The sequence below is a fragment of the Polypterus senegalus genome, chromosome 3 (genome assembly GCF_016835505.1).
Source record: "Polypterus senegalus isolate Bchr_013 chromosome 3, ASM1683550v1, whole genome shotgun sequence".
Taxonomy (NCBI): Eukaryota; Metazoa; Chordata; class Cladistia; order Polypteriformes; family Polypteridae; genus Polypterus; species Polypterus senegalus.
Window position 1 is genome coordinate 29,494,635 of NC_053156.1, and position 144,179 is coordinate 29,638,813.

A 144,179-nucleotide genomic window follows, 5' to 3' on the forward strand; every position below is an offset into this window, starting at 1 on the left:
ATCAATGCAGCTTGAAGCATCTCCCGGATTTCTGCGCCATTTAAACAGATGTTACTGTGATTGATACTAGTTCAATTCAGGAAAACAGGATAATCTGATGTCCTGCGTCCTTGAGTGTTAAGTTTATCCTGTCCATTTTGAGCAAAATATTTGTTTTAAATATGAAATTTTAAATCCATGACACTACATAACACATTCTCACTTGCATTCCTGCTTTACACTGCTTCTCTTCCAGTAAGACTCTATCTAGCTCATATCTAACTAGAGGCACTTTAAGGGTAGGTCATATCTTACAATGTTTAGGATACATCGGGTCTCAAGCTCCCTATCAGTCCTTGGTTCAGTGACACAACTATGCCCTAAGCTGTATTTAAAGAATCTGAATCTTGTTTGGGGATGCATTGCCTACTACACATTGTGCATAATAGATTTCGAGTGAGATGTCATCTAGAGCTTATGAGTAGTACACTGAAGAAGTTCTTCAAGGCAACTTCAGCATTAAGAAATTGTTTAGTGCTTCTTTACTCTTACTCCAGGCTTGGCCTAAATGTATACGGATCCATCCATTTTCTGGATGCCGGTCTGCATGTACTGTTAATGGAGTTTATCAGGGTGTAATAAAGCAAAAAGGCATTAAAAAAAACAATGGATAGGCCAGTTAGTCACCAGTTAACCTAACCTATGCGTCCCTGGGATGTTGGAGAAGACAAGAATACAAAGAGAATAAACTACAAGGACAGTGAAAGTACATGTAAACACTACACAAAAAGCTGTTAGGCCAGGATTCTAACCCAAGTTTTTGGAATAGTAGCACTAAACACTGAGTCAGACAAATAATATTAAAAAAAAAATACAGGACTCCAAAACATAAATTTCTTACAACTTATTATGCAGCAACATTTCTTTAATTGTTTTAAAAACAAGCAGGAAAAGCCAAATCTTATAGGATTATAGTGCATAAAGATATACTGCTATTTCAATAAGAGCTACTGTTATTTAGCAGAATTACAAACATCATCATGTGTATAGCTGCCTTAAAACAGAGAACAGGAGTAAAGACAGAATTACCAGAAGATTGTTTTCTGAAGCTTTTAAACTACAGTGATATTATCCTCATAAAAACACATTGTTAAAAATATACAGATACAGAACTGACATTGGTAAACTGAATCCTACTGACTCTTTATCATACAGACATAAACATCAAGTTTTTGCCTTTTTATATTAGACTAAATACAGTGTTTTTACAGCCAATTACAAAAGACACCTTTTAAAAGTAAATCACATTTATAAAAATAAGTTAAACTTGATATATGCAGATACAGTATATGTACAGTAAATCTATCTATCTATCTATCTATCTATCTATCTATCTATCTATCTATCTATCTATCTATCTAAACACAGCTCAGTATGTATCACAGCTTTTTTCATGTCAGTATTATCCCTGAACTCCACTACCTAAAGTTTGGTTTTTGATAAATGCCATCAAAGTATATTAAACAGAAGTTAGCATTTGATATGACTGTCCACTACTGGAATTAGTGATCTCGATTTTGATTTTAATTTAGTTAAATATACACACAGGCTTGTGATTATCTACATTAGAAGGTAATGTTACTGGAGGATATACTGTATGTCCCTGAGGGGACCGTGCCACTGGCACACTCATTCCATAAGTAACAACTGTAACGTCTTGGGGCAAATGTGTTTACTGTCACAAGTATGCATGACTACATAAAGAAAGTTCTACCTCTTGTGCAATTTAAAACATTACTGTACCTTTGTTAGACACTCTTAGCTAATGATTAAGACATCACATCACCTATAGACTTAATATTGACTTATAGACTCAAGCAAGACTAAACATCAAGAACTTAGAAAGTCTACATTTAATTTTTTTTTAGATGAACATGGATGTTTCCCATAGGCAAAAGCATGAAGAGTGATTTAAAATAATTAGGACTGTCAAACTTTTAAAACTATTACAAGTTCCTGCAAATAATTGCAAGTTTAACCAGGGTAGTTTAACAATGTCAAAATGTGAATGATACACGTCTTCTTAACTGCTCAAATTGTGAGGACTTGTTCCTTTCATGTATTGTAACTCCTTGATATGTGACATGATTGTCCTATGTGAAGGTAATGTGTATGAATTATCAGACCTTGCTGAATCTTACCTCTCAGTCCTGTATCTTCAACTAAATTTAGAGGTCTACAATTTTATGAAATTCATTTTGCAATAAGTAGCCGTAGTTATTGCTTTAGATTTTGTTTCATTCATAGACATATGTAACTTAATGTCACGTCCAGGCTCGAACCAATGATTGAAGAACATTGGCCCGATCCTTATGACCTCACTTCCTGTCTTCCCCTTTAAAAGCCTACCCTTTTCCTCTTTTCCTTCAGTCTTCTTCTGGACTCAGTTGTATGCACTTCAGTGCTGATATATTTGATAAAAACAACTTTTGCAGCCGGGATACCATATTATACGGATTGCTGCCCCAAACCTTTATCTGTTTATGTCTCATTTTTGTGACACTACATTAACAATCTTAACTAGATAGATAGATAGATAGATAGATAGATAGATAGATAGATAGATAGATAGATAGATAGATAGATAGATAGATAGATAGATAGATAGAGTGGCGTGAAAAACTGTTTGCCCCCTTCCTGATTTCTTACTCTTTTGCATGTTTGTCACACAAAATGTTTTTGATCATCAAACACATTTAACCATTAGTCAAATATAACACAAGTAAACACAAAATGCAGTTTTTAAATGATGGTTTTCATTATTTAGGGAGAAAAAATCCAAACCTACATGGCCCTGTGTGAAAAGTAATTGCCCCCTGAACCTAATAACTGGTTGGGCCACCCTTAGCAGCAATAACTGCAAACAAGCGTTTGCGATAACTTGCAATGAGTCTTTACAGCTCTGGAGGAATTTTGGCCCACTCATCTTTGCAGAATTGTTGTAATTCAGCTTTATTTGAGGGTTTTCTAGCATGAACCGCCTTTTTTAGGTCATGCCATAGCATCTCAATTGGATTCAGGTCAGGACTTTGACTAGGCCACTCCAAAGTCTTCATTTTGTTATTCTTCAGCCATTCAGAGGTGGATTTGCTGGTGTGTTTTGGGTCATTATCCTATTGCAGCACCCAAGATCGCTTCAGCTTGAGTCGACGAACAGATGGCCGGACATTCTCCTTCAGGATTTTTTGGTAGACAGTAGAATTCATGGTTCCATCTATCACAGCAAGCCTTCCAGGTCCTGAAGCAGCAAAACAACCCCAGACCATCACACTACCACCACCATATTTTACTGTTGGTATGATGTTCTTTTTCTGAAATGCTGTGTTCCTTTTACGCCAGATGTAACGGGACATTTGCCTTCCAAAAAGTTCAACTTTTGTCTCATCAATCCACAAGGTATTTTCCCAAAAGTCTTGGCAATCATTGAGATGTTTCTTAGCAAAATTGAGACGAGCCCTAATGTTCTTTTTGCTTTACAGTGGTTTGCGTCTTGGAAATCTGCCATGCAGGCCGTTTTTGCCCAGTCTCTTTCTTATGGTGGAGTCGTGAACACTGACCTTAATTGAGGCAAGTGAGGCCTGTAGTTCTTTAGACATTGTCCTGGGGTCTTTTGTGACCTCTCGGATGAGTCGTCTCTGCGCTCTTGGGGTAATTTTGGTCGGCCGGCCACTCCTGGGAAGGTTCACCACTGTTCCATGTTTTTGTCATTTGTGGATAATGGCTCTCACTGTGGTTCGCTGGAGTCCCAAAGCTTTAGAAATGGCTTTATAACCTTTACCAGACTGATAGATCTCAATTACTTCTGTTCTCATTTGTTCCTGAATTTCTTTGGATCTTGGCATGATGTCTAGCTTTTGAGGTGCTTTTGGTCTACTTCTCTGTGTCAGGCAGCTCCTATTTAAGTGATTTCTTGATTGAAACAGGTGTAGCAGTAATCAGGCCTGGGGGTGGCTACGGAAATTGAACTCAGGTGTGATACACCACGGTTAGGTTATTTTTTAACAAGGGGGCAATTACTTTTTCACACAGGGCCATGTAGGTTTGGATTTTTTTATTCGACTAATGGTTAAATGTGTTTGATGATCAGAAACATTTTGTGTGACAAACATGCAAAAGAATAAGAAATCAGGAAGGGGGCAAATAGTTTTTCACACCACTGTAGATAGATAGATAGATAGATAGATAGATAGATAGATAGATAGATAGATAGATACTTTATTAATCCCAAGGGGAAATTCATATAATCCAGCAGCAGTATACTGATAACAAAAACAATATTAAATTAAAGGGTAATAAAAACAAGTGTAAAAGCAAACAATAACTTTGAATAATGTTAGCGCACCCCCCCTCTGCCGAAACCCCAGCACCCCCGGGGAGAATGGAAGAGTCGCATAGTGTGGGGGAGGAACAATCTCCTCAGTCTATCAGTGGAGCAAGACAGTGACAACAGTCTGAGGAATAGAACACAAATACAAAAAATTATTCTCTAAATTATTTCTCCTCCATAAACTCAAACTATTTAAAGTAGACAAGGACCTCATGTTGTCCTTTTATTGCAGTCTGATCCAGTCTGTGATCACTTTCAGTTTCATTGCCTGGTTTAATAGTCTGACAAACCAAAACTCAAAAAAGCTCCAGCAGATTACAAAGTATGTAGCTAAAGTTATTGGGGCTGATGTAGATGATTTGACTAGTGTGTGTGTGTCAGATGGCAGGTAATATTAAAGAAATTGGAAATCATCTCAACTGATGATAGACATCCATTACATGTAGAACTAAAGTTCAGTAAATCAGGAAGGATAGTCACTTTGAAAACCCACACAAATCGCTCCAGGAACTCCTTTCTTCCTAGTGCCATATGACTTTTCAATAAGAAATATTGTAGATAATGATTAAGGTTTTGATAGATATCCAGTAACCTTTTTTTGTGTACATACAGTATGTACTATCTAACTGCCGTACCTTAACCTTTCTTGTTTCTATTTTTCTGTTTTATTTTATTCTGTCTGTTATTAGATGCAACTGAGAAGGCAAATTTCATTTTTTCTTTTGTAAACTGACTACATAAAGAAATTGAAACCTTATATAATGGATAACTACTAACATATATAGTATGTGAATAAATGTCAAGTGATATCACTGAGCCAGGGGTTTTCAACTTTTTTTCTTGATATACCACCTCCGGGAACTGAAATATTCTGAAGTTGTCCAATTTTTGAAGTCACAATTTGTTATGTACTAAACTCTTACTAAGCACTTCTAAAATAGAGATTTCTTAAATCCCACCTCTTTGCCTAATATTGCATTTGATGATTATAACAAATGGTTACAGACAGTATTTTTTGTTTGATTTTGTACAGTATATATTTCAGTTGTTTTTTTTTATGTGCATCAAATAATTTTTTTTAAATGAATCATTTTTAATGTAATAACAATAGCAGCGTTTGACAAGGAATACGAATTAGAATGCCTAAATTTTTGATATATTCTAATTTAAAAAAAAAAAATATATATATATACTGTATATATATATATATACTGTATATATATACAGTATATATATATATACAATTATAGATCAAAATTAACAGAACAATTACTCAACATACATATAACAAAAAATGAAAAAAATAATTCAAAATGAATAGCAAACGTTCAGTATCTGTACAGCTTGTGCTACAGGGTCATTATTGTCAATGCTAGGTTCCCATTTTGATAACTTTAAGCAGATTTGGTATCTAACTTCAGCCTATTCCTGTATTTATTTTTATGGGAGTGATGAAAGTTACCAAATATTCGCACCTCTACTTGTTTAATATTAATAATCCTAAAATGAAATGTTAGACTCACCTATTTTATTATTAATGATTGTTAAAATTCAACTTCATTGTATATCATTCTGCCTATCAATCTGCCTACCAATTTCAAGAACTGTTCCAAAAATTAGGTCAGGTCTAGTCAGGTTGGGGAGCATGCACTGGTACAGTACATTACCACACCTACTGCACAATGAAACAGTTTGAGCTCCCGATTAGCAACCCCCCAGGCAGACACGCAGTCCAGTCCCACACTCCGGAAATAACCATGTATATGCCACAGCCAGGTGTTACGTGGATATTCCATTGGCTGGATCCAGCCACTTGGGACCTCAACAATGAGGACTCTGTGCACCGGGTCACTTTCAGGGAATTGCACCACACGGCCGAACTGCCGTAACTAATACTCCCTCACAATATAGGTAATTCAAACTGTTCTTTATACAGCCTCCAGTTAATCCAAAATGCTGCTGCAAGAATTATTACAAGAACAAGAAAATATGAACACATAACTCCAGTTCTTAAATCTTTACACTGGCTCCCAGTTAAGTTTAGGGCAGATTTCAAAATCCTCCTTTTAACATATAAAGCATTAAATGGCCAAGGTCCGGCATACTTTTCTGAACTTATCATGACTTACAAACCAGAGCGCACATTAAGATCTCAAGATGCCGGTCTGCTTAGGATTCCAAAGATTAATAAAATAACAGTGGGATGTCAAGCATTTAGTTACAGGGCCCCTAAACTGTGGAATGGTCTGCCTGCTTCTATAAGAGATGCCCCTTCGGCCTCAGCTTTTAACTCCCGGCTGAAGACTCACTACTTCAGTTTAGCATATCCTGGGAAAGAGGGGTCCTTTCATCGGATTGGCTGGCCCAGCACTGTTTCAGCCATGGAATGGCCAAATGGGGGAGGCAGCTTGATGGATGAGGTCTCCAGGATTCTAAACAAATCCAAATCATATTATGGGATATCATCTACTACTGTTAAATTCTGCTACTACTTCTAAAATTTTTATTTATATAATGTATTGAGGATTTGTTCTGTTCTGTGTATTGTATTATATTGTATTGTATTGACCCCCTTCTTTTTGACACCAACTGCATGCCCAACCTACCTGGAAAGGGGTCTCTCTTTGAACTGCCTTTCCTGAGGTTTCTTCCATTTTTTCCCTACTGGGTTTTTTTGGAAGTTTTTCCTTGTCTTCTTAGAGAGTCAAGGCTGGGGGGTTATCAAGAGGCAGGGCCTGTTAAAGCCCATTGCGGCACTCCTTGTGTGATTTTGGACAAAACAAAAATAAATTGTATTGTAATGTGTCTCATTCAGGAATCTGTGAGCAACTTCTCATTCAAACCATTGGTACCCATGGATTCTCCGAAGAGACAGTACCAAAGGAGTCCAGTCTTCATTGCAAGTTACCGCATAGCATACATGTCACGCAGCCATATAGCACAACAGGAATCACCAGGACTCTAAAGACTTGGACCTTCGTCCTTTTGCAGAGATATCAGGAATGCCACACACCTCTTTCCTGCGACCTCATCACACCCTTATGCTCTCCCAATCTATCTAATGACTTCAAAGAAGAGTCACCAGAGTCATGAATGTCACTGCCGAGGTAAGTAAACCTCGAGACTCTCTCCGCAGACAGACACACTGCTGATGGCTTTGCTCAGGATGTCATTAAAGGGCTGGATCTCAGATTTTATCCAGGTCTCTCGCAAACCGAGACACTAAAACTCCTCACTTGGTCTCTCGAGCCTCCACTAACTGTTCAAACATCACAGCATGGTCAGAAAAGTCAAAATCAGTTAATCTTTCATCACAAACAAATGTCCACTACCCTGCCAAATGCCCAGTCCATGCAAACACTGAAGAGAGTAGGAGCAAGAACACACCCTGACAAACTCCAGTATCAGCTAGGAATAACACAGAGGTTCTGCCTTCACTCTGCACAGCACTCACAGTACCATGTGTACAAACTAGCTTTAGTTCCAAAAATGATGGCACAAAAACCAATTTCACTAAAATGAAAAATCTTGCAACGTTGGTTGACCAGACTCGATAGAGTGAGAGAGAAAAACATGTGGCCTGCTTGTGTGGGTCAGAGAGTGTGGTTTAGAAGTGAGCTTTGAAAGACTTTAATTTGGAGAGATGGGAGTGGAGTGTCACAGCAGGAACGTTTTGCCTTGTTTTATAACATCTTCAGTTTTTCTCTCTTAGACTAAACCATGATGATTAATTTCAAACATCAGGTATTTTTATATAACCATTCTCTTTCTTGTCCCTTTTTATTACCTTCTGGGCTGTATATTAACATTTCAAGACTGGGGATAAATCTCTACAAAGCATATTACAGAGTTGCTATATGTCTTGCCTGCCTACTGGCTTGGGAAATGTAACCCTTGTGTTTTTAACATTAAATCTCACAGTTAAGTCTCTATCTTCTAGGGATGATAAATTAATCATAATAAAACTTTAAGCAGATGTTTTGGTATATCTAAGCAAAGTTAATGAAATAAAACTTTTGACTGTGATCTGGGAGGTCTGAGCTTCAAAATGGAACTTCATGTTTTAGATTAGATTAGATTATTTATTTATAAAAGTACATTTAAAACAACAGAGGTTGCACCAAAGTGCTGTACAAAGAAGCATTAAAATAAATGCAATGCAAACAATCATACAGAAACAGATTAATAAAACAACCAATTAAGACATCTCCCATAATCCCATTATACACATTTAAAGGCGGAAGAAAACAAGTAGGTCTTAAGCCAGCTTTTAAAAACCTCAATAGAGGATGAAGACCTCATGTAGAAAGGCAGGTCATTCCAAATTCTAGGGACAATAACTGAGAAAGCTCTGTCTCCATAGACTTCAGCCAAGATCTTGGAACTACAAGGAGCAGCTGTCCAGATGACGTCAATGTTTTTGGAGCCACATAGGACTGAAGGAGGTCACAGATGTATTTTGGAGTGAGACCATGAGAGGCTTTAAAATATACAGCAAGATTTTCAAATCAATGCGACATCTCAATGGTAGCCAGTGGAGAGAGACTAAAACGGGGAGAGATATGATACTTTTTTCTATATCCAATTAAAAACTCAGCTGCTGCATTTTGAACCAGCTGAAGGTGTGACAGAGCAGATCTGCGAAGTCCCACATATAAGGAATTACAATAATCAAGCCGAGATGTAATAACGACATGAATTACTGCTTTCAAGTCCTTCTGTGAAAGAAAGGATTCTAGTTTAGAAATTTGCCTCAGTTGGTAAAAACTAGACTTTACTACAGTGGAAATTTATTTTTAAAAACTTAGTGACGACTTGAAAATGATACCTAGGTTTCTGACGTCATTATGAATCATTGCTACCAAGGAGCCTAACTGAGTGTCAATTTTAACTGCAGATGTTGTAGGACCAAAAATAACAACCTATGTTTTATTTTTGTTTAATTGTAAGAAATTTTGTGCCATCTAATATTTAATATCATCAAAGCTTTTTTACAGATAAAGTGATGTCAGGACTGACTTTGAGGTACCGTATAGCTGTATAACATCAGAATAACAATGATAAGCCACATTGTGTTTTTGAAAAATGGTCCTCAGGGAGAGCAGATAAAGGGAAAATACAAAAGGAGCCAGAATAGAACCTTGTAGGATACCTTGTGTGAGAGGAGCTAGCTGAGAGAAGTTCCTATTTATGTTAACAGACACAGATCTACCTTTAAGGTACGACTCAAACAATTTCAATGCACAGTCTTGAATGCCTGCTTCATCCTCAAGCTGTTTTAACAGGTGTGAGGGTAAAATATCTAGTGGATAATTGGAAGGTTTCATATGCAGGATTATATCAGCTAGAAAAGAGGAAATAGATTGAAAGGAAGTAAAATTGCTGTGCACTGGCCTTAAAGGGGCTGGTGTCATCCTACAAAGATCCACACCTGGAAGAGTAATGCTGGATCAAATTGCTTAGATTTACTTTATAAAAAAAATGAGAAAAAGCTCACAGGTCTAAGGAAATTTCCTAAGAGTATATCAAGCAAACATTGAGCATAAGGTACACTGTGTCAGCTACTAGTTTACATAAAATTGGGAAAATATAAAAAAAAAAAAACGTAAAACAAAACTCAGTATGTGGCACAATCTGCCAGCTATGTACATCCAAAACGGAAGCTGGATGATTTTGAGAATACACCTTTTTCAGCTTTGTTACATTATGCTAAATCAACCTGAGGAACACATCTGGATGAATCTCTACAAACCAACTTGTATGTGGCATGACCTGTTACTTGGTCAGGTCTAATATGCAAAACATAGGACTTGCATCTCCAGAACATGTTTGACCGTTTAAAGTTATATTTAGTTTCATTACAGTTTTTTCTTTTTAAAAATAATAACATGCCAAAATTCTTTGACATTGTTAAATAATGTACGATCAATTCGAATTTCACATCAAACTAGAGAAAAATGGTTCCTTTTTTTGAATTGATTAGCATTTTTTAAAAATTAGCAAAGAGTGACATTAATGTTTTTTTCAAATCAAGCATTTTCAGAAAAGGGTAAAAAGGAAGATGGAACCTAACCTCCCAACTTTATGTATAAGAAAATAGGCCTTGATAGGATGCTCGTCCATTGTAAAATACAACACTTATTTTAAAGCTTATTGAATCCAGAGCCATGAAGCATTTAGACAGCAGCACCTATCACTACACAACATGCCTCTGACTGGAACTGACTATTTTACATAATCCTGAGATATCTTGATCATCTCATGAAGATATCCATGATAACTCCATCCTCGTTGTGAACCTTACAAAACTATTTTATTTTCTTTCTATTCTGGGCTATGCTCAATGATTTCATTGAGGTGAACACCTGAATCAAGAGACTTTCTCCTCTGCATTAGACAAGAGATTGACCTCCATAGTTGTCTGCGAATGTCGTCACAGATAAAGATGTAGAACAGTGGATCTAATACGTTATTGAGGCCTGTCAACCCATAGCAGAATCGGTACACAAGGAAAAGTTTTTGTTCCAGGAGACATTTATCGGGTGAAGAAATAGCTGAAGAACTTATAGGTGCCAACCAGATGGTAGGGTCCAAACACCACTACAAAGATAAGGGTGATGGTACAGAGAATTCCCATAATCCTTCTGCGTTCACCCTGAGTCACCGATGGAGAGGAGCGCAAAGCTGATCGAATTTTCACAGAGGTAAACCTACAAGAAAAAGATGTATTCATTAGAATCAACTTTCAAATCAAAATAAACCAATGATATTGTGAAGAGCATTTATATCATTCTAATAAAGTATGTCCCAAAAGACATGTGTTTCCCCTGGCCTTGTGAAACTACTCTGACAGGCTCATAGAATTAAACCAATTCATTCTCAAGCAGAGGAAACTCTGTGGGGGACCTAATTAGGACTTCAGAATTCTGAAGGCATTAATAATGTAGATCCAGAAGAATTCTTTCAGCTTAACAGTGAATGCATACTCAAGGACACCAGTGGAAATGAAGAGGAAGTGTATTTAGGACTAAAGCCAGAAATCACTTCTGTACTCAGAGTTGTGGGAATTTGGAAAAAAAAAAAACTACCATGGCATGGAGCTGAAGCAGAAACTCTGACCTTAACCTTGAAGAAGTACCTGCATGAGATATTGGAACAGCTTAGCTATTAGCTAAACCAGCAAGGCTGATGTACTGAATGGTCTCCTCTTGTTTGTCATATTTCTTAGGTTCTTTTGTATATATTGTGGAGGACTGCCGGCTTCCCAGGCCGGTCAGCACCCCCAGGCCGACAGGAAGAGCTCTCCCGACAGCAGGATCGTGCCCCGAGGTCCAGCAGGGCCTTATGGACTCTGTAGTGTTTATACGCAGCCCTGCTTGATACCTTGGGGACCACCAGGAGTCGCTGTGGGGGGACTTGTGGGCTCTGTTGTGCCTTATCACCCGGGAGTACGTCACGGTCACGTGACGGGAAGGAATGGCGTGCTCCCAGGGTGAAGTAAAAGACTGATTGCCCTGACCCGGAAGGAATAAGGAACTGTGGACTGCTGGGACAGGAACACCTCTGGGTCAGGGGCTATAAAAGGACGGTGCCTCAGTCCAGACACTGAGCTGTGCTGGGTGGGAGAGGAGCAAAGTGTCTGGGCGAGGAGGAGTAGTTTATAGTATTGTTGGAGAGTATTGTGGTTATTGGGAGTGTGAATTACATAGTGTAATTGTATGAGTAGTGTGGACGGTGCTTGGTGCACTGAAGAACAAAATAAAAAGTATTGGACTTTTACCTGGTGTCTGGAGTTGTACCTGAGGGTTCAAGGGAGCACTAGTGCCCCCAACTGCCACAATATGTATATTTAATAGGGATGAAACATTATACAGTAGGTATCCCACAACAAAATTCACATTGTGATTCAGGCTTCATGATACAATATTCCAATGATATGAAATTTTCATTGAATTTTATTTGAAGCAAAAAAACAAAAAAATAAATGAAAACTATTGATTTAGCACAAAGTGGCTCAACAAACCTAATAATTTAGCACATTTATACACATTTGTGATCCACCTAAAGCAGGATTGAATGTGCAATAAATCTTTTCAACAAGATATGATTTCTCTATTTCATTCCATCTAGTAAGTACTGCCTTTATTTTTCATTAAATAACTGCCATGTTTAAAAACAGGGTTACACAGTTCCATTTTTTTCTCTTTGGTATGTATTGGTTAGAGTCAAGGCAGGGGGGTATCAAAAAAAAGTCTTGTTAAAGCCCAGGAGGCATCCCTTGTGTGGTTTTGGCCTATAGAAGAGATAAGGTTATTGAGATAAGGTGGCTGGACAGGTCTTAGATTCTTAATGTGACCAAAGAGAATTTCTTGGCCAAATTCCATGACCAAAAAAAAAAAAAGGGGTTTGCTATGCTTAGTTGATCAATCAGGACCTTGGCATGTGCTGTTAGGTATACCTGATCTTGCTTCCAGTGCTTTGGGAAAATCGTACATTTCTCTATTATAATAAAAAAATCTTGGGAGACGAAACTTTTTATCCTGCAACGAGACGTGATCTTTTGAGGAGACTTTTTGGAATGAAGTCCTGTGAGACGGAGAGTTTCAACACGAGATTCTTTCAAGTCACGTCATACTTACAATCTTTGGAAGCGATACCTGCAAGATGGTGACTTTTGCCATTAGATCCTTTCAAGTCACACCCTACTTACAACCATTTTCAAACAAGACCACGGTCCTCTCACCTCTCAGTCTTGTGAATGCTTTTGTCAGACACACTTTTTACGCTCTCAGCTCTTATAAATTTTAATATTTTCCTCACTTTAAGTTCCCAATTAAAGAAGAAGTATTATGTCCAAATCTTATTGAAGAATTTCATCACAAAGGGTTATCAACAGAAGAAATGAGTACGCAGGCAATCCTGGCACCTAGAAACAAGGAAGTCAAATGAATTTATGTCAAAAATGTCGATTGGTAACACGACAAAATGGTTAAACGCGTATCAATGGACTACAGTATGTTGAAACAGTTGGTAGTGATCGTGTGGAAGATGAAAACAACAACTTACAACATAAGAAAGACTATCTACAACCGTTAACACCATCCGGTTTTCCATTACACAAATTACTGTAGAAAGAAGGATGTATCCAAGAAAGGTAATGTAGTAAATCTCCTGCGGATAACATTAGACACCAAAGGAGATCTTGATATACCATTCATATTGAAACATTAACAGTTTCCTGTTAGAATAGCTTTTGCAAAGACAATTAACAAATATCAGAGCCAAACATTTGAAAAATTCATTTTTTTAACAGTGAGAAACAATGAATTGCAATCAAGGGCAGTTAAATGTCGCGTGGATGCAAATGTAACACTTCACATGAAAATGAAAATCTGTTTAAATTGTACATTCACATCCCCATAAGTGAGCGGCAGAACCACAAATAGGCTAGCGCGTAGCACTGGCCAGGGTGTTGGCGAGTGAAGCAAGCAGGGGGCAAAGCCCCCTAATGCTAATTAAAGAGAAAGTTCTTTATTTTGCTTGATTAATTCATCACTTGTATTTTAGTTTTAAGTGACCTAATATATGCTACAAATATCATCAATGTATTTGGGTAATAACAGCATGTTGAATGAGCATAATAAATGATTGGAAACCTTTCAGTTCATATTTAATGTTCTTAAATATTGATTTAAGACACTTTCACGTTTACAGTTTCTTTACTTTGAGCCAACTAGTGATGAGAGAACCCCACAGAATGGACCTGATGTCAGATATCAGTAGAATTTCTGTCCGAGCATCAAATGAAAACCAACACACCTATACCTTAAAACCTATTCAGTTAATTCTAGTGTAGTTTAACTTAGAACACAGGCTAATAAAATTTTACCTTTTCTATATATAAATATCTAGAAAATAAATGAAAACTGAGAAAATCTCACTTTATATTTCAATATCATTTCTGAACTGTTTATATAAATATTATTACTGTTCCATTAATTGTTTTTTATTTATCTAAACCTTACATCTAATTTGACAATTTAAATCCTGTTATCATAAGAACTTTCACTAATAATCAGTTCTTTTTTAGTATTACTTTTTATTTTTTTTTACACATTTGTATTTTATGCGCTGGTTTCTGTTTATTGTATGCACATTGTATATATTTAGTGATGCTGGGTACAACAGCTAGTTAGTCCATAAATCAAGAAAAGACGATAGTATCCGTTTTAAAAAAATCTTCATGTGAAATCAGTGGTATATTTCAGTATACAATTTAAAAAATTACAGGTATATTTTTACATTTTTTTGTTATGCACTGTATCAAGTATAAAAAATATACTACGCCAAATAAATTTATTTGACAGTGCTAATAATTAAGTAGAGAGACACCAGGTTCTTCTAAAAAATCAATTAGTTCTCTTATGCAAAATTACTAAAAATAACATAACAAGCGGGCACGGTGATGCACTGGTAGCAATGCTGCCTCACCAGGGTTTGCATCGCGGATCCTCCCTTTTTGGAGTTTGCATGTTCTCCCGGTGTTTGTGTGGGTTTCCTGCAGGTGCTCTGGTTTGTCCCTACTTGCCAAACACATGCAGGTAAGGCAAATGGAGTGTAGCGTGTGTTTGGTGTGTGTGTTTGCCCTACAAGGGACTTGTGCTCTGTCCAGGGTTTGTTTCAACCTTGCGCTTTAGGGCTAGCTGGGATAGGCTTTAGCCCAAAAACCCTGGTCTTATATAAGGAGGTTAGAAAATAACATTACATAACATAACAATCTCAAAACTGCCTATCTGTGGGCCAGAGAGAATCCCAACATGGCTGGGAACAAGTCAGGGAAAGACTGAGACATTCCATCACAGGCCAAACTCATTCTCACACAGCCACCAACTTGGAATAGCCAAATACATAAACACACACATCTGTGGGTATGTGGGAGAAAAAATGTTCAAACTCCAAGCAGATAATATTAGAGAATAACATTTGAACCCAGGATATTGTCCCGCTGTCCACTGTGTCTCCATGATTCATATAATAAATACGTACTACTACTACTAATAATAATACTAAGAATAAGAATAATATGTGCATATTAAATGTACAAACCCTAGAATGAAGATTGGCAGCACAAATCCAAACACGATAGTCCCAATCTTGAATATGGCATACTGTTTTCTAACCGGGTAATTTTCCAGACAAAGTTCTTGGGCATCGTCATACACTGAAGGGTACAGACCAGTCAAAATAAGTAGAAATATGATGAGCCAAACTCCAAGGCTGATGCCAAGTGCCATCCGAGCTGTGCGTACTTTATTAAACCGAAATGGATAAACTATAGCTGTGTACCGGTCTAAAGCAACAATGGATAAGAACACAATGCTAGCATAGAGGTTAATATAGAAGAGAAAACCCACAAAATCGCAAGCTGCCCTTCCATAAGTCCACTTGTGATTGTTCTGTAGGTAAATGATCCACATAGGCAAGGTAAGGAGTTGGAGGCAGTCAGACACAAGTAAATTGAGAATGAAAGTATTGAGAAAATTGCTAGTACGGAGAAGTTGGTAGAGCCCCCACATGGACAGAAGATTAGCTGGAAATCCCAGGGTAAAGACAATGCTGTAAATTACTGTTAATCCAGTCTGATCGCTGGAAAAATCTATAAAACAGGTTTTATTTGAATCCATCTTATCAAAATCACATCTTCATTTTCAAAGACCTCTAGAATATCTTCTCTGTTGATAACCCATATTTCATTATGAAAAATCTTGCAGTCCACTTCAGAATAGAATAAATACTTTTGATAAAAAAGGAGCTCTTCAAAAAAAAAAAGAGGGAAAAGATTTGTTTTTTGGGCAAATTGGGTGCTGTTTTTTGCAAAAATGGTTCCAGTGCAAATATTCTGTCCAGATTTTTCAGCAATCTTCATGCAGTCATCAAGGTCCTGGGCCTGAAAACAGAACATTCATATCCATGAACAAAGGTTTCAAGTTTCATCATAATCTATTAAATTCATTCATCATTTAAAATGTTAACCTACTGTCTTCAAAAAATTCATATAGCCTCTCCGAATACACAGCAGCATTCTGAGTTTAGGATTTTGATTGAATGCTAGATCTTAATTAATTAGCAGCTCTTTTTACTGTCATAAAAAAGACCTAATTATCAATATAACATACAACCAATGGTGTTTTCAGCATGAAAAGTTTGGTTGGTCGACATGGACCTGGGAGAGAGATGCTGCAATGGTGTCCACAGACTGAATGAAGAAGAGGAGCCATCCTCCTTGGGTGTGTGTGTGTGTATGTGTTTGTGGAAGAGAGGGAAATATTGCATTTCACATTTCAGCAATTACAACCAGCGGGGATAAAATGTTTGCCAAATAATGCCATAAAAAATGAAGACTTATCAACATATTACTATGCATTACAGTATTAACCACTAAAGGACATCAAACTCTCAACACCGCAAGTGGAAAAATAAATTAATATTAATAATTTTTGTTCAAAGAGCAAAGTGCAAAATTATATTTTACATAAGAAATTGTTGTGATTCGTGATAATGATGATGACTACTCCAAAACAGAGATTTGTGCAAGTTCACGCACCCGTTTAAACAACGTCACACAAAAAGCAACCAATAAGTTGCTTAAAGGAGCATTAGCCATCAATCCCCAAGGTATAACTGTAAAGTTCAGGCTGCATGTGCTCACAACTGAGCAAAAGTACGCTAAGAATACAGCAGTGTGATCCTGCAGCCCAGAAACACACAAGCAGCTCCAAGCAGAAAGAAAATTTCACATATTCTAAAATGAAAGATTTTTCTAGATTGGAAACTGCATTGACCATGTCACAACTAACTACTAAGTTGACTTTGCTATATACATTTTAATAGTATGTAAAATTAATTACAATGAGTTTACTGCTTAATTTTTTTACAATTGCACCATCTGCTGGGGATGGGGTGGCAACAGCGATCAGTGAAACAGGCAAGTTTCAATTTGCGTAGTTTCTTGAAAATAATGCCTAATTAGTTTTACGGATAATTTAAAAATTTCAAAATTAGTAAAGAGTTTTTTTTTTATGTTTTCTTTTGAGTGGAAAGCAAGAAACACCACTCCCTAAAGCCTTGGTCACACTTTCATGTTTCATGTGTTCCTTTCTGTAGCTGTGTAAAGCATGGATTGTACACCACACTGGTAAAATCAGTTCCATTTATACCTCTAACTCACATAACCATAGTGAAGTGAAGTTTGTTTTTAGAAAATGTGACATGCTGTACATTTTTCACATGAAGACACACTAAAATCACCATTGCGCAGATTACTATGTGTTTTCTCCTCAGGAAAACTTATTTTAATGAGACGACATTGCTGAATCCCCCAATGTTTCCTGACAAGCTCCTTATCTTAGTTGATGATATTCAGACTGCTTGCAATCCAAGTATAAATCATATTCAGAGGGTCCTGTTAATGCTCCGTTCATTACCTGAATTCTTACTCTGGTGCCTCAGAATATTCTGTACATACTATAAAGCAGATATATAACATGTGCAGAAAAGTAGATAAAAGTGGAATAAGGCAAGGGAATTGGAACTAGACTTTAAGTTTTTGTACAGTGGAGCAAATTGGCAAGGGAGAAATGATATAGGTATAGTAGTATCCAAAAAACTAAACCTTAACCCTAACCCTAACCCTAAGTCTTGTGAGTGGGGATAGAAGGAGTGATACTGTGATGAGCGTCAAACTGGGCCTTGGTGACACTGCAGTTAATGTCATTTGTGCATATGCTCCTCAATTGAGCTATAAAGAAGAGGAGAAAGATGTTTTCTGGACACAAATGGATGAAGTGCTTATAGCAGTTGTGGTCCCCGGCCGGGGCTGGAGCCCGGCCGGGACGCCCAGGAGGAGGAGAGGAGGGCTTGTGCCTCCTCCAGACTGCGAGGGGGCGTCCGTCCTGGTTATATAGGGGACCACGGGTACAGGGCTTGGAAGCCCAGCCCTGTAGGAACCCGTGGTCACCGCCAGGCGGCGCCCCGATGCCGGTTTACCCTGTGTGGTCTTTGGCCGGGGATGGAGCCCGGCCGGGCGCTGGAAGACCGGAGGAGGGCGTGTACCTCCTCCAGACTGAGTGGGGGCGTCCTTCCTGGTTAGGCAGGGGGCCTTGGGTACAGGGCTTGGAAGCCCAGCCCTGTAGGGACCCGTGGCCACCGCCAGGCGGCGCCCCGGTGCCTAATTATCCCGGGAGCCCGGCACTTCCGCCACACCAGGACGTGCCGGGGGGAAGATTTTGTGTGGCGCCCGGAGAGCCGCCAGGAAAGCAGCCGACACTTCCGCCACGCTGGGGCGTGGCTAAGGAGAAGAGGCCGGAAACACCTGGGGCTCATCCGGGGCATTATTTAAGGGGCCGCCTCCCTCCAGTCAATGGGAGGAAGCGGACAGAGCTGGAGAGAGAGGACAGGAGGCGGCCAGGAAGGCACAAGTGACTTTGGGCCCTGGATTTTGGGGGATTCAGTGCCAAGGGCGCTGAGGTTGTGAGTGCACGTGATTTGGACTTGATATTGTAAATAATTGTAAATAAACAGTGTGTGGTGCAAAATATGTCGTCCGTCTGTCTGTGCTGGGGCCAGCGTTCACACAGTATAAGACGAAGAAAAGGTGATTGTTGGTGGCAATCTAAATGGACACGTGGGAAAGAGCATAGAGATGATAGAGAGGGTACAGAAAAATAGGGAAGGGAATTTAAGTTAAAATACCTACATTATTATTATCCCAGCAGTACTGGGAGTAGGGCAAAAAGTACACATTCTGGTATGCCACTCCATTTCAGGGCTCAAATACAGAGTCAAGCAGAAAAGAGTGTGCTGCATGCAATCCGGTAACAGAAACATATTAATAAAGTATCTGTTTAGTTTTCATCCAGCCATTTACTATAAATATGTTGAAACAGTGTAATTGGGTGATGCTGAGGCCAGTGTACATACTGGAGAAAGAAGATGGATGTTATTTACTTTATGACACATGAAAGATTAAAGGTATTTACAAAACACAGCAAAATTCTCAAATTATTGGCTGTGTTTGCGGTCAGTTTCCTGAAAGTTCATTTGGGCTTAGGATTTAATAACAATTTCTGGCAATCCAAATGTGCAATTTTTCGTACAAAAGAAGAAAATGCAACTCAAATAATGCGCTGCTTGTAACACATTACATTTTATAATAAGTAACTATATAACATATTCAATTACTTTGTTGAAGGACATTTGCCAAAATTATTTTTTGTTTTGATTTATTTGACTTCTGTTTCTAGTTTTGATGTTTTGATTTCTCAAAGAACTCTCTGGCTTAAAGACCTCTGCTGTGTTTTCTCAAGTTTCTCTCCACAATATATCATGGTTTGTTTTTATTTCCTGGTTAGTTACTATTATTATTTTTTGTTATTTTTCCATTGATCACAGTAGGCTTTTTGATAAAACATTTAAAAACTTGTTTTGAATAAGTAATGTTTCCCTGGGTATTTTTTTTTTTGGCAAGACTTCAGTTTGGATACTGCAGAAATGCATGTATTAGGCCTACTTATTCACTCTTATGTAACAAGGCCTTAGCAGCGGTTTATTTTAATGTTAGTAATACTTACAAATCATCAGTGAAGTGTTTATTGATCTGTGCAATGTGGTCTACATAAAATTACTTTTGAAATAGCCAAAAGAAATATATCTCTCTTGATATTGCATACTTCACTATAAGAAATGTGAATCCTTCACATTCCTAAGTTACTTCACCAACAGTTCCAGCTTAATATGCCTGCCGTACTACACAGAAGAACCTATTTACTGATGTTTTATACATGCAGCACCAGAACAAGCCTTTATTAAGGTTTTGTTAAATAAGAGTGATAGAGCAAGAGATGCATTTTACAGTACCTAAACATTTTTTTAATGAAAAGCAGATAAAAGTAGATAAGAAAAACATCATTGATGTATATGTGTTGTCTTAATAGAAGATTTAGAAGCAATTCAATATATGTAGACATATTAAGATTTCAACAACTGATAAAGCTGATGGAATTGAAAAAGGAACCATAAAAAACTGACTTTGCAAATGTTTATTCAGCAAACAATGTACAGATATGCCATTTCTTTCTGTGGCAAAAGTAAAAGAAAAAAAAAAAAAAACTTGGCTCTAATAGCTGGTGTTGAAATCTCTGGCAGAAATAATCTCAACGTGTTACTGTCTAGCAGTCTGTGATGTCAACCGAGAGAAAGTGTTTCCCACTCCTACATATAGAATTCTTTGAGCTGTGTGACATTTGAGGGATGTCTTTTGTGCGCAACCCTTTTTAAATTCCCCCCAGCAGCTCAATGGGATTCAGATCCAGGCTCTGATTTGACCATTCCAGAACCCTCCATATCTTTCACTTCAGCCATTGCTTGATGGATTTACCGCCATGTTTAGGGGGTCATGGTTGTGTTGCATGGTCTGCTTATAGCTTGAGCTTCAGACTTCAGACAGCTGCTTTCACATTATCCTCAATTACTCTCTGGCAAAATGAAGAATTAATAGTAGATTCTATAATAGGGAGCTGTCCAGGCTCTGATGCAGTAAAGTATCCCCAAACCATAAAAGTTCCACCACCATACTTGAACTCAGAGAGCTCTGTTCTGTAAGCATGGTGACAACACACACTTCAACAACAAAGAGCAAACCAAGCTAAATGTCCGAGGTTTAAATAAGGCAGGTTCAGAAAAGATTCTTTCTAATGACATTCTAATCACTTGCACCTGAAGTATCTGAGGTAGTGATAAATATGGGGATCAATTTACTTTTTCCACATTAGAAATTTGCAATGGATTTCAAAATGTAAATGTGACACGATGTTTGGTATATCAGTTTTATTTATAGATACTGTTTAAATGAAAATTTAATTTTCATATGTCCACATATATGTTAAAAAAGAAAAACCTTTTCACATAGCAGGTACGTTTCAAAAAGTGCCTGGTTCTCCAGTTCATACACCGTTGCAAATTCAATGACATCAGCTAACAAGAGCTAAATTGGTGTGTAAAGTAAGTAAATATAGCAAATAATCTAGCCTAACATGATTCATACGAGATTCATAACCACATGCTGTAGATACAGCATACTTGGTATGGATGCATTCATAGGAATTGTAGCATTTATTGGCTAAATGTTGTATACAATACTTGAATACAATAATAAAAAGGAAGCAATCAAAACACAATTTATCTGCTAATGATAAATATGGTGTGTTTTGAGTTTTTTCAGGAAAAGAAGATCAACATTAGAGGTAAAGTAATTATACTCATTAATCATCACACCTGAAATTGCCAATGAGTTTTATAATAATTACATGTAAGTAAGAATTGGCAGAAATAGTTGCCCTATGTAAAAATAATAAATACATGCAAACAAGTTATGATGTACTTCAAAGAAGTTGCATTATGTTAGATTTGGAACTAAACTGTGATTGTCCCTCTTTCATTTTTTTCTTCTTGAACTTTAAACTCACTTGCAGTTGCCATGACAGCAAGCCATGGACATAAAACGGTAAAATAAGAATTTTCTGTAATAAAGCTGTAAGTGTTTACTTACAGCCTTAGTGATGAAAAGTAATAAAATTGCCAAAAGCAGGACTGCTTTGCTGTTATTTGATTGAATTACTGCTTGGAGCAAAATATCTAGCTTCTGAAGGACTCTATCTATCTATCTATCTATCTATCTATCTATCTATCTATCTATCTATCTATCTATCTATCTATCTATCTATCTATCATATATTGCCTTTCATATCTATCTATCTATCTATCTATCTATCTATCTATCTATCTATCTATCTATCTATCTATCTATCTATCTATCTATCTATCTATCATATAATGCCTTTCATATCTATCTATCTATCATATAGTGTATTTCATTTCTACAGTATCTATCTATCATATAGTGCATTTCATATCTATCTATCTATCTATCTAAGTACAAACTAATATTTCCCTCATTCATAGTACATACAACTTTCACTATATTTCTCAAACCTGAGCCACAGTCTTTGGCTCTGTGTACTAATTCTCAACCAAGGTGTTTAGACATTCATATGTCCACATAAACCAAAAAAAAAAAAACTCCTTCCTTTATGATCCAGTGTCAACATTAGCTTCCTTCTCTTTTTGCATTAACTTTATCTGAGTTTAGTTTCTGATCTTTTTTACTCTTTGTAGTAGACTCACTGTTTCCTATGTTTTGGTCTGTAGCAAAGGCTTTGTCACCCCCTAAACTCTAAAAAGAGTTCATGTGCTGGGCCTCAAGCAACATGTGTAGCAATTAGATATTTGTGTTGCTTTGAGGCCAGACTCACTAAAAGACAGCAAGAGAGGCAAGACACAAAATCAACATATTTGTGTTGCTGAAGAATTAACTGATCACTATCTTTTAACAGGTCTATTTATAGTTGAAGGAGTGACTTACCATGTCGAGAGTCAAAGACTGTTACTATAGTACAGACGCTGAGAAAAACGTACATAGGGAGCACAGAGTTTGCTCATCTTTAGTGTGCACCACTGAAATCTCTTCTTGCATCCTTAACACCTTAGTATAAACTATCACTCACATCCCTGGAGACATTAGTAACCAGACAAGACTTAATTATGACTTCATTAATGCTTTTTCCTTTTGTTTCAAAGGCTATTACAATCTTTGATGAGACTTCTAATGTATTAAGATCATCTTCAGTGAGCTGAGTGCTGAGTGTTGTTCAGTTTGCTTTCTGGTGCAAGTGTAATTAAACTATAATATTTGCTGCTAAAACTTTGTTTTTGGTTGCCACTATGGGGCCCTGCAGTACTTTTTAAATATTTTTTCCTGTTCTTGTAGATGCATATGAACAATTTTCTGCTGTGTTTTTGGTTAAAGATATTTGTACCATATAAGCATGAGCTGAAACAAGAGTGGTAATTTCAGTATATATTTAACCAGTATTGTCACCATTAATAGTAAATCATTAAATACGTTTTTCAGAGAGGAAAGAATTAAAGGAAAGAAAAAGAATCTAATTTAATCAGTTCCACCATGCATACACTGGAGAGCACCCAGGTTTGGAAGAACACAAGTATAAAGAGAACATTTAAAGAGGGGAGCTTTTAAACATGAAATAAAAAGAAAGACAAAGGCATAGTCAATTATTCAGAAAAAATAAAGACATATTTAGGATGGCGCGGCATGGTGGCACAGTGGTAGTGCTGCTGCCTCACAATAAGGAGACCTGGGTTTGCTTCTCGAGTCCTCTCTGCGTGGAGTTTGCATGTTCTCCCCGTGTCTGCGTGGGTTTCCTCCCACAGTCCAAAGACATGTAGGTTAGGTGCATTGGTGATCCTAAATTGTCCCAAGTGTGTGCTTGGTGTGTGGCCCTGGCGCCCTGCCTGGGGTTTGTTCCTGCCTTGCACGCTGTGTTGGCTGGGATTGGCTCCAGCAGACCCCTGTGTTAGGATGTAGCAGGTTGGAAAATGACTAACTAACATATTTAGAATGAAACTATGAAAAAGCATGTAAAAGTAACATTACAGTGCTGTAATTACACGAGAAATGTTTCAGTAAGCATAAAACAATTACTGTGTTTTTTACCTTAAAAAACATTGATAATTAAACATTTTTAAATAAAAAATAAGAAGGGCACAATCCATATTTTAAAAATGAGGACACTATTACTTTGATGTTGGTCTCTGATTAGGCTTTCTTTGATTAGGCCTTCCTCTAAGAGGCCTATATATGGAGGAGATCCCAGCTAATCAGGCATTGTTGCAAAGAATTAATTAATCATACCCAGGTATCCTTTAGAAAGACAATGAGAATCCCTAAAGTGGTGTGAGATAACAGGAACAGGAAGAGCTAGCTGGGTCAGAGCTAGAGGTGTGCAATCGATTTGAGGACCTCATGAAACTGGATGGTGACTCTGATAACTCTCAATTTCATAACAAGCCCCAGAAAGAGAGAAGTGGTTATAGTGGAGCACTCAGTTATTTGGGGTATCCAGGGTCTTATAAGGTTTGTTACTAGTGTGCAGGTAGGAGACTTCTCTAGAAGGATAGACACACTTCTGTCAACCATGATGGAAAAAAAATATATAAGGCTGCCAGTTCTGCAATTCAAATTTAAAGAGTAAGGTGATATGTTGAGAAGAACTGACACAGTGGTTTTGTAAAGATATTTATCCGTACCCCTAATCAGTTGAGGTTAGATTGAGAAGATTACAAAACTTAATGTGTAGCTCAAATCTTGGTGTGGAATAGAAGGGCAAAGGTTAATAGGACATTTAAGTGTCTTTAAGAAAATATGGCACATGTTCTGCTGCAATGCATTAAAACAAGTGAGTTACAGTTACATGTAGCCACACAGAATTTTAATATTACATCAATAACAGAAGCCCAGATAAATGCAAGAGTTGCATATTTGTATAACGTGGACAGGTATGAATTGGGATAGGCTTTTTAGTTAGTTGAGGAGTAGTGAAACAAGTTTAAAAGCATTTTGCATTCAATGCGGGGCAATTTCATTCCAAAATTAAGAAGGAAGAATAAATTAAAATAAATTTAGTAGCTAAATAAGGAGATAAAAGAGTTTTTGCAAAGGAATAAAAACATATGTATAAAGTGTGCAAGGCAAAATTTCCAGCACTAATCATAGGTCATATGAGAGCAATGGTTAAAAGATATTTTAGGAAAAGTTCCAGACATTTGAAAAAAAGGTTTGGAAAAAACAAAAGACAACACAAGGAGGTTCTCTTAGTATTTTATTAATAAAATAATGGTCAATGTGGGGGTCAAGTAAATTAGGAATATTACGGGTGAACTACAATGTTCAGACAGTAAAATAACAAGCTCTAAATCTGAACATTTTAAAACTTTTTCACATGTGAAGAAGTCAACAACCTCCCAGTTGTAACAGGGAACAGTGATTTGAAAAGTGTACTGGGAGGAGTTTAAATAGCTTGAAATTTAACATGTCACTAGGATCAATTAACAATAACCCACAAATCTTAAAATATTAGTGAATTAATATATATGCATTTTTTCAAAAATAACTGCACATTGTGGAAATTCTGACACATTGGAAAGTAGCAAAATGTTGTTTCATTGGTTATCTCATTGTAAAAACCAAGATGATTGACTAGATCCAAGTAACTGTAGGTCTTTAAGTTTAACATAGCTCACAGGTGAATTAATGAAAGCAAATGTTATGGGGCAACGTTTGAGCATTAAGTTGCAAGAACAGGTGTATTAGTGACCAGTCAGCATGGGTTTAGGCAAGAAGATTGTGTTTCACTAATACTGCCTCAAGTTTATGAAGAAGCAGGAATACATGTCACCACGTGTTGATGGGTACAAAATTTACTTAAACGCTAAAAGCAAAGGGTTATGGTATAAGTAGCATTTCCAGAATTTAGGTGGTATCAGTGTCCCTCAATGTTCAGTACGGGTCTTATTCAAATACCAATTAACAATGAACAAAAGTCAGATTTTGGCAAAGTTGTATGAAATGAAATTTAATGTAAATAAATGTAAAATATTACACATACAGTAGTAACTAGAAATGTTAGTTCTGAATACACAATAGGATGTTTGAAACTTTGAAAAATCATTTCATGAGATAATCGTGGGAGTAAACAAGACTGGTCACTGTCATCATCTTGGCAGTGTAGAGAACTATTTAAGATGGCTAACAGTTTGTTAGGTTAAATAGCACCCTAATGTATGCAGTACAAGTTAAGGTAGGTTAAGACATATAATACACTAGTCTCTAGTGGAGTACTGAGTACAGTTTAGTCTCAAACTTCCATATATATATATATATATATATATATACACAGTGGAACCTCGGTTTACGAGTAACTTGGTTTACGAGTGTTTTGCAAGACGAGCAAAAATTTTTAATAAATTTTGACTTGATAAACAAGCGATGTCTTGCAATACGAGTAGTATGGATACACTTTGTCTGCTGAGCATCATGTGATAAAAACTGAGCTGATGGTTCTTCTCTCTCTCTCCTTATCTCTCTCAGTCGCTCGCCCAGTGCGTCTCTCTCTCTCTCTCTCTCCTTATCTCGCTCGCTCGCCTGCCCAGCGTGTCTCTCTCTCCTTATCTCGCTCTCCCGTCTCTTTCTCTGGCAATCATCTCCTATTCTCCATCTGAGTCTGTGTGCCTCACTCATATAGTCAACATCCGTACGAGCGTATACTGTTTTCTACAGCATTGTGACTGTGTGTGTATGCGCTGTGAAGTGCAAGTCCCCATCTTGCTCCCCAAAACATGAAGCTGAGTCTCAGTACTTTAACACCAGCTTTATTCAGCTTGAAACAGCAACAGTGCTGTTATTTATTGTAGCAGGATCTTTAGAATGTTCCTTGTATGACCCATTGACGACAGGCGCTTATAGCATGTCTGTGATCTTTTTGGATGTGCTTATTCGGCGAACTGCTACAGCGCTGGGAGACTGCGATTGCTTTGGGATGGTCTTCTGCATGTTGTCCTGTTTGGTGGAATCCCACATGAGTTTAGAAACTCACACCAGCCATGATTCTTTTTAAAGGTAAAGTGCAGGTTAATTTGTATTATGTATTTTACTTTATATTTTGTATTAATCATTTTTATATGAATAGTTTTGGGTTGTGGAACGAATCATCTGAGTTTCCATTATTTCTTATGGAGACACTCGCTTTGATATATGAGTGCTTTGGATTGCGAGCACGTTTCCGGAACGAATTATGCTCACAAACCGAGGTTCCACTGTATATATATATACTGCTCAAAAGAATTAAAGGAACACTTTTTAATCAGAGTATAGCATAAAATCAATGAAACTTATAGGATATTAATCTGGTCAGTTAAGTAGCAGAGGGGGTTGTTAATCAGTTTCAGCTGCTGTGGTGTTAATGAAATTAACAACAGATGCACTAGAGGGGTAACAATGAGATGACCCCCAAAACAGGAATGGTTTAACAGGTGGAGGCCACTGACATTTTTCCCTCCTCATCTTTTTTGACTGTTTCTTCACTAGTTTTGCATTTGGCTACAGTCAGTGTCACTACTGGTAGCATGTGGCGATACCTGGGCCCTACAGAGGTTGCACAGGTAGTCCAACTTCTCCAGGATGGCACATCAATACGTGTCATTGCCAGAAGGTTTGCTGTGTCTCCCTGCACAGTCTCAAGGGCATGGAGGAGATTCTAGGAGACAAGCAGTTACTCTAGGAGAGCTGGAGAGGGCCATAGAAGGTCCATAACCCATCAGCAGGACCAGTATCTGCTCCTTTGGGCAAGGAGGAACAGGATGAGCACTGCCAGAGCCCTACAAAATGACCTCCAGCAGGCCACTGGTGTGAATGTCTCTGACCAAACAACCAGAAAGACTTCATGAGGGTGACCCAAGGGCCCCATGTCCTCTAATGGGGCATTCGCCATAGAATACCAGAATTGGCAGATGCACCATTGGTGCCCTGTGCTTTTTACAGATGAGAGCAGGTTCACCCTGAGCACGTGACAGAAGTGAAAGGGTCTGGAGAAGCCATGGAGAACATTATGCTGCCTGTAACATCATTCAGCATGAGCAGTTTGGTGGTGGGTTAATGATTGTCTGGGGAGGCATATCCATGGAGGGTCACACAGACCGCTACAGGCTTGACAAAGGCACCTTGGCTGCCATTAGGTATCAGGATGAAATCTTTGGACCCATTGTCAGACCCTATGCTGGTACAGTGGCTCCTGGTGCATGACAATTCCTGGCCTCATGTGGTGAGAGTATGCAGGCAGTTCCTGGAGGATGAAGGAATTGATACCATTGACTGGCCACCACACTTTCCTGACCTAAATTCAATAGAACCTTGAATATATAAAGTCAGCGTCAGAATACAGGCTATAAAGTAAGCGCTGTAATATATAAAGTCAAAACTTCAATATACAAAGTCAGCGCTGGAATATCCATCCATTTCCCAACCCGTTGAATCTGACCACAGGGTCACGGGGGTCTGCTGGAGACAATCCCAGCCAACACTGGACGCAAGGCAGGAACCAATCCTGGGCAGGGCACATGCATCATTTTCAAAACATTAACCGAACAGTGTTTTTTAAATTTATTTTTCTGAATACGTTTTTGTTAACTTAGTTCAGTTCAGAGTCGTTTCAATCAATAGATTTTGACTTTCACTTTATATATTCAGGAGTGAGTTTATATACTCCGATGCTGACTTTATATAATCAGGAATGACTTTATAAATTCCGACGCTGACTTTATATATTCAGGTTTTGACTTTATATATTTCAGCGCTAACTTTATATATTCAAGTTTTGACTTTATATATTCAGAAAAAAGTTTTGACTTTATGTATACCGACGCTGACTTTAAATATTCAAGTTTTGACTTTATATATTTGGGAATGACTTTATATATTCAAGTTTTGACTTTATATAGTCTGACGCCGACTTTATATATTCACAAAATCAATTTATTTGCCTGTTTGGCACCCCATAGTATATGTGTGTGTGTATATATGTACACATGTATGTATGTATGTATGTATATATATATATATATATATATATATATATATATATATATATAGTCACAGATGGCTGGGGTTCTTACCCGGCCGGGATGCCTAGAAGGAACCAGAAGCTGGCATTAAAAGCTTCCGGGTCAGGAGGACACAACCGCCCTGGAGCAGGAGAGGACCACGGGAAAGGAGGAGAGACTTTCCTACTCGTTGGCCTCCTGGGACCCACCACTACTTCCGCCACACTTGGCAAGATGGCGGAGGAACCTGCCAGGGACGCCCAGAGTGCTTCCAGGGCAAAGGGCAGCACTTCTGCCACACCAGGAAGTGCTGCTGGAAATTCATTCCCAGCCACCTGGAATGCATCCGGGCGAGAATAAAAGGGCCCGCCTCCTAACAGTCGGGGAGCTAGAGTCGGGAGAGGGAGCAGGACGAAGCTCCCAGGAGGAGATTGGCGGCCAAGGACTGAGTATTGAAGAGATTATTGGGGTGATTATTGCTTTGTGCATTATGTGGTCTCCGACTGGTGGTGTCCGGGCAATTCTCACAATGGCGCCCGAACAGGGACCTTCTGCCTGTTCCAAGGCAGGGGACCCCAAAAATACATTTTTTGTGAGCTGCCCGGTACCCCAGTCGGCCACACACACGTCCTGTAGGGAGACGGTCCACACACGCACCGCGGACATCCCGCGAATCGCCCAGTGGCCGTCAGAGATTCTCCAGAGAGCTGTCTTCCACCCGAGGGGACTGAGGAATGCCAGCCAAGGACAAGGAGAAGGGGATTCCCCAGCGTTTGTCGTCGCCGGAGGGACTGCAGTAGGCATAAACACTGACGGGTCCGGAGGAGGTTGCCTGGACTCATGTCACTGTCTGGGGTGTGCATATCTGGTCCGCGAAGCCAGGACGGCATCGCTAAAGGAAGGGGAGGATCCGCCACGTCTCCAGCAGCCGAGGCAGAGGGATGGCAGCGAGAGACGCAATTCCCTGGGAACATGGCCGAAGACCAGAAGTTCCGCCCCGTGACAGGCGAGGGATTGGACCGTGTGTGCCGGGTTCCCGTCAGTGATTGGTTAAAGACGGGACCGGCGAACGTCCATCCTGAGCAAGGGGAGGGTCCGGTGGAACCCGGAAGAAAGCTCCAGTGTATACAGCCGGTGAAGTAGGACCGATTTAAAGGTAAGTCCTCCACTGGCTGATACTGTATGTTTACCTGCAGCTCCAAAGGAATCGAAGAGGATGCTTCGGTTAAGGCAGATGGTGCAGCAGGTGGAACACGACCTCCGTGTCTGTATAGACAAGCTGGAGGGGAAGGTGGTCGCGTCACATCAGACCTTACGTCATGAGGAAGAGAGGCGCGACACTGGAATCTTTTGCCGGAGGATCGGGGCAGGTAGAGGTAAGTAAAACCGCTACCATAAAGGAAAAGGGAGGCGTGAGCGAACCCGTCCCAGGATCGCGTGGTTCCGGGGACTTAGTAGCTGCATCTCCGACAGCAGAAACGGAGCGAGGTGCTGATAGCTGGGAAGGGGTGGAACCAAGACGCCGGCTGACAAGTGCCGTGGGTCCTAGTGCCCTACCGCCAAAGCCAGCTTCAGTCTCGCGTCTCTCTGCAAGGGCTCAGACGGCAAGGGGTCTTTTCCTTTCTCGTAGGAAGACCCAAGCTGTCAGAAGGCCCCAAAGAAATAGGAAGAATCGAAGGGGGAAAGCCAGTTCTTCCTACAAAGGGAGACGTGAGCCCGTGAGCTCATGGAGCATGATATGTCATCCTCTGCGTGTGCAGAGGGAAGCTCCAAAGTCAGCAAGGGCGAACCCAGCATGTATCCTGATGAAGGGGAGTGGATCACACTGGAGCGGGTGCAGAGGTTTTGGCAACCAAGGTGCTGGTCAAAGGGGGGAGTGTTGGCCCTCTGTCAGATATAAACAAGCCAGACAGTGGCATAAGGGCAATGACTCCGCCCCTGTGTTTATTCTTATTTTTTTAGGACCAGGACCTGGGAGACGACAACTTATGCCCGCTTCGGCTACAGTGTACACTCGGGGGAATGGCCGCTACAAAGGACTGTTCTTCGCTGCCGATGAGGCAGTGTCACAGACAACTGGGGTTCTTACCCGGCCGGGACGCCTAGAAGGACCAGAAGCTGGCATTAAAAGCTTCCGGGTCAGGAGGACACAACCGCCCTGGAGCAGGAGAGGACCACGGGAAAGGAGGAGAGACTTTCCTACTCGTTGGGACCCGTGGCCACCGCCAGGGGACGCTTTAAGCCTCCTGGGTCCCGGGAGAACATTACTTCCGTCACACTTGGCAAGATGGCGGAGGAACCTGCCAGGGATGCCCGGAGTGCTTCCAGGGCAAAGGGTAGCACTTCCGCCACACCACCTGGAATTCATCTGGGCAGGAATAAAAGGGCCCGCCTCCTAACAGTCGGGAGAGGGAGCAGGACGAAGCTCCCAGGAGGAGATTGGCGGCCAAGGACTGAGTATTTGAAGAGATAATTGGGGTGATTATTGCTTTGTGCATTGTGTGGTGTTTGGGACTATGTTTATTTGTGAATGAATAAACTTGTGACTTTTATAAAGATGTGGTCTCCGACATTTGATTTTTGCTAATTCTTGCTGATTATTATATTTATTAGGCCACTTAATCTGTTTGATCTTTGATAGTCAAGCTGTGTTTAACGGCATTATGAACTGTGAGTGTATCTTGTTGACTGAAATATAACTTGCATTGAAATATGTGTAGGCTGGTGTTTGTGGTCTTGCAACAGAAAAAAAAAAAACTTGTACTAATATTATGTACAAAAAAGGCCAGAACTAAACAAAATAAAAACTGAAATTTTAAACACAGAACTAAATAAAAATAAAAAATTGTTGACTCCACTGAAAATTAGAACAAAATAAAAAATAAAATTAATTTTATAAAATAAAATTAAAACTAAAACTACAATTAATATCAGAACTGAAATATCACTGCACTGTGTGTGTTTGAACTACCCATAAACCATTGCTAATGTGTTGTATTGCATCAACTTCTGCCTGTTGCGATTACTGCATAATTTTCACATTTTTCAGTAGATCTGACTGGACCAGGAGATGGACAATGCAAAATCCATCCTTCCATCCATTATCCAACCTGCTATATCCTAACTACAGGGTCACGGGGAAATACAAAATCAAGATCATTAATTATAGCAAAATTTAATAGATAAATTATATAGAAACTACTAATCCAAATAAACAAGGGAGTTGCAGTAGCTAAATATTTTTGTTTCAAACATTTCCCTATTTAGCAGCCAGTCCTTGCTGATTTATAAAACTTGCCATCAAATTATATGGCTGTTTTATTAGTTTCAATTAAGGCAAAAAGCAGTATGAGGTCTCCAAGTGATCCACAAAACAAGTAAAAACCTTCATTACCTTGCCCATATAAGGCTTAGCCCTAAACAGCCAGTCCCTAAATACTACCTACAGTCCTAAAAATTGGATTCTACAAAGGAGATGATGAACAAAAGGCCTAAATGGCAAAACAAAGCAAACAAGTTTTAATGCACAATCCAAAGGCTAGAGCATAGTGTGTGTGTGTGTGTATGTATATATACATAAACTGTATATATATATATATATATATACATAAACTGTATATATATATATATATATATATATATATATATATATATATATATATATATATATATATATATACAGTAATCCTCGCTATATCGACCGACTTTCGCAGCTTCACTCTATCATGGATTTTATATGAAAGCATAACTAAATATATAACGCAGATTTTTCGCTGCTTCACGGGTTCTGCGGACAATGTGTCTTTTTACTTCCTGTACATGCTTCCTCAGTTGGTTTGCCCAGTTGATGTCATACAAGGGACGCTATTGTCGGATGACTGAGAAGCTAACCAATCAGAGCATGCAGTTAAGTTCTCCTGACTGAGAAGCTAACCAATCAGAGCATGCAGTTAAGTTCCTGCCTGCTGAATGCAGTGTTAACCAGGAAGTCTTGTCTCGCTCATTCAGCATCAACGTGTTTCGCTGTGTAAAGAGTTGTGCTCTTTTGTGTTTATCTTTGTGCATAGTCAAGCCCTTCATTATGGCTCCAAAACGATCTGCTACTGCTTCAGGGGGCGTGCCCAAGTGCAAACGTAAGATGTTAACGATTGCCGAAAAGGTAAACGTTTTGGATTTGTTGAAGGCTACGATTCTTTTTATTCAAAAAGTAGGAAAGGAATATAAGATCTACGGCCGCAGTGTCCTTTTAACCAAGATGCAAAACGAGTTGTAAGTGGATGTAATAAGGCAGTAGTTTGGATGGAATCTGCTTTAGGGATTTGGATTGAAGACGGCCAGAAGAAGAACAACGGCAGTGCTACACAATCGCCTGAAGTGGCTCCTTTATAAGGACTGTAACGCTCTCCTTTGTTGTGCAGTAAAATTAAACTCATTGTTATCGGACAAGTCATTGTGTCATTGTTGATGAGTAACCATAATTAATTTTCTACTTACAGTACTTAGTACATGTACGTACATTTAGTGTCACTGTACACACATTTACTGTATACTGTTTTTCTTGCGTTGTACGTATTTATTACTGGTGGCCTGTCTATTGTAATGGCTGTAACATATGTGATATCGGAGACACTCGATATCTTTAAAATAATATTTAGGTTTTACTGTATATAAACAGTGTGTTTATATACATAATTTCAATGAATCTTACCTAATATCTAAGAGAATACAAAGGGATTATGCTGTATAACTCTGCGGGGAATATTTATAAACAGTGTGGGAGAGTTTATAAGGGCTTAAAATATATAAAAATAACCATACAAACATATAGTTTCTACTTCGCGGATTTTCACCTATCGCGGGGGGGTCTGGAACGCAACCCCCGCGATCGAGGAGGGATTACTGTATATATTTATTTATTTTATTCATTTGGTGGTCTTCTGTAAAAAGCCATAAAGTATCTGTTTATCTATCTAGAATCTGTAAAACAGGGAAATAAAATATAATAACTATAAAATCCTCAAATAAGGCAATAATTACAAATGACTCCATACAAAACTCAATAATGAACTACTTGCTCTCTCTTTCTAGTTTTTTTGAAATGTAGATGCATATTTTATTATGCCTACTTAACATTTATCGACATTTATCTAACTCTATATTTATTGTTCTAGTATCAGAATGTAGTTTAAGTTAATTTGTTTTGATTTCAACAGATGTTTTTTTCATATTTTTGATTCTTGTTTTTTTTTTTTAAATCTTCGTGCCCCTCTTTTTGTCACTTCGCTCCCCCCTAGGAGGGTCCGCTCCACAGGTTGAGAAACCACTGGGCTAATTAATTATACACTTGTGATTAAGGAATTTCCGTAGCTCTGTATATCAATTAGTGCAACACCTACACTAAGTGTATAAATGCTTGATTCAATGGAGAAGAAAACAAAGGCAAATGAAAAAGATCATGGAAAGCATTAGAGGAAGAATGAAAGAGTGTTGACCAGGCGGGTGAAAATCTCTAGGGAGTGAGTAAGGAGTGCCATTCCAACAAGACAGATCAAGCCTGCAGAGTGTCAAAAGTATCAGGGAATTTCAAGGGCTCTAGAGGATTCACTGAAGATACCGACAAATCTGTCAGGGCTTTTAGTTGGGCTCTAGTTTACAACTACAATTATCCAAAGTGACTTGACAAAAGAGGCCAACATAATTGAGTTACAAGGGTACAACATTGATTTCCACATGTGAAAAGTTCAAAACAAAATATAAGCTAGATTACACTTCCCAGATATACAGGCTCTTATAGCTATCCCTTAGAAATTCACCAAACAAGACAGTCTTCAAACACTTTGTATGTTATACTGGATAATGGACTACATTTTAGGCAGACCACAGTTTGTGAGACTCAAGGACTGTGTTTCTGATATGGATGAGAGCAACAAAACATACAAACAGCACACAAAACATTGATAATACAAAATAAACAGAAACTAAAATAAAATAAAAAATAATTAAAACCCAGGAAATAATTCCTGGCTGTAACATATACAATAAATGGCTTGTTAGTGCTTTCATTCATGCAAGATGAATCTTTCATCAGTATATAGATTTTCCTTTTCTCAGATCCTTATGTTTTTGAGACCAGAACAACGTTGTACTTGACACTCCTTTCCTTGCCTTTATTATTTATTTCTAAAGATTTTATTAACAGAGATTTCATAATGCATAAACTCAGTTTTTTAAATGGGACCAAATCAGCATGATAGCCTGTGGTTCCTTTGTCATTTGTGTCTTATTATTAATTGTTTGCTAGTAAAATAAGCAATCAGGAGTTTTGAATTGTCATAAAAAGGTGACTTAATTAAAATTAAGCCCAAAACGATACATTGCTTTAGAAACAAATACATGAGTTCTTCTTAAGAATTTTTTTGAAGTGAAAACCAGCAGCCATTGCAGCCTTCCAGTAATTGGAATTGCAATAAGCACACCAAATAAGGAGAGATGGAAGAGTTTCTAAACCTGTAAGTTGATCACATTTACTACCGACACAAATGTATTTTGCTTTTGCAGAATCTTGGACAAACAGGAAGTGCATGATTCAGACCATTATATCATCATGGCAGTGATGTCAAGTGCTGCGATTATTGTCACGTGTTGGCAATTGGAATGGAAATAATGCATAAACACTACCAAACATGGCAGTGGACATAAAAAAGCAAATGGCAGTGTTCCAAAATTCAAAATACTGCAGGTACTTTAAAACAACCTCATAACAACAAACTAATTTAAGAAATGAACTATCATTATACCATTTGACAGAGACATCACGTGTTGCATATGTTTTGCTTGGTATGTGGTAGGAATTGGGATGGAAATTTTGCATGAATGCTAACAACAATGGTGGCACCCACAAGAAAACAAAATGGCTAAGATGCAAAATAATTGTAGGTTCTTAAAAATGACATCATACAGACAAATTAATTTTAAACAATTGTTCCAAAACCCCCATACGAAAAAAAATGTGATTAGCATAAAGAAAATTTACAAACAGTTTCCATTCAAAAGAAAGAGGACTCAAGGGATCATCAAAACTCAGCTTAATGCTTTTTTAGAAATTTAGGACTGAATGGACTGTTCTTGTTTAGTTTAGCTTGCCTTCATTGTCCACAACTGGAAATTTGCTTTGATCCTGTCAGTAACATACAAAAGTACATTCATACATATATTCATATATGAATTAAATAAAAAATGAAGATGATTATATACATTAAACATAGTCCTACTAGGTACTTATTTCAACAAAACCGAATTTGGCCTAAATAGTTTTGGTATAAAAATATTTCTACTTCTGTTTCTGTTTGCTTAAAAGTTTGGCAGTAAGTATCGCCTCCCAGAAGATAACATTTTTTTAACAACTTTTCAAGTGTCTGGTCCTTTATAACGTTACCCACTTTTCTTTTTGCTCTTTTTGTTATTTTTATTAGTCGTTGACAGTCCCCCAAAACCAGGCCAGGAATAAAAATGTCAATGTGCTCTCAATTTGGCAATTATAATAGTTCCTAGGATACTAATTGAAATGTTAATTTTTCTCAACCTTCTTCATAAATATCTGCACTGTTGACCTTTCCTGTAGGTATATTTTGTGTTTTCATCAAGGTTATTATCCAATATGGTTCCCAGATAATTAAAGCTATTAACTCTCTCAATTTACACTCAACTTGAGGACCAGTGCTTGTACAGGTTTGACATTCTTCCTAAAATCAATGAACAGCTCTTTAGTCTTTTTCACATATAGTTGGAGGTTCTGTTCCTGACACTAACTGTATAATGGCTTGGCCTCTTCCACAAAATGTGCAACATTATTACAGGTGTCAGTCAAAGCTGCAGTTTCAACAATTAAACATTTAAACAATTGCTCTCAGAACCTCTTAAGCTGTTAAAACAGATGGAGAAGAGTATAGGAGTGATCACTGTGCCTTGTCGAGCTCCTATTGATTTGTGATTAACTGCATAAATATAATTGCCGAACTTAACAAAGTGATCACTTTCAATGAGCAAGTCCCTAATCCTTAGGTTGAGATAGGGACCCACCTGCATTTCCTATAATTTATTACAAAGGATATCAGGCTTCATGCAGTTAAAGTCAGAAATCAGTACTCTCACAAAGAAGTGCATTTTCTCCAGATGTTTATAAGTGGTATGTAGAACAGTCATGACAACATCTTATCAAATTTATCCTAATGTCCCCACACATGTAACATAGTCTGGGTAAAGCCAAAGACAGTATTAGCGCAAGTAGCTTTGGCTGTTGTTACTTAAGCTAAACGTAATAATCCATGTGTCAGGTTTATTCTCTATGTTTATTCTTCCAAATGTCTTTATTTATTATTCCAAGTTTAATAGATTAGCTAAATTGTAATAGATTAGCTAAATTGTGAGAGCATTAGCTTCTTCTGTTAAGCAAGAGCAGCTGGCTGCAGCCTAAACAGTCCTATGGACTTTCTGCTACATCTCACTCAGATATACTTGAGAATAAGTCAATTATGAGACACTCAGAAACCAGGCAAAGATGAACATACACCAGATATTATGATGAATGTGTCATGAGCATTGCTTATTTCCATATTTTTCCATGTTGCATTTATTTGATTTTTCTTTACCACAATAGCACTTTTTACGTTTATGTTGTATAAGAAGCACGGCCATTGGCATATCTACCATAAGGGTGACCTAAGTGACTGCCCTGGGGCCTGTGCATATTTGAGAAAAAAATTTGCTGCTAATTTAATATTTCAGAGGCTCCACCCACTCGAAATTCCTCATCGATATATAAATAACATCTCCCTTGAAACCCCAAATGGAACATGGAGGTAGGGTATGGGAGGCCCTTATGATTTTTGACGCCCTGGAGTCTGCGGCAGCTTTAATTTGGCTTTGAATATAGCAATATGGTTGCAGCCTCATTGCTAGAAGTGTAATCCAAAGTGATCCAAAGAGCTGGTACTGTTTAGCACGACACGACTAAAAGTTTAGATTGGGAAATAAAGATTTAGTTACATTTAGGACATTTTACTATGTTATTTATTTTGTTTATATTTTGGCTCCCATTTCTGTTTTGGATGTGTTTTTTCTCAAAGACATTTGACATAAAGACCTCTGCTGTGTTTTCTGATCTTCCTCTTCACATTCCATTAAGGCTTATTTTTTCCTGGTCTGTTGCTGTTATTATTTTCTAGCATTTTTTTCTCTGACCTATTTTTTTGTGCTGTCTTTTTTGATGAAATTAAGACATTCATTTATCTTAATTTTTTTGTGATTATGCTTTATGCTGTTTATTTACTGTGCTTTGTCTGTGTACACAGTACATTAATTTTTTCAACTTCTATCTCCCTTGTCTTATGAATAAAACAAATGATTTTTATTCTCTAACAAAGTTTGTTTGGTTTACCATCAACATCATGATACTTCTATAACAGATGACATGTGTTTAGCTCAAATCATGCATGGTCAAGGTTGAATGGACATATTTCCCACTTTGAGAGTACAGTTTGTCTGACTGATTTTTCTAGATGTTATTTTAAACACTTTGTTGGAAAGTACATGTTGTTCATTTGTGCAAGCTGGCAAGTGATCAGTAAATATAATATAAACAAGGCCGGACTTTTGAATGAGGTAATGGCTAGGTGGGCCCTGGGGTCCCAAAATTTACCAACAATTTATGTTCTGCCCCCATGTTGTTAGATGTTATTTGTTGAGCTATGATCCCCCTTTGTCTTGTCATTTATTAACACACCTGTCAGTCACGTCCCGCACTCAGAGTGGTGTCATAAATGTCTATGAAACTCTCGTAAAGCATGTAGATCCCATAATAAACATTTAAATACAATACACCCCATGTGTCTGACCTTGGCACCCCTTTATCTCTTGTTATAGACACATCCAAAGTGTATCTTTAGGGTATATAAACCCCTGGGTCTGGTTAGTTGTGGTACGCAGCAATTTGAATCTTTGTCTACATGCTTCTCTTGGTCTTGATCAAACCGTGGAAATCACTCGCCTTGTAAGTGTCCTTTAAAGCTTTATTGTTTAATGTATACTGTCTGCTATGTAAATTGCTTTGTAAATCCTTATTTATTGTCTTTGGTTTACCTGTATGTTTCTTTTGTATATTTTTCAGTTTACAACGAGGTATGTCCAGTAAAAACCTTCAAGAAAGCTTGCCCTTGTTGTTTTTATGTGGATGTGCCGAGTTGTTTAACCTCTCTGCACGGACAGCGCAGAGTGAGGCAGAAAAATGTAAAAAAAAAAAAAAAGTATATATTTATTGTGTTTTTTTTTTTTAAATATATATTACTGTTGCTAGATTCACTGATCTAATCCTCTTTAATGCCTTTCCCATTATCTCTGAGATAGCTTGTCACCACTTGTTTCACAAACAGCGTCTCCAGGGAACTGCAAATAGTCACAAAGGATGTCTATATAAATAACATTTGAAAGGAAAGGATGTGCAGCAGAAACTGATTTGTCGTGTTATAATCCATTCTCTTTTTGTCTGTCCTGTTACTTTGTCTGTGACATTACAAAAGATGGAATATTTCAAACATTAATACTGCTTTTATGAATTTCTTACCAAATAGCATATAACAGAGGTGCATGCATTGCATAGTGAGCTCCAAACATTGATGCCGAGGTCAATTTTGATTGATTAGAGTTCAACACATCTTAGATGGATTGCACAGCTAGTAGTATTATAATAGAAATTGCTCTTTAGCAATGACCAGTTATAATATCAGTGACAAAAGGAGCAGGGTTTGTTAAATTTTAATTCTGGACAGAAATTAGTTCCCTTGTGTATTTCTGTGCTTTTAATTTCATTGGAAATTTCAGTATAACTTTAGGGACACTCTAGCATGCACAAACTTGGTAAAATGTGTATGCTTACGATTTCAGATTAATTCAGATTGTCTAAAATTACACATTTTAACAAGATGTAAGAAATAATAATTCTCTTCTAGTTACATTGACCTTAACAGCAAAACTTCATGTCATCGCACATCAAATCAAAGATTTTTGTCCTCTGTCAGGCATGTGTGTGTAATCAGAATATTAGTTTAATATGTCACTGTGCTCTTTGCAAATATTTTAAATCTGCTTTTCTTTGCTTCTGACATGTACAGCTAACACAAAACAAGATTTAGTATGTGGCACAGCATTTAGAACTTCTAGGCAAGCATTTTAAGACAAGACAAGTTAAGGACTGCAAAATGGGCAATGGGCACTTTCTCAGTGTGTCAAACTCAGCATGAAATTGTATCCTCTCTTTGCCTTGTTTGAAATTGTATTATTCACCTAAGTTGGGGCTTGCACATGGAGAAAGAGTATAAAGCCTTGGAACATTGCCCGGCACATCTTTGAAGCCGACGGACGGATGGGAGATACCGTCATCCAATCCAGAAAATCCTTCCAATGCAGCGACGAAAATGGCAGACTGTATACATCGGGCCCCCGCTTCAGTGATGGTCTTGTCATGGCTTCCTTGTCTGTTGTGCAGCGTAAACCATCATTAAAGAAAGCTAAGATATTTCTCCTATGTGATTTCTTACTGCTGTATCACTAAGGGAGGGTTATCGCCTTTTTTTATTATATCTATATAGTTTTGGGTTATGTAACATGCCACAATTACAAAAAGAACTTATTCCAACAAGGGAGCTAGCGTCCCCTGCTGGAAACAGCGTGTCGGAGGTCCTTCTTATGTAATAACCCATAGAAATCAGAGGGGGTGCTATTGCTAACATTGACATCTCCTGCTCTCCCTGCAGCCCTGGTAAACTACCCATTGAGGGCAACTGCTCTGCCCCTACCGGTTCCCCATCCATTAAAGCCCTGGCTTTCATAAAGGCTGTGTCATTTTGGCAACAGCTCCCAAACAGACTGACCCTGACTCAAGGCTAGAAGCTGAGTCTTGTTTCATTGTTTTTTCAGCCAAGACAAAAGGGCAAAGATGCCTAAGGAGTGTTCCTTTTATTTATTTTTTGTTTGAATATTACTTGGGACCACCAGGTTGGCCCCCAAAATTTTCTTCCAGCATCCTGTCATTCCTGCACCTGGCCATACATCCACAAAATTATTTTGGGTCAGACATTGAGGAGGCCACTAGAACTGGATCCATATATTATCATTTTTTGTGCATTACTTTCAGCAAGAAATGATTATAGTAAGATCTAGTTGTCTAAATGTGAATTTATGTTGTAGTGTTGTATGTATTAAGATTGTCCAGTAACAAAAGCAAAAGAAAAATTATAACACCTTTTTCTTTCTAGGTATTGAGAGTTTTTGGATTTGTATAGGGAGCTATTATTTTGGTTCTGACACCTACCTTCTGCATACTTGTATTGGAAGAAGTGGATTATTATAAAGAAAAGAGAGCCCAATACAAAAATAAGGACAATATGTTCACCAATAAAAACAGACTCCTAAATATATAAAGCAAATAAAACTGTCCTGAAATGCATCCCTCAAAATCTGTCCCATTCTTAATTCATTGTAAAAGTGTACTAATACAGTCTTGTAAATTTAAATTCAAGATGTTTCCCTGCTTCTAAGCAAGAGTTCTTTATTAAAGCTATTAAAAAAATAGAAAAAAAGACATGTGAACACTTAGCTCCTTTACAGTTTCTGTATTGGAGCCTATGTCAGCAACAACACTTACAGGATAAAGTCCCATTTTAGACTGGATGCCAGAGCATGACAGTCCACTGTCACTGTCACACATACACACATTTCAGTGGGAACAAATTGAAGTCAAAATGAAAACACCCAAATACCAGGGAGATATGCTTCTATACTAATAAAAGGCAAAGCCCTCACTGACAGACTGACTCACTGACTGACTCACTCATCACTAATTCTCCAACTTCCCGAGTAGGTAGAAGGCTGAAATTTGGCAGGCTCATTCCTTACAGCTTATTGACAAAAGTTAGGCAGGTTTCATTTCAAAATTCTACGCATAACGGTCATAACTGGCACCTACTTATGTACATATATACGGCCATAGTCTGCAGCTCGGTCGCCGTGTGAGGAGGAGTTGCGTCCCGCATCATCACGCCTCCCACGTAATCGAGTGCCTGCCCATATAAGGCCATCCGTCAGCAGCAATCCAATAGACACGATGCCGCTAAATATTCACGGGTGAAGGACTGTGCTTATGCAAACGAAGATGAGATGGTCAGAGATAGACTAGTGTTTGGCACAAACTCAGCGAAAGTGTGACAGAAACTTTTAAGTGCCAGGTCTGAGCTAACATTAAATAAAGCCGTGGACATCGCAAGATCGCACGAGATAGCACAAGCACAGCTGAGAACCTTCGATGCATGTACTCCAAGCGGCTCACGTGAACTGACTGTGAACGCAGTACGCACACAAAAAGCAAGAGCTCCAAAGAGCGCTGAGCAAAAAACGCATTACACAATTGAGAAGGCAGCAAAAGAACAGGCAGCGTGTGACGCATACAAGCATATTCATAAGTGCAGGTACTGCGGAAACAAAGCACACGGTGGAAAATGTCATTGTCCAGCTAAAGGAAGACAGTGTAAAAAATGTGGTAAATTGAACCACTTCGCTAAAGTTTGCAGGACTGGGAAAGGTAAACCCGTGCATGCAGTGTGTGATGTCTCAGATAAAGAGGAAGATGAGCTGTTTATTGATGCAGTAAGAAAGGAAAAACCCTCTGAAGCTGAACAAGCCTTTGTTGACATATCAATAGGAAAGTAAGGTGTAAAGCTTAAGTTTAAATCAAGTTCATAGACACGCTGCCGCTAAATATTCGCAGGCAAATCCACAACTTAATACCGGGAATGCCTGTTAAACATCTTAGATTCACGAGTACCGATTTGGGTAGTGAACACTTCGATGAATGAAACCTGTTATCTTGACAACGGTTGACAAACACGGAATGTAACTTGAACACAACACATCCTCCAAATACAAACCTGATTGAAAGAAATAATGATAATCAAATCCTTGATGACAGCAACACTCATAACAGTCACAAAACAATTACATTGACAATCATGTTACGTTATTTTTAAAATGTTTACTTTTCTTTTTCATAACTTCTTTAACACACTACTTCTCTGCTGCGAAGCGCGGGTATTTTGCTAGTTTGCTATAAATAAATGATAAAATCACAACTCCTTTCAAAACATTTGCTTACAAATGTACAGCATACCTTGTGGATTTCATATTAGCTCTCAAACAGCATTCATGTGTAATGGTGCTCAAGTGAATGTGTCCGCTCTGAAGTGATTGAATGCAAGACCCCATTGTTGAGAAGACTAGTTCCATTTATTATGAATGCTTGATTTCTGCAATCCAGCATGATGGACACAGCAATCACTACTACCAGTAGTTACCAGTTATAAATTCAAAGATCAACGTGGTAACATTATGTTGTCCATTTTAAGACATTCTCCCCTGGATACCATATGAACAAAACACTTAACAACTTATTAATCATTTTTCCCTGGTTTCTGTCAAATGGCAGGTAGATGCTTTTCAAATTTACCAAGTCCTACACCATAATTTTCTTTTAATGTTCAAACAGTGCTATGCCATAGTTACGGACCTGAAAAGAGCATCTTTCTCAGTCTCGTGAGAACTCAATTGCATGCATGCTATATAGGAGCGGTAGATAACTGAAGTCATTTGTAGAAAAAAAATCATTTAAAGATGAATAAATATGACACTTTCCACCTTTATGGTTTTGTTAGTTTCTCCAACTTTATTACTACAGATGTAAGGCAATGCTTTTTGCTGTACTTTGTTCAACCCACATTTGTGGAAAACTCTTTTGCAATCCTTTTCAATTGAAAGGCAGAAAATGCTATGTGCCTTATCTTATGATGTTGTGATTTTTCATAACCTCTGAAGCCACTTCTGAAGTGTGTAATGTAACAACAGCATTGGACAAATTTTAAAGCTGCCATTCACTGATCTCAAGGGCACAAGACAAATGATTCAGAAACATGTGATGCCTTACAGAACGTCAGTCTGTTCATAAGAGACAGCGTGTTATACGGTATATAATAGAGAGATGTGGGCAGCAAGTCAAACAGCACCGCACAGTAAAATCAAATTCCAGGGTGCTAATGTGTGTTTATGTCAGTTATTTTTATTTAATTATACTTTATTAATCCTGAAGGAAATTACTTGTTTTTTCGCATACCCCTTGGGGTCAGAGTGCAGGGTCAGCCATTGTACAGTGCCCCTGGAGCAATTGAAGGTTAAGGGCCTTGCTCAAGGGCCCAGCAGAGTAGCATCTCTTTTGGCAGTGATGAGGATTCAAACCAGGTAACCTTCGGGATACCAGCTCAGATCCTTAGCCTCAGAGTCACGACTCCGCCCGTTATGACAAGCTGCTGGCTTTCTTTGCATTTAATTTATATAATAATTCAAGAGGTTGATGTTAAAATGTATGGATCAACAATACTTGTGAACTTTGCTGGATATGGATCATGAGTGAAAAACATTCAGCTTACTTGTCAGGTGTTTGCATTTTGTTGACAACAACTTAACAGTACCTGTCACATCAAACAGAAGTGAGAAATCATTTTGTAAAATAAAGTTATTTTCTACACTTTACATACCTGTGCATATAAGTTTGGAAAAATCACTTGACAATTAATGACACAAACAGGACCTAATACAATTACTCAGTTGACCATATCTATGTTGAACAACAGGTGAAGGTTACTAGAATTAGAATTAGAATTAGAACAATCTAGACGAGAACAGGCCATTCAGCCCAACAAAGCTCGCCAGTCCTATCCACTTGTTTCCTCCAAGAAAACATCAAGTCGAGTTTTGAAAGTCCCTAACGTCTTACTGTCTACCACACTACTTGGTAGCTTATTCCAAGTGTCTATCGTTCTTTGTGTAAAGAAAAACTTCCTAATGTTTGTGCGAAATTTACCCTTAACAAGTTTCCAACTGTGTCCCCGTGTTCTTGATGAGCTCATTTTAAAATACAAGTCTCGATCCACTGTACTAATTCCCTTCATAATTTTAAACACTTCAATCATGTCACCTCTTAATCTTCTTTTGCTTAAACTGTAAAGGCTCAGCTCTTTTAATCTTTCCTCATAATTCAACCCCTGTAGACCTGGAATCAGCCTAGTCGCTCTTCTCTGGACCTTTTCAAGTGCTGCTATGTCCTTTTTGTAGCCTGGAGACCAAAACTGCACACAGTACTCAAGATGAGGCCTCACCAGTGCATTATAAAGGTTGAGCATAATCTCCTTGGACTTGTACTCCACAGATCGGCTATATAACCTAACATTCTGTTAGCCTTCTTAATGGCTTCTGAACACTGTTGGAAGTTGATAGCTTGGAGTCCACTATGACTCCTAAATCCTTCTCATAAGGTGTACTCTCGATTTTCCGACCGCCCATTGTGTATTCAAACCTAATATTTTTACTTCCTATGTGTAATACTTTACATTTACTGACATTAAATTTCATCTGCCACAAATCTGCCCAAGCCTGTATGCTATCCAAGTCCTTCTGTAATGATATAACGGATTCCAAATTATCTGCTAATCCACCTATCTTGGTATCATCTGCAAACTTAACCAGCTTGTTACTTATATTCCTATCTAAATCATTTATATATATTAAAATAGCAGCGGCCCTAGCACTGACCCCTGTGGAACACCACTCTTAACATCGGCCAGTTCTGATGAGGTTCCTCGCACCATCACCCTCTGCTTCCTGTGTCTGAGCCAATTCTGCACCCATCTAAAAACATCACCCTGAACTCCCACTTCTTTTAACTTGATGCCCAACCTCTCATGTGGCACCTTATCAAATGCTTTCTGAAAGTCCAGATAAATAATATCATAAGCTCCACTTTGATCGTATCCTTTTGTTGCCTCCTCATAGAATTCCAACATGTTAGTAAAACACGACCTCCCCTTCTGAACCCATGCTGACTGTTCAGAATAACTCCTGTCCTTGTCATGTGTTGCTCAATCTTATCCTTAATAATTCCTTCCATTAATTTTCCTGTGATGCTTGTTAAGCTTACTGGCCTATAGTTGCTTGGATCTGCCCTGTCACCCTTTTTATATAATGGGATGATATTTGCCATTTTCCAGTCCTTTGGAATCTCTCCAGTGCACAGTGACTTCCTAAAAATATGTGTCAAGGGTTTATATATGTACTCACTAGCCTCCTTAAGAACACGAGGATAAATATTATCTGGGCCTGGTGATTTGTTTGATTTCATCTTATTTAATCTGAGCAGCACTTCTCCCTCTACAATTTCCAAATCCCTCAGTACCTCCTTAGTAGTTGCGTTTACCTCTGGCAGGTTATCCACTTGCTCACTTGTAAACACCTCAGAAAAATGTAAGTTTAGGGCATCTGCTATTTCATTGTCTGTATCTTTTAATTCCCCTTTACTATTCCTGATGAACTTGACCTCCTCCTTAACTGTTCTTTTACTACTAAAATACTGAAAGAATCTCTTGGGGTCTTCTTTCGCCTTATCTGCTATATTCCTCTCCAACTGTCTTTTAGCCTCTCTGATATCCTTCTTAATGGTTGCCCTCATTTTCTCATACGCGCTACGGTTCTCTTTGCAGTCATTATTCTTATATGCCTTATACAGCAGTTTTTTCCTTTGCAACTTCTTTTTAAATCTTTATTAATCCATCGTGGAGTTTTTTTTAGTTTCCTATTACTTCCAAATTTAGGTATGTATCTGTCCTGCATTACATGTAAAACATTTTTAAACCTGTTCCACTGCTCCTCGACTGTCTCCACATTTAAAAGCTTATCCCAGTCTATCCTACTTAGACTTTGTCGCATCTGCTCAAAATTAGCCCTACTAAAGTTCAACTTAACAATTTTAGTCTTTGCATCTGTACTCTTACTCTTATCTGTACTACTAGCGGCAGAGACTGCAAACTGGAGAAAAATTAAACCTGCTGATGAGCTTTTATATTTTTTAAAGAAAGAAAGAAATGTGAGACAGAGGTTAAAGGAAAGAAGATTGAAGTTGGCAGGATTGGGAGAAACTGGCGTGTGCTATAAAGGAGACAGACAGCTGTGAAGAGAGTCCTGAGAAGCAGTGCATGGCCAGTGCTCATGGGAGTTGAAGGGGGTCACTTCGGCTGAGCATTTCGAGGGAGCTGGAGTAGAATACCCATCTGTTGTAAACAGAGGAGACATTGAAACTGTAAAAGGATGCAAATGGGATTTTGAGATTTTAGAACTGTTTCCTGCTGTATGTTTTAACCTCATTTTTATTGGTATATTTATTTGGATTTTAAACTCTACATGGACACTGCTTTTATTGTGGATTATTTATTTATTTAAGATCTTTTTTGCACTGCACTTTGGACACTGTTTGGTTTTAATAAAACCACTTGAGCCACTTTGCTTCAACCCCTTGTGGACTGTGTGTGCCTGGCTCTACCTAATGTACAGTAATCCCTCCACGATCGAGGGGGTTGCGTTCCAGAACCCCCCGCGAAAGGTGAATAATCCGCAAAGTAAAAACCATATGTTCATATGGTTATTTTAATATATTTTAAGCCCTTATAAACTCTCCCACACTATTATAAACATTTCCCACAAAGTTATACAGTATAAACCCTTTGTATTCTCTTAGATATTAGGTAAGATTCGTTGAAATTACCTGTATGTATGTAAACACACTGTTTATATACAGTAAAACCTAAATATTACTTTAAAGATATCGAGCGTCTCCGATATCACATATGTTACAGCCATTACGACAGACAGGCCACCAGCAATAAATACGTACAATGCAAGAAAAATTGTATACAGTAAAATGTGTGTACAGTGACACTAAACATATGTACATGTTGTACTAAGTACTGTACGTAGAAAATTAATTATGGTTACTCACCAACAATGACACGACGACTTGTCCGATAACGATGAGTTTAGTTTTAATGCACAACAAGGATAACGTTACAACTCTTCTAAAGAAGCTTCTTCAGGTGACTGTGTAGCACCGCCGTTGTTCTTCTTCCGGCAGTCTTCAATCCAAATCCCTAAAGCAGATTCCATCTGGACTACTGCCTTATTATATCCACTTACAACTCGTTTTGTGCCCTGGTTAAAGGATGCTGTGGCTGTAGATCTTATATTCTTTTCCTCTTTTTTAAATAAAAAGAATCATGGACTCATTGATGCCGTAATGGCGTTCTGCAGCAGTGTAGCTGTTCCCTTCCTTCAACATATCCAAAACTTTTACCTTTTTGGAAAACTTTAGCATCTTCCATTGGCGCTTGGGCATGGCCCCTGAAGCAGTAGCAGGAGCAGATCGTTTTGGAGACATAATGAAGGGCTTGACTATGCACAAAGATAAACACAAAAGAGCACAAAAGTTAACTCCTTACGCAGCGAAACACATTGTTGCTGAATGAGCGAGACAAGACTTCCTGGTTAACGCAGCGGAATCGAATTCAGCGCTCTGTCGCTGAGCCAATCAGCACACAGGAACTTAACTCAGCCATCCACCAATTGCGTCCTTTGTATGAAATCAACTGGGCAAACCAACTGAGGAAGCATGTACAGCAAGTAAAAAGACCCATTGTCCGCAGAAACCCGGGAAACAGCGAAAAATCTGCGTTATATATTTAGTTATGCTTACATATAAAATCGCGCGACATAATGAGGGATTACTGTACAGTGGTTCTGGATTCAAGAGGCTCCCAGAAGCAATCTTGGAGTGTGGAGGCAACCTGGAGCAGCTGTTGACTCTCAGCCTGGTACCGCTCCCAGGGCCAAGTCCTCTGAAACTCATGAAATATCTCCAGGTATCCCTGTAGCCTTGAGCCTAAACAAAATATGCAACCATCAAGTAATTCAACCACCATAATGTACAATGGGGCCTCACCTCTTGGACTAAGGGTTTTTTTCTAAATGTGTGTCTTTACTCCTGGAGCAATCATTTTCAGGGTATTCTATGTAAACAGATGTTGTACCACTTCCTCTTGGTACTCCATTTGTCTTCCTAGCCTTTTTAATTCCTATGAAGCCTTAAAAAGGTTAACCTAGAGATAGCAATGCCATGATTCCAATGATGGTATGTCATTCCACACATAATTGATTCTTGCCTTGTTTTGTTTGCATCTCCTTAGGAGCTTGTGCTGAAAAAGTAGATTTAAAAGGCAGAAAGCTAAGTGGAGATTTGATTTAGACTTCAAAACTGCATGCTGGCAAAGGGAGTTTGCACACACACCTTGGGAATGTTGATTTGGTTTAGGCTGATTACTGGACTGTGAGGTATGAGCTATGAGGAAAGATTTAAGACGGTTTTAAGGGGGGTAAACTTTTTCAGTTTAAACAAATGGAGATTAAGCAGTGACATGATAGAAGTGTTCAAAATTATGATGGGATTTAGTATGGCAGATCGTGGCTGTTAGCTTAAAATAGTTTAGTAATTGGGGTCACAGGTGAAACCTTTGTATAAGGATATGTTTTGCACAAATGGTAACCATTTACATCAGAGAAAGAAGCCAAGAAACATTTAAATAAGTTACCAATGGTAATGAGAAAAAACTGGTAAATTTCGATTCACATACAGTTTTACAAAAACTGCTATTAAAACCAGTTTCTTAGGAGATTTTTCAACAACAAAATGCAAAGCTCAATAAAGAGGATTTTGAAGGGCTTTTTAAAGTAGAAAACAAAGACTATTTTTTTTTTAAAAAGACACAACACGCACTGTCTTCCACATTACAATGTTTTCTCCACAGAAAAACTTGCCACTGCCTCATCATCTGCCATAGGGGAACCATTTTTATTTCCCAAAAATTCCAATCCACATGAAAGGTTCCAGAATGAACCTTTATTTTATTGAGATCCATGACAGGCTTCATATTGCAAACAACCATGAATAGATGGTGAAATGCCAACGGGACCTGATTTTAAAAGGACTCTTGGTGCATACAATAACACACACGAAAAGTTCAGGTTTTATTAATCTGTTAGGGTCCTGCCAGGCAGCCTATATGTTAGAGATTTTAGATTTTTTTCTACATATTAGGAAGATTTTAAAAGCACAAAGAACCAACTTCAAATGCAGACAACCCTTCCCAGAATGAAATGGTCCTTTTTTCAAGCATCAGAACTACGAGGAATCACACAAGCTGAGTTTTGATGCAAATGTAATTTCATGTGAATCATTTTGTTTATTACTAATTAACAGTATGTGGTGGGCTGACACCCTGCCCAGGGTTTGTTTCCTGCCTTGTAACCTGTGTTGGCTGGGATTGGCTTCAGCAGACCCCTGTGACCCTGTGATGGATGGATATTTAACAGTATTGTGGTTGGCAGTAGGACCTTTAGTCCTGAATAGAGACGTTATTTGAATTACATTGATCTGCTTTGTTAGGCTAAATGCCCTGCTCTTGTCCAAGTTGTTCTGAATTGTGGCCTGGAGACTATTCGTGGGGAGTTTGTATGCATAATTTTTCTCCTGGATAGTAACGACATACATGATAGGTAATTACAGATCTGCCTGACATGAATTATTGTGTCATTTACTAGACTGCAGTCCCAGCCAAGGATGGCATTTATCTGGAAGGAAATATAAAAGAGTAAGAAGTTAAGAAAGCAAAGGGCTGATAGGCAATAGGAGGATTTCAGGAAAATGATATGGATTCATATGAATCACAAAGATTTTTTTTTAAATTAATAACTCAATCTGTATTTATTAGTTACAAATGGTGATCCTTAGCGTTTTCTGACTTCCCCCGATGTTACCACACAAGTATCTGCTGTTCGACCACCATGATCATGAGTTGGATTAAATGGGTTCACTAATAAAATTATGGATTTAGGGATTGTAAATCTGCATTGTAAATCTATTTGCATGTCTTTGATTAGCCATAAACACTGTAAAATATTGAGTTATACACATGAAAAGGCATTAAAAAATTTGACATTTTCAGTTAGAGGAATTACTCTATACAGTGGGTATGGAAAGTATTCAGACCCCCTTCAATTTTTCACTCTTTGTTATATTGCAGCCATTTGCTAAAATCATTTAAATTATTTTTTTTCCTCATTAATGTACACACAGCACCCCATATTGACAGACAAAAAAAAGAATTTTTGAAATTGTTGCAGATTTATTAAAAAAGAAAAACTGAAATATCAATAGAAGCCACTCCTTCGTTATTTTAGCTGTGTGCTTAGGGTCATTGTCTTGTTGGAAGGTAAACCTTCGGCCCAGTCTGAGGTCCTTAGCACTCTAGAGAAGGTTTTTGTCCAGGATATCCCTGTACTTGGCCGCATTCATCTTTCCCTCGATTGCAACCAGTCATCCTGTCCCTGCAGCTGAAAAACACCCCCACAGCATGATGCTGCCACCGCCATGCTTCACTGTGGGGACTGTATTGGACAAGTGATGAGCAGTGCCTGGTTGTCTCCACACACTGAGGAGAGGCAAGACACATGACAGCCTGCATGGAGTTTGCTAAAAGACACCTAAAGGACTCTGAGATGGTGAGAAATAAGATTCTCTGGTCTGATGAGACCAAGATAGAACTTTTCAGCCTTAATTCTAAGCAGTATGTGTGGAGACAACCAGGCACTGCTCATCACTTGTCCAATATAGTACCCACAGTGAAGCATGACGGTGGCAGCATCATGCTGTGGAGGTGTTTTTCAGCTGCAGGGACAGGACGACTGGTTGCAATCAAGGGAAAGATGAATGCGGCCAAGTACAGGGATATCCTGGACAAAAACCATCTCCAGAGTGCTAAAGACCTCAGACAGGGCCAAAGGTTTACCTACAACAAGACAATGACCCTAAGCACACAGCTAAAATAACGAAGGAGTGGCTTCACAACAACTCTGTGACTGTTCTTAAATGGCCCAGCCAGAGCCCTGACTTCATCTCTGGAGAGACCTAAAAATGGCTGTCCACCAACGTTTACCTTCCAACCTGACAGAACTGCAAAGGATCTGCAAGGAGGAATGGCAGAGGATCCCCAAATCCAGGTGTGAAAAACTTGTTGCATCTTTCCCAAGAAGACTCATGGCTGTATTAGCTCAAAAGGGTGCTTCTACTACTGTAAATACTGAGCAAAGGGTCTGAATACTTAGGACCATATGATATTTCAGTTTTTCTTTTTTAATAAATCTGCAACAATTTCAAAAATTATTTTTTTTGTCTGTCAATATGGGGTGCTGTGTGTACATTAATGAGGAGAAAAATTAATTTAAATGATTTTAGCAAATTGCTGCAATATAATAAAGAGTGAAAAATTGAAGGGGGTCTGAATACTTTCCGTACCCACTGTATATACCCTATATCTAGATATTTCAATTATTTCTTTCTGATATTTGTTTTGTCTAGTATGAACCTGGCAGAGTGTCATTATTGGAATAAATTGCAGGTTTGGTTACTAAGTAAATTCCCCTGGGGAAAACTTTTGGCCCAAAGCAAAACTTTCACTAACTAAACCCACTGTTGCGAGCAACTTTGCATACTTGTGCCACTTCCAACGAATGTCTCCAGGTTGCACTTCTCTAATAAAGCACAGGTGCAGTCACTAAATAAAGTTCTGCATGGGGAAATAATTTCTGAATGAAACATACGGTCCTCTCCTGCACAAAGGGGTTATCTGTGAAAAATCTGGCAAAGACAGGTGTAATAATGTAGATTTGCATGCCCGATAAACACAAAACCACACAAGCACAACTTTTAGCTTTATAATGTATATTACATTCAAATGTATTACTGAATTTTCACTGCAATATTAAAAAAAAAAAAAAAATTAGAGATATGTATAATTATTCTTAAAATGTTATCCTACTTACTAGTTTTGGATTTGGCATGTTATAAAGTGTTTTCATATCCTGAGGGATCTTTCTTGTAAAACCAAGGTGGCTGCTACTTTGTGCTACAGGCAGTTTATTACTAAAGTGCCATTAGTTGAAATTAAATTAATTTAAATTCAGTTCAATTAATTCTTATTGAGCACTTCCACTTATGTTATTTGGGGCCCAGTATGCTACAAAGTATATACATACAAATATAAATAAAGTTTTTAATCTACAATGATACAACAGAAAAGGAAGCTCAGTGTAATTTTACGCCTGTTTGACTACCTGCTTGATTCTTTTGTTTTCAACAGTATTGAATTCCCCTCCACTCCTTATTTCAGCAAGTAAGAAAAGACATCTTACAAACAAGAGGATACCATTCAAACCATCAGGCAAGCCTGTTTAGCTAATACTGTAGCTGTTTGTTAGGGAAAACATTTGATGTATGTTTGTTAGAGCTCCTAAGTTTGCCTTTCTTGTACTCTTTGTCCCATTTGTTTCCAGGATATTCACTATGGAAATGATGTGATCATACAGCATTTAAACGTTCAATTGTCTGTCTATCTATCTATCTATCTATCTATCTATCTATCTATCTATCTATCTATCTATCTACTGTATCTATCTATCTATCTGCTGTTTTTTTTCTTTAAATTCACATATATCCTATATATTAATATCTTACGCTAGGTTACACTGTGGGCAGCACGGTGGCGCAGTGGTAGCGCTGCTGCCTCGCAGTTAGGAGACCCGGGTTCGCTTCCTGGGTCCTCCCTGCATGGAGTTTGCATGTTCTCCCCGTGTCTGTGTGGGTTTCCTCCGGGCGCTCCGGTTTCCTCCCACAATCCAAAGACATGCAGGTTAGGTGGACTGGCGAATCTAAATTGTCCCTAGTGTGTGCTGGGTGTGTTTGTGTGTGTCCTGCGGTGGGTTGGCACCCTGCCCAGGATTGGTTCCTGCCTTGTGCCCTGTGTTGGCTGGGATTGGCTCCAGCAGACCCCCGTGACCCTGTATTCAGATTCAGCGGGTTAGATAATGGATGGATGGATGGTTACACTGTGGCTCTAAATTGCTCTGGTATTAGTGACGGGTGCCCTGTCGCGGATTGACACCATTTACAAGGCTTGCTCCTACTTTGTGAATGATTTGCTCTGAATTCTTAGGACCATGTAATGGATAAAGAATGTTTGAGAAATTAATATATTACTGTTGTTATACGATGACACAGTAGTAGTGCTGCTGCTTTATAAATAGGAGGCCAGAGTTTAAGTTTGCATGTTCTACCCATGCCCATTGTGGGTTTGCTCATGTTCCTCTAGTTTCCTTCTACTGTCCAAATATGTGAAGGTTAGGTGGATTGACGACTCTGAATTTGCCTGTGTGCATGTGTTCAGCCTATGATGGACAGGTGACCCATCGCGGGATTGTTCCTGCCTTGCACCCTATGCTTGCTGGGATAGGCTTAATCCCCTTGCGACCCATTCATGGTTAAGTGGGTTTAAAAAGTGGTATCTATCAACAGCAATTTATCCAAGTTATGGCTAGTGAAGAATCAATCTTCCCTCTTTCTCTTTCGCTTGTTTAAGGGTCAAATAAAGACACTGACTTCATTTTGCACTGGGTATATCCATTTTAACCCAAAAGGGGCCTGGCTTGGGAGGTCTGTAGGGGTATGGTCAGGTGATGTCTGGCTGCTGTCTTTTTGAACTGCAAATGAAAAGACAAGGTCCTGAGTGACAGCTCCGGCTCTCGTCTCCAGATGGTATAGCTTTCCTTTTTAGTGACATGAAGGAACACCTATCCACACACATGTGGCACACATCATAAAATAATTCTAATTAGTTTAAATGTAAAACATTTTTAAGCATTTCCTGCCCCCTCTAAAATGACCCTATTTGTATTCAAATAACACTGAACTACAAGATGATTGGCAGAATGTGCTTAATAATAACATGAGTCATATCAGACCAAACCCTAAAAATCTTATATATAAACATCTACACGTGGAAGTGTGTGTGCCTGTCCAGCCCGGAAGTGAGAGGTGGAGTCGGGGTAAGGGCTCCACCTCCGAGGATACACATGCCAGGCCAGAACGTCAGCAAAGCGAAACCTCTGAAAAGAGAGTCACTCACTTAGTGCTAATACAGAAGCAAGGCGAACACATCAACAAAACAGTATCCCTTTTACTTTTCCTCCCGCCATTAATACACAAGCAAGCTGGCAAACGGAAAGCCTTGAAGAACGATAGTCACTTAACCGCTAATGCACAAACGATGCGAGCACATCAGCAACACAAAACCTCCTAGAAGAGAGATGCCCAGAGTTGTTCCTTTCAATTACCTAACATGTCTACATTTCAATTTTTTTTCTGACGATTTTAATAGTTTCTAGGATCCCGTGCTTTTTACAGAATGGGCTTACACAGCTAGTGTTTAATAAAGTGCTTTACCCAGACTTTTATCACTTCTAGTGTCATGTCCAAAGCGATGTCCTCTGGTGTTTATTGGGCTTTTCCACCCAGTTCATGATCTGTTTGGGAGCTGTGTTGCACAGGATAATGTGGTGAGAAGCAACATAAATGAGAAGGGGAATGAACTACAGCTTGAGAACACACAAGCATACCTCACTGAAGCAAGCAGATCAACCCCACTCCCATGTCTGCATGCTTTTTTTTTTTCCAGTTTTTCTCACAAATCTCAAAGACATACTTTAATGTTGATTGCCAACTTTAAATCGGCTCAGTATAAGCGAGTGTGGGTATGTGCGTTGATGTGTGTCATGGTGAACTGAAACCCCATTCAACTTGTATAATTAGTGTGGGTTTTATTATGCCTAGATTCATTTTTGATAATTTTTGTCTAGGTTTATTACATTTTTCTGATTGCTATATAAAAACATTACGTATGTGAATTCACTGCTACATCATTATGCTTCACTTGGTTCTGACAGTTGCTACTGTTTCTACTCACTTGTATCATGACCATGTTGTTGATGGATATGAGGCCCTTTGCTGGTCATGTGGCGTCACTATGCATGATATGATTGTCCACGCATTGTTTAAACTAACAGCATGGTTATTTAAAAAACCTCAACCTAAATTCTATTGATTTAGACAGGGACAGGCTATTAGACAACTCATCTGCTTTATTTATTTAATTTGAAGTGTTGAAGTTTCTTCTTTTTTGACTTTGGTGATTGCTGTAGTTTCCCAAAGTTTGACTTTCCTGGTAATCTGACCTATGGCCTCTCCCTTCTGTTTTCTCCTTAACTATAAAATGGATCCACTGGCTCATTTTATTTATCAGTGTGATATAGAAGTGAAGTAGAAATACTTTGTTTCTGTAGTTGAGTAATTTTTGAAAATATTTCTATTTCATATGAGAATTGTTTTTTTTCACTCTTACTTCACTACATTTTCAAATGCAAATGGTTACTTTTATTCCAACACATTCTGCTATACACATTTGTTATTGCAACATTAAAGAAGAAACCAAAAGAAATACAAAAATTAACACAATTCGCAAAGTTTGCAGATATGAAGAATCTGCAATTATCATGAACTAGTTAGAAAAGCCTAAGGAAACTCATAATGTCACTCCTTTGAATGTGATTCAAGAAGTGAGAAACTCCAGGTAAAGTGCTATATTGAAAAATTATTTAATGAAAGGCAATGTCTTGTTGGGTTTGTTTTGTTAACCAGTGCCCACTATGTACTCAGTATTAGACTTTGTTAAACTGAATATTACTTTAAAAAAGAAATTCCTACATTGCTTTTATAAGAAGCTGTTATTTCCTTATATGTGCAAGAATATTACATACAAAAGACTGTTTAATTTTAATTGTGTTCAATTTTTTATTTACTCCTGGCTGAAAATGGACAATGAATATTATAAAAAGAAGAAAAACCAAAGCAGCATTAGTAGAGTGTGTCACCTAGAGGTCATTTTGTGAACTTACATCCATTTATTCATTTCCCAAAGCTGCCTAATTCAGTTCCTAGTTCCACAAAACCACAGCTAGTCTAAATAGGGCAAAAAGAGTTCAGTATTCATACACAAGGTTTAATCAAAGTCAGACTAAACTAGCACGCACACACACACACACACACACATTTGAGATATGGGAAGAAAAAGCAAAGTACCAGAGGAAAAAGGCAGTCAGACATTAACAGAACACACCACAGAAAGCAAACAGTCCTGAATTTGAATCCATATCGCAGGAGTGATGAGGCAACAACATTGACACAAATGAGTTTTTGTCTACAGTTTTACTTGTGATGTTTAACTTTTTGAGTAACTTTCTTTTGGCCTTGCTCCCATTTTTGCACATTGTCACACCGAAGACAAGTAACTGTAGTGCTTTTGGTGGGAATTCATCTACTCTCCCTGTCATTACCTTGAGTAACAGCTCCTCTGTCAATCTTAAAATTCTAAATCTATTCACATATCTTCTTTCTTTACCACATTTTAATTATTTTATTTATTTCTCTGTCTTACCGACTACCGATTCTCTAAACTGTCATTTTCTATTGCAGGTTCTGACAGAGACCCGGGTTTGCTTCCCGGGTCCTCCCTGTGTGGAGTCTGCATGTTCTTCCCATGTCTGGGTGGGTTTCCTTCGGGTACTCCGGTTTCCTCCCACAGTCCAAAGACTTGCAGGTTAGGTGCATTGGTGATTCTAAATTGTCCCTAGTGTGCCCTGAGGTGGGCTGGCGCCTTGCGCCCTGTGTTGGCCTGGATTGGCTCCAGCAGACCCCTGTGACCCTGTAGTTAGGATATAGCGGGTTGGATAATGGATGGATGGAAGGTTCTGATAGAACTAGCCCTAGACAGGATGTCATTGTATCACAGGGCACACTTGCAAACAACCATATTCCCACTCATGCCTGTCCTGGTTAAAAGTAAACAGTTGGCTTTATCACATATGTTTAGACTGTAGAGAAAACTGGGGTTCCTTGGGAGAATTCTGCAAGAATCTATGAAGAAAATGCATAGTCCAATTAAAATGTTTACCATTTGGGAGGTAAACCATAATTTTAAAACACTGATTAACTTTCATAATATTATACTGCGTGTTCTTCTCTTTTGAACTAACTTACTGTCTCCTTCTTCACTCTCCAACTTGATACTCTAACTGACACCATGAATCACAACCAGAACATTTCTGACAAGTGATACTCCTGTTCCAAGTGTTTTAGTCACTTGCAGGAACACAAGACTCAAACTGAGAAGGCAAAGAAACAATGCAGTCAAAAACCATAAGTGGCTATCATCTGCTTACTGCCTGCACTGCAAGAAAATTAAAGTCTGTTAGAGTGTAGCATTTTATTTTCAGGATGTGGTTGTAAGTTATGAGACATCCTGTTCAAGATAACTATCAGTAGCCTGTTCACACCAGACCGCTTATATTATTATCTTAGCAGTCTTGAATTACAAATTAATATAAGCTTTCTGTTCTTCTGTAGGAAAAATCTTACCTTTCATTCTGCTTTTCTCAGCATTCTTGGTTCTGTCACCCCTTGACATAAGATGACAAAAAAGTGTTGATCATGAAGCCTCTAGATTTGGTACTTAGTACCACACCCTGCAATTGGACTTGGCATGTGTAAATTAGCAGTTTTACTCCATCTATACTGATCTTCAACACAGACACCTTACAAGGCAGTGTGGTAAGCCCCTGTCAGTATGTGGCAAGATTCCACTCCAACTTCATCATTAAATTTGCTGATGACATCACCATTGTAAGGCTGACCACTGTAATCACCTGACATCAATCCATCCATTTTCTAAACTTGCCTATCTAGAGCAGGAAGCTCTGAAGTATGCACAGTCAAATGACCTTTCAGCTAAAATGTAAAAATAAATAACTGGGGAGAAACTGTCTTCTGGAAATTCAGTAAAGCTAAAAACAATTCGCAATGTGACAAATGCTATAATCCAGCGAGACAATGAAATTATTACTCCGATTAGTTGAGAAGAAAACACTCTAAATGTGGCCTTAGATGAGTTCTTTCTCTGGAAAGTACAAAAGTTTATATTTTGGCCCCTGACTACCCCAGTGGTTAAATGAGAACTAAATATACACATCATTATTGTTCAAATTAAACCCGCTATAAGAAATGCTAATGTAGTGGATACAGGGAAGGGTAGGTTGGGGAGTTTGGGGGAAACCAGAAGAAGATTTAACTTTGGGCCACAGTTTTGCAGGGACAACATTGACAGAATTCAATTGCTTTCATATATAATATGGATGAACTGTCTGCTCTCATAATAAGTCACAGCACATTCAACTGTTGTGGTATTTTGAGTATTACGAGAGCTGGTTTAAACCCAATAAACCTGTTGGATAGAATTTCACTAATTAGATCTTAAAAAGATCCGTGAAAAGGAACATACTATAATTAAAACTAAAATTTGCCATCCAGAAATTGAAATATTGACTGTCAGAATCCATTTTCATTATTTACCAAGGGTTACATCACTTTTATTAATTTTAACTTGCCTTACTCTGCAACTGGAAATCCAGCAACAGATATAATTAACTCTGTTACTAGCACTCTAAAGATGAATTATTCTAACTCTACAGTTACAATATGTGGTGATTTTAGAAGGAAAAATGACAAACTTCCATCATTAAGTGCCATGATCAACTTGTGGACACAGCGAGCAAGACCAGCCTTATGCATCTGTTAAAGGGGCATGTAAATGAAAACCTGTGGAACCATTAAGAAGAGCTGATCAAAATCTATTCCATCTTACACAATATGTTCCATCTTACAATGCAATATCAGTAATCATCTAATTAGAAGGAACAATGACAAACTTCCATCATTAAGTGCCATGATCAGATTTTTGGTCTCATCCATTTCGGGAGATGGATGCCTGAGACGGAACTCCGTTAGCAGCAATGTTATTTTTCCTTTTTTTTTTTTTACATTATCCAGAGGTTTCCTCTATTTACTCAACCTGAGGGGCTTCAATTACAGTATATGAAAGTATATAGAGTATAAGCATGAGTGGGAGAAAAAAAGGCTCAGAAAGAAACAGAAAAGACAGCTAAAGCTTCATCCAAGCCTAAACAGTCCTCAAGTTCAAGTTTAAGGTAAGACCTGTTAGAGACAGACCTGGAGCAGATAGGTGAAAGCCCAGAACCTGATACTGTAGCATCACCTACAGGTGGGATGCATTTTCTTCCTTCAGGAGAACTTGTAGATTCCAGAAGTTTATTGAAACTGAAAATGGGCTTACTTTCAGCATTGTCAATTACCCACCATGAGTCAGCAGCATTGACTCCGACTGGTCTTGCTAATCCATCCGCAGAGCACGGAGAAGACTGAAGTGAAGCTGAAGGTAATAACCACCACAATAACAACCGCATTCAGGGGGACATAAATGAGTAATATAAAGAAGATTACAATAAATATAAGGAAAAAAATGAAGGACATAAACATGACAAATGAGAAGCTACTTCAGGATACTAATGACTGGAGAAATGTTTAAGTAATCAATGTGAGGCAACCTTTAAAGGTATGCCAGAAAAAATGAAGGAAAAAATACAGGAAAATGCAAGTAAATTTGAAAATAAATTTAGAGCACTTGGTGCTCCTCTTGAATACGTTAAGCAAATGCTTACGATTCATATTGAAATAGTTGAGTAGCAATGGCTACAAAATCCAAATGGCTAATAGAGTTGACCAGGGTACCACCCTAGAAATTGAACCAGATCTCTCCAGTGAGGGTGGCTCTTTTGATTTTCTTGAGCGGCTGCCCGGTCCTTCTTGCTGTTCAGAGGTGGCCGCTGCCCAGGCCCCCAAGGAGCCAACGGCTAGTGAGCAGATAGATTTTGCGTGCTTGCAGCAAGATTACAGCTACTTGGAGTTTGCATTTAAGCAGGCTAAGCCACCGGTGACTCCTATTATGTGGACTACGAGACCCCCGGTTTCAAAACTGCACACTTCCTTGATAAAAGTGGCTTCCTTTATCGGTTGATCTCCGATCACAATGGGGGCGGTATCATTGAACAGCTGGTTGTCCCGATTGAATGTAGGGATATTGTATTGTCAAAGGCTCTTTACTTCACGTGTTATGAAACAGTTGTATGACAGCCTTGTCATTAAAAAGGAGAGCACCACTGTTTACCATCCACAGGCGAATGGCCTGACACAGCAGTTTAACAAGACTTTAAAGCAGGTGATCAGTCGGGTTGCTTATGATGACTAGACATCCTGGGACTTCGTTTTGCCCTTCCTGATGTTAGCAGCTCGTGAATCACCACAGGCTTCTAATAACAATAGTAAGTTTTATTTATGTAGCGCCTTTCATATACTCAAGGACACTTTACAATCCAATACACACATTAACAAGACAGAAGAAATTACATACACAAAAAAGAATAATACTCATCGAAATAATGTGTTTTTAACAGAAGTTTGAAATTAATAATAGATTTTTCCTGGATTGGAGGTCTGCAGATTAATATAATGTGCAGTGAAGCCTTTCCAGTGATTTTAACAACCAGGTATTCAAAAGACGTAATGTTGTGAAAATCATCAGTGGTTGCTTTAAGACAATCACATGGAACCACCGCCAGACAGGGTTTAGACAGGTAACTGTAACCAGCGGGTGTAAGCAGATTTAATTCTAGAAGTAATCATCTAGATTTTGCCACGCTTGTACAAGGAACAATATGTCCAGTTTTTTAGAAGTTGATAAGTCATTAAAGAAAGTAGTTTTATTAGTTACTGATCTGCAGTTCAGGAGCGCACAGTGGACAGTTATGTCAGATTGTAATCCTTGGTTACTCCAGTCCGGCATATGCGGCAGGTGTCTCAGTTCATTCATCTGCCTACTCCATCGTCTTGCGGATTGTCTTTTTGAGAAAACAGGTTTGACACACCAAATCATGGAAATAGTGTCAGCCGATGCAGAGGTGATATTAAAATGACACCGAGAGGAGCAGTGTAAATACCATGGACAAGCAATGCCAAGCTCCATACATAACCTGTAAGTCACTGTATCTAGTCTGGAGTGTATACGGTAAGCGCATAATTGTGTTGTAGAGTAGGTAATCATCTTCAGAAAAAGCAGTACCAGCTACCACCACATTAACCATAAACCCATAAACTAACTCCAATTGAGCAGAAAACAAAGTCAGCTAAGAGAGTCTTAATCCTAATCAACTAAGAAAGTAAAGACTTACTTACCAATCATGCTGGCTAAGGGAAAGTAGACCTACAGGGGAGAGGGCTCGTGGAATATAGGCAGCGAACGGAATAAAACTTTACAAAAGGACCAGTATGAATCCAGTGAGATTCCGTCTATGAAACATAAAAAGCATGAGCAAGGCAGAGGACGTAGTAACAGCAACAAAGCAAAACAGAGCAAAAAGACACCGGTGAGAAGTGGCAGCCAGATCGCGCATAGTGTACTCTCATCTGGAACCGGCAGCAGATCCTATAACTTGTATGGGCTTGAGTCCCTTTAAGTTATTGTTTGGCAGACATCCGTAGAGTGTCTTGGATGTTATTTGTGAGGAATGGACATGTGTGTGATCTAATGCTAATGGCCCTAGCTTTGCAGACTGGGTTGTTTCACTGCAGGATCAAATTTCTAGACTTTCTTCTATTGCTGTGGAGCACCAGCGGCATGAGTAGGATGCCCAAAAAAGCCATTATGATAAGTGGAGCAAAATTCTATAATTCAAGCATGGTGATTAAATTCTGGTTCTGCTTCCTTCTGACCCGCATAAGTACCTCGCAAAATGGCAGGGTCCTGCTGTCATCGAGGAATGTATGGGATCAGTAAATTACAAAGTCAGAATACCTGGCAGACGGAGGCCCGTGCAGGTTTTTCATGTTAATCTCTTGAAAGAGTGGCATGAACCCCAGGAGATGCTGATGTTCATGGTTGCTGTGTCCCAGACAGATGTTGCTATTCGTGATGATTTGGAACACAATGTCTTTTCTGCCATTCTGGGCCTGACTGGGCTTGCCGAACATAAGATTGTTACGGATCCTGGTGTTAAGGTGCAGATGAGCCCTTTTCGTATACCCAAGGCGAAACAGAATGTAGTGCGCTATGAAATCAGACAGATGCTTGAATTGGATGTTATTCCCAAAAGTAAAAGCGACTGGTATAGTTTGATCACTTTGGTCCAAAAACCAAATGATTCAATTTGGTTCTGTACCCATTTTAGACACTTATATAAGGTTTCGTAATTTGATGCATATCCTGTGCCATGTGCTGGTGAGTTATTGGAGAAACTGGGACAGGCATCGTATATCTCTACACTCAGTCTTACAAAAGGGTTCTGGCAGGTGCCTCTTGAAGCTTCCAGTTGTGAAAAAACAGTATTTACCACCCCTAACGGGTTATACGAGTTTACTAGACTCTTGTTTGGTCTGCATGGCACCTCTCTTACTTTCCAGCATATGATGGATCAGATTTTGTGTCCCCATTTTGAATATTCCGGGACGATTCTCGATGATGTTGTCATTTTCAGTAATAATTGGCACTCACATTTGGAACAGCTTCAGGCTGTAGTAGACAGCTTGAGGCCAGCTGGGATGACAGCTAACCCTCAGAAATGTAAGATGAGTATGTCTGAAACACTGTTTAGGTTATTCTATGGGCGAGGGGTTACTTAGACCTCAGTTAAAGAAGGTGGTACTCGCTTTCCCCCATCCAGAAATGCAGAGACAGGAGAGTCGTCCTAAATTTTTCAAATAGAGCTGCTAATGAAACTGATCTTAAGAAGGATAAAAAGAACCGCTTTGTCGTCTGGTCGGATGATTGTGAAAGTTCCTTTAATGATTTAAAGTCCGCTTTGTCAAAGTACCCAGTTTTGAGAAACCCGGACTTCTCTCAGGAGTTTGTCCTGCAGAGGGACGCTAATATGTTTGGTTTAGGTGCTGTTCTGTCTCAGGTTTTTGATGGTGAGGAGCACCCAATCATGTTTTTAAGCAGGAAACTTCTTCCCAGAGAATTTAAATATTTGACTCTTGAGTGTTTGGCGATCAAATGGGCCATGGGAGTGCTCTGTTATTATTTGTAAGTTTACCTTGGTCACCAATCACGCTCCCCTTCAATAGCTCTACAGACAGAAGTATACAAGCTCTCTGGTGGTTCTTGAGCTTGCAGCCATTTAATTTTATTGTCTGTCATTGTCCCGGCTCTATGCACATCTATGTCCCTCTCACCTGGCAGAGCCCGTTTTGTGGATGGCTTGGTTCACAAAGGAGTGAACAAAGCTGAGGGAGGGGGTGTGACTGCTGCTTCAAGGGGATGAGGCAGCCCTTCAGAAAGCCGATCTTAAAAAGTTTTTCAATGGGAAACAAACTCCCTCTTACAGTGGGATCAGCTACTGGCTTGCTATCTTGCTGCAAAACGTGTTCCTTGCATAGGGTTTCAAACATTTAAAAAAACAGAGCCGCGGCAATCCTCAGGTCTCACTATCCTGTTTCTATCCCCCCAGACTCCCTCTGCTACCAGGCCACTGGACCCCTTGATGAAGAAGACTTTGTGTTCTTTTGAGCAGGAGCTGGGGCTGATGCATCAAGATTGACAGCTGTTCCTTGTGAGGCCAGAGACTTGTGTTTGTATCTGGCAGAACAGCAATAAATTTTCTACTTCTTGGAAAACCTGCTGAACTCTCCTGTGCACCTTTATGACCCAAGCTTCACTATATACATATATACTAGCAAAATACCCGCGCTTTGCAGCAGCAAAGTACTGCCTTAAAATTTTAAAAAGTAAACCTTTTTAAACTGAGGGAAAATATACCAATAATTATTTGCTAAGAATCTCTTTGTATGCCACGATGTCAGTACGGCCCTCCGGTTGTAATATGACCAAGCTGTGCGCTGAGCTTACTCTTGAGCATGCAACGTACAGTTGGCCATGTGAACAGTAATCTTGTTTCAAATCTCACAGCTTGGATTGCTTGTGTTATAATGGGTTTGAGCTTCATGGTTTGTTTCAATTACGTTAGTATTTGCAGGACTTGTTGTGTTGAAGTGATATTCGGCATCTGTCAAGTCAAGCGTTGTAAGCATACAACCAGCTTCATCGATAACTTCGCATCCAGCTGTTGAGAGTTTAAACATTCATAAACATCAAAGTATCCACTACTCAAATCGTCACCTGTGAATCTAAGATGTTTAAGAGGCATTGGCGGTTGTCCAAAGGTGTAAAATATTTGGCCATTTCGATACACTTGAAAGCGAGAACTGAACAATTCAGTGGCAGCCATCAACTCACATGCAGAACCATAGGTGAAGGGCTTAAGCATTTCACTCTTATAGTACTCCTGTGTAGTATAATTATCTCCTGTACCGTCATCAGTCTACACCTTGAACCTGTCCCAGTCATTCAATACATAAGACACAATGTTTCTCCGGATATCAAGAGTGAGCCTGATATGGCCATGCAATATGTAACACAGAGAATGGAAAAGGCAGATGCCATCTCTGGGCATGGAAACCACTCGGTAAGTGACAGTTCTTTGATTGATGGTGATCACCTCGATAGACATGTAAATGGGGGTATGGTTGGAGCGATAAAGGAAATGGGTACCTGAACAATGTAAAGTAAGTCTAAAATACCTACACAATAACTATAATTGTAATAAACGAACAATAAAACAGTGGAGAAGCTGTGGATTAAATAAAAAGGCTGCAGTTATCAGCAGGAAGACATGAATCCCATGGCGAAGTAAGGAAGGGAATGAAGAGACCAGAGCGACGGATGGCCTTACATAGGCAGGCAGCCAACTACTTGGGAGGCGTGGGGATGGGGGACCCAATGCCGCCTCACATGGCAACCGAACTGCAGGCTATGGACGTATATATGTACATAAGTAGGATTCAGTTAGCGTTGGAAACCCGCGTTGCCAAGTTAGTATTTTTACAGAAGACTCACTTAATCAGCTGCAAAGATATTGGAGTACCAAATATTCCATTCCAGATATACAGAAGAAAATCAGAGGTGAGGGAATCTTAATTCATAGAAACAATTTCATTTGTAGTATTAGATGTAGTTTCAGATCCTAAAGGGTGATATGTGATGGGTATTAATTTAATTGTAAAGTGATTTTGATAAAAATCTACGCATCCAATGTGGATGATAGAAACTTCATCCAAAGCGTCTTTGCATCCTTTCCTAATTTCAATACTCATAAAATTATAATGGATGTAGACTTTAATTATGTTTTAAATTCAGACCTGGATAAGTCTTCAGTTACACAGGCGATAACATCTAATATTGCAAAAATAATCACACAGTTTATAATTGATCATAACTTATTAGTTCCTTGGGGATTTCTAAATTTATACTTAAGAGCATATTCCTTCTTCTCACCAGCACATCATTGTTACTCAAGGATTGATTATTTTTTATAGCTAGTGCTATCTCTGACCATGCCCCTCTGATCATGGAGCTCAAATCACTATGCTCCACATACTCTTGTCATAGCTGGCGTCTTAACTTTTTATCAACTCTTTTATTAGCTGATGAGAATTGTATAGAATTTATATCCAAACAAACTGATTCTTTTTTAGAAACAAATGCATCCTCAGAGGTGTCTACAGATATAGTTTGGGGAACTCTGAGGGTATTTTTAGGCAGACAGATTTTCTCATATCTCTCTCACAAAAATAAATTGGAAACCAAGAAGGCCTCAGAGTTAATCAGTGAAATTACCAGAATAAATCAAGAACATGCCAGGTCTCCAAATGAGGCACTTTTTAAGAAAAGGCAGGCTTTCAATCAGATTTCAACCTCTTGACAACAAAAGAAATAAATAAAAACTGCAGTTATAAATAGCTCTGAATGACTGCTTTGAGTTGACAGACTGGGAAATGATGCATAATGGGGATGGTATTGAAGGACTCAGTCAATGTATCACAGACTATGTTATCTGCTGTTTCAATACTACTGTATCTTCAATAACAGTGCACAGGCAACAAGTCCTGGAGTACTAAGCAGCTAAATTACCTCGAGTGATAAAATGAGATCATTCAAATCTTGTGACAAAGAAGCTCTGAAGGGCATACAGAGTGCTAACGAAAAAATTGATTGAAGGGAAAGAAGCTTATAGAGCTAAACAGAAAACAAACTTATTCAGAATAACATTATAGATGTTTGGAATGGACTGGATTGAACTCATGCAATCCAGGGCTCAGGTCAATGTGATCAGAACTAATACCGCGGTGCAATTTTTTAATAGATATTTCCTGGTATGGACAGTGATAAGTCCATCTCTGATCACTAGTCCAGTATGTGCTGTGCATAAATGCTGACCAAGTGAGGTGACAACTGAGGAGGCTACACAAAAGAAAAACCATGTGACTGGATTCTGCCAGTCGTCGAGTACTAAAGGCCTGTGTTGGCCAACTATGTGGTCTCCTCTGCTACCATTTTAGCCCATCACTAATGTTCCAGAAAAAGCTACTGCAGTGGAAAACATTTTGCTAATCCAAATCAAAAGACAGTGATTCTTCACTTAATACCTACAACAGACCAATAGCCTTTATGTTCCACATCATAAAGACTGGTCCAGGACTATAAGAGTCATGTGAAAGACCATTTGCTCCCACTGCAGTTTGCCTATCGTAGAAAGATTGGAGTGAAATACAATGCAGACCACAGTTTGTAAGGTTAAAGTACTGTGTAACATTAACTGGAGCATAACAAGAAACATTCCTGTCTTTTTTTTTGTCTTCACTCTGAACACCACAGACTATAAATATAACATCAGGTTATATCACATGCATAAATCCTCTGAAGATTCTGAACTAATGGGGTGTATTGACAAGGGGAATGAGACGAAGGATATGACTCAGGGGAGAACTTTGAGAATTGTCTGCAACTTAACATCAGCAAATCAAGGAACATGATGACTTCCCCTGCAACAAATAGCCTCATTCTCTGTTCACGGTGTGGAATATGAGGTGGTCCACCTCTACAAGTACTTGAGGTACCACTAACACAGAGGACATATGCAAGAAAGGGCAGAGTAGACTGTATTTGTTTTTAGGAAACCTTGCTCCTTTAATGTGTGTAGTGACATCTTTTATCTTTTACATGTTATAATTCTTTGTGATGGCCAGTGTGATTGTTTTTTTTTGCACTGTATCCTGGTGGGCTGGTAACAAGGATCATGGAATCAACAGACCAAATAAGAAGGCATATCAAAAATGCTCCATATGCCATTTCTATCTATCTATCTATCTATCTATCTATCTATCTATCTATCTATCTATCTATCTATCTATCTATCTATCTATCTATCTATCATCACACATGTGCAATCAGGAGACCACCCTAGGGCTCATTTGATAGTAATTACCCTCCGAACCAGGGATTGGTGCTGTCATCAGTCTACCTAAACCTGACTCTTCCTAAGAGTGTCCTAATTAATTGCCACCTTGGGAGAGTATAGGACAAACCATCTAAAGAAGACTTGCTTTGTTCTTTTTCCAAATATTTTTCCATCAAAATACCTTATGATCTCTCTGTTTATTCTTTCTCACTATCTACCTGTCATGCAAAACTCCACACAGGTAGTGCATATTCAAATCCAGGTCTCTGGACCCATGAGATAGCACCAACATTAACAACTGCCTGAAATGGACTGCACCATGTCACCCTTCATGAGTAGTAATTACATTCAATCATTTGATAATCTAAATAGCACAAATTACATGAAGTAAGGAACGTGAAAGAGTTTTGGAGAAAATGACAGAGTAATTGCTTGTCTTATACTAGAAATCTTTTTTTATTAATATCCCACATATCTTTTCACACAAACACGGAATAACATACTTATTTATACATATATTTATCAAATTATGTGATCTGTTCCTGTATTTCATGTATTTTTTAAACAAAAGCATTTATTTTTTAACTGAATTTTAATTCCCCTCTAAGCCTTTAGTTGTACAGAAAAGCCTAACTGTCAGCTTATCACTGTGTTCCTCTTCTTGCTGGATCATGTCCAATATCCGATGCAATTATACTGTTAAAAATGTTCAGCATTGTACTTACTTTTCTCCAGTTACATCTCTAATTCAGCTCCCTTATCAAAAAGAAAAGAAAAGAAAAAAAGGAAATAAATCAGCACAAAAATGCATATCATTCTTTCTTATTTTTCTGACTAAAAGACAAATGAAGCCTCAGCTGCTGGGTGTGTTATACTTCCCCTTTTCATCTTTAATTTTTCATAAAGAAACTTCCAGTTCTTCCTTAGTCAACAACCACAGATATCATTGTAGCCAACCGCTGCAGTTCAATTCGCAAAGAAGTTTCTCAGTGCTTAGTGTTTACCTTCAAATGAAGTGCTGGAGCTTTATAGGATAAAAAAAGTACATCGTCATTTGGAATACGTACATTTCATGTGTGCTCTGTGTCAGCAACAATCGATGTAAAAGCATTGTTAACACAGAAACGTTTTTCATGTTTTAGTAATAATTGACAAAATGTAGACATGAAATGTATAATGTGTGAAGCCTGAAATACAAACATGAAATAAGCACTTTCACAAAAGGTACAAATATAACAAAACAAGTGCACTTTTATTCAAGAATATAACCAAAGAAAAAAGAAAGCAGGTTACGGTAGGCTGTTGATACGACAGCTTGCATGGTGCAATGCTAAGAACTGCTGCCTTCCAATCAAGAGGTTGCGGTTTCGATATCAGCCGCTTCTCAATTTTACCATTTTGTGTAGTGAGCTGCTCTTATTGTTAATATCATACAATAAATACATACATTTGATTTGCATCTGTAAATTTATAGTACTTGCCAAAGTTAGCGTTTTTTTTTTCATCCACTACATCTCCTGGAGTTCAAAAGAAATACCAACATGCAGCAACATATGGACACTGGCCAAAATCGAAGAAAAAAAAAAAATAAAACAAACGTGGTCATTGACTACAACCGCATGAAGGTATGCAAATGAATAAAATGTTACATTAGTGCAGCAATGTTTTTTGAAATGTACAATACAGGTCACAAAATAAATTATTCCAAATTTCATATATACCTAAGTCTCTCTTTTTTTTTGTCAGCACGGCTTTGACATCATGGATCAGAATGTGCATACTAATTCAGTGTGAGCAGGAACACTCAAGAATAAACCTGAATTAAAAAAATTCACATCCACAGTCATTCTCAGTCACGCACACCACTCACATCCACGTCCACAGTTTTCCCAGTCTCGTTCGCGCACAAGATCTGACACAGTTTTCTAATAAAGTGGCGGTATAACAAAAAAAGTTTGTTATACCACATTTTTATCTGAAAACGGCATCAGATCGGGGGGGTGGGGGGTGTGGGAGCTTGAACGTGAGTGAGAAAATAAAATTGAAAAAAAAAAACGCCACCTTCGACAAGTACTATAAATTTACAGACATAATTCAAATTTATGTTTTTTATTATATGATATCTATACTAATAAAAGGCAAAGCCCTCACTGACTCACTCACTCATCACTAATTCTCCAATTTCCCGTGTAGGTAGAAGGCTGAAATTTGGCAGGCTCATTCCTTACAGCTTACTTACAAAAGTTGAAAAGGTTTCATTTTGAAATTCTACGCGTAATGGTCATAACGGTCAACAACATCCGCCATGTTGAGCTTTCTTATTCATGGACCCATCTTCATGAAATTTGGTAGGCAGCTTCCCTGCGCTAACCAAAACCGATGTACGTACTTATTTCGGTGGTATGACGCCACTGTCAGCCGCCATATTGAAGTTTCCAACGTTACTAATTCTCCAACTTCCCGTGTAGGTAGAAGGCTGAAATTTGGTACTTATTTCAATGGTATGATGCCACTGTCGGCCGCCATATTGAACTTTTCAACGGTCTTTATTACTTATGGGCCCATCTTCAAGAAATTTGGTATGCAGGTTCCCAACGCTAACTGAATCCTACTTACATACATATATACTTCCATAGCCTGCAGCTCGGTCACCGTGTGAGGCGGCGTTGGGTCCCCCATCACAACGCCTCCCACGTTGTTGCCTGCCTGCCTATATAAGGCCGTCCGTCGCTCCGGTCTCTACATTCCCTTCCTTACTTCGCCATGGGATTCTCCCTCCTGATAACTACAGCCTTTTTATTTAATCCACGGCTTCTCCGCTGTTTTATTGTTCATTTATTACGATTATAGTTATTGTGTAGGTATTTTAGACTTACTTTACATTGTTCAGGTGCCCATTTCCTTTATCATTCCAACCGTACCCCCATTAACATGTCTGTCGAGGTGATCACCATCGATCAAAGTACTGTCACTTACCGAGTGGTTTCCATGCCCGGAGATGGCACCTGCCTTTTTCATTCTCTTTATTACATATTGCACAGCCATATCAGGCTCACTCTTGATATCCGGAGGAACATTCTGTCTTATGTATTGAATGACTGGGACAGGTTCAAGGTGTGGACTGATGACGGTACAGGAGATAATTATACTACACAGGAGCACTATAAGAGTGAAATGCTTAAGCCCTTCACCTATGGTTCTGCATGTGAGTTGATGGCTGCCGCTGAATTGTTCGATTATCGCTTTCAAGTGTACCGAAATGGCCAAATATTTTACACCTTTCGACAACCGCCAATGCCTCTTAAACATCTTAGATTCACAGGTGATGATTTCAGTAGTGGACACTTTGATGTTTATGAATGTTTAAACTCTCAACAGCTGGATGTGAAGTTATCGAAGAAACCGGTTGTATACTTACAATGCTTGACAGATGTCGAATGTCTCTTCAACACAAGTCCTACAAATACTGTCGTAATTGAAACAAACCATGAAACTCAAACCGATTATGACAGCAGCAATGCAAGCTGTGAGATTTGAGACAAGATTACTGTTAACATGGCCAACTGTACGTTGCATGCTCAAGAGTAAGCTCAGCGCACAGCTTGGTCATATTACAACCGAAGGCCCGAACTCACAATGTGGTATACAAAGAGATCCTTAACAAATAATTATTGGTATCTTTCCCTCAGTTTAAAAAGGTTTCATTTTCTTCTTAATAAAAATTTTAAGGCAGTACTTTGCCGCTGCGAAGCGCGGGTATTTTGCTAGTTAACAATAAGAGCAGCTCACTTCACAAAATGGTAAAATTGAGAAGCGGCTGATATCAAAATCGCGACCTCTTGATCGGAAGGCAGCAGTTCTTAGCATTGTACCATTCAAGCTGTCGTATCAACCACCTATCCTAACCTGCTTTCTTTTTTCTTTGGTTAAATTCTTGAATAAAAGTGCACTTGTTTTGTTATATTTGTACCTTTTGTGGAAGTGTTTATTTCATGTTTGTATTTCAGGTTTCACACATTATACATTTCATGTCTACATTTTGTCAATTATTACTAAAACATGAAAAACGTTTCTGTGTTAACAAAGTTTTTACATCGATTGTTGTTGACACGGAGCACACATGAAATGTGTGTATTCCAAATGACAATGTACTTTTTTTACCCTATAAAGCTCCAGCACTTCACTCGAAGATAAACACTGAGCACTGAGAAACTTTTTTGTGAATTGAACTGCGGCGGTTGGCGGGGGGATGGGATACCAGACTGCTTGCTGCTTATCAACATATTTACAGGACAAAAGACGCTGATGGACAGGTGAGAAAGGATTTAAAGTGGGTCGGATTTAAGAGTTTTCTCGTAGGCTCTAGTAATTCTAGTGTTAAAGCCACCTTTGGAACATCTACTTCCCCCTCTCTCTCAGCTCTCTCCCTCTCAGGATTAGCAAGGGATTACATGCCCCACCCTTTTAAGACATTTGTTCTCAGAGATATCGCAAAGTTCTTAAACCAGTCCTAAACCAGAGCTGATGTTTCTAATCTTTAGTTGGCCCAACCTAAAAAGAGCATGTTTAACGGGACCAACACTGTTACTGTAGAGCTAATACTCTGTATTAGATTGCTAATTTGATCAATCCCACTGCTGCCACTAACAACCTGAGGTGTGATGAAGAAAGGACTGACACACAAAGACCTGCAGCAGTTAAAGGTCTTTGGAAGGACCATTTATCGCCTGTCTTGTGATACACCCTGACTAATTCTTGCTGTTAGCCTCTAGAGATGTGAACCACTTATGCAGGATTACTCTTGCTATGTATTGCGGCTCATTAAAATTATTTTGTGAAAGTGGACATTCAAAGCAAGTATTACATTTTTACTTTCCTGGAGGAAGCAGAAAAAGAGCTAAGAAAACTGATCCCAACACTTTTTGAAATACAATCATGAGTTCCATCGGGTCCTGGCATGTCAAAGAAGATCTTAGACTGTTTGATGCAATGATAATGATACTGGTACCGTAATTATACATCCAATTTCCTTCTTGACCATTTTTTGTCTACATTTAAGTTACAATTATATGTATATATCTATGTATGTGTATTTTTCTTTTCTTTTCCATATGGGACTGTTTAGCATCATAACCTTGGTTTATTATATCGGGGCTTACTATCAAACATTATCTGCTTATCCAGGGCTACTGTTTAACATCATTCTCTGGGTTTACTTTTTAAAGACTATTTATGATTATATTGAATGTATATAGCATTTGGACTGTTCTGTCAATAGATATCTCTATTTTAATCGTTATACACTGTTGCTGGGGGGGTTGTTTTGTTTTGGATGTGCTCTGTCTCCAGGTTTGTCAGAGGAATGGAACTTTGTGAAGTGTTGTCTAGCCTTATGTGGGGAGGCAAAATTGGGTTGACTGGACTCAAGGGGGAGAGGAAGCTATTTCAATCTATACTTTTAATCCTTATAATTGTAAGAGCCACAATAGGCTGCCCAATTTTGCTCACCTCCCTCCTATTTCTATTCCAGAGAAAATTCTGATCAGTCTTGAGGACTCAAGCATCATTTCTGTAATATATAATAACATTTTAAAATCTCTCCTTTTCAAAGATCCCAGAGTACAGTGGGGAAAGGATCTCTCATTCAACATTTCAGAAAAGGAGTGGAAGGTAGCAATGCACAGAATTCACTCGAGCTCCTTATGCACAAAGCATACAATTATTCAACTTAAAATTATCTATCAAGTACACCTGTCTCATTTAAAATTGTCCAAAATATTTCCTGGGCAAGAGCCAACCTTAAAATGTTGCAATTGAACTCCAGTCTCATTGGGCCATATGTTTTGGGTGTACACCAAATTAGCATAATTTTGGACAAAAATCTTTAAAAGCATTTCAGGAAGCGTTGGAGTCACAATCCCTCCTAATCCACTAACATCTGGATGGAGGACAAACAAACTGTAATTGCCTTTACTTCACTATTGACACGTAGACTTATCTTGCTCAACTGGATGAATCCTAGGCCACCTCTTTTAAGTCAGTGGATAACTGATGTTATATATTATTTGAAATTGGAAAAAAATAAATTCTAACAGTGTTTTAAAATCTGGCAGGATCTAATCAATAAGATTTTAGTATAAGCATTGAAAATGAGAAATTACAGTAGATTCTCTTCCCTTCTTTATTTGAATTATTTTTATTTATGTATTTACTTATTTTACCTACTTTTAAAAATTTACTCTGTTAGCCTAGTTCTCTTTCTCATGGGTGGGGGTTAATTTGATTGAACTTTGTTTTGTAAAATTTGACTTGCCTTTTTGAAATGTAATTTGCTTGTAATAAATTCAATAAAATGCTTTTATATATATATATATATATATATATATATATATATATATATATATATATACACATCTCTCTCTATATATATATATATATATATATACATATATATATATATATATATATATATATATATATATATATATATATATATATATATATTGGTCCTATTCAAAGGAGTGACAAGTCATAGGAGTGACATAACGAAGGAGTGAAACCTCAGATATAAACTTCAAAGGAGTGACAACCATCAAACCAACCATCCAAGTGGTAGGTGAGATGACAATGATTTTTTTGGCGAGTGTTCTTTCAGTTGTGTGTGGTAGGTGACTCGTTATGTCACTCCAATGAAATGTCACTCCTTTAATAAGGTATTTATGTCTATCTTATGAAGTGTCACTCCTTCGATACAGACCCAGGGTAGTGTTCACATTCATCCATCCATTTTCCAACCCGCTGAATCCGGACACAGGGTCACGGGGCACATTCATCCATTTTGGAAATAACATTTTTCCAGTTGTAGTGTTTTGTGATTGAGGTTTTGTAATTTTACAAAAGCATTGTTAATTTCATTTTTGCTATGTAGTTTCTGTATCATTTGCCAGGATACATCACCCACTTGCTGGGTGTATAGCTTTGCATGATGTGGTATGTGACATCATTATCACGATGCTTTATATAATGATGCAACACGTCTTCTCACTGTACATGATCAGATATGTTACTGAAATAAAACAATAGATTGTGTGTGTATACTTTCGGTTTGACTTTTTGGATTTTAAATTTATTGCTTTTCCTTTTCTACTAGACTTTTGGTTATATTTACAGTCTTGCTATTTTAGCTATCTTGTCCTATTGGTTTCAACTCCTGTTTTGCCTTTGACCTTGTTTCATTTCCTGGTTATTTTTCTTCCATGTTCAGCTTAGACATAACACTTGGGAGCTGCCCAATAAGTACTGGAGCTTCCTCAGGGGGATCACCCTCTTCATTTACATTCTACATTGCACAAGACACCCTTGCTTTGTTTTTGAGTCCAACCTGCCATGCTGCTCAGTGCAACTATTTTTATGTTAACTCAGCATGCATTACTCCACTTTCCTGCATGGCCTTCCCTTCATATTTTCTTATACATCAGAGTTCATACACTACACTTTGGCGTTAATCCAGAAATTAAAAAAAACAGGTTTAGTATGTTTAAATTAAACATGTATTTAAGTTGAGTTTTTAAATCTTGGTTTTTAAGATTTTTCTCACAATTGATTTTTATTCTGTTTATCTATGTGTTCTGGTAAGTTGAGCCATTATAAACTAAGAAGGTCACTAACAGGTTTGACATTAAGGGTAAGGGCTATGGTTAGGGTTGGCCTTTAATTGATAATTGCCATTATTAGGATAAAATTAAAGGACCAAACCCCACATAGAAAAGGTGAGGAAATATTAAATTTGAAAAGGACATTAAAGGGGTGAAAGCTATGGGAAATATGCAAATATTTGTAAATGTTTAAAACATATCCAATAAATGTAAATGTCTTACTTCTGTGCTTTTCTGAATGCTGCATAAGTCGATACTGGCTAATTAAACAATGAGATCACTTAGAATTAAAAGAAAATGGCACACTGATTGTGGAATTGACAGGTTGGAAACCTGCAATCACAATGGACCCCCAATACTGAACTTGGGAACCAAATGCTTTAATGAACATCAAAACCTTTACTTTGGAAATAAATCTTTTACCTTCATGAGCATAACTCATGAGTGTTGGAGATACAAAAACTGTCATCAATGTGCCACAGCAAAGGGTTTGAAAACCTAAATTAATGAGAGTGCTCAGTTTTGATTTTTAATAAATTCACAAACCTTTCTGAAAACAAAAAAAAAAAGATTTAAACATCATTGGATGCCATGAATCCGAAAACAGTTTTGAAGCCTGTGATCATTTTCTTGAGTTTTATAAATATGTATATCCTAATTGTGTTGTGAAGTAAATGACATTTCACCCCTATTTGTAAGTCTTTGACCAGAGCCACCAATGATTCACGGTATGAACACTGAGCAATGCATTACACATTCACACTGTTTCGTCATATCCATAGCAAATAGCTTGATGAAATCTAAACTGGCACATTATTTATTATTTATTTTGCAGGCAACACACTTTTTTCTGCTTGACTGTGTGATTAGGTCCTGCAAAGAACAGGCATACTGGTACTGTACGTGTGCTTCTTGCCTTACCCCCAGTGCTGCTGGGATAGTAATAATGTAGTTAGAATGTTAGAACAATCTAAATGAGAACAATAAAGCTCGCCAGTCTTATCTACTTAATTCTTTCAAAATAAAATCAAGTTTTGAAAGTCCCTAAATTCCTACTGTCTACCACACTACTTAGGAACCTATTCCATGTGTCAATGGTTCTCTGTGTAAAGATAAAACTCCTAACATTTGTGCAAAATTAACTCCCAACACATTTCTAAATATATTCCCATGTTCTTGTTGAACTCATTTTAAAATAACAGTCGCAATCCCACTGGTCAAATTCCCTTCATAGTCAGGTCTCCTCTTAATCTCCTTTTTCGTAAACTGAAATGGCTCAGCTGTTTTAATCTTTCTTTATAATTCATCCCCTGTAGGCCTGGAATCAGCCTTCAGGACTTCTCTGGGGCCTCATGTATAAACGGTGCGTACGCACAGAAATGTTGCGTTAGAACTTTTCCACGTTCAAATCGCGATGTATAAAACCTACACTTGGCGTAAAGCCACGCACTTTTCCACAGTACCTCATACCTTGTCGCAAGTTCTCCGCTTGGTTTTGCAGACTAGTGGCACCCAGTGTCAAAGCAGTGCTACTGTTCCTGTGTGGTTACTCCTTATTTTCCTAACACGGCTTTATAAATACACTGAAACTAACTACATATTGTTTATTAGTGTAATGCATCTGATTGTAACTAACTTGTAACAATATAAAGGTCCAGGAAATAGCCATAGTAATCCAAATACCATAACTGCTTTAGCGTTGTTACTCTCACTGCACCTTCTTCTTCTTTCAGCAGCTCCCGTTAGGAGTTGCCACAGCGGATCATCTTTTTCCATATTACTCTCACTGCACACCTCAGAGTATTTATATAACTGTAACTGAGTGTGAATCACAGCAGCAGCTGATCGGAAAGAGAATTATTGGAACACAGACTTAAGCACACGCTACCTCAGCCACAGCAAAACGTTTCAAAGCCTTTCCTGTACGGACCTCACGGTTCAGAAACAGTTTCATCCCAAGAACTATAAACGCACTCAATCAATTGCTCCTTGTTGAACTGTTTGTACTTATAAGTACAATTACCTCACTGTAAACTTGCACTACAGTTATAATATTGCACAACCTGAGCCACTTTATAAAGCGCGTATTATATTATACAGGTAAACTTTAACTTCATTTAAATAACCCATATTCTTCACTGGGACTGGCGTGAAGGATAGAATAATTAAACATGTACTACAAAGATAGTTCAATGTTCCTTAAACATTTTGAAGAATCGGCACTCTAAGCTTACAGATGCCTTAACATCTATTACAGAGTTGTTTGTGTGGCGATTAGTTACTTGGAGAAAGAAAAGCAAGGACTGCAGGGGCGGCCACACCAATATAAATCTATACTAATAAAAGGCAAAGCCCTCACTCACTCAGTCACTCACTCATCACTAATTCTCCAACTTCCCGTGTAGGTAGAAGGCTGAAATTTGGCAGGCTCATTCCTTACAGCTTACTTACAAAAGTTGGGCAGGTTTCATTTCTAAATTCTACACGTAATGGTCATAACTGGAACCTATTTTTTAGTCCATATACTATAATAGACTTCTGCTCGATGGCCGTGGGAGGCGGAGTTACGTCTCCCATGTAATTTAGTGCCTGCCCATAGAAGGCCGTCCGTCAGCGGCAATCCAATAGAAACACTGCCACTAAATATTCACGGGTGAAGGACTGTGCTTATGCAGATGAAGATGAGATGGTCAGGGTAGTGTATGGCACACACTCAGTGAAACTGCGAGAGAAACTTTTAAGTGCCGAGTCTAATCTAACATTAAATACAGCCGTGGACATCGCACAAGATGGCACCAGCACAGCTGGGAACCTTCGATGCAAGAACACCGAGCGGCTCATGTGAACTGACGCAGTGCACAGACAAAAAGCAACAGTTCCAAAGATTGCTGAACAAAAACCGAATTACACAATTGAGAAGGCAGCAAAAAAATATGAAGTGTCTGATACATACAAGCATATTCATAAGTGCAGCTACTGCGGAAACAAAGCACACAGTGGAAAAAGTCAATGTTCCGCTAAAGGAAGACAGTGTAAAAAAAAACCTGTGCATGCAGTGTGTCACGTCTCAGATAAAGAGGAAGACGAGCTGTTTATTGATGCAGTTAGAAAGGAATCGATGAATGAAACCTCTTATCTTTACAACGATTGACAAACACGGAATGTAACTTGAACACAACACATTCTGCAAATACGAACCTGATTGAAAGAAATAATGATAATCAAATCCTTGATGACAGCAACATTCATAACACTCACAAAACAATTACTGTATATTGACAATCATGTTACGTTATTTTTAAAATGTTCCGTTTTCTTTTTCATAATTTCTTTAACACACTACTTCTCCGCTGCGAAGCGCGGGCATATATATATATCTATATATATATATATACACTGTATATATATATATATTTATATATATGGGCGGCATGGTGGCACAGTGGTAGCACTGCTACCTCGCAGTTAGGAGACCCGGGTCCTCCCTGCGTGGAGTTTGCATGTTCTCCCCGTGTCTGTGTGGGTTTCCTCCAGGCGCTCCGGTTTCCTCCCACAATCCAAAGACATGCAGGTTAGGTGGATTGGTGATTCTAAATTGGTCCTAGTGTGTGCTTGGTGTGTGGGTATGTTTGTGTGTGTCCTGCGGTGGGTTGGCACCCTGCCCAGGATTGGTTCCTGCCTTGTGCCCTGTGTTTGCTGGGATTGGCTCCAGCGGACCCCCGTGACCCTGTGTTTGGATTCAGTGGGTTAGAAAATGGATATATATATATATCCCGACCTACATACTCTCAAATAGACAAACCACACGCCGTGGCGCAACGGAAGAAGCTTCGCCTCTAGCACCGACGTCCCAGGTTCGATTCCCGAGAGTGGGTGCACTGAGTATGTACGCCTGATGACCCCAAAATTAGGGTGAAACGCGTGTCGCGTACTCTTTGCATTATTTCACAGTAAAACTATTTTAATATATATATATACAGTATATATATATATACATACATATATTGTATATACACACACATACATATATACTGTATCAGCGCTTCTCGACTCATTTTACCCCCGTATCCCCTTGGTTTGAGACGTATGAAAAAATATGCGGTTAACGCAGAAAGACTGATCACCAATTGAAGCTTTATGAATAATGGATACTTTATTCGCCATCAATGATTGTTTTGGTAAAGCCATACTCAGTGTAATTATTAGATGAACATTAAAAAAGTAAGAGAGAGGGGAGGGTGACTTATTGAGGCACGCAGGCGAAACCACAATAGCACGCGGGCTCGATGTAGTGCGTGTCAACTCAATCTGAATTGCGTGATCACATTCAAAAAAATATATCTTTTCAAGTTCTATTTAGTCGACACAAATATCTTTGGTTGGAATGTAAGGCGAATTTACTCTTTACATTTCTATGGTGAAGAAAAATTTATGCAATGATGCCTACACTTAACTTACATTCCTACCAAAGATATTTCTGTCGACTAAATAAAAATTCCTTCTATTTAAAATTTAAATAGAACTTGAACAGAAACGATAGTTCATAATATCCACACAGACTTTCACGTAAGAGCGGGAGTCATCCGTTTTAACAAGCAGCGTATTGCACTGTTACGAAATAGTCTGCCGATTTAATTATTTAGGAATAGATAAATAAATTAAGATTTTGTACAAATAATGGTTTTAATAATAATTTTTCTTCCTTGATGGATTCTGGCTCCCCCAGCAACAGTTGCTCGCACCCCAAAGAGTGTGTGTATATATATATATATATATATATATATATATATATATGTGTGTGTGTGTGTGTATATATATATATGTATATGTATATATATATGGATATGTATATATATATATATGTTTATAAGTGTGTGATATATATATATATATATATATATAAATATATATACATATATATGACAGCAACACTCATCACTCACAACAGTGACAAAACAATTACATTGACAATCATGTTACATTATTTTCAAAATGTTTCCTTTTCTTTTTCATTACTTCTTTAACACACTACTTCTCTGCTGCGAAGCGCGGGTATTTTGCTAGTTGAATATAAAGCAGAAAGAGAAAATAACAACACAGCTAAAAATACAGCGACAAATTTCAACAAAAGTTAAAACGCTTGTGTCATGAGCATGAGGCGGCTATGCAGTGTCCGCAACAGACGTGGCCATCCACCGTGCATAAGATACCATATCGACATTGGCGGACGAAGGGCCACCGATTCTTTCTCTGCCTAGAGCCGCCCATGAGTACTGCTGCAATAAATAATTTAATCGATGGTCGCACACAATCACTGCACCGTGAATCTATGTTTAATAATGTGCTTTAACTCCTATCATAATGAAAATGATATCATTTATACATCTCAATATTTTAGTTATTCAGAGAGCTGTAATATCATGAATGTAATGGATTCGGTGTCCAGTCGGAGGAACAGAGCCGGTTTAAGAAGCAAGTAGTGATTCACACACATAGAGCACATAGAAGATCCCATAAAAAACAAAGCATTTAACGTGCTTCTTTAATTACTAGGCCGTAAGGTGAAGCAGCTTTTCTTTTCATTCCGTTCCCATATATGGGGCACTACATTCTTTTTATTCCAATAAAAGGATCAATTGGTATAGAATGAAAAAATAAAAGTTCTCCATGTATAATCCAGTAGTTATTTTTTTACAAGTGTATAAAGTTGGCAATAGTCCCATCCTCGCGTAATCATTTTTTAAAGGTGAGAGATTCGGCTTCGCGTCACGTGCTTGCCGCTAGACCAATGAGATGGCATAACGTCGGAACGACATGTAAACATGGTCCAAGATGGCAGTCCCCTTGTCGTTAATATCAAGTAGCGAAGAGGATGAAATTATTGGTCAGACCTCCACCAAAAGTCAGTAAAAGGGTTTATAAACAATGCTATATGCATCTCACGTCCATAAAAAAAGAAACGAAGGATTTTACACGCACACGGTGGGATACATTTAGAAACTGCATCAAACGGTGGCTTGACTTGCAGGGTGAGAGTCAGAAAATAGCAGAAACATACAAACATTGTCTAGAAATCGAGTTTGACCGTGTGCCAGAGGACGCAGGGTTTCACTCCACTTGCTTCCGGCATTTTATTGACAAAAAGCGCTTGGATGCGGCCGAGAAACAAGTTTCACGGTGCCCTGAAGCTGGTGATGATCATAACACAGACCAGTCTGTGTCATCGGGAAATAGTATTTCATCAACGTATTGCCCAACAAACAAACTTAGGTCCAGTACCGGACTGCCGATAGCTTGTTCGGGTTCTGTACTTACTGCTTTGTGCATAATTTGCAAGAAAACAGACAAGTACATCACTGTGGCAGGCAAACGCCAGAAGGACAATCTTTCACAAGCGGAGACGCTGTCGGCAGGTATAAAGCAAACAAGCACACGTTTGAATTTAAAGTTATATGCCATATGCTGAAAACCATAACTAACTTTCAAATACATCAATATTTACATTACATGTACATTATAATGTTTATAGTGCAGTCAGTTTTTGCATACACATATGCATGAACAGTCAGAACTGTTATGTTTTTTTAAATACATATTTATTTACAATTTCATTTAATTAAATGTTTGTTTTTTTACAGGTCAATTGCTCAAAGCAGCTGAGATGAAGGAAGACACTAGCATTCTTGTGCATATTAAAGACAAAAACTGTGTGTGAAGTACGATATCACAAGTCCAGTTACAGACAGTACACCAGGTTCTTGACAAAGTCTACTGGAACAAATACACAGACCTCAGAAGAACAGTAAGTTGTTATATTGCGTTTTAAAATAATTCATAATTGATTTGAATGATTGGTAATTTGAAAAGAAATTAATCATTAATCTACATGGACCGCTTGTTACAATAATTCAGCATAATAAAATGTCTAGTCATTTGTGAGGGCAAAAGAATATTTAAAATAATTTATTGTAAGTATTTTCTTTCTGAAGAATAAAAAAAACCTCAATTGGTTTGTCAGTTGCTTTTAGTTTGTACATGCACACAATATATGCATTCCAAATATAGAAGCCAGTGTAATAGTTACAGAACATAAAATATTTGATGCTTTTAATAGAAATGAGCCAACCTATAATGTCAGCTACAAGATCTTATCAGAGAGAATCATCCGCCATCAAATAATTGTAAACCAAGAGGTGATGACAATGACACGGCTAAGAAGAATGTTTTTAAATCTTGTAAAAAGCCACGAAGATCTGGATGCTTCAAACTACAGGTAATTTAAATACCATAAGTTTATTTAGCAGATTTGGAATAAACATTTATTCAATTTTTTTCTCAGAAAATTTTAATAAATAATAATATTCACATAATCCTATTTTATCATAATAAGCTGACAATGTTTTTTGTGTGTGAGATTTATATTTTCTTATTGTGATCATAATTTATTGTATTTCAGGCAGGATAAATTGAAGAGGAGGCTGTCCCGTGATTTCCCCCAGCTGGTGTTTCACTCTCCCAACAAGCGCAACATCAGTGAATTGGTTTTTGTTGAGACACTTTCTGCAGATAAGCTGGTAGACAGAATACCTCATCCATCAGGTACAGAAACAATTTTGTGATAGACAAGTATCCAGAAATTAGTATTAAAAATGTAGAACGATCACGCAGAGCTGTTGGTAGCACACAACAGGTAAAAAATTTATGGACGGGATCAAAAGACACCAACACAATGGAAGAAGTTTCTGTCGGAAGGGAAAAACAAAGAAGCACTGCCAGAATTCCTCTATGTAATGTGGCGAGACGCTGATCTTACCATTTTAGGTAAGGACTTACATTTATACATAACACATGGAGACCTGTGTCACTGCATGGCTGTAACAGAGGGTTTACAAACTGTCAGTGCTTTTGAAAATCTGACATGTGATCATGAAGAATGTGACACCAGGTTGTTTTTTCATGCAATACATGCTGCACAGGAACACCAAACTGTAGTCATCAAGAGCCCTGATACTGATGTGGCAGTGGTTGCATTAAGTCTGCAGCCAGATTTACCATGCAGATTGTATTTTTTCACTGGGGTTGGCAACAAAATGAGGATCATTGACTTCTGTAAGGTGTCATCAGCTCTCGGCAACAGTGTATGTTTGGCACTTATTGGGATCCATACCTTCTCGGGCTGTGACTCCACAAGTGCCTTTGATGGCAAGGGGAAAAAAAAGTCATTTTCTGTTGCTTGCGAGAAAGAGGAATACCTGACTGCATTTAGAAATCTGGGTAGCAGTTTTAATTTGGACCAGTCTACCTTTGAAGTGCTTTGCAAATATGTCTGTCACCTATATGGCCAATCATGTGCTATAAGTCTGAACGATGCACGATACGAAGCATTCTGCATGGCATCATCAGCTTTGCCAGAACGATCCATGCCTCCGACAAGTGATGCTTTGTACCAACACTGCAAAAGGGTAAACTACCAAGCAGCCATAATAAGACATTCTCTTAAAGGTAAAATGTGTGCCCCTTCACCTGTTGGCAATGGATGGCACCTCGAGATTGGGGAGTTAACAGTGACGTGGATGACTAGAAATCCAGCCCATGATAGTGTGTTGCAGGTTGTCCACTGCAGTTGCAAGCAAGGCAAATGTGAGACTGGAAGATGTTCCTGTATGTCTGCAAATCTGTCCTGTACAGATTTATGCCGCTGTCTCAATTGCACAAATGTTTTCCAGGAAACAGAGGAAAGAGCTACATGTGAAGATGGTTCTGATGATAGTGATAAGGATAGTAGTGATGAGTAAAGGTGATCTGTGTCACAGGTTAGTTGGATTTGAGCTGTAATGAAGCTGCTGTAAAATGTTTAATATTTGTCGTTATTGAAAAACTAGTGCAGCAGTCCAGCATTTCAAGTCATTTTAGCCAACTTGGACCAAAAACAGTTTTTATCTTTAATTTTGTGTGATTCCTAAGTGCCTACTGAACATTTTGATGAATAAAACATAACAAAAATGTTTAAGTTTCAATTTGTTCTTCAGTTTTATTTGGTGCCAATCTGTGAAGTTGAAGTGCGTTATAAAAAAAAATTGCATTATTTCATGGTCTTCCTTCAAAATTGAGTTGATTAATGCACCAATACTTGTCTCAGATATGTAGCTACATGTATAAATGTGTTGATTAAATGCGTATTAATAAACTTACAGGCCAAACTAGCAGCATGAGATTTTCGTTTTTTGTAAATTCCTAATTATACACATTTTTGCATCCTGACAAAAAACTTCAGTATTTTTTGTGGAGAACTTTTAACATAGAATCCATAAGACTGTTGTCTATCCAGAAATTCATTAAAAACGTAGTGCCCAGACGTGGGAACGAAAAGTGATTTCTAGCCACTTTTTCTAGGTTCACCTTATGGCCTATACGATGTGATTTGAGAAACTGGTTAATTAAATGATTTTAAGATGAAGTTTATGATGTTCTACTTTAATGACAAAATAAACTACGTGATTAAAGTGGAAATTTCGAGACTGAAGTTGACATTTCGTGCTTTTTTCCCACTGTGTGCCTATTTTTTTTGTCTGTACCCTAATACGCTTTCATATGACACTCAGATGGTGGGGTACGATTCGCCTTTTCACGGCTACTTTGATATCTGAGCTTTCAAGTTTCTCCAACACGCAATGTCACTCGATCAACTTCCTTTTGTTGATTATACTACGATTTAATTAAACAAATAGTATGTTTTTCCTTTGCCTCCACTTGGTATTCGCTGAAATTCTTATATTTCCCCCCATGCTTTTCCCATTGTCTTTTCACAGAAGACTGAGCTTAAGGGTGATTTATATTGATTTGCATATTCAAAGAGGTGTAATTCTGGGAGGAGTTGGGGCGGGACATAAGGTGCGTGCACGAGCGTTAGTTTTGACACTGATCGGGATTTATGTAGCAGGAGAACGTGGAAGTTGGAGTACACACAGATTCCTGCATTTGGAATTTTCTGTGCGTAAGCACATTTCGGATTTTGTGCTTATGCCATGTTATAGTGAGATTTCTACGCACGGTGTTATACATGAGGCCCCTGGACTTTTTCTAGCATTTCCAAGTCCTTTATTTAGACTGGAGCAATTACAGGTTAAGGGTCTTGCTCAAGGGCCCAGCAGAGTAGGATCTCTTTTGGCAGTGACAGGGATTCAAATCGGCAACCTTCTGGATACCAGCAAAGCTCCTTAGCCTCAGAGGCACCAGTCAACCCAAACAGTTTACTGACAATGAATGGCTTTAAACATCTCCCCCTCATGTAAGTCACCTCAGACAATGTCCAGTATAGGGCCGGCCCAAGGTATAGTAAAGCTAGGCAACCGGGTAGGGCACCAAAATTTTAAGGGGTGGCAGAAACAAGGCAGGAATGCCATTTTTTTTTTCTTTTTTACAAAAAATGAATGATTAAAATTAAATTACACAATAAATCAATCTGCTACAGAACATTTTCTGCGCTAGCATCTGTTTTTTTAAGTTTCTCTAACATGAAAGATAAAATAAAATTTGCTGTTGAGCACCCTTCTCAGATTAATAATCTTCTCCTTGCTCCCTTAAAAAAATTTGTATCATGTGGCACTTGCAAAGCTTTGGCTACCTCATAAGTTTTACCACTTAATTTGGCAAAGGTTTCAAGATGTGCCTTGTTCCCCTGTCATTTAAAATGAACACAAAAAAATGTCTCCAGTCTCTTCAAAATCATTATTTCAATTAGACTACCACCTATTTACTACAAACTGAAACTCATTATGGTTCATCCAAAAGAAAATTTAATGCTGACATTGCTACCAGAGCTCAACTCTAGTATAATGAGGAAATGGGAGTGCAGAGGGAAGGAATGCTGCCGAGTGCAGTTTAGAATGGGAGGAAATTTGAAAAGGAAAAAAACATTCCATCATTTCTCATATTAATCAGAGCTGCTCGGTACTCAAGAAAACTGAATGGTAGCCATTTAAAAACCCTATGAAAAAAAATTGAGCAATGATTATACCTTTCATTTGGTATCGATAGTAAGGCCCGGTTGAATGCCCCAATGAATTACCATAAACATATGACTATAGACATCAAACAATTTGGTTATACCTATCAAGAGTGTTTAAGAAGCTTGGCAGCTCTTTCAACTGAACACCAATTAACGCAAGAACTTCATCTCAAAGAGATGGTTAAAGAACTTGCACACCACAAAGTGCGAAACATATTCCTGTCTCACCAGTAAAAGGAAAAAGGTCTACCTGGTGAATAATAAATGTAACTAAAACAAGTTTGTATAGCACAGTGCTAACTGGTATGTGATCTATGGATAATATTGCATAAGAAAAATGTTTTTCTGTTTACTTTTTCTTATTAAAAACATTCTAATAGACTATGCCTCTGAGCGATCTTTATGCTCTCAAAATGCTTAAAAATCTGTCAAAAAACTCAAGGCAACATGTATAATTTCTAGACAGACTGGACCCTTTAGCTATTCTGCGGAAACCCTGTGGATGCTCCTTCTCAGTCATATGAGCTTCATTCACACTCTGTTTGCAACCTGGATAATTCCCTCATTAAATTATTTTGTCTAGTGTGCCAGAGGCCCTTGGGCTGACCCTGGACCAGCATATCACAGATTGAAGCCTAGGGCTCTCTACACTTGTAAATTGCTAATATCCCTTAAAGTGCTGGTTCTTCAAAGTACATCTCTAGCTGCATATCTTAAACTGACCACATGATCACATTCATGGCAGTCAGGGATTTGACACAGTTCTTTATTCTAAAAAAAGGACTACATGCTGACAACTTTACCATACAGGGACCTTCTATTACCACTTGTCAGCAGAAAAGTTTTGTGTTTTTTCACCAGCCCACCATGCTCCTGCTGTCTCTATTTGTCTTCCTGTCACAATCTTTGAACAAAATGCCAGTCATGCCTTCTCTGCAGCATGTTGAGATAATTAACTCAAATCTGTCATTTTCTCTGACAGTCTCTCTCTTTATTTTCATTTTCGAATGTAGATAGTGGTAGCTACACCTAATAGTAATTAATGCTCCTTGGCTGCTCTTCCCCACACACAGGTGTATAATAGACCCTTTCTTTTACAGTTGAGGTTCTTCTTCTTATTTTGAGTTTGTATGTAGGCATTTACCATATTTTACAAAATAATGGTGGTTTCCTTTGGCCCCCTGCAAACACTTCCCAGTACTCCAACCCATCAAAATACTTACATTCTTGTAGAAAAACTTGAGTTGTACAGTGCTCGTCAATCAACGTTGTGAAATGTCTAATTGCATGCTGGTGTTTTACAATTTTCCGTAGTGGAAATTGAGCAACATGGACATTCATGCTCTTGCATTAGTCTTCTCTATTGACAGCTTCCGCTGAGTTATCTTTACACTTACAAATTACCAGATAAAAATATGAATGATGTCAGCACTCTTAGGTCTTGAAATATTAATTTCCTGTTGTAGTGTTACTGCATACTGCATATTCCTGTAAATTCATTTTTGTATAGATGTTACTAAATGCTTACTGAAATGTACAACAAACTAAATACCTATAGGTCAATGGATGAGTTTTACAATGCAAAAGCTGAAACAGTCTGGGTTCATTATGCAATTTCATTTACAGCCAAACTTCAGAAGTGTCTAAGGTTTATTTTCTTGTCTCTGATGAAAGCAGAGAAGGCCACATTGTGGAGGATTAAAACTGAGTAAAATAAGAATTGTGTACTTAGACAAGATGAATATCAGAGAACAATTTAACTTCAGTTTGTTCAGAAAGAAATGTGTGCCAAAAATCCATCCATTTTCTGAATCTATTCATTCATCTCTGCTTATTTCATTTTAGGACAGGACTATTTCAAAGTGGGGAGCCACCTTACACCGACCAATTCCTCAAACTATACTCCCTCTTTATGTCCGTTCATCCATTTTCATAATCGGCTTATCTAGGGAAGCTTGGGCCTATACTTTGTCACACATGTGCGAGTAGGAGGCAGCTAAAAGGCTTGAGTAATGGTAATACCATATCAAACCAGTGGAGCAGCAGGGTGTTCTGTCTTTCTCAGTTCTATGCAGACTGTTGCCAGGAAATCCCATCAGGTCCCGGCGTCTTTGATGATGCCAGTTCCGATTCCAGGACCTTTGATGATGTCACTTCCGGTCACGATGACGTCACGTCTGGTTCCGTTCCCCAATGACATCACTTCCTCTTCAGGGGCCTCATGTATAAATGGTGCGTACGCACAAAAATGTTGCGTAAGCTTGTTTCCATGCTCAAATAGCGATGTATAAAATCTAAACTTGACATAGAGCCACGAACATTTTCATGCTAGTTAAAACTCTGGCATACGCATGTTTTCCGCTCAGTTTTGCAAACTGGCGGCACCCAGCATCAAAGCAGTGCTGTTGCTCCAGTGTGGTTTCCTTTATTGTTTTTAGATGCACATCCCTGACACGAATTTATAAATACACTGAAATTAACAGCAATATTGTTTATTAGTTTAAGGCATCTGATTTTAATTAGCCTGTAACAATATAATGGTCCACGGAATGGCCAAACTATTCCAAATACCATAGCTGCTTTAGCATTGTTACTCTCACTGCATCTACTTCTTCTTCTGTCAGCTGCTCCCTTTAGGGGTTGACACAGCAGATCATCTTTTTCCATATTACTCTCACTTTACCACTCAGAGTATTTATATCACTGTATCTGAGTGGGGAATCAAAGATCTACAGCAGCTGATTGGAAAGAGAATTATCGGTATACAGCATCTAGCACACGCTGTCTCAGCCATGCTGCCTATTTGAACTACTCTCTTATGGCAAACGCTTCAGAAACCTTTCCTGTACTGACCTTGCGGTTCAGAAACAGTTTAATCCCTCTAAATGAACTCAATCAATCCATCAAGTGCTTCTTATAGAACTGTTTGTACTTATAAGTACAATTACCTCACTGTAAACTTGCGATACAGTTATAATATTGCACAACCTGAGCCACTTTATAAAGTGCATATTTACATATGATGACAATATCATTTTAAGATGAAATGCAGCAAAATATGTTTATTACATTATACAGATAAAATTTTAACATCATTTAAATAATCTATATTGTTAAAAATTAAACATGTGAGGACACGGTGGCGCAGTGCTAGCTAGTTCAGGGATTGGTCCTGCCTCGCGCTGTATTCTTGCTGGGGCTGGCGTTACACTGGAAGGATAGATGGATAGAATAACATGTACTACGAAGATATTTCAATGTTCCTTAATAGTTTTGAAGAATCGGCATTCTCAGCTTACAGATTGCTTAACGTCTATTACAGAGCTGATTATGTGGCAATTGGTTACTTGGAGAAAGAAAAGGAAGGACAGGAATTAGAGGTTAGTATGTTTGAAAGAGACAGTAATGCTGCAATAAAATATTTCATCAAAGATCATGCAAGGCACAGAAAGCATCTTGTGAGAAGCATGAACAATCTCTGGACAGGGCGCCAGTTCATCACTATCACTGCACCACCATGTTCCCATGTTTAATAACATGCTTTAACTCCTATAATCATGAAAATATCAAGTATACATTTCAGTATTTTAATTATTCAGAGAGCTGTAATATCATGAATGTAATGGATTCTGTGTTCTGCCGGAGGAAGAGAAAGCCCGTTTAAGAAGCACATAATGATTCACACACATAGAGCACATAGAATACATACAAAACAAAGCATTTAACATGCTACTTTAGTTATGATGGTTTTTGAGAAACTAGTTTATGATGTTCTACTTTAATGACAAAAGGTTAAAGTGGAAATTTTCAGATTAAAGTTGACATTTCAAGCATTTTTCCCACTGTGTCCCTATTTTTTTTCTTTTCTCTGTATCCTAATAAGCTTTCATATGACACTCAGATGGTGGGTTATCTGAGAACTTCTTTTTTATTTCGGGCACTGTGCAACTTTGTGAACTTAAGCTTTCGAGTTTCTCCGACACTCTATGTCACTCGATCAACTTCCTTTTGTTGTTTATACCACTGTTTTAAAGCAACAAATAGCACGTTGTCCTTGCCTCCACTTGATATATGTTGAAATTCTTCTATTTCCCCCCGTGCTTTTGCCATTGCCTTTTCCCAGAACACTGAGCTTAAAGGCTATTTTTATTGATTTGCATATTCAAAAAGGCATAATTCTGGGAGGAGTTTGGGTGGGGCAGGAGGCGCATGCGTTACATTTCACGTTGACTAGGATTTATGGAGATGAAGAACGTGGAAGTTGGCGAATGCACAGATTTCTGCATCTGGATTTTTTGTGCTTAAGCACATTTCCGCTTTTGTACTTATGCTATGTTTAAGTGTGAATTCAATGTACGGTGTTATGCATGAGACCCTAGGCCTTTAAAGCCACCAACTTACCTCCAGTCTGGCAGTTCTGTTTTGGTGTCATTCTTGTGAACATCTCTGTTCAATTATTATCAAACTTTTGCAGGCAGGATATAATATACAGATGGCTGCCCCAAACCTTTTTAATGTCTGAAGTGCATTCCTTGTCACACCTTGTAATAACTGGATGCAAAGCAGGAACAACACCAGGGGCCTCATGCATAACGCTGTGCGTAGAATTCACACTTAAACATGGCATACACACAATAAAACTCCAGATGCATAAACCTGTGCATACTCCAATTCCATGTTCTTCCACTACATAAATCCTGGGCAGCGTGTAAAGTAACGCACGTGCACATGCCTGCTGCCCACCCAGACTCCTCCCAAATATACGCCTATTTAAATGTGCAAATCAATATAAATAGCCCCTTATGTTTTGCGTTCTGTGAGAAGACAATGGCAAAAGTACAGGGGAATATAGAAGAACTTCAGCAAATACAAAGTTGAGGCAAGGAAAAACAAACTATTTGTTAGTTTAAACAGCGATATAAACAATAAAAGGAAGTTGATCAAGTAACAGAGTGGCAGTGAAACTTGAAAGTTCAAGTTCAGAAAGTCGCAATGTGCTGGAAATAAACATACTTTACTGCATTTCATCTTAAAAATGATATCAAGAACTCAAAGAAGATAGGGCTTGGAAATCTGTTGACTTAGAAGTCAACACGTGACTCAGGTTGCAATATTATAACTGTAGTGCAAGTTAACAGTGGGGTGATTGTACTTATAAGCACAAACATGAACTGATGGACTGATTGAGTGCTTTAAGAGATCTTAGGATGAAACAGTTTCTGAAGCATGAGGTTCCTACTGGAAAGGCTCTGAAGTTGTTCAAATAGACTGTGCGCATAGCTGAGACAGCATGTAGACTGTACGGATAGCTGAGGCAGCATGTGCTAGATGCTGTATCCTGATAATTCTCTTTCCAATCAGCTGCTGTACAGCTGTGATTCCACACTCAGATACAGTGGGTTAAAATACTGTGAGTGTTGTACTGAAAGTAACAACGTTAAAGCAGCTATGGTATTTGGAATATTCTGGCCATTTCGTGGACCATTATATTGTTTGAAGTTGATTACAATCAGATGCCTTAAACATATAAATGAACAGTAGCACTGCTTTGACACTGGTTGTTGCCAGTTTGCAAAATCGAGTGGAGAACTTGTGTACGCAAGGGATTGAGCTAGCGTGAAAATGTGCGAGGCTTTACTCCAAGTTTAGTTTTTATACGTCACGATGTGAGCATGGAAATGGACATACTCAACATATTTGTGCATACGCACCATTTATTCATGAGGTCCCTGGACAGGATGTCAGACTACAATAGGGTGAACACACACACATCAGAGGCCAATTTAGCATAGGTTGCCCTATTGCTACCATTGTACCACAAGGCAGCCTTCCCACTTCACATACACACATACTGTATGTATAAATACATACATATTTAAATATTTTAATAACCTAGCACACAAATCTCTTTATTTTTACACTAGATGAAATCTAAAGTTAGCGGGAAAGCATATGCATTATTTAGAACTTGAAACTTTTCCCTTCCGCTTCCGCACTAGCAACACTATAAGTCATTAATTGGAAGCTAAAAGTTACTACAGGATGTGACATAACTAACATTGCTTGGAAAAATATTAACTGGACAAAAACGGTGAGCCCAAGTTGAAACAGAGACAAATGTAAAAAAGTATTAGAGTGGTTGTGAGAAAAGGAAAGAAAGCAGATTGGCATTTAAAGGGTCTTTAGAAGCAATTGTAGTGAAAATCAGGAGCGAAGTTAGCACAGAGACACCTGTAATTCCTGTTAGGCAGCCATTTCATCATACAAATTCCCAAACACCCCAATTCCTTCATCTCATCCTAGCATCATCCTACCTAGCATGTTAATACATAGAGTAGAATTCAGAAAGTAGTCAGGCTCCTTCACTTTCTTCACACAATTTTAAATGGATAGATTTGCTATACCTGTCCATCAGTCTATACTCAATAACCAGTGTCACACATGCACTTGAGGATCTCACCAAGGGCTCAGGTAATCCCAATGTTACCACCTCCAGGCAGGAGGTGGCACTGCCTTTAACTAATTCTCCTTTTCCTCTACAGCAAGGGTAGGCATCATCGGTTTTGGAGGGCCACGGTGGCTGCAGGTTTTTCTTCCAATCCAATTGCTTAATTAGAAATTATTCTTCGCTGATCTCAGACCTTATTTAATTTTATGGCTTGTTAGTCTTCAACATAATGTTCTTACATTGTATATATTTTTTTCCTTTTCAAGGAAATCATCCAAATGATTTGGAACCTAAAACAGATAGTTTTCAGTCTCTCACATTTTTCTCTAAAGTGCTTTATTAAACCAAATAGTATTTGATAAATCTACACAGGAATAAATGGAAACAAGTTAGATGGAGAACTGCTGGCTGCTTTGTGATTTGCATCTTATTTCTAATAAGGGGCCATTTAAAACAGTGAATACAGCTGTTTAAAACTGAAATAAGAAATTAAGGGTAGGGAACCTTAACAAGCGAGACCACTAAAATGAAGCAGAAAAATATCATTTGAACAATAAGTGGCTTCATTAGCAATAATTAACTTCTCATTAAGAAACGGGTGTGGAGCAAAAACCTGCAGCCACTGCAGCCCTCAAGGATCGACGTTGACTACCCCAGCTTTACAGCACTGAGCCATCACAAGGAAATGACACCTGACCCTATTCCCATCAAACACTGGAGGTGCCTACCGGCCGGGAGCAGGCAGATATAAACAGGGCAATTACAGATCATAGTCATCATTTGGACCCAGGAAGAAGAGAGAGACAGAACCCTTCTCACAGATACTAATTGAACTGCACACTAAAAGTGTACTATTGACATTATTTTACCTTACTACAGGGGTTCTTAACCTGAGGTCCATGGACCCCCCCTGGATAGGTTTCAGGGTGTCCATGAGGGTCAGATTTATATTTACTCTTCAGCCCAGTACTGTTGATTTTTTTCGAGTGAACTGTCTCACGTGATTTTTCTCGCAAGTATTTATCTCACTAATGCCTAATACATACTCATGAGAAAAATAATGCACAAGAAAAATAACAGGGAGAAAAATGTTGCATGAGAAAAATTACACGAGAAACATCATGCGAGAAAAATAGTGGTCACCATACAGGTGCTGGGGAAGGGGTCCATAGCTTTCATCAGATTTTTAAAGGGGTCAGAAACAAAAAAGGTTATGAATCACTGCCTTACTAAAACCTTTCTTGTTTTGTTCAGAATTAAAAGGGTAATCGCAGGTTGGTACACCAACAATTGTTATGTCTGCACCATCCTTTGGCCCACACCCCTAATGAAAAAATCCCAAACAGAAGTATTCAGGCTGTTAATTCAGTACTTTTGAAAAGTCCTTTTGCAACAAATTACAGCTTTTAGACTTTTTTTTACTTTATTGATATTATTGTAATCATTCCATACAAATAAATAAATTTTTACAAAAAATAGGATTGAAAACAAATCAACCCCCATGGCCATTGGCATGGCCAATGGAGTAAAACGTAATGCTAGTAAAAATAAGTAAATTGATGAGTTTAATAAGCGGATAAAGATGAATGGAGAAGAAAAAGAAATGGGAAGAGAATCTGCTTCCTCAGTTCTTTAAGGGCTTAATTTAAAATATTATTGATTAAATCCTTCCAGGTTTTGAAAAAGTTCTGCACAGATCCTCTAAGTGAGAATTAGATTTTTTCCGATTTCAAATAATATAAAACATCAATTACCCACTGGCTTAAAAGAGGAGAGTTAGGATTCTTCCAGTTTAGCAAGATAAGTCTGCATGCCAATAGTGTAGTAAAGGCAGTCACAGTTTGTTTGTCCTTCTCAACTTTAAGTTCAAGTTGGATCTTGCCCTGAAAACATTTTGGACAGTTTTAGGCGAGACAGATGTGCTTGATATATCATTTTAAGTTGAATAATTGTATGCTTTGCGCATATGAAGCTCGAGTGAATTCTCTGCATTACTACCTTCCACTCCTTTTCTGATATGTTGAGTGATAGATCTTTTTCCCATTGTCCTCTTGGATCCTTGAAAGGGAGGGACTGTAAAATTATTTTAGATATTGCAGAAATGCTGTCTGAGTCCTTGAAACTGAGCAATATTTTTTCAGGCATAGACGAAGGTGGGAGATGAGGAAAATCTGGCACGTTCTGTTTAACCAAGTTTCTAATTTGAAGATAGTGAAAGAAAAGTGTTGCTAGAAGGTTACATTTGGAATGCAAAGATGTGATCTATATAAAGTTCTCTAAGTAATTTAATGCCAAATGTTTTCCAGATACTAAAAACTCCATATGTTTGCAAGTGTTGAAAAAGGTGGTTCTCGTGCAGAGGTGCCACAGATAAAAGGTTCTCCATCTTAAAATGCTTCCTATATTGGTTCCATATTCTGAGTGAGTGAAGCACAATTGGGTTGTTAGTAAATTGGCAATAACTTGCATTTATTGGGGCACAAAGCAGGGAATATAAAGAAGTACTGCAGGATTTTATTTCTATTGCGGACCAAGCCTGTGTCTGTTCATCTATTTGTGTCCATGTTCAGGTTTTTATAGCTTGTATGTTTTTCTTGCCCAGTAATAAAACTGAAAGTTAGATAGAGCCATGTCACCTTCTGTCTTAGGTCTTTGTATCAGAGCTTTTAGTCTTCCTGGGCTAGTCTCTACAAGCTTTGCCAACTTGGATTGGTACAGTTTATTCCATTCTTCCTGGTAAATCCTCTCAAGCTTGGTTAGACTGGATAGGACGCGTCTGTAAAGTGCCATCTTCAGGTCACTACACACATGCTCTAAGGATTTATGTCTGGACATTGGCTGGGCCTCTCAAGAAAAGCGACTTGTTCTGAAGACTCTCCAGTGTTTTTTTTAACGTATGATTTGGGTCATTGTCATGTTGAAAGGTGAACTATTGCCCCAGTCTTAGGTGGCACATACTCAGCAGGCTTCCTTCAAAGATCTCTCTGTATTTGGCTACATTCATCTCCTTACCTCAATTCTGACCTTTTTCTCTACCCCATTGTGCTTGGATTTCTGCCCAAAGAGTTACATTTTTATCTTATCAGACCAGAGAATTCTTTCCTCATGCTCTCAGAGTCCAAGTGGACTTCCATACACCTTTTACTCAAGAGTAGCTTCTGCTTTGCAACTCTACTATAAACGCCCGACTGATGGAGTTAAGTTGAGATGGCCATTTTACTGACAGATTCTCATATCACAACAGATGGCTTCCAGAGGTCTGGTAAAGGGATTATTGGGTTCTTAGTCACTTCCCAGACCAAGACTGATCTTGCCCTGTTTTTCAGTATGGCCAGATGACCATCTCCTGGAAAAGTCCTGGGAGGAGTTTCAAGTTTCTTCTATTTCACAATTACTGAGACCACGTAAGCAGCTGCTTAGGGATCTATCCTAGAATGCTGCCTCCTAAAAGACGTACTTGCTAATGAAAGTTATGCATCAAGTGCTGATTATTATTTATGATTCCTGGATTTATTAATAAAAAATTTAGCAAAAGTGCATTTATTAGCATTGTACCTCCCTCTTTCCTTGTGGGAAAATTGGACTGTTCCATCATCCCTGGACCCTCCGTAGCAGGCAGCTAGTCAGAACGATTGCAAAAATTCACAAGAACTTGAGAAGCAACCACATAAACTGAGCACTGAAACTTAAAAGCTAATAGGATAAACTTGCAACAACAAAATGAAACAAGGCCATCCCTCCTGGTCAAACAAACAAAACAAAAAAGAGAAACGAAACGAAATTCATGGTGAAACTCCTGGAACTTAACTCTTTCTTCCATGCTCCTCCTGAGTCCACTGCACAATGTGATAGCACATGTGCAGCCCTACCAGCCACCCCCCTGCATTCTCAGATAAAGATGAACATGAAAATGGTCACACTGAAATTACCAGTATCACTCTCAGTGAAAAAAAACAGATCAAAATATAGGTGAGGTGTTTCCTCTCCAACACTGCCATTATGTATGACACCCCTTTATTTGACAAAAACAGCTATCAGATAAAGACCACAGATCACTGGTGAGGAGGAGACTGGTTCAGGTGACAAATAAAAGATTGTATCATATAAATAACAATGGCCACTGATTTACTAACACTAATCATTTTGTCATGTCTTTTTATAATGTGCTTAATCCAGACCTGTGTCGTGGGGGGGTGCTGGAGCCTATCCCAGATACCATAGGGCACAAGAAAGGAACAAATCCTATTTAGGGTGCCAGTCAATCGCAGGACAAACACACATATACTCACACACCAAACATACACTACAGCCAGTTTAGCATCACCAGTCCACCATACCTTCATGTCTGTGGATGGTGAGGAAACAGGAGCTCCTGGAAACACAGGAAGATCATGCAGACTCCATGCAGAGAGTACTTAGGATACAAACCTTGGTCTCCTTAGTGTGTGCCAGCATGTGTTAGAACAGGAGATTGGCAGCGTGAAGTATTGCTTGACAAAGCACCATTTCATTTTGGGAAGGATTCTTTGCACATGAAGTTGGTACTTCCCCAAATTTCCCAATATGTAGGAAAAAAACCTGAAATCTTTAAAGAATGGCAGGCTACTTCTGAATTTTGTATGTGTTACTGTATGCAGCAGGGGTCCTTTTAAAATCATAACCAAATGGTATTTTACATGGCTATTTAGGTTATCTGTAACAGATATAAACAAATAAAAAAGGGTTTATCCTGAAACCTTCATGTGGAAGGGTCTTTTGGGTACCCAAAATGGTTTTCCTTTAGCATCGCTCTGAAGAACCACCTTGGCACCTTTCTTTTTAAGAGTGTACATACAGAAAGTAGTGCCTATTCAATAATATAATATATATATATATTCAATATATAATATATATCTATATATATAATTCATATAATTATAAGCCGCCTACAAGTGAGACACCTATGGCGCACGCAGGAAGGAGCCACGCCCACCAACTCCAAGACCATTGAATACGACGACAACTCACAGAGCCACGCCCACCAACTTGGATGCGACGACACAGAAAAACCGGCGTCATTTATATTCGTCTGTCGTAGAGGTCACATGCAGCTCCGACCCACGTTGACTGTTAATAGAGGCATGTTTCTCGGAGGTGAATCGCCATATGCGGCGTGTAAAACTGTTTGCGAGGGGTATCCCATGGGATCCTTAAAACGTTCCTTTACAACTGAGGTTAAAACACAATGAAGTGAGCAGTCTTTGAAAAACGAGTTTTCGGTTACGACTCACGATCGCGTGCACCATAGCAAACTGTTTTACACGCTACATACAGCAATTCGCATCCGAGACAAACATGCGTCTTCTTAGATACTCCTGCACTTTGTAAACACCCCCCTCCCACCGTGGTCGGGTGTCTTGGTGGATTATATATAGAAAGGCAGCCAAAACCACACAGAGCAATGAAAAGTCTACGTGAGTCACAGGTGCATCTGGACTGTGTAAAGACTCGAGTGACAAGTTGGAGGTGGGCACATGAGCAGGCAGTGCATACTGAACGAGAAATCAGCAGACTAGCACGACGGACGGAGCTGAATGGACGTCCTTCTCCTCTCCTCCCGTTCCACCCTGAGCACCGCACGGACGAATGTGTGTTGGTTCGTTCCGTGCATTGGTTAAAACCCAATGAATGAAGCAGTCTTTAAAAACCAATAAGCCCTGTGCCTCTGTTTCATTACCGTCTCACCTGCTTCACCAATGCAGGCCCCGCAACAGGCGATCCGGCGGCATCATTCCCATGACCCGCCGGGCAGCCAACTGGGTAACCAAAGTCTTTGGGTTCAGGGGGGAGTATGGTTACAAAGCTGAAACTTAAAGGAATTGACGGAAGGGCACCACCAGGTGTGGCGCCTTTCGCTTCATTTGACTCAACACAGGAAACCTCACCTGGCCCAGACATGGACAGGATTGACAGATTGATAGCTCTTTCTTGATTCTGTGGGTGGTGGTGCATGGCAGTTCTTAGTTGGTGGAGCGATTTGCCTGGTTATTTCCGAAAACGAACGAGACTCCCGCCTGCTAAATAGTTACACAACCCAACAGCGGTCGGCGTCCAAATTCTTATAGGGACAAGTGGCTTTCAGCCATGTGAGATTGAGCATTAACAGTTTTGTGACGCACTTGTATGTCCGGTACTGCACGTGCGCTACACTGAATGGATCAACGTGTGTCTACCCGGCATGGGGAGGCGTGAGTAAGCTGTTGAACCCCATTCGTGATGGAGACCGTGGCTTCCAATTGTTCCCCACGAACGAGAAATTATATATAAAAAAAAGCATCCGGAACCGCAAAGAACAATGAAAAATCAACGTGGAAACCGACTGAGGCGGTGTTTGGAAAATTAACAGTCAACGTGACTCACAGGTGCGTGTGGACTGTACACAGACGAAAGCGACTCAGGTATGGAGTTGGGGTCGGGCACATAAGTGGGCAGTGCGTACTGAACGAGCGCCGTTCAACCCCGTCCTTCGCTTTGGAAGGAGAAAACGCAATGGCGCTCCTCTGGTTTTCAGTCACGGACAATTGTATGTTGGTTCGTAGCGTGCATTGTTGCAATGTTACTTTTCTTGGTGGTTTATTAAATTACGGATTTTTCAAATGTTTATTTTTTCCTCTGTACTTAAAAATCATTTAAAAAGCGGCCTGATTATGCGGCGTATGCTACGCCGCGTGTTGGCTAGTATTCAATAATTTTTGTCCAAAAATGTTTAAACGTTCCAGGGGTTTGTAACCTTTCATATCCATGCAAAGTATAGGGTCTGAGAAGGCCTAAACTATTGCATTCATCTTGTTTTGTGTATAAAGATATTCTGCACAAAAAAAATTCAGCCTTTATTATTCCAAGTATTTTCATATTATTATATTAATTGGCATTTGTCATAGTGAATATCAGGCAGCTCATATGGCAGGGCTCCTTCATCCATCCATCCATTATCCAACCCGCTATATGCTAACTACAGGGTCACGGGGGTCTGCTGGTGCCAATCCCAGCCAACACAGGGCGCAAGGTAGGAAACAAACCCTGGGCAGGGTGCCAGCCCACCACAGGGCTCCTTCAAGTTTGTTTAATAAATGATTTCCATTGGAACTGCTGCAGTGGTAATCTAAGACATTGTTTAATACTAAATTTCCATACAGCTTTTATACTATGTGTCTTTTTGGTGTTACTGAAAATTTCCACCAAACACTAACAAGACACACACATATCAGGAATAAAAACGTGTAAAAAGTTATTTTCAGGAAATTATAGTCTAAGAAGGAAACTCCCACAAATAAACCTAGATCAAATTAACTTCACTGAAAACAGAGCAACAGAAAGAAATCTAACCAATGAGTTACAATGTGAAATGTGAATTCCACCTATTGTTCCACTGTCCCAGATATTTGGTAAGGACGCACTCTATATCTGTAGCCATTAGAGGGCAGCAACACATTTTATTCATTCATTCATTTTAGGAACAACTTTTCACCTTGAACGTCACAGGGAGATCACCATGTGGATTAAAGATCTGGCTGAAAGCTTCACTGAGTTGGTCTTCAGTTCATTGTAAGGCACTCTTTACACACACTAATTAAGGTCACACAGTTTCTTTTTTTGTCAATGAATCCAGCATTTGGAATGTGAAAAGAATCTAAAGATACTGAAAGATACTGTTAACTGTCAGCAGAACTGAAGTCAGGTATGTTGGAATTGCAGAAGTAACCAACTAACCACTGAGCCATAGTCAGCTCAAGCAGAATTTACGTCTGAGAGGCTCCAAGAAATGCTTATACATAACATTAGGAATTCTATGGGCTACATAACAAATTGTCCATTTGTTGTATTAAATAGCTTTATGAAGTCAAGTAAAAGCTTTCTTAGGTTTAACAACTTCCACTTTCCACATCACTGAGAAATTGAATAATGGGACAAAGAGAAAACACGTATTATGAGAGTACATCTATTTTTGAGTTTAAAAATAATACACAATATGTGTTATATTTTTGCTTCATGTACTCTTGAATGAGAAATGTATAAAAAATTTAATTTGTGTTTAGTAAGCCTTTCAACTTTTTGGTCCAGTTTCAGAGATAAGAGGCATTTTAGTACAAAAAGTGAAAGAACTTGAATATAAAATAACTTCAAATGACTTATCAAAGTTATAAAAATCACATAAAATTAAAAGCAACCTGTGAATAACTTTTATATTGAAAGAAAAAGAAATGATATTGGAAAGAATTTTGCAAATGTGTTTCAGAGCCACAAGAGGGTGGCATCAGCCTTTCAAAGACTTGAGGATCTTCCACCTGTAGTCTCTTTCTGAAAGGCAGAATGGTCCTATTTTACTGCAAATGGGCTTCTTTTTGTGCTCTCTCTCTCTCTCTCTCCCTTTTTTAATCCATCCATTCATCCATCTATCCTCCCATTCATTTTCTACTCCTGCTGTATCCGAGGTCTGATTCCTTGGAAGCCCACTGGACATAATGCATGGAATTTTTTAAGATCCAGCTAAGGATCAAAAATTAACTTAACATGCATTTTTATTTTTGTAAAAATAAATCACTTAATTTATTTTCTACTGATAAGCTTGGAGTATTGTTTATATTTCCAAATACATCCTTCCATTAAACCTCCATCCATCCATTATCCAACCCACTATATTGTAATTACAGGGTCACGGGGGTCTGCTGGAGCCAATCCCAGCCAACACAGGGCACAAGGCAGGAAACAAATCTATCTATCTATCTATCTATCTATCTATCTATCTATCTATCTATCTATCTATCTATCTATCTATCTATCTATCTATCTATCTATCTATCTATGATATAGTGCCTTTCACATCTATCTATCTATCTATCTATCCTTTTGCTGTTTTTTTCTTCTATGAATTCACACACATGCTATATGTAAATATCTTACGCTAGGTTACACTGTGGCTCTAAATTGCTCTGGTGTGAGTGACGGATCCCCTGTAATGGATTGACACCATTTACAGGGCTTGCTGCTATCTTTTAAATGATTTGCTCTGAATTCTTAGGACCATGTAATGGATAAAGAATGTTTGAGAAATGAATATATTACTGTTGTTATACGTGGTGCAGTAGTAGTAGCTGCTTTATAAATTTATGACCCAGGCCCTCCCTGAGTGGAGTTTGCATGGTCTACCCATGCCCATTGTGGGTTTCCTCATGTTCCTCTAGCTTTCTCCTACCATCCAAAGATGTGAAGGTTAGGTGGACTGACAACTCTGAATTTGCCTGTGTGCATGTGTTCACCCTATGATGGACAGGTGACCCATCGAGGGATTGTTCCTGCTTTGCACCCTATGCTTGCTGGGATAGGCTTATTCCCCATGCGACCCTGTTCAGGGTTAAGTGGGCTTAAAAAGTGGTATGGTATTATTATTATTATTATTAACGATTGACATTCATTTCCATACATTGATCCATACACTTTTATTTATCTAAGAAATATTAAAGGAGTCAGGTCTTCTCCAATAATTTATATTGTACAATTTATGCTAAGAGATATACTCTGACCTTAGGGAAAGGTGGTATATAAATAAAATGTAGTATTATTATTATTTGAAAATAAAGACCTAAATCTGATTTGTAATTAATGGTTGTGAATATTTGTATGGCCTTGCAGTTAGGACACCTGGGTTTTCTTCCCAGTTTCTCCCTGTGTGGAGTTTGCATGTTCTCCCCGTGTCTGTGTAGCTTTCCTCTGGATACTACGGTTTCCTCCCACAGTCCAAAGACATGCAGTTTAGGTGGATTGGCGATCCTAAATTGTCCTTAGTGTGTGGTTGTGTGTGCGTGTGTGTGCCCTGCGTTAGGTTGGTGCTCTGGCTGGGATTTGTTCCTGCTTTGTGCCCTGTGTTGGCTGGGATTGGCTCCAGCAGACCCCCATGACCCTGCAGTTAGGACAGCGTTTCTCAACCTTTAAGTATTTGCGACCCGAGTTTCCATAACAGTTTTAATCGCGTCCCCCCTTTTTTGAAATGTAGATGCATATTTTATTATACCTACTTAACTTTTATTGACATTTATCTATCTGTATATTTATTATTCTAGTATCAGAATGTAGTTTAAGTTAATTTGTTTTGGTTTCAACAGATGTTTTTTTCATATTTTTGATTCTTGTTTTCTTTTTTTCACATCTTCGCGCCCTTCTAGGGGGGCCCATCCCACAGGTTGAGAACCACTGAGTTAGGATATAGTGGGTTGGATAATGGATGGATGGAATATTTATATGTCTTTCTATTTGTCTGTTTTATACACTCACTGATCAAATCAGCCTCATGTCTTCATGGCATGGATTCCATAAGATAATATTACTTTGAGATTTTGGTCTATGGTGACAAGTTTGCATAATGCAGTTTCTGCAGATTTGTCACCTCACATTAATTCAATAAATGGCAAGTTAAGAGCACTAAAAACAGAGTAGAATAAGAAAGACAGAAAGAAAGAAAGAAAGAAAGAAAGAAAGAAAGAAAGAAAGAAAGAAAAGAAAAAAAGAAAACAGATGTAGTGTAGTAGACAAGTGGCTTAGTTGGTGGACTTTGTGCATGCACCTTGACATTCTTCCTGCTCTATGCAGGCTAAATGGGACAGCAGGTTTCATTTTGTGTTTTCTTAATGTAATGATAATGTAGGTTACCCCTTTGATCATCCCTACATAAGAATATAAATCTTTTTTATGCACACATGTGTGTATTTGGTAAAGAAACACCTGCTTGACAGTTACCTTGGTGTCTTCCTCACCTGAAAAACAGAGGCACATATTTTACATTTATGACTCCATTTTTTTTATTTTTTTTTAACCTTTAAGCTAACAGGAAGCTTTTTGTGGTTTTCATAACTTACTTGTTTTGCAGCAAAGCCAAATGAAGCTTTGGGCAAAGTAACAAGGAACAGAAAACCACAAGCTACTCAGCTAAGTACACTGCTGTGCTGCAAAGCGCTGCACATAAAAAGCTGCTCTAGTTTCCAACTATGACTGTAGACATACATCTGTAAAAAGATACCAGTTCTGGCTTTGCTTGGGCGTCAACAATCTTTAGATTTCTTTAGTTTCATGTAAATAATCAAGTGAAAAACAGCAAACAAGAAAGCTTTCTGAAGTTCCATTCTTTACAACATGTGCCCAAACATCTCAGTGCAAAACAGTGGAAAATATTATTTGGAAAACAGTAGTCATTTAAATTTTAATATAAGTGACAGCATCATCCTGGCGGAGCTCCAATGTACACCCATACGGTTGCATGGGAGTTGTGTCAATGGGTTATTCTGCTGGGTTTCTTGTGGGCTACCATGAGGAGCTATGGGGGAGGAAGATTTCTTGCTTTAAGCAGGTTCAGTTTGATCAGGAAGTGCTTTGTGGATGTGATATGTTGGCAGTGGACATACTTCTGGGTCTGGCATAAAGGAAATGCTATGCCTCACCCAGACAAGTTGAAGATGGGAGAGGAGTAGAACAAAAATTGCCTGTGAGGACTGAAGAAAGAAAGAAAGAAAGAAAGAAAATTGTTTATTTGATGCGTTATTATGTTAAAAAAATAGTTACTTGAACTGGATTTGGGTCTGTGAGGTTGTTAGGATATTAGACCATTTGAACATTTAAAAAATCTTGACAAGAACAGACCATTCACCACAAGCTCATCCATTATATTGACCCAGATTGTCAAGTCAAGATCTGAAGGTTCCCAAAGTCCTGCTGCCCACCACACCACTTGGTAATTTATTCCATGTGTCTATGTTTTTATTGCATGAATAAAAACTATTTAATATTTGTATGAAATCTGCCCATAACAAATGTCCAACCTCAGCCCTGTGTTGCTGTGGCAAAATTTATTTTAAAGAGACAATCGTGTACTGTTTCCCATCATAATTTTACACACGTCTCCTCTTAATCTTTGTTTGCTTAAACTGAAAAGATTCAACTCCTTTAATTTCTCCATATAGTTCACCTTGAATCTGTCTAATCAATTTTCCTCAGAACGTTCTCTATTGCTGCTGTGTCTTTTTTGTTATATGGAGACAAAACTGCACACGGTCCTCCGGGTGAGGCCTCACTACTATTTTATTCATTTTAAGCATATCCTCCCTTGAATTATAATCCACACTTCTTGATATATAACCTAACATCCCATTAGCCTTCTGGATCACTTCTATACACTGTGTTAATATAGATAGTGATGTGACTCCTAGGTCCTTCTCATTAGGTGTACTTTCGATTTTCAGACTTCCCATTGTGTATTCAATCTAACATTTCTACTATCACATGTAATACTTTACATTTACTTACTTTAAATTTTTATGCTGTCCTAGTTTCTCTGTAACAGTTTAACAAATGCTACATTATCTGCCCTTCCACCTAGCTTGGTATCATCTGCAATCTTAGCTATCTTTTTGATGAAATTTTTGTCCAGATCGGTTTCATATATTAAAAAGACCAGTGGTCCTAGCGCTGATCCTTAAGGGGACATCACTTTTAATATCACCTGATACAGTTCATCATATCATTACTTTATTTGAGCTACTTTTATTCTCACCTTCAGACTTTGCCCTGAATTCTCACTTCTTTTAGTTTAATTTTAGTTTACAGCACTCAGGTTTCCCAGGTAGTCTACTATTTAACTACAGGATAAGCCTGATTGTGTTTAGCTTTCGAGATTAGAGAAACTTGGACACTTTCACACTGGTGTCTGGGGTTTAGGGATGCCCCTTACAGATCTGAGAAGACCCCTACAGGCCACAAATCATTAGTGATTCTTCCATTTCAAACATTTTTTGTGTTTTATTATTTGAAACACATTTTGAGCTACATGTTTTCATGAAAATATATAAATTGAACTTGGTCCATAATGGCTCATAACTGTCCACAGTTAATGAATTTGGCATTAGGAAGTCAAATGGGCCAAATTCTTAATGGGATGGAGGTCATCTATGCAGAGATCTGAAGAGATTTTTGGATGGTGGAAGTGAACAAACAATCCCAGTAAAGGGCTGGTATGTTTAACAGTGAAGTCCTGCAGTCATTTTTCTTAATTTATGTATTGTATTACAACCTGTGATTACCCTTGTTTTGCATTTTTTAAGCTTATCAAAGTACTATATATGTATAATAAGTGTGGTTGTGTTTTTGTTTTCTTTTAGGTACTACTCAGTCTTTAAGTGTTACGTGTTTATCATTCCCATTCATCTGCATCTCACCACAAGGAAAAATGCAGTATTTTTAGAATTTTCTTATTTATGAAATAAATAAATAAATAATTGTACAAGTTGAGCATTTCTTATTATACTTAGGCATAAACATTTGTTTTCATTATCAGTCATATTCTTTATTGTGGTGCAGTCATTTGTAATGAAGCAAACAGTAATAATATAATATATGTGTGACTCTTTATATATATACTGTATATAGATGATATACTTTAATAAATTATCTTCATTTTAGAATTTTTTCCAACAAATAAGTAAATAGACATCCTAGGGCCCCTATACAGCCCAGATAAATCAGTACCACTTTAGAATAAGGGCTCTAATGGCTACCTAAACTTTTGAAATGGCACACTTGCACACATACACACACACTTGTGTGACCATTTCTTCATTGAATACTTATTTCTGACTGTTCATCTAAATGTAAAATAAAAATGCACTATGGCAGGACTGACCCTCATCCCGGATTTTCAACACTTTGTAAAGAGAAAATGTTATATTCTATAGCTGAATTGCTCTTCACAACCACATAGTTATATGTTTATTACTTCAAAGTGCAATAATGTCTTACTTTGTAGTTGTATTCCCTCTTTTGGGAAAGTGGCGAGGACTGCAAAGGTTTCACGTTAAAATCCACGTTTAGTAATTTTTGCATGTCATGCGGAGGAGAATTAAATTTTATTGTGTCTTAATCAGACATGGGAGTAAGAATTTTACTTTACCTTGATTATGAAACTAAACTCACATATTCCAATTTAGACATCTTTGGTGGACAAACCAGTCCTGGAAACATTCGACTATTGTGTGCCAGACTGCAGCATAGGACGGATACGCTCACACCGGCCAGAATACCCCATGTAGATAGTAAGGACCAGGTAAGAATGGACAATTGTCTGTTTTATGTGCACTACATGTTGTAATCAGGCATACTCTGCGAACCTTGATGTATTTGCCTTCTCGTTACTACGTGTCTTTCATTCGAGAAGGCAAACTACTGTTTAGCAATTCAGTGCAGCCATTTAAAACAGAAGCCCTATAATATGTTCTGCTGCTTCTAGTAGCAAGTCATTTTCTTTCTTTCTTTCTTTCTTTCTTTCTTTCTTTTATAGACCCTACATTTTTTGTTTCCAATATCCCCAAAGACACAAGTGTTAGATTAATTGGGGATACTGGCTGTTTGTGCTTGAGTTAGCCCAGGACATTCCGTCCAGGTCGGGTTCCTTCGTGCCTCAAGCAGGTTTAAGAATATTTCAATATGCAGCATTCTTATGTATCATTAAATTGCACTTCTAAATGCTATCTAAAGCAAACCCATTTAGGGACTAGTATGTTTAACAGTAAAGTCCTGCAGTCATTTTTCTTAATTTATGTATTGTATTACACCCTGTGATTATCCCTGTTTTGCATGTTTGAGCTTATCAAAGTACTATTTAAGTATATTAAGTGTGGTTGTGTTTTTGTTTAGATCAAAGTGGCACGTAGAAGTTTATATGTGTGTGTTGTGGTCATGCAGAATTAGATAAGAAATTCAAGAAACAATTGATAAAATTCATAAGCCATTTTTAATACACTGGACGTGACAATTCGAGACAGTTAAAACACAATAGTTAATAAAATTGCATACTATACTAAAAATACAAGCAACTTTCAGTTTTGTTATGAAACAAGGCTTATGTGAAGTAAAGCATAAAGAAGAGAAATAAAATTAATGTAAAATGATATAAAAAATCAACAAATGCCATTTGTATTAATCAGTGCAGAAAATGAAAATAATACTTTTGATAAATGCAAACATAAATTTTATATTGAGATTAAGAAAACAATGATTTCAGGTTCATTCATCATTGGAAATCTTTTGAGTGCAGCTGCAAAAGAACACAAAGAAGGTCAAAAAGACTCATTTCATTTCATCATTTTTCAATCTGCTTTGTCCTTAACAGGATCAGAGGGGCTGCTGGAGCCTATCCCAGCTAGCGTAGGGCAGAAGGCAGGAAGAAGTCCAGGACAGGGCACCAGTCCGTCGCTGGGCAAACACACAGAAACACACATACCAGGGACAATTTAGGATTGACTAGCATTTCGGAAACTGTTAGTCATGTCTGACTATGTAATAACTCTGAAACTTTTCAATATACAAAGGAAAAATAGTTACAGCAATGTGCTGGATGAGTGAATATTTATTTACTTTATTTAAACAATGATTTAGTATGCATTTGGCATGAACAAGCCATATATTTAAAAATGATTACACATATCAGTTTGAACTTTATTAAGTTTAGTAAGTCTCCATACTGACAGGAATATTGCTTACCTTTGTTTTCCACAAAACAATTGTAAGTAGGAATCCATACAGCACACTTTTTCCAATAAATATTAGATATGCAAATGTCACAGTTTTGCTGTTTTTCTTAACTGATTCTGAGAGTAGAAAAAGGAAATAAAAAATCAAAAACAATTATATGATCATTACAGGAACAGTTGTATGAAAATAGCTAAATCAGGCTTGTTAAGCAGTGTTGTGTATGTCTCAGTAAATACATAATCCTTAATATACTCAAACCAGTAAATCCAATCCAGTGTCTTGGAAAGCTGAAGCCTATCTGAGCAGCACTGGAATTCAGAGTAAAGCAGTATATCAGTATCAGTCTGTTGAAGGTTTATTTTAACACAGGTGTTACATAAACAAAATGTATTATTATTATAATAATAATAATAATAATTATTAACAATAATAATATTCAGTGCTACCATTCGCATTGCATATATTGGAATGTATTTTGTAATGCATGAAGTAATAAGAAATTAATTAACTAGGATGGAGTGATGGCACAATGGCAAAGGATCTGCGGTGGTGTCTGAAAGGTTGCCAGTTCAAATCCTGTTACTGCCAGAAGGGATCCTACTCCATTGCGCCCTGGAGCAAGGCCCTTAAGCTGAACGTTGCTCCAGGAATGCTGACCCTGTACTCTGACCCTCAAAAATCATGTGACCAGACAAAGTACAGGGTGGCCCATGTTTATGTATATGACGTTTCACAGGTTGTTGCATTTAAACTACTGTGTATGTCCTATCTGGAAAATCCTCATTGGCAGCATTAACCAAACGAGGATGATATGACTTTAAGTTCAGGTACTTCATTTTTCCTGGCAGCGTTGTGTGAGAAATGTTCAGCACTTTTTACACACGCTGCTGTGTTTTCGGTTTCTCAGGTGAATTTTGAAAGGCATTCGCCACAAGAGCTGTGTTGGCATCAGTACGTACACTCCTGGGCCTACCTGCTTTCCTATGGGGTTAACTAAAAGACAAGGTGTATCAAAATTGCATCCACAATGTGGCTAAGCTACGTGCAGCAATCACAGAAGAATTTCAGAGGATACCAGTACAGACGTGCCAAGCCGCCTGTGACATCATTGCTCTTCGTCTTCAGGCGTGTATCAATCTGGATGGCATATTGGTGGAGCACGCCATGGAGAACAGGGCATGAAAAACATTTAAGGTACTTAAGGTTCATGTTCCATTATGTAACTTGATAATAACATCGGTACTTTTCTGACAATAACGCCTTTTCAATTATATACATAAATATGGGCCACCCTGTATATTAATAAAATGCATTGCACTTTTCATGCTAACGGATGGTGCACCACAAACATTAACACTTTAATGAATGGCATATAACATAGACATAGCAACTACACAAAGACACTTGTCCTTTAATTAGGGTGGATTATTATTACAATGACACGCATATGGAGCCAATTTGGAAACGCTCCATGCCCGTCTTCAGGTATTGTAAGACACTGGGAACAAAGATGAACTCAACTTGGACAAAATTTGGCCATGGAATTAAACTAAAGGATAGAGAGTCCATGTGGCAGATGCGCTTCCCACTGAATCACCAAGCTGCCCATGCCTTAATACAGCATTCCAGTAAATACAGGATTCATTAAAAACAAAATCATTGCAGCTTATTTGTAATGTTCTTCAGACCAATAAAATTCTTTAAACTAATTATTTGCACTTGCTAAAATAGTCTAACATTTTGAAGTATAGCTATGCATATAAATTATAAGTAATTTCTCCTTATACAAGAAATAAAACAGAAAATTAAATCTTCAAATATTGACTAAAACATGATGTAGGCATCAAGCAAAACTAAGGCCTACAAGTAAGTAAAACAGGCCTAGTAACTTTCAAAAATGTAGTGTACTGAACATAGTGAATAAATACTTACCTGTCCTCTTCACACAATCTGAAAAATTGTAAAAGGAAAAAGAAGGACTTATTATATTAAAACTCCATTTTACTGAATTGTGTATTTAAGTATAAAGCTTTGTTTATAGGCAGGCTTTTTAAAAAAGACTTAATAGTTTTAAAGATGTTATGCTTTAACTGGTCGTACCTTGTGATCCGTGTATAGATCTCCTGTAAGTCTCAGTTCCATTTTCCATGCCAAATGTCACAATGCAGGTAAACTTGTTATCAGGGTTGCACCAGACACTTTTTGGCACTCTTAACCGGCTGCTGACACCATACAACTTTGTGTGGCCATTCAGCACTGGGGTGTCAGTTTTAATTCTTGTTGGCTCGTTCAGTTGTGGCAAATCCCAGGTAATAGTTATGTGGTCAGGATAAAAATCAGTCGTTAGACAAATCAGTGTCACCCGATTCCTTTTGCAAAGTTCATCTTGTGATGGACTGAGGATTTCCAGAGTTGGTTCAGTGACATTCTTCTCTAATAAAAAAAAAAAATGTATTTTAGGTTCTACAGTCTTTAAGTGTTAAATGTCCCATTCATCTGCATCCCGCCTCAAGGAAAAACACAGTATTTTTTTAATTTTCTCATTTATCAAATATTATATATATATATATATATATATATATATATATATATATATATATATATATATATATATATATATATATATACAAGCTGAGCATTTATGGATAAACATTTGTTTTCATTGTTGTCATTTTTTTATTGTGGTGCAGTCAATTGTAATGAAGCAAATAGTAATAATATATGTGTGACTCTTTATAGATGATATACTTTCATAAATTTTCTTCATTTCAGAATTTTTTCCAACAAATAAGTAAATAGACATTCTAGGGCCCCTATACAGCCCAGATAAATCAGTACCACTTTAGAATAAGGGCTCTAATGGCTACCTACCTAAACTTTTGAAATTGCACACTTGTACACACACAGACACACACGCATGCATGTGACCATTTCTTTATTGAATACTTATTTCTGACTGTTCATCTAAATGTGTCCTTCATAGCCTCATAGTTATATGTTTATTATTTCAAAGCACAATAATGTCTTATTTTGTAGTTGTATTCTTTTTTTGGGGGTGGATAGGGAAGTGGTAAAGACTGCAAAGGTTTTACGTTAAAATCCACGTTTAGTAATTTTTGCTTGTCATGTGGAGGAGAATTAAATTTTATTGTTTCTTAATCAGACATGGGAGTAAGAATTTTACTGTTCCTTGATTATGAAGCTAAACTCACATATTCCAATTTAGACATCTTTGGTGGACAAACCTGTCCTGGAAACATTCGACTATTGTGTGCCAGACTGTAGGACGGATACGTTCATACCCCATGTAGACAGTAAGGACCAGGTAAGAAGCAGAAGACAAAATGGACAATTGTGTGTTTTATGTGCACTACATGGTGTAATCAGGCATAACTGCGAAACTCGATGTATCTTCCTTCTCCTTTCTCCGTGTCTTTCATTCGAGAAGGCAAACTACTGTTTAGCAATTCAGTGCAGCCATTTAAAGCGGAAGCCCTATAATATGCGCTGCTGCTTCTAGTACCAAGTCTTTCTTTCTTTCTTTCTTTCTTTCTTTCTTTCTTTCATACCCCCTACATTTTTGTTTCCAGTATCCCCAAGTACACGAGTGTTAGATTAATTGGGGATACTGGCCGTTTGTGCTTGAGTTAGCCCAGAAGGACATTCCGTCCAGGCCGGGTTCCTTCGTGTCTGAAGCAGGTTTAAGAATATTTCAATAAGCAGCATTTTCACATATCTTTAAATTGCACTTCTAAGTGCTATCTAAACCTACCTAGACCCTCATCTCACTTTAATCTTCTAGCTGTGTTTTTGTCAAACCTTTTACAATCTCTACTGCAACATGTTAAGCACGAACATTTTTCGGATTACTAAACTTCCGTTTCAATAAGTGGCATATGTCAGCGTTTCTCAACCGTTAAGTATTTGCGACCCGAGTTTTCATAACAGTTTTAATCGCGCCCCCTCCTAACATTTTTTTGAAATGTAGATGCATATTTTATTATACCTACTTAACTTTTATCGACATTTATCTAACTCTATATTTATTGTTCTAGTATCAGAATGTAGTTTAAGTTCATTTGTTTTAGTTTCAACAGATTTGTTTTCATATTTTTGATTCTTGTTTTCTTTTTTTCACATTTTCGCGCCCCCTTTTTGTTACTTCGCGCCCTCTTAGGGGGGGCGCCCTACAGGTTGAGAACCACTGGCTTATGTCGAATAAGGAAATGTCATGTTAATTTATTCATTTATCTATTTAAATTTACTTTAAATACTTTAACTAAATAAACTGTGAGAAGTACCGGTATGTGCTATTTAAATATTTTATACTTTTTCATGCCGCTAATAATTTCTATACGGATTCGGATATCTGAACTCTCACTTTAAACAAACTGAGGAAATGACTCGAAAACAGGCAAAAATCTGTCCTGCAATAATAATAATAATAATAATAATAATAATAATAATAATAATAATGAAGAATAAGAAGTTAATCAGTAGTAAGAAATTAATAAAAAAAAAGTAAAAGTGACAGATCGGTCTCACGCAACCCATTCGAAATATATATTACAGTTTTTCTTTTCTATGTTCAACTTCTAATTTAGTTTTTACTTTTAGTTGTGTGGTTACTCTTTGAATCTTTGCTTGACAAACAACCATTTGATTTTATAATGGGTTCTTTGCCTATTGGGTGTTTGGCCTTTGAAACTCTGTAAACTAAACAGACATCTTTTGTATTTATTACACTAAAAGAACAGAGACAGAACAAGAAAACAAGAGCACGATTTACTGTATGCAGCAGGAATCATTTCAAAGTCATGAATATAGTAGTATTTTAAAAATCTGATACCATGTCATGGCTTCTTATGGAAACTGTTGCAGGTCTAAAGTTAAATAAAGGTTCTTTCTGGAACCACTTTGGCCCGTTCAGTTCTAGGAGTGCACTTGCGGCCTTTCGATACAGATGTACAGTGTGATTTAAGAAATATGTTTGTTATATTTTTCCATGGACAGTACGAGTAATAGCCAGGGCTAATTCCTGGATTTTAAACCTGGAAATAAATTCCAGCAATGCTAAATACTAGTTGCACACGATCAACTACTAGAGCACAAAAATGTTACGTGAAGTTTATATTACAAAAAGACTTAATCGAAAATGAAAATTCGCAAAATGGCCCAGGAGAGAACGTTAACTAACAAAAGTTTTAAAACATTTTTTTTCTTTTTTTAAATATACAAAAGACTTAAGAGTCGTGTCTTTAACAATACCATTAAAATAGAAATCCTCAAATTGATTAAATATAAACACTCCAAATTGGATTAAATTGGAAATTTTATAATTGTTCACTATATGCAGAATTTTAATTTAATAAATTGCGTACATAAACATGTTCCTTACCTAGAACAGTTAGTCTGGTGCCACTTCCGAAATAACTTATATCGCTAGCAGCACAGCGCGCTTTAACTATAGGAAAACTCTCAACGCTTTTGTAATTTCATTAGTGGTTTAAATTTATTGCCTTGCTTATATGCATTTATACTTTCTTTTTTAAGATTCTTTGGGCAATAAAATGCTATCCCTGGACAGTATCTGCATAGAAGGGCAGTGACAAGGGGTGTACAGAGCTCACAGAGGCACTTTTATTTTAATTTTAACCGTTTATAACATATGGAAACGATTTTCAAAGATGACATAACCGATAAGTCTTTCATTTCTTACCTGTCAGGTTCCAAATCCAAAACAGGTTACTTTTTATTTCTTTTTAACCGAAGAGATATTCGAATTTAGGATTTTGACCTAACCAATGTCTTCCATTTTCATTTCTGATTTGTCAGTCTGGTTCCCTATCCGAACGTTTATGAAAAAAACAATGGTACATGTGCCACAGTCACAAACCTGCATGTGAGTTAGATTACTCGAAAATGAGTGGATTGAACGAAAAAAGAGACGAACGAAAATAACAGAAATAAACAAATAGACGATTCTTCTTACCTAGTACAGTTAACTTTGTTCCTTTACCAAAAATCAGGGGGGAAGTATTTGATCACAGTTGTGTAAGCCTTTTCTAAAACTGCACCTTCTCTGCATCTTTTCTTAAGTAAACACTTATTTTGCCTTTCGTTTCCCATTCTGTTCAGAAATAAAAATTTGCTTACCAAAGACCATCACTTTAGTTCCTTTTCCGAAATATACTGGATTTTAACTCACAGCATTTAAAATTAAGTGAAAAATTCTCGTGCATCATTTAACAGGGAGTTTAAAAAGCTTCAAGTACGAGAGGCAGAATTTTCACAGGGTTTTCAACGGTCTGCCTTTGTTAATATGAGTTAATATTCTTTCACGAGAAAATTATAATTTCTAATTTTGAGTCTAATTTTAACCACATGATGGAAAGATTTTAAAACTTGTCCTAATCGATATGTCTTTTATTTCTTCTCCAAACGTTAACTGAGCAAATTACGCGCAGCTGCATTACTTTTAACTGAATCCTTTGTAGAAATTAAACTGGACGACATAACATAAAAAAAAAAAAATGAACAGTCCTCTTTATAATATTCGCAATGTATGCGGCAACTTACCAAGTACGGTCAGCTTTGTGCCTTTTCCAAAGTAAGCAGGCTGGTTAGAGCACAGAGCTAACGAGCCATACTGAAAGGTATAGCAGCCATCGGGGCTGCATATATCATTTTTAAAAATAAACGTGCTTTTTGGTTTCCAAAAGACCCATCCACATTAAAGTTCCAGAAATACATTTTTATTTATTTGCATTTGTTACATGCTCCTACAATACCAGGAATAGATGGTGATAGATCTGAGAAATAATAGTGAGTCATGATTTTAGTCTATTGCAGATCTACTAATAACATCACTTTAAGGAGAAACGGGTAAACACGTACGTTTCATATTTTATACTGTAGATAACCAGCGGAGGATAAAGCTAATAATATAAGAGATACATTATAATAAAAGATTCAGATTTACCTAAAACAGTGAGTTTCGTTCCTTTTCCAAAGTACACTTCTCTTCCAGCAGCACAGGGTTCAATCCCTTAACAAAATACAGGCTTATTATGCTAGTCTTGTGCAGATGCTATTGAGTCTATACAGGCAATGTACCCGTAAGGATTGCTAAAGAAATGAAGAAAATGCAGACAGTGTAAAAACAATCGATTCCTTCGATTTCGATTTATTTAGATAAAGGGACAAAACAACTTTAGGAAATGAGCCTTTTTAGTAAACTATCTTCTTTAATTGTGTTGAGAAAAGTCAGGTCTGGGCTTTACTTTTTAGATACGTGGGTCTGAGAGAGATTCAAAATGTGCTGTTTGGTTCTTTAGAGACTCCATCGGTAGTTTTCTGCCAGTGACACGATTTGTACTTGTGACGTTTTTGTACAGGCAGTCTATGGAAATGTATCATGGTGTCCCCCCATCCCCACAGCATTGGAGTGTCATACAAAAACAAGACGCCAGCTGCAGATGATTTCCTGTTGCAGTTTCAGGTAACTGTAGTACTAAGTTATCCGCCAGGTAATTCTGCAGGTTAATAACCAACACATACAGCATCATCATCCGACCACAACACTCATCTCCAAAAAAATGATACCGAGGATAAACAACAGGGATCATTCGATTATTTATTTGTCTCAAAAAAAAAAAAAGACAAATACATTGATAAAGTAACCAATACCAAGTGCTACTTTCAATACAGAGTTAAAGTAAATCTTTCAAATGCAGAATGTAAATGATAATTGCATAAAATCATAAACACATAGTTCAAATTATACAGAACGGCTCTGTACCATACATTATTAATTAAAAAAATAATAGCAATCATAAATCTGGAATACTAAAATCCAGAAGTAAGTGTTCGAAAATTACAAACGCTGTCAAATTGCTCAGTCTTCAGGGATATGGTGAAAAATCGCATAAACGGAGAAAACCCTGTCAGCCGCGGAGGAAAGTTACATCTTCCACACACAACAGCTTTTCTGCACATTCTACCTGTGTAACTGTGTGTGTGAAGAATAAACTCTTTAATCTTGAGACATCAGCATAGAACTCGGCCCCGCCCACAAACAAGAGCACAAAAGCTTGGAATCTCTTACAGAGGGGAACCACCTCACAATTTTTTCGTCCATGAAAAGTCTAAAGGACTCATTTTATAAGTTAAAAATTTTAGATTTGTAGTATTCTAGCCACAACTTGTTTGTATATAGTAATACCTGGTTTTTTAAAAAAAGTATTTGATATATGATAGTATATGATCATTTTTAAATATGATATGCTTGGCAAATTTAGAATAAGTAAACAAAAAACTAACTCACAAACATAAGAAATAATTATTTTAGTTTATCTAAAATAAATATATAAATAAATAATTTGAGAAAGAAAGAAACAAAGAAAGAAAAAGCATCATGCGCTGGAATTTCTCATGTCTTCAAGTAGACGGAGGGTTTGCGACGTAGTACCTTCATTGAGTTAAGATGTCAACTTGAGATATTGATAGTGACTAGAGATGTATACACGCTTAAAAATGTTTGTTTAATATCGTTTTTGATTCTATACTTAGTTGTGTGGTTTCTCATAGAAGTGTTGCTTGACAAAACACCATTTCAGTTTGGGACGGGCTCATGCATATGAAGTTGGTTCTTTTGTGTTTTGAAAAACTTCCTACTATGCAGTGAAAAAAAGCTCTTTAAATGCTACATATTTAACAAACTTATATTTACTTTCATACAAGTATCGTATGACTTTCATATTAAAGAATGATTAGATCTGCAATTATTACTGTAACTGCAAATCAGTGCATATAAGACCGCTGTTTTGTTTATTGTGTTGGTATTGTTTCACCAAGGCTGCCTTAAGTAGTGAAGTTTGAAATAAATAAATAAACACAAGATGTAAAGTTGCTCTGATCTGAATTCACTCTGTGACAGGCACTCCCATTTGCTTTTTTATCAGGCGCCTGAAAGACTTTTACCAGAATTAAGAAGTTTTGAAGTTTTGAATCCCATTGAACCATAATCACTATTTAAAAGATATGCCAATTAGCGATTCAAATGATTTAGAGCTCCGCTTATGCACGTTAAAATCAAGAACGTTAATTGTCACTCAGTGCACAACGTGTGCAGTACAAGTGGTTTAGTAAAAGTCCAATTAAATGCAAGGCTCTGGGATTAAATGGGGGTTTATTGTCTTCATTCAAATGCATTTTTAAAGCAGTTTACATCTAGTTCAGAGTTTGAATTTCATTGGTTTATAGGAAAACTGTTGAAACTTTCCGTTTTTGTATATCTAATCTTAAAATACAATACTACCATTCAAAAATGTAGATCGTGTCATATCTAAGAACGGCAAGTCTGTTTCAATTTTCCTACTGTTGATAACAGATGTTATAAAGATGTAAGATTATACAGCAAAAAAAAAAAAAAAACTATACAGTAAAAGGAAAACGTCTCTGCAAAACTAGATCAAACTGAAAAAAAAAACTACCAAATTGTTCATACTATAATAACGACATTACATCCATCAACTAAGATCCCGTATGCTGCGTTATAGTCAAGTATTCACATATTTGATCGAATTTGTTGTTTTTAGACGACAGAGGGCGTAATCGGATAGCACAAAAGCGAGTAGTCACGAAACCCGAGCGCCATAACTGATAGATGGATTTTGCTGTGGGAAATTTCACCCATGTTGGGATGCAATCACAGGAGGTATTCCCTGAAACGAGCCAGCTATATATATATATATATATATATATATATATATATATATATATATATATATATATATATATATATATATATATATATAGCGCCTGTTATATCTATCCTATCATCTATCTATCTATCTATCTATCTATCTATGTTTGGAGTGGGTTTTCCTGAGAAAATTGTGACAAGTAAGTAACCCATTCAAAACGGTTTATTCATATATCTCACTGTACATTTTCTGATTTTTTTTGTCTGAATTATTTCTAAAATAAAACCTTTTGATTAAATCTGTAAATCAGTTTGCCATATAGACGAGAAACCGATCTGTTTTCTTTGTTTTTTGAAATTATTGGTTTAAATTACAAGATCAAAAACTACGGCAATAACCATGGCGGTCATTGAGTTTGCTGTCCCCTATCCCTTATAAAATAAAACATACACAAGAAATGAAAACAACAAAAATTCAAGTACATTTTTAATTATTAATCAAAATTTCAATTTAATTACAATCTAAAATCTACAATCTACAACTATTCAAACAATAAATCTAAAACACTACTTTTCTTGCTTTTAGGTAGGCAAAATCATTGATGACATTTTCAAAGTCAATTTCATTTGTCAGTTGCTGCTCTATGGAAAGAATGGTAAGGTTTCTTAATGCCCCTTAATTATTTTTTTTAAGTTCTCCCCTTGTTTTTTTCTTTTTCCTAAAAGCAGTGGTGCTTTATTTTGTTTGCTTTACCTTGAGATTGACATAATAATAAAATATTAAAAATGAGATTGAAGGGTTCGTCCATTTCAGTCGGAATAAGTTGAAGGAGAGAGTTTTCGGTCAGAGTAAGTTGGTGGACTGGTCAAGATTCACATTTGTAAAATATAACTTTGCAACATATGTGTTTATAATAGTTTTTAAACAATAAAAATGGTTTAATTGTGACGTAGATAACAAACATTAGCTTGCCAAAGCTCTATCAAACAAAATGGTAAAAACGTCTAAAAACCTATTACTAAAGTTTATTAAAACTACTGTCGAGGGCAGACTACCCCAATCACCCTGCCAAGCCATGGCAGTGATCAAATGATATATCTGTATTAAACAATTAATCTAGGTAACAAACTGCCAAATACACGCGACCTCATCTCCTTGGTGTGCGTTCAGCCTCCCTCTTCACAACACGAGCGGCTGAGACAAGAGGCCGGGTTGGGTTGATGAGCATAGTGAGCAGGGGTGAACCCCCAAGTTTATATAATGAATTAATAGTGTTATAAATTTATTAAAACCAATTCACTGGCAACTGCTTTTATTTCCCATGCCCAGGTCATAAACTAATTGAAAAAGGAATTAACTGGAACAAATGCATTAATTACTGGTGCGATACAGGAAGAATGTATGACAAAGGATGCTTGTAGTGCCTGTCCTGAAAATTCACTTCATCCTGATTTGTTTTAGCAAAATAATTACAATTTAATATAAACAGTGTGCAGTTTTAAAACAGAAAATTTCCCACATATAGCATATACTGTATATATGTTGTCACACAGGAGCACTGGTGAAGCATCTAACCAACTCTGTCAAGGAAATACAGTAGTCAGGGCAGAGGTGAAAGCACTCAGTAATCCCCTCATTTTCCTCTGCAGACACAAGTCCTGGGACTGCCATAATGACTCAGAGATATTATCCCTTCCACCCCAGGAGCTATTCAAACTGCAAAGTGAGCACTCATTCGGTGAACACTAGCACAGTGTAACGAACTCTGTAATGGATAAGCCATTTGAGACTGACACTAGCAAGACCCAGAGATTTTGTTTGATTTTGATTTGATATACAGTGGTGCTTGAAAGTTTGTGAACCCTTTAGAATTTTCTATATTTCTGCATAAATATGACCTAAAACATCATCAGATTTTCACTCAAGTCCTTAAAGTAGATAAAGAGAAACCAGTTAAACAAATGAGACAAAAATATTATACTTGGTCATTTATTTACTAAGGAAAATAATCAAATATTACATATTTGTGAGTGGCAAAAGTATGTGAACCTTTGCTTTCAGTATCTGGTGTGACCCCCCTTTGCAGTAATAACTGCAACTAAATGTTTCTGGTAATTTTTGATCATTCCTGAACACCAGCTTGATGGAATTGTAGCCCATTCCTCCATACAGAACAGCTTCAACTCTGGGATGTTGGTGGGTTTCCTCACATGAACTGCTCGCTTCAGGTCCTTCCACAACATTTCGATTGGATTAAGGTCAATCAATCAATCAACATTTATTTATATAGCACATATTCATACAAAAAATTGTAGCTCAAAGTGCTTTACAAAATGAATAGAAAAATAGAAGACACAATAAAAAATAAACATAAGTCAACATTAATTAACATAGAATAAGTAAGGTCCAATGGCCAGGGTGGATATAAAAAACAAAAAAAAACTCCAAGAGCTGTAGAAAAAAAATAAAGTCACAAGGTCAGGACTTTGACTTGGCCATTCCAAAACATTAACTTTATTCTTCTTTAACCATTCTTTGGTAGAATGACTTATGTGCTTAGGGTCGTTGTCTTGCTGCATGACCCACCTTCTCTTGAGATTCAGGTCATGGACAGATTTCCTGACATTTTCCTTTAGAATTCTCTGATATAATTCAGAATTCATTGTTCCATCAATAAAGGCAAGCCGTCCTGGCCCAGATGCAGCAAAACAGGCCCAAACCAAGATACTACCACCACCATGTTTCACAGATGGGATAAGGTTCTTATGCTGGAATGCAGTGTTTTCCTTTCTCCAAACATAACGCTTTTCATTTAAACCAAAAAGTTCTATTTTGGTCTCATCCATCCACAAAACATTCTTCCAATAGCCTTCTGGTTTGTCTACATGATCTTTAGCAAACTGAAGACGAGCAGCAATGTTTTTTTTTTGGAGAGCAGTGGCTTTCTCCTTGCAACCCTGCCATGCACACCATTGTTGTTCAGTGTTCTCTTGATGGTGGACTCGTGAACATGAACATTAGCCAATGTGAGAGAGGCCTTCAGTTGCTTAGAAGTTACCCTGGGGTCCTTTGTGACCTCGCCGACTATTACACGCCTTGCTCTTGGGGTGATCTTTGTTGGACGACCACTCCTGGGGAGGGTAACAATGGTCTTGAATTTCCTCCATTTGTACACAATCTGTCTGACTGTGGATTGGTGGAGTCCAAACTCTTTAGAGATGGTTTTTTAACCTTTTCCTGCCTGATGAGCATCAACAACTCTTTTTCTGGTCCTCAGAAATATCATGTTGTTTGTACCATGATACACTTCCACAAATGTGTTGTGAAGAGCAGACTTTGATAGATCCTGTTCTTTAAATAACACAGGGTGCCCACTCACACCTGATTGTCATCCCATTGATTGAAAACACCTGACTCGAATTTCACCTTCAAACTAACTGATCATCCTAGAGGTTCACATACTTTTGCCACTCACAAATATGTAATATTCGATCATTTTCCTCAATAAATAAATGACCAATTATAATATTTTTGTCTCATTTGTTTAACTGGTTTCTCTTTATCTACTTTTAGAACTTGAGTGAAAATCTGATGATGTTTTAGGTCCTATTTATGCAGAAATATAGAAAATTCTAAAGGGTTCACAAATTTTCAAGTGCAACTGTACTTTGCTAATCCCTGAGGGGAAATTGCCTTTTTGCATGACCTTTATATGTCCTATTTGCTTGTTTCATTTCCCTTTTCACCTTTGTTAAATGTTTTATAATATTCTTTTTATTTACTCAAAGTTAAAACAGACAGATGATAACAAAAGAGAGGGGACAAAGTTGAAGGGTGGGGGACAATCAAAGTAACCCCATTTAATGGTATGCAAGTAAAAATTCAGAAAATCGCAAAAAGAATATCAGAATAACCAAGTGTCCAGTATACATGATTCATCTCTTACAGTTGTGATTTCTTGAGTGAACACAGACTTCTGGTCTGACATTTCTTTAAAGAGCCAGCTGGGCAGAATAGATGTGACTTCTGGGACTGTACCAGAAGTGATGACGGAGTTCCTCACTCAAGTTGTCTTCTTGTCCGTGAGGAGAGAATGAGATGGATTCTGCAGTTATGTCACCGTTAAAGTAATAGTTTAGTTGCTTAAACTTAAATATGTTTACTACTATAACACAGAAAACAACTTACTTTGTTGGAGATAAATGAAACAGTTTAAACAGTTTGGAATAGACAGCAAGTAAAAAGCATGGAGAGTCTATTTTTGTGCAAAGAACACAGCTTCTACATGCATACTGTAAATTCAGAAAGTTATTCAGATCTCATCATTTTTTCAAAATTGTCCAATGCTGCTGAGATACTGTACGTATGCTGCAGTTACCAAGAGACCCTACTCTGGATTCAATTTACTCATCCTTTTGCAAACTCAGTATTAAGATGTCACGCATGCCAGCATAGATAGTGTCTCGTCTGTGTTTGTGTCTGAAAATACAGGGAGAGGTTTTGTGTTTGACACCATCACTAACACCATTTCCATTTGTGGAAGGAGAAAGTAGTGACGTTATTTTCTCTTATAACATCGCTGGTCTCATCCATTTCACTTAAACAAATATAAATTACCAGAACAAACAGGTGACCTTGTTCACTTGGACTCATCTTCTAAAGAGGCACTTACCTTTACTAAAGAAGTACTTTGACAGCTTGAGAAGCTATAATTCTGAGATGGGTCCAGCTGCAGACTTTCACACCACGATTCAGTGGCTCTGCTGGACAGGTGTTTGACGCTTGGTTTATTTGAGCTGAGTCAGATAATGTTCCCACAACCCTAATCTTAACCATAGTGTAACCAGGTGTTATTACTGATGTATAGTGCTTCCCAAACTTGGTCCAGGGGACTTGCTGTGGCTGCAGGTTTTTGTTCCAACCAGTTTCATAATCAGTGACAACACCGGATAACACTGATGTCATTTAATTAGCTGTTATTTTTTCTCTTATTCTACATCCAGAAAAGCACAGCAGCATGATTTTAAAATTTATAGGACATTTAGAAATATTTCTGCTTTTGCTATTGATTTAAATGCTTAACTCTCTTTTGTTGATTTCATTATATTTTGTCCTTTTCCCCCTTTATTGTATCTTATTAATGACAATTTAAAAATGAGCAGATCAGACCCCCAGGAAAACAACACTGAATAATAAAAGGCTCCAACTACTTTAGCGTCAGGCCCACTAATTAGTAAATAATGGATTAATTAGAACACCTGGAAAAGTAGAATTAAAATCAAGATGAAAATATTGTTAAAAAGAAAAAAATACATTATTCCCATATAACTGCTTGGCACATTTTAATATATTTTTTTTAACCAAACTTAGTTTTCTACTTTCTGCATTGTTCCCAGAACACAGAACCTGGGAAATAACAGTTCACTTAATTAGCCCAGGAGTCAAATTAAAAACAGAAGCTGGTTGGAAAAAAAACCTGCAGCCACAGGGGGTCCCCAGGACCGAGTTTGGAAAGCATTGATATTAAGCAAAAACCTTCTCAATGGAGTGAACCTCTGGTGGTTCTCTGATACTATTGGTAATTCTTCACCCTGCAGACTAATTTAAATGTGCTTTTTTTCTTTTCTTTTATTTCTCAGCCAAGACACTAAAGGGGTATCCCCTGGAACCCCTAACCTTTTACTTTTGTTTATCTCTTATTTTCAAAAAGGCTTACACATTAGTTGTGAGGGTATGAAAGGCTGAACATTAAACGAAGGCCTGCTTCACCAGTTATGGTGTGCTGGTCAGGCAGAGGAAGAAGAAGTTGCAGCACAGACACAATTAGGTGGCTTCATTTATTAAAAACCCAAGATTCATCAGATTCAGAATGTTTTCAGACTCCTTTACTTTCAGCACATTTTATTGTGTTGTAGATTTCACACAACAAAGGATCTGAATACTACTATGAATAAGAGATTTAAAATCTATTTCAAAAACTTTTTCACTTTGACATTGCAGGTTTCTCAGTGTAGATTGCAAGGCAAAACAGTGGCAAATTAAAATCTACAGCACAATAAAGTGTGCAGAAACTGAAGGGATCTTAATATATATTTTTTTAAATCTCTGTCGTGCAGATAGTTGTAGCAGATATATAGTTAAATATACAATAGATAGTGGTTTAATTAATTATTAATACAAATACTAACTAGGATGTTAATAAAAGCATTTTTGCTTTAATATTTCCATGCGCTTTTCATAAGGAGGCAAAGTATATGTGGAACTTAGTGCAAATTAATCGCTACTCGCCGAATGCAGATCACTTTTGCAGATGTTTAAATGAGCCTGTGAATTTGTTCATATAGTACACTTTTTAAAAATCTGCATCAATGCTTTTCTTAAGGGAAATTTTTCATTATAAATAATTTCCGCATTTAAATTATTAATAGATGATGAGACTATATCTGGTGGTTTCACTATATGCCCTATAAAGTTTAAATCGATCTGGTATAGATTTGTTTGGGCTGTTGAGTCCTCTGCACTGCATATATAGGTGCGTGAATTGAGTGTCTAACATCAATTACAGAACCAGTAATTCTTTGGAAAGGTAAGCAGTTCTTGACAGGTGACACGATAATATTTCGTCATTGTGTCTACTAACTGCGCAGAAATACATTGCCGTGTCATCAAGCTGCAACGTTTTTATTTCGAAAGACCCCCGAAGTGGTTCACTTTTTATAATCTTGTATCGCTCCTTCTCGGCTTCATTTTCAAATTGTGGTTGGCCTCCTGTTACTGAATATACGACTAATTCAATCGCCCGTCCAGATCGCTGTCGATACCAGTACATGTATTGTGAGCTTGTATCATCGTGTTCACATTGTATGTCTGCATAGTCTCCTGGACGTTTTATAACGAAAGGGGGTTTCTGATGGACTTGAGCACATCTAAAGAGATCTAAAAAATAAATAAATAGATAAAGTAAGAATCATTATTTACAGATAGGCTTACACACCAATGTATGCTAATGTATACATAAAATGCTGATAAGTAGAAAAAAATTAGCCGTAAGCAAATAAAATATTAAACACAGGATGATTAAATTATTAGATTGTAAAACACTATTACTTTAAAGGCTTACTTGTTGCCCATGTTAAAAAGAAAAGACAACATATTTCAAAGTTCATTACACCGCGTACAAGCATAGGTGTTTAATTAAGAAGTCAGAAAGCACAACCGTGCATTTGTGGTAGGCATAAACGTAAACTACAACATTTAAAGTGCGGACTTAAGAATGAGGGCGTAACAGGAAATAAAGAGGCGTTATTATTTTCATGTCATTTCCCAGTCTTTCATTTTCCTGCATTACCTCATTACCTGCAAATAACTGAAGTTCTTTTACAGAGTGCAGTGGGAATTACTTCTTAAGGACGAGAGACACTGATTCAATGTTCGATGTCCTTCCGGAGAAATCTGCAAATTTTCTTCCCAACTAACACACGTTATCGTCGGAATCAGAAATTAACAATATGTCAGTTTATAAAATAATAATAATACATTTTATTTATATAGCGCTTTTCTAATGCTCAAGGCACTTAGATTTTGATTGAATGTATAAGTGAAAATGCACAGATAATACGTAATAGATGAAGAATTGGTTCTATATGTTTAATTACAAACAATTAAAGGAGATCATGACCAACTTGATGAGATATTATTAATGATTTAGCCATGTAAATATAAATTACCAATTAACCAATATTATTACTGCAGATAGTAAAGAGAAATAATTTATCAGTCTTTCCAGGCACGTATCTTGAGGGGGTGTGTGAATTGAACAATTGGAGTGGCCAGCATGGATCCAGGCCTTGAATGGAGTTTGGGGCAAGTGGTAAGGTTAGAAGATTGCAGTTGTGGAACACTCCAGAGAGCAGATTTCCTAAGCAATATGCTGCAGTTTTTTTTTCTTCTGATTTTTTTTTTTCATCACCTGTACCTGTAACCTAATACATTATAAAGTTATAACACATTCAATGGCTACTTTGATCTTCCATGGTTCTTTCCACTGTGCTCCAATGACTTCTTTGCCAGCTCCACCTCATCCTGCTTATTTAGGTTCATAGGCAACACGATCTGCACTCACTTTGTCCAACTCTGTGTGCCATTCTAAGGCAGGATCTCACACCCAAGACTATCTAGCTGCCACATACCCAGGCCAAACGATTTAAGTAACAGAGTGGGCTTCAAAAGTTCCTTTGTTTTATTGCTTGGTGATCTCTCTTACTCTCTCTCTCTCTCAGTCTCTCTCTCTCAGTCTCTCTCTCTCTCTCTCTCTCAGTCTCTCTCTCTCTCTCTCTCTCTCTCTCTGTGAGTTATCAGCATGGCCCCGTCCCTTCTGACAGCATCTCAGGTCTCACTTCTCACACTAGAACTAGTGGATCTAAAATACATGAAAATACATGAAACATGGAGGCCTCAGATAATGGAAAACCGAGAAATGGTTCATTGGAGGTTAATGCAGGTCACAAAAAGTCAGACATTAACTCTAGCATAACTCTGAAGATTTGTACATGTGTGTAAAATCTGTTCCTCATAGGGTTTTGTGTGACTGACCATTTCTAAACCCATCTTATCTTTGTATCTTTTAGTTCAGCTGCTCTTTCCTGTGTTATTAATTAGTTTCAAACAACATTTAGCTGCAGGTTGATAACATTCATTGTTTACAATAATAATTTGCAGACAATACTGTTCAATTAATACAGTCTTGTTTGTGTTTGCATAATGGCTTTCTATTTCCAGAGAAGTGACTTTTTGTCTTTTTTTGTACTTTAATGTTTAACTTGCTGTAAACAGCAAAAGAACGGTGCAGTTGTGTGTGTTGCTTGTGCGCAGTCTGCTCGGCATTTGACTCACTTCCATTGGCCATTTGAGGAGCTGTTAGATAAGTAAAGAGGAAGTTTTACAAAACATACAAGTTTGAGCAACTGCTCTTAAGGTATAATTGAAAGAGAAAGCTCATTCATAGTTGAACATTTTCTCCTTTTAAAGATTCATGAATTTGCATTTTTACCCATGCTTTCCAATGGTTTGAAATTTTTAAACTTTGTACAGCACAGATATCTAATTGAAAATTTGACTGTCTCAATAAATTTCTTTGAAGAATAAGCATCCCACATTTCAACAGAAGTGGTCCAGGGTGGCCCGAGTTGTTCCAAGTGTACAGACAAACAAGAGAGACAGACATGGACTATCTCAATAGGTGTTACCTTAATTATATGCAAAATTACCTCAAAAGCAAACTTGAAGCAGCAGTTGCAAATAAAAAAACACATTGCTAATGGTGCAACCAAAATCTATTTGATAAGACTAAGTAAGTAATTACTTAGATTACTAACTAAGTAATCTAAACAATCTTAAATGCGCATTTCTTAAAAAGTCAATACATATTACAATAAAGAAAACAAGATTTAATGGCTTAACTCTTTCATGGCGGATGTCAACTTTTGTCAACATTCAGGGGTAGAGGACGGTAATCAGCTGTAAGCTTTTGTCAGAAGGAACATTCTCTTCATGGCCTTGACCTCAATTCCCTGTACGTGAAGAGAGTAGCAAAGAGCAAACAGCCTCTAAAACGACATAGACAAAAATGAAATACTAGGCAGACGAGGTTTGAAGATTATCACTGATTTTGACGCGAGTGATCCGGAGATGGATAATGAAAATGAAAAAGGGTCCCAGCATCAGCTGATCGGTCCCCAGCTTATTGTGGTACTGAACACCTTCATGTAGCTGAAGCGCCTTCAGGATAGCTGTTTACAATGACATATTGCATCTCACTGCAACTGCCACCATCGTCCACCTTCCATGTAAAGACAGCAAGGTAGCCGGCCCACTGTGCATCCCTGCTGGCTGTCGAGAGAGACAGGCGTCTCACGCAGCAGCAGATGTTTTATGCTGATTTATGTGTGACACCCTCGCTTTGCATGCTTTTCAGAAAACTTCAGAAAAAATATTCAGCCCTCAAAGAGTTAATACAAAAACATTTTACTTGTTTAGAGTTAAGTTTTTTTGCAGTTTGAACACTAAAGACACAAGCTGGGTAAGTTGAGTATGCTCAGTTTTCCTCCATTCATCCAACATGCCGGTCTTCAGCAGCACAATAATACAGGGCCTTCATTGTTGTGTTGTGTGTCAGGACTACTAAATTCGCATTCACACTCTTTGCTTACGCATCCAAGCACTTCTAATCCAGCCACAGTGTTGTTTGGTGTTGTCCTACCGGAAAATGCATAGTATAGTAGCGAATAGTGAATAGTAGCTTGTTTTGCTCCAAAATGTGTGCATATCTTCTTGAATTAATGGTGCCCTCACAGATATGCCATGGGCGCTAACACAGCAACATACCATGACAGACACAGGCTTTTGTACCTGACCCTGATAAAACATTAGATGGTACTTTTCCTTTTTGTCTCAGAGATAGGAGTATTTCAAAAAATACAGGTAGTTGAAATGTTGAGACTGAGCTTCTGCTTTGTATAGTAAAGCCCAAATTTCAATCTGTGCATGCAGAGGTAAATGGTGTTGACTGGCAAAGATTTCCCAAAGTATTCCCAGTCAAGTCAGGATATACATTACAGTCGCATGACGGTTTTTAACATAGTGATGTCTGAGCGATCAGAGATCACACTCATTCTGAAGTATTTTTGTTTTTTATGTATAAAGATTAAACCAGAAATATTGAATCTTTTAATTACAGTATATTGTGCATAGTAGAGGGTGAAACGCCCAAACTCCTACTGAAATGTCTTTGGGTGAAGTGGTTCTCAAAGGGTTGGATTATTTGCTGATGCATCGCATTTGCTCAAAATTTGCTGTACCAAAAATAAACTTAACAGTCTTTGCATCAGCACTCTTACAAAACAATGAGAATTGTATTATATTATGGTTACTTGACCCTAGTGGTTCAATTACCTCTACACCCTCAATTCTATCCTGAATATTACAAAATACTCAACCTAGACAGGCTTCATCCTGCATTGGTGCTTTAACATACTGTGTTAAAAAACAGTTACTGATTACTTTGAAAAATTCCTTCTTTTGTGCTTTGCTAATTAAGATTCAAGATCCAAGTAGTTTTATTCGTCACACAAGGTTATTTACAAGGTTATTCCTCTTAATATTAAGATAGTTAAAGTCCAAAATGACTATATTATTGTCCCGTAAAATTGCATTTTTATTACAGTCTCGCTTATCCAACCTTCGCTTATCCAACATTCTGTATTATCCAATGTCCCACTGCAAAAAAAAACAAAAAAACGCATCAATCGGCAACAAGAACTGTAAGTTGCGAGCGTGAGCATAGTCTATTTTTAGTTGCTAAGTTTGTTTTTTCAGTTAAATTTTTCTATTGTTTTGTTGTAGAACATGATGTCACACATGCGCGAGTAGGAGGCCGCGGATGGACCTTAAGCCACATCGAAAGACGTTCGCCAGCAGGGAGTGGCGGGGTACTAACCTTTCTCCTTTGTTTTCCAGGACAAAAGACACTCCGCCATAGGAACTTTCCCGCACTGCGTCCACTTCCACCCTTCCTCCGCCATCTTCCCTGACGTCAGCAGTCCCATCGTCCCTCACGCCTCCTTCCCAGCATTCCTCCACTTCCGGCTCCTCCCTTATAAAATGGCCGCCGATGCCTAGAATGGCGTCACTCATATGAACTGTTTTTGTTTATATAATTTTGACCTTTTGAATAGTGGATTGTCCACAATATACGGGGCCGGAAAACCCCAAACCTTTGTGCTGTCTGTTGTTGAGTCTTTTACACTGATTACAGTGGATTATGTGGCCAGCCCTCTCTGGCGTGTTTGTGTGTGTGCGCGCGTGTGTCTCTCTCACACGTGTGTGTGCGCCTGTGTCTCTCTTGCGCACATCTGTGTGTGCCTGTGTGTGCGCCTGTGCAGGCCAAAGCATATCTTTACATTTTTAGGTCATGCTGCCCGAGATGAAGTCTATGCTGGGTAGGCTAGGGAAGCCCCAGCATGTTTATTTGATCCTTTTTGAGGCCACAGACCAGGGGCCTCATGTATAACGCCATGCGTAGTATTCACACTAAAACATGGTGTACGGACAGAAGTTGAAATGTGCATATGCACAAAAAATTCAGATAAAGAAAACCATGCATAAGCCAACTTCCATGCACTTCCACTACATAAGTCCCAGTCAGCATGAAAAGTAACGCTCGTGCACGTGCCTGCGGCCCCACCCCGTCTCCTCTCCCAATTTTGCATATTTTAATATGCAGATCAATATAAATAGCCCTTTCCATTCAGTGTTCGGTTAAAAGACAATGGAAAAAGCACAGGGAAAAAAGAAGAATTTAAGTGAATACTAAGTGTAGGCAAGGAAGACGTACTATTTTTTGGTTTAAGCAGTGGTAAAAAAACAACCTAAGGAAGTTGATTGAGTAACATAGAGTGGAGAAGAAACTCAAAAGTTCAAGTTCATAAAGTCGCACAGTGCCCAAAATAAAAAAAGAAGTGCTCCCATATCAAAGTCGACCATGAAAAGATGAGTCGTAGCCCATCGTCAGAGTGTCAAATAGAAGCGTTTTAGGCAAAAGAGAAAAGAAAAACAAAATAGGGACACAGTGGAAAAGAAAAGTCAAAATGTCAACTTTAATCACAAAATTTCCACTTTAATCATGTAGTTTATTTTGTCATTAAAAGAGAACGTCATAAACTTCATCTTAAAATCGTTTAATTTACTAGTTTCGCAAATCCTATCATAACTAAAGTAGCACGTTAAATGCTTTGTATTCTATGTGTTCTTCTGCGTACTCTATGTGTGTGAGTCACTACGTGCTTCTTAAATGGGCTTTCTCGTATGCCAACAGGACACAGAATATATTACATTCATGATATTATAGCTCTTTGAACAATTTAAATACTAAGATGTATACTTGATATAATTTTCATGATCATATGAATCATTTAAAGCATACATTAAATATGGAGGCATGGTGGTGCAGTGGTAGCGATGAGCTAGAACAACATCCAGAGATTTTTCCTGCCTCCCGCAACATGCTTGATTGCGTGTGTGACCCTCAATGAAATTATTTATTCAGCAGTACTGTCTCTTTCTAACATACTATCCCTCAATTCCTGTTGTTCCTTTTCTTTCTCAAAGTAACCAATCGCCACACAATCAGCTTTGATATAATTGTCAAGCCATCTGTAAGCTAAGAAAGCCGATTCTTCAAAGCTTTTAAGGAACTTTGAAATATCTTCATAGCACATGTTTAATTATTCCATCCATCTATCCATCCAGGGTTGCGTCAGTCCCAGCAAGCATACAGCGCGAGCCATGAACATTCCCTGAATGGGGTGCCAGCTCATCGCTACAGCTCAGCCACTGCGCCTTCACATGTTAGTTATTAAGAAAATACATTATTTAAATGAATTTACAAATTCATCTTTATAATGTAATATACATACATACTGCATTTAATCTTAAAAATGATATCAAGAAGATAGCACTTGGAAATCTAAATTGACTTAGAAGCCAGTCATCATCATCTGTAAATATGCACTTTCTTCTATTGAATTGAATTGAACTCCTTTATGGTTATTGTATGGTACAATGAGATTTAATATGAAAATCCTCCATAAACTTATTTTCCTATAAAATGATAAAATAACAGTAATAATAATAATAATGCAAATTAAAAAAATTAAAAATATATAATATGAAAGCATGTACATATAGTGCGGATAATGAAATGGTTCATAAAGTCTCTCAGTTTGTGCATTATTACAACTGTAGTGCAAGCTTTCATTGAGATAATCGTACTTATAAGTACAAACAGTTCTACCAGGAGCACTTGATGGAGTAATTGAGAGTGTTTAGAGCTCTTGGGATGAAATTGTTTCTGAACTGTGAGATCCCTACAGGAAAGGCTCAGAAGCATTTGCCATATGGCTGAAGTTCAAATAGACCGTGCGCATGGCTGACGCAACGTGTGCTAGATGCTGTATCCCAATAATCCTCTTTCCGATCAGCTGCTGTAGAGCTGTGATTCCACACTCAGATGCAATGGGTTAAAATACTGTAAGTGGTACAGTGAGAGTAACAACACTAAAGCAGCTATGGTATTTGGAATATTCTGGCCATTCCATGAATGTGGATATTGTTACAGGTTGATTACAATCAGATGCCTTAAACTAATAAACAATATGTGATTAATTTCAATGTATTTGATAAAGCTGTTTCAGGGATGTCAATCTAAAAAATAAAGGGAAACCACACAGGAGCAATATCACTGCTTTGACGCTAGGTGCCGACAGTTTGCAAAACCAAGCCGAAAACTTGCTTATGTAATGGTTTTAGTGGGCGTGAGAATGTGCATGGCTTTAAGCCAAGTTTAGGTTTTATACATCGTGATATGAGTGTGATAACAGGCGTACGCAACATTTTTGTGCATATGTACCGTTTATACATGAGGCCCCAGGACTCCAAGTCATAACAGTGAGGAGAGCTGGAGAAACTCTACCCAGGTAAAGAAGCTGCGCTTGGTGGCATCATTGTGAGGGTGTTTACTACATGTGCAAGAATCTGTAAGGTTCTTCAGCTCCTATTGATTGTCATAACCCTCCACTGAAAGATATTGGGTATGAGCTGCCAAATATGAAACACAGACACCTCATACTTAAAAAAAAATGGTGAAAAAGGACATACAACAATAAAATGGAAAGACTACACACACAGACTACGACAAGTCACTGGGGCTGTTCAGCAGCAGTGCTAGTTACTCTTTGGTCAGGTGTTTGCTGGAGAACTCAAAGCCAATAAAAATGTGAAAAACCTGTTTTCTGAATACTTGTGCTTTCCTCATCAGTGCTTCATGTTTCTTTCAAACAGGAACATTGTATCCATAGCTTCTTTTCCATGAAGTGCATGGAACACTCATAAAGCTTCCTCAGCAATAGGTAAGGGTGTCACTCTGCCTAAGCAGAATAAGGCCTTGAATTCAATTAATTTGTGATATTGATCAGCTTTTTTGTTTAAAAATTTTCAAATAACTATAACTACATCTACAGGAGGAAATAGTAATACCTAATGTCTACTTCTTTATTGTCTTTTGCTAAAAAGCATTGGCTGGGAAAAGACAAATGCAAACTGGATCTGTAACTGCAAGTACATTATTAAAAAATGAATAAAGAAAAGATGATTCTCATCTTAATACTGGGCCTCTGACCTTCAAGCTCCATCAATAAACTGAAAAGTTCAGGTTGAACACGTTCCCACGTATCCAAGAGTAAACCAAAACCAGTAAACCATCCAGAACAAGGCTTGCAGCACCCAGAATGAGGACTATTTCAAAAATTGCAAAAACAAAGATTTTCATAGATAAGAACAATTAGCATATAATGGAAAAGTGAAAAAAAAACTGCTGAAGAATGCAAAATTGAGGGTTGTTATAAGTATATAATAATAGGTCACTGAGGAAAGCTTGTTACTAACTGTGCAGAACATCTGGCAGGGCTGTGTGCTCCTGGCCTTTAATACAAAAATGACAGCTTAAATAACTGAAAATAATTGGCACGGCAGGTTTGCAAATTCAGGTTCATCTGTTATTTGCTTCTGAATGATGTGTATTCAGGCCTTGCTTAAGATGGTCATTTAGGTGAGTTAAGCACTGGTTTTCTTTTTTTTTCATTAAATAAAGTTTATTATACCCTTTTCCCCCCTATTACTTCAGGTACCTCCCTTACTATTTTAGTTTTTAGATGGGGCTGCATCTAAGACTGTACTGTAATCATAGCATGAAACATGTTTTTAATTTTTAATACACCTGATTATTTTGAGTTTTCTAAATTCAATATGTCAGGAGAGAGATTAAATTTGTTTAAAAATAAACATCTAGATATATTGATAGATAAAAATGTGAAATTATGTTATCACACAGAATGACTGCAAAATTAATGGAAGTTTACATTTCATCATTTATGTGGTGTGGGATATGGCCGGCCTTTCGTCCCGGCCAATACCCCCAGGCCGCCAGGTAGAGTCCTGCATGCAACATAGAGGTGCCCCGAGTTCCAGCAGGGCATCATGGACAGTTGAGTTTTTCATCACAGCCCTGCTGGATACCATGGGGACCTCCAGGTGACGCTGCAGGAAGACACAGAGACTGTGGATTCACCTATAACCCGGAAGTACATCTTAGTCAAGGCGACAGAGGAAATGACGTACTTCTGGGATGAAGAAGAGGACTTTTTATCTGACCCAGAAGTGATAGAAGGTCACAAGGACTGAAGGATCGAAACACTTCCGGATCAGGGTATATATAGAACTGTGGAAAATCCCCAGATGGCGAGCTGAGCTGGGTGGAAGGGTGGCAACGCGTCTGGGAGAGGAGGATTTGTTATTGAGAATTGTATTATTGTTAATTTATGAGTATTGTGGAGGGGAGGGTGCTTTGTGCACTTTTATATATAATAATTATATAATAATTTTATTATAATAAAAAGTCATTATTTTGGACTTTTATCTGGTGTCTGACGTATTGTCCGAGGGTTCAAGGGGACGATAGCACCTCTATCTGTCACAGTGAGTAGAGTAAGTCAGTCACCTTGATATCAGCATACAAATGGTATTGTAATATTTTTTTTCTCATTTTTTTCAAAATTTGATTATAGTCACAAAACAATGTGGTTTACATATTTATCTTCATTATTAAAGCTTCATTTTCTTTGTCATTTTGCACATCAACTTTACATAATCAGTTCAAGCATTTCTAAGATCTAGAGGTTGGTCAATTAACACCACTCTTAACTTCCTTCAGCGGCTAAATAAGGCAAGAAAACCCCTAAACCCCCACCCCTCCCAAACCCCCACCACCCATTTCTCACAACATTCTACAAGGCCACCATTAAGAGTGTCCTGCACAGCTGCGTCACTGTCTGGTTTGGGAACTGCAAGGTCCCTGACCATAAGGTTCTAAAACAGCCATCTTTATCAAGTGTTGCATCGGTAAAATCTATTGCATTCTGAATGAGGGCTCACACCCTTGTCACATTCTCTTTGTCTCACTTCCATCTGGCAGGAGGCGTTGTAGCATCCAAACTAGTTCTGTCAGGTTCTGCAACAGCTTCTGTCCCTTGGCTGTTCAGACTCTGAACTCTGTGCTGCACCTCTGCCCTCACAGAGCTCCAAGTAGTTTCTTTATATGCAGTTTCCTATATTAAGAATTTGTCATTTTTCGGATACCCTAACTTACTTTTCTGACAGTTTTGGGGTCAGAGTGCAATGTCAGCTATTTGTACAGCATCTCGGAACAATTGCAGGTTAAAGGCCTTGCTGAAGGGCCCAATGGTGTAGCATTTTTTTCTGTCCCTGCCAGGATTCGAACTTGCAGCCTTTGAGTTACCAGCCCAGAGAGACACCACTCTGTTCTAGATATACAGTATATTCACTTACCTACTATTTATTTATTTATCTATCCATTTATAGTATGCACAATGTGTGCTGACACATTATTTTAATACGTTACTTAAAACTGTAATCTGTTTTTATTTTAGGTGACATTCACAGCAGTGTTGTAAAACAAAAGGAGCACATTATACTAAAATTTGGAGAAAACACGGACATTGCATGTGAGCAGGACACCTCAAATGAGTGGATGCATTGGCACAGACAAACTAAAATGCAGGGACTGCAACTTTACAATACATGAGACTATGGATGTTGATAAAGAGACCAGCAATGAAAGATTTTCAGGCACCAGGAAAGACAGAAAAAGGTTTGTTCAATGGTCAGCAATGTTCAGAAGAACAACTCCACTGTGTAATTTTGTGCTAGCAGTAGGCACAGTGCTTTACATAAGCTGAGCTATTCTGCAAAAACTAAAAAAATTAATACAGTTATGAAGTTGAGCAGTAGATGGCAGGATTGAGTAAGAAAGGTCAGCGCAGGCCTGGAGCACAGGTCCTTGCACATTATCAGGACCTGCTGCCTTCTTTGTATTGATGTTTTCCAGCGCCCGCCGCAAACAACATTTATTTATATAGCACATTTTCATACAGATAATGTAGCTCAAAGTGCTTTACATAATGAAGAAAAGAGAAATAAAAGACAAAGTAAGAACTAGAATAAAACAACAATAATTAACATAGAATAAGAGTAAGGTCCTATGTCCAGAGAGGACATAAAAAAAAAAAAACTCCAGACAGCTGGAGAGAAAAAAATAAAATCTGCAGGGGTTCCAGACCACGAGACCACCCAGCCTCCTCTGGGCATTCTACCTAACATAAATAAAACAATCCTCTTTGTATTTAGGTTTCTCATGGAAGGGCTTGATGATGATGGTCATGTAGACTTCTGGCTTTTAATCCATCAATGTAGGAACATCACGGTGCTTTGATTAGGTGGTGGTGGCACCACCACAGAAAACCAGGAAAAGAAACAGAAGAGAGAGTAGGGGTTAGTACGGATTCTAGAGTCACCATGAATAGTTATTATAATGAATTGAATATACAGAGTATCAGGATTAAATGAAGATGAAGTTATCAGAAAGCCATGTTAAAGTAATGTGTTTTCAGCAGTTTTTTTAAAGTGCTCCACTGTATTAGCCTGGTGAATTCCTACTGGTAGGCTATTCCAGATTTTAGGTGCATAACAGCAGAAGGCTGCCTTACCACTTCTTTTAAGTTTTGCTCTTGGAATTCTAAGCAGACACTCATTTGAGGATCTAAGGTTATGATTTGGAATATAGGGTGTCAGACATTCAGATATATAAAATGGAGAGAGATTATTTAAGGCTTTGTAAACCTTAGGCAGTATTTTAAAGTCAATTCTGAATGACACAGGTAACCAGTGTAGTGACAACAAAACTGGAGAAATGTGTTCGGATTTTCTTTTCCTAGTTAGGATTCTAGCAGCTGCATTCTGCACTTGTTGCAAAAGATTTATGTCTTTTTTGGGTAGTCCTGAGAGGAGTGCGTTACAGTAATCTAGTCGACTGAAAACAAAAGCGTGAACTAATTTCTCAGCATTTTTCAATGATATAAGAGGTCTAACTTTTGCTATGTTTCTTAAGTGAAAAAATGCTATCCTAGTGATCTGATTAATATGAGATTTAAAATTCAGGTTACAATCAACAGTTACCTCTACATTCTTTACCTCCATCTTGTCTTTTAATCCTAATGCATCAAGTTTATTTCTTATAATCTCATTATCTCCATTATTGCCAATCACTAAAATGTCTGTTTTCTCTTTATTTAGCTTGAGAAAATTACTATTCATCCAATTAGAAACACAAGTAAGACATTGTGTTAGTGAAATAACAGCGTCTGGGTCATCAGGTGCTATTGATAAGTACAGCTGTGTGTCATCAGCATAGCTGTGGTAGCTCACATTGTGCCTCGAGATAATCTGACCTAACGGAAGCATGTAGATTGAGAAGAGCAGCGGACCCAGGATAGAGCTTGTGGAACACCATATAGGATATCATGTGACTTTGAGTTGTAATTACCACAACTAACAAAGAATTTTCTCCCTGCCATCATATATGTGTACAACCACAGGCTGTGAGTCTCCGGTCAGCTTGAAGCTGACTGGAGGCTGGTTATTGTTCTTGTCAAACCGTGCAAAGAAACTGTTAAGTTCCCCTACTAGGTTGCCATTGTTATTAATCAGTGTGTATTTTACATCATTTTTCTTTTTGTAATCCATGATTAATCGGATGCCTTGCCACATTCGCTGTGAGTTTGAGTTACTGTCAAAGTCCTCCTCAATCCATTGTTTGTATATTAGTTTAGCAGACTTGATGCCCTTCTTGAGGTTAGCTCTGGCAGCTCTATAGGCTGAGGTGTCTCCTAATTTAAAGGCTTTGTCCCTTTCCTTGAGCAGCTGTTTGACTTCACTATTCATCCATTGTGTCTCATTTGGGTAGACCTTAATCCTTTTGTTGACAGTGACATTGTCCACACAGTAATTAATATATGACAGCACAGATGAAGTATGTGTCTCTAAGTCTGTCTGATGAAAAAATATATTCAAAGCAGTCCTGGAGTTGGCAAATGTCAAATTCAGGCCAAGCTTTAACAATCTTGCTAATCAGATTAGTACTGCTGATAAGGGCTTTGTGCACTGGAACATGAGACAAAGAGAGATGATCAGATTTGCCAAGGTGGGGGCGTGGAATGACCTTATAGGCATCTTTTATGTTTGTATAGACATGGTCTAAGGTTTTTTCCCCTCTGGTTTTACAATGTACATGCTGATAAAATCATGTGGAATACATCCTTAAGATTCACTTGATTAAAATCCCCAGCAATGATAAAAACTGCATCAGGGTGCGAGTTCTGTTGTTTACTGATAATGTCAAACAATTTTTCAAGTGTTGACTTAACATTAGCCTGAGGAGGAATGTATACTGCCGTAACAATAACGACAGTGTGTTCTCTTGGTAGGTAAAACGGTCGCCATCTTAGCATCAGATATTCCATGTCCGAAAAACAAAACTTGTTGATTGTAGTTATATTAGTGCACTAAGCATTATTATTATAGACACACAGTCCTCTACCTGCTTTCTTACTGGAATCGGGGGTTCGATCAGCTCGATGGACCGTGCAACCTTCAAGTTCAACTGCTGTGTCTGGTATGGTGGGATCCAGCCATGTCTCTGAAAAAATCAAAAGGCAATAGTCCCTTTTAGTTTTATGTGTGGAAATATCCAGTCAGAGCTCATCCATTTTATTTGCAAGTGATGTAGTATTCGCAAGAAGAGCGCTAGGAAGAGGGGTTTTATGCAGAACAGCCTTTAGCCTAGCTAGTAATCCTGCTCGCTTGCCTCTTTTGTGCTTCCTCTCCCTGTGCCATTTGCATCGCCATCTTCCAAGTGTTGGAGTCAACATAAGTCCTGATGATCTGAGAATCTCCAGTGGTGTTGCTTCTCTTTGCTATCAGTGGCGTAGCTGGTTGGCAGGGGCAAGGGGGGACATCTGTCCCTGGGCGCAGCATCCAGGGGGCGCCAAATTCATGTTACGAAATTTTAGAATGAAATGTTTTCCATTCTTAAATGCACTAAAATGTAAATAAAAAACATTTGCATACTCAGTCCATCACTCCATCAGTATGAGGATATCTTTTTTCTATGTTTTTTGTCTCTTTCTAATTTTGAAGCACGTATGAGTTCTATATACCCAACAGACAATAATTTATCCCCTCCACTACTCTAATATGCTTGACTCCCACCCAGAAACATTTTTGACGTTATTAAACAGGTCGCACAACTAACATGAGGCATTAGTGTATCATTGTCTAAGTTGTTGCAAATGCCATTTCTGTGTGCCAAGTGATTTGTGTTTATGTGTTTGATAGAAAATTGATTGGGCTGTGGTGAAGTATTCTAGTCGATGGCTGCAAAAGTCTAGACGTTTCCCCATCATATTTTCATACAAATAAATTGTAAGTAATGCAGTTTTTATAAATATATAATTATTTTGCTTTATAATTTGCTATATACTTTCTTTAAAATCATTTTTAAATGCAGAAAACTAATTTTTTCTAACAAAAACTAATGACAGATTTAGATTTTAAAGAACACGAGGCGGCGTTAACATTTTCTGAGACTTTTTATTTATTAAATTATACAAACACATGCAAACATTTGACTTTTTAATTACAATAAAATAATCAGGATCTGAGATTAGTAATCGATAAATTTGTGGCAGCAAAGGCTAGGAAAATTTCACTTTGAAGTTAATAATTACATTTAAATCATTATACATCAAACTATTTTTTTTTACTTTATACTAACTTCATATTCAGATTATTATATCCAATGTAATGTTTAAGTTTTTGCAATGTTATATTTGAATGATATTTTAGAATAATTATATTTTTGAACTACCATTGCTGTCTTAATTATTTTACTTCATTCTATCTTTATAAATTTAACGAAACCTTGAAAATATACGCATAAAAGTGCTTTAAAAAATTAAAATATTTAAAAATTTAAAACTATTTAAAATGAAAAATATGATTTTTTTTTCTTAAAATACTATTATTTTAAATACACTTATAAAAATTTTCTTTCCCTTCCCCATTAAATTTTGGCAAATAGGAGGGGGCGCGGAATCTTCAGTTGTCCCCGGGCACTGAAAACCTTAGCTACGCCTCTGTTTGCTATTAGAACCGATCTGTATAAGCTTTTCACAACTGTAGTGGATGCTCGCTTCCGTGTGTAAAATGATGAAAGTCAATATTAAGAACAATAATAGCAGAAAAGAGCACCTATTCAGGGAGCACAAAGCCACAGAGTCTATGCACGCTACCATTGTCCCTTATTAAGTTAATGGATAATTAAAAAAGAAGAATTTTCCACATTTACTGAAATGTAGCCATTTATGAAATAAAGCAGGTATGGAAGATTAAAGACCACAAGACATCTAATTAAAAAAAAAATTCTATTGAGTAAATACATTTTAAATAGTCATCTATGCCAAGATATAACAAATATCCATCCATCCATCCATTATACAACCCATTATATCCTAACTACAGGGTCACAGGGGTCTGCTGGAGCCAATCCCAACTAACACAGGATACAAGGCAGGAAACAAACCCTGGGCAGGGCGCCAGCCCACCACAGTCTAACAAATATCTAAAACCATAATTTGATACTTAAAATTTACAAAGGATACATGAAGTCATGTAAAATGTAAGAGTGAATACTTATCCACACTTTTGTGATCATTTCGTTTGTGTTGTCTATACAGCTCATCACCCCATGAATTTTGAAATACAATTTGTCTGTGGTCAAAGGGGTAAAGTTTCGATCTTCATCTGTCAGTGTCCCATGTTTTTTTTTCTAAGAGCAGCCAACGGCAATCTGCTTTATATCAGCTACAGGCATATCAAGAACCAAAATCCTAGTTGGTTCATCAGTATCATGGAAGAAACATGCTAAATGTTTTCATGGGTAATGGACTTCTTCTTTGTGCTTAGCACCTGCCTGACCAACTTTGAACTTCTCAATCCATTTGCAAACACCCCTCTCTGGTGAAATATATAGCGTAGAAAGCCTTCTATAGATTTTCCCCTGGTACACCTTCTGCCCATAAAAAGGGAATTACTGCTTGCTGCTCTTCAGCCCAGCCACAGAGGATGCACAAACAAGTGTGTTTCTTCGTGCCTGTCCCAAGCCCGGGTAAATGGGGAGGGTTACGTCAGGAAGGGCATCCGGTGTAAAATTTTGCGAAGTCCATATGCGGACAGATGATCCGCTGTGGCAACCCTTAACGGGAGCAGCTGAAAGAGAAGAAGACTGCTTGCTGCTGTTCATCCAGGTAAATAGTGGAATGATCAGGTTTACTACTAGAAAGCAACAAGAAAACCTTATTACAGCAACATAAGACACACCATGCTTGTGTGGGAAAAGCTGTACAGCTAACCCGAGCAAAATTATGGCAAAGGTGTAGACAATAATTAACTTACCTTTGTTTTATGAGGTTAACTAGAAAACACCCCTTACCTGTCATCTTAATAAAAAGACAGGACATGAATAATTCTAGTGCTGTTTAAAAGCAAAGGATAAGGGTACAAAAAAAGGACTGTTTTAAAAAGATAGATTACCCAAGAATAAAGAAGGTTTCAGATTGAAATTCCTGGTCATTGTTACAACCTATGCATTTGAGAATGAAGGCATTGTTAGGTTGCACATGTTAGGACTTCAGTCTGGCTGTATCCTTGTTCTGTTTTTTATTTGTAATTTGTTATCAGTCTTCTTGCCCACAATAAAATTCTTTGCGGAGTGGTGGCTCTGAGGCTAGGGATCTGCACTGGCAATCGGAAGGTTGCCGGTTTGAATCCCGTAAACGCCAAAAGGGACTCTGCTCTGTTGGGCCCTTGAGCAAGGCCCTTAACCTGAAATTGCTTTGAGTAGTGAGAAAAGTGCTATATAAATGCAAAGAATTATTGTTATTTGAATTTAAGGTGGAGGCCCATTTTTTGTAAATTACTCTCATGTGCTGAAGTAATTGGTACTGCAGTCAGTTTAGTATACCAAGCAGAATTACCATCTCAAAATGCACTTTTGGATATCTGAAAATCAGGTTGAGATATTTTAAAATGAGCAAAGTATCATTTCAAAACATCTTGATTATCTTTTTGGGATATCTTAAAAGGCATTTATGGTATTTTGAAAGATATGTATTTTCAAACATCTGCTATTCATCTTACGATATCTTAAAATACATTTTGAGATATCTCTAAATGATAATTTGTCTTGCCATAATTTCAGATATTTGGAGAACCTCTACCCAAGTAAGGCATTTGGGCCTGGTGGCATAATATGAGGTGAAAAAGGACAGCATCAAATACACACAAGCAGCATGCGGATTACACACATTGCATGACTCAAACACCAGGCTCTGTGACTCTTTTGTAGCAGCACTAGCTATATTCTTAAAAATACTGGTTCTTGATTAGCAGTTTATGGTTCTTTATGGCTCCTCATAGAACTATTACAACATTCATAGGACTGAATTTGAACATTTGAGCACATCTCACCAGTTTAAGTGTCATTACACACTATTCTCTGTTGTTTTTTTCGGTTCTTCTGTGGTGGCGATCTGTGCCACCACCAGCTGATCAAGACACCACGCAACCCCTCTGTGATAATGTAATGAAGGCGGGTGCCCCAGCTGTCCAGGAGACCAATTTAATCAATTACTATCATGTGAAGCCTGAAAACAAAGAGGACAGATTTTGGAATATTTGTATTATGTAGAAGGCCCAGTGAGGGCTGGGCATACTTTTCAAAGAGAAAGTCAAAGCGAACTTTATTGTTATCTCAACCATATACAAGTATATAGATTGACAAAATTGCAAAACTCAGGGTCAACAGTGTAACAACATGAAGTGCAAATAAAAAATTAAAATTAAATTAAAAATATGAATAAAAATTTAAATTTAAAATTAAAATTAAAACAAACAATACAAGACATTGTGCAAAGACAAGACAAAGAATCCCTAAAGATTGTTTTTTTTTTTGTCGAGCTTTTTTTATTTTTTTTTTCCCATCCTCCCAGCCATTTGACCTTGCCTTGTTTTGTTGTTACTTATTATTTAATACTAGCAACTTGGCGCGCGCTACGCTGCGCGTTGGATGACCACAGTTGAAAGACTCAATCGTAAGGACATCTCGTCGGGTGTCTCATTGGCACGCTTTTGCCTCTTTCTTTCGCGATCACAGCGTAATCTGTCTTCTCTGTAGGGGTTTCAGTTGCCTTTCGTTGTGCAGCAGAGACGCGTCGTTGAGCTAATCTGTGTGAATGCTGAGTGTCTGTTTCTTGCGAGCGACTGTCATGCCTTTGCCTCTTTGCTTTGTAATCACGCTGTAATGTGTCCTCTCTCACAGCAGCAGGTTTAGTTGCGTTTCGTTTCGGCATTGTTCCGTAAGGTTTCCTCCGTACAAATGCACATCGGTAGCTGAAGACGGAAAGGCATAGTGGGCATAGTAAAACACACAAATTGGTGACCAGGGGAACCATCCGACTCAGACGCGGGGCTCAAAATACTCAAGTGCACATGTTATTTATATTTAATTTTTTTTTTTGTTGTGAACTTCCCCAAAAGAGTTGATCCCTGTAAATAGTTAATAGTATATGAACAATATAATGTGTTGTAGTACGGGCATTAATTAGCGTCACACCTC

At 37.9% G+C, this 144,179-nt stretch overlaps 1 pseudogene and 1 gene segment (V, D, J or C); both read right to left on the reverse strand.

The window, feature by feature from the left end:
• Positions 1 to 8,526: 8,526 nt before the first annotated feature.
• Positions 8,527 to 88,060, reverse strand: LOC120524965 (annotated as a pseudogene).
• Positions 88,061 to 108,014: 19,954 nt separating this feature from the next.
• On the reverse strand, positions 108,015 to 114,954 carry LOC120524970. The segment is given in 5 exon segments: positions 108,015 to 108,336; positions 108,783 to 108,889; positions 110,706 to 110,723; positions 110,874 to 111,206; positions 114,930 to 114,954. Coding segments are annotated over 5 exon segments (492 nt in total).
• Positions 114,955 to 144,179: the final 29,225 nt, after the last annotated feature.